The sequence below is a fragment of the Aquarana catesbeiana genome, linkage group LG01, assembly GCF_042186555.1.
Source record: "Aquarana catesbeiana isolate 2022-GZ linkage group LG01, ASM4218655v1, whole genome shotgun sequence".
NCBI lineage: Eukaryota > Metazoa > Chordata > Amphibia > Anura > Ranidae > Aquarana > Aquarana catesbeiana.
In genome coordinates this window covers 440,391,746-440,535,924 of record NC_133324.1, presented here as the reverse complement: position 1 = coordinate 440,535,924, position 144,179 = coordinate 440,391,746, and the positions used below count along the sequence as shown (strand labels likewise).

Genomic DNA, 144,179 nt, shown 5'->3' with positions numbered 1-144,179 from the left:
GGAAGTAATCTCCTGGTTGGAACGAAGAGTTAACCCTCAACAAGCTGATTGATCAAGTTCCTTCGATAACGTGCCTGAGACCGGGAAATATCTCCTACCAGCGCAAATTTAAAGCACAAATCCTGATTACCTACAGCACAAGAGTCACATTACCCTCCGGGGCTCCGGAGTGAGAAAAGGTCCTACAGTCAACATGCATCGTGCAGCGAGACTTTACCCCACACAGTTCTGGGAAGCAGTACCTTGTACATTGGAACTCTATCTGGAACTTAATAGTTGCAACTAAATGGAAAAAAGAAGATCGAGAGACCGCACTATATGTTTTGCAAGTGATATGGCTGATATTTTTTATTTTATTTAGTGTCCGGAGGTTGAACCAATTGATCTACATTCCACTGTTCATGAAGAAGTTGGAATGTTTCCCAGATAACAACCAGTTTAGGGATTATGCCCACACAAGTTGGGGTCAGTGTAGGGCAGGGAGGGGGGAGGGAGTTCAAATGTTTTTGGTTTGTTTAATTTTGAATGTGCATACCTATAATAGAAAACAGGTAACGTTACATATAGCGAGTCTATGGGAAAATACCTATGTACCATACCACAGTTATTTGAGTCAGATATCTCTGCAAGTTAATATTCTATATACCTTGTGCAGAAAGAGCAAATTGTTCTATATAAATGCTATATTAATGGTTAAAATGTTTGGCCTATGGCATCTCTGAAATTTTTGACATGGAATGTGAGGGGTCTGCGTGAGAAATTTAAGCGCGCAGCAGTCTTCACATTCCTGAAGAAGCAACATGCTGACATAATAGCACTAGTGGAAACCCATATCGAGGGAAGTATTCAGATGGCGCTCCACAAGCCATGGGTCGGATGGGCGTACCACTCTACCCACACATCACACTCTAGGGGAGTTTCTGTATTAATTGCTAAATCAGTACATTTTGAATTATGCAAGCTAACTACTGACCCGAATGGCCGTTATGTATTTATTCATGCCAAAGTATATGGGGAGCCCTTGCTTATAATGGCCTTCTATATACCACCTCCATTTAATGTATCCATGGTCAAGGAAGGCATATCATATATGACACGTCATCCAAATATAGCAGCGGTTTGGCTAGGGGATTTTAATACTACCATGAACCCAGCTCTAGACAGACTACAGTTGACATCAATAGCACCCGGTGCTCCCACCGAAACTAAGTTCTCCAAGCTTATTTCCACCTTCCAACTGATAGATACATGGAGACATAAATTCCCACTGGTTAAGTCATATTCATGTTTCTCGGCATCTCGGGGCTCTATGTCCCGTATAGACTTTATACTTATTTCCCGCAGATTGACCCCAAGATTATCGGATGTGATGTTTTGCCCTAGAGTACTGTCAGATCATAGTCCTTATTGGATTACATTGAGTATTCCAGTGGCAAAACCACCACGAGCATGGCGCCTGAATCCATTCTGGCTATCTCTTCTACCAGAGGACGATGAGCTCATAGACAAATGGAAATTATACTTTATAGAAAATGATGAGTCAGCATCACCACCTGCAGTCTGGGACTCTTTTAAGCTCTTTGCTAGGCACACATTGATTACGGCGATCAATAAAATCAAGATGGACTCTTCTGGTGCCCTCGGTAAGGCACTGGAGGACTTGTCCTCTGCAGAAAGAGAGTATGCCAACACCCCGACATCAATAACTGTAGACCAACTTAAATTGGGGAAAAGGCAGGCAAGTTACTTGCATACCTGGTCCACAGCGAAGATAGACCCCCAGTGGTTATCACACTATATGGCCCCGGAGGACAAAAAATAACAGACTCATCTACAGTAACCTCAATGTTTAGGGACTTTTTCGCAGATTTATACACAACGGCAGCCCCCACTGGGACCCACCTCATGTCTCTTTTTCTTGAAAAGGTGTCCTTCCCACAGTTAACGGAAGAACAAGTAGACTTATTGGAAGCCCCACTTACTTTAGACGAAATATCAACTGCCATGGCTAGCTTTGCTAGGTCCAAATCCCCTGGCTCAGATGGACTTCCAATAGAGTTCTATTCCCAATTTAGCGAAATACTAACCCCTAAACTATTAAAATTGTACAACTATCTATTTGAAACTGGGACATTACCTCCATCTATGACAGAGGCCACAATAGTCCTCATCCCTAAACCCGGTAAGGATCTAGGGTTCCCAGAATCCTATCGACCGATATCACTCCTACAGGTTGATATCAAAATACTTGCCAAAGTTCTATCGATTAGGCTCAATCAGGTAATATTGACATTAATACACGCAGACCAGGCTGGCTTCATGCCTGGACGCAATACTTTGTTTAATCTTAGGAAACTATACATTAACCTGCAAGCTACACACGAGGAAGTGGGTACACGAGTGGTTGTGACTCTAGACACAGCGAAAGCCTTCGACTCGGTAGAGTGGAGGTATCTCTGGAGGTGCTTGGAGGGGTATGGCTTTGGCCCAAAATTTATTAAATGGGTCCAACTTTTATACCAGGCACCCAGGGCCAAGGTGGTAGCCAATGGGTGGTCGTCTCAGTCATTCGACCTCAGTAGCGGTACGAGACAGGGTTGCCCCCTGTCCCCACTCCTGTATGCCCTGGCGGCAGAACCACTGGCGATATCCATCCGAGCAAACCCAGAGATCAGGGGACTTAAGGTGGGCTCTCTGATTGAAAAAATTAGCATGTATGCGGATGATACGCTATTGTACCTGGCAGACTCGGACACATCATTAAGTAATGCACTCCGTACGATAGAACAATTTGGAATATTTTCAGGTCTAAAAATCAATTGGGACAAATCCCAAATTTTGCCAATTGATAGTTTCCCACCCCCAGAATCCCAAACCAGGCTCCCACTTCAGAGAGTAGATGTCATTAAATATTTAGGGATTCATATAACAAGATCCCCTGCAGACTATATATCCCTGAATATAACCCCTCTCATTTCCCTATTTAAAAATAAAATACGGGTCTGGTCCAAACTACCACTGAGAGTCTGGGGACGCATAAACTTAATCAAAATGATTCTACTACCCAAAATACTCTATATTCTATGGCACACCCCCGTTTATTTACCCTTAAAACATTTTAAATCTCTAGAGTCCCTCTTAAAGACATTTGTGTGGGGAAATAACAGGCATAAATTGGCATGGCAAGCCCTCAAAAATCCGACTGATCTAGGTGGCACTGCTCTACCCAATTTTAATCTATACTACATTGCAGCACAGTTATCTCAGCTTTTTCATTTAGACAAAACCGACAGTGAGAGGTTTCTTACGCTCATATGCCCCAAATGGGCACAATACAAGACCCGATATATGCAATAGCGACGGACAAGGGAGGGATGGAACTAGGAGATAGAAGACATACCATACTATACCACTACAGGAAAATATGGAATTTAGCAACCTCTAGACTTGACATCTCACAGTTTAACGATTACACGCCGCTATGGCACAACAAAAATCTTCAGGAATTTAATAAAATACAGGACACATCTATATGGTCCACACAGGGAATATTTTACCTACATCATATACTAAAAGATGGACAACTCAAAACCTTTGACTTACTCAAAGAAGAATTTACAATACAGGATCAGATGTTCTATAGATTCTTACAAATCCGTCACGCAACACAATCACAATTCCCTGACTCTTGCCCAAGTCCTACACCTAATGTACTTATTGCCATAATTAAAAGTACAGACTCTCAAAAATTGATCTCTGCATTCTACAACTTGCTCTTAACTCCTATAGCTGCCAAAATATCATGTGGTCTTAAACCAGGATGGAAGAGGGAGGTGGGACCGGTGGGGGATGAGGAGTGGGGGGAGGCATTGGAGGCCTGTAAAACTGTATCCCCTAAACTCTCAGATCGTCTGACCCAGCTCTATGTTCTCCATAGGGCATACCTCACACCCCTCAGAGTTGCAAGATACAAGCGCACACAAACCACCACATGTCAGATGTGTGGGAGAGAGACAGGTACCTTTTTCCATCTCATATGGGCATGCCCTAAAATAAAAGGCTTTTGGGAACAAATTGTGGCATTTTTACACGACACGATGGGTTCACCTTTAACCCTAGACCCCAAACAGTGTCTCTGGGGTATAGTTCCAGATATAACCGACAAATATACGAAAACCTTCTTGCATGAAACACTCTTTGCAGCAAGAAAGGTTATAGCCAAAAAGTGGATGAGACAAGAGGCCCCCAAAATTGTGGAATGGAAGGTGGAGATAAACAATACATTACCATACAAGAAATGTATATATATCAATAGAGGTTGCCCAGCAAAATACAGTAAGATCTGGGATAGATGGCTTCAAGAATCTTCTACCTGTGTCTAATGCAATTGCATGACCGTACAGTGATATATAGGTATAAGTATGGATGGACAGCATTAAAAACAAAATATGTATACTTTGAAAGTCAAGATACGCCAGAAATGTTTAAATTTAATGATATATAGATTTTTTCTTTATTTTTTTTTATTTTCAATGACAATAATTACAATACTGTTATAGTATCAACATGACAACGTAATCTTTAATTTTTCTTCTTGTATGCACTGAATATTCAATAAAAACCTTGTTTAAACCAAAAAAAATACATAGGTGTGAACCAGGCCCAGTGGTGTCACTAGGGTTGGTGTCATCCGGTGCGGAAAAAAACTCCACCAACTATAGTCCCCCCTTAGTACAGACCACCCTCCACCAACTACAGACCCCCCTCTCTCAGTATAGACCCCCCCAATAAGTACAGACCCCCCTTCCCTCAGTATAGATCCCTCTCCCGCAGTACAGAGCCCCTCCATCAGTATAGCCTCCCTCCCTCAGTGCAGACCCCCTCTATCAGTATAGACCCCCCTCAGTGCAGACCCCCTCTATCAGTATAGAACCCCCATCCATCAGTGTAGACCCCCCTCAATCAGTATAGACCCCCCTCCGTCAGCGCACCCCCCTCCCTCAGTGCAGACCCCCCCTCCTCCACAAGTACAGACCCCCTCAGTGAAGACCCACCTCCTCCACAAGTTCAGACCCCCCCTCAGTGCAGACCCCCCTCCACAAGTGCAGACCCCCCTAAGTGCAGACCCATCTCCTCCACAAGTGCAGACCTCCCTCAGTGCAGACCCCCTCAGTGCAGACTCCCCTCCTCCACAAGTGCAGAGCCCCCTCCTCAGTGCAGACCCCCCTCTTCCACAAGTGCACACCCCTACTCAGTGCAGACCCCCCTCTCCTCCCATAGCGCCCCCCCAGCACATGTCCATTTGCATTGCATAAAAATTTTTACAGACCTCAGAACAGCGTGGGATAGGCACAGCGGTGTGTGTCCCTCTGATTCCCTCCTCCTCCCCTCCTCCGTAGATGTAAACAGAGAGGAGGGGGAGGTGGCTTCGGTCCGCCCTGCTGTGCGCTGTTTAGAGGTGAGGACTGTGTGGCGCTTCAATCATCCCGGCACCATGGTTGTTATGGTGTCAGGATTATTGAAGCACATTTTTTCTATTATTCAACTCACCATAATGCCAAATCAGTCGGAGCCCTGAGTGTGTCACTTGCCACGTCGCCTGCCACCATATCAGGTGTCCCCAGCAGAGTCCCTCCATACATCAGGCATTCCCAATAGAGTCCCTCTTTACATCAGGCATTCCCAGCAGAGTCTCTCCTTACATCGGGTGTCCCCCAGCGGAGTCCCCCTTACATCAGGTGTCCCCAGTGGAGCCCCCCTTACATCAGGTGTCTGCCAGCAGAGTCCCTCCTTACATCAGGTGTCCCCAGTGTAGCCCCTCCTTACATCAGGTGTCCCCCAGCGGTTTCCCCCTTACATCAGGTGTCCCCCAGTGGAGCCCCTCCTTACATCAGGTGTCCCCCAGCGGTGTCCCCCTTACATCAGGTATCCCTCAGTGGTGTCCCCCTTACATCAGGTGTTCCCAGCGGTGTCCCCCTTACATCAGGTGTCCCCAGCGGTGTCCCCCTTACATCAGGTGTCCCCCTTACATCAGGTGTCCCCCAGCGGTGTCTTCCTTATATCAGGTGTCCCCCAGTGGTGTCTCCCTTATATCAGGTGTTCCTCTTATATCAGGTGTCCCCCAGCGGTGTCTCCCTTATATCAGGTGTCCCCCAGCGGTGTCCCCCTTACATCAGGTGTCCCCCAACAGTGTCCCTCCATACATCAGGTGCCCCCATTGTAGCCCCTCCTTACATCAGGTGTCCCCCAGTGGTGTCCTCCTTACATCAGGTGTCCCCCAGTGGAACCCCTCCTTACATCAGGTGTCCCTCTTACAACAGGTGTCCTCCTTACATCAGGTGTCCCCCAGCGAAGTCCCTCCTTACATCCGGTGTCCCTCTTACATCAGGTGCCCCCACTGTAGCCCCTCCTTACATCGGGTGTCGCCCAGCGGTGTACTCCTTACATCAGGTGTCCCCCAGTGGAGCCCCTCCTTACATCAGGTGTCCCCCAGCAGTGTCACCCTTACATCAGGTGTCCCCCAGTGGAACCCCCCATTACATCAGGTGTCCCCCAGTGGAGCTCCCTTACATCAGGTGTCCCCCAGTGGAGCCTCCTTACATCAGGTGTTCTAGCAGCGGAGTCTCGCCTTCATTACCGTAGACCAGCTCTCGTGTAACAGGTCACTCACCAAGGGGAACAAGAGACGGAGTCGGCCGGGCGGCTGCCAATAGAAATTGAGCTGCCGCCAACCCCCCCGCTCCACGGCCTTTCCCACAACAGGTTACAGACCAGCCGTTAGGCGGGGGGTTGCCGGCAGCTCAATTTCTATTTCTGGCACTTCCTCCTTTTGTTTGTTCCCCTCGGCGAGTGACCAGGCTCCATGAGAGCTGATCTGTAAAATTGCGGCCGGCTGAGACAATTCACTGCGGCGGCGAAAAACCAGGAAAACACAGTTTCCCGGGACATATTCCCGGTAAACACTAAAAGCGGGACTATATATATATATCTTTCAAATAGTGTTTCCCAGTGCTAAATTTATTATCCAATTTCTACATTTGTAAATTTTAAAAGCCCGTATAAAAGAATAGTAGTGGTAAAAAAAAAGCACTTGTGGGTTTAACTAATTTTTTTTTTGTTTAATTCTCCTTTAAGAAAGTGTGGCAGTGGGTGTGTCCTATGCCTGCATACTTTTGCTAATAGGTGTCCCTCGTTTCCATCTCAGAAAATGGGGAGGTATGAGTTCACTATTCTCTGCAGGTGCAACTGGGGAGTGTGTGGTAGTCCAAGTGGCTACTGGCTGGGCTGTTGGTAGCCAGGTATGCATTTCCTATTTAACAAAGCCACTGTAAATATTTGGGTCTGTTTAACAAAGTAGACGGATACATTTTTAATTTTAACGTCAAACTACACTTATTTTTACCCGTCACAGATCTAGTTTAGTACAAACATGAATTAAAGACCAGTGGAAAGTAGATAGGAAGTTGCTACCCTTCTCTCTGTCCAAAGACCATGGACCTTACAACAAACTAAGGCCTGATTCACACCTATGCATTTTTAGTGCTTTTTGCATTTTGCAGATTTGTACTACAGTCCAGTTAACATGGTTTCCTATGGTACATGTTCTGTAGTGCAAATCTGCAAAAAGCACTAAAAATGCATAGGTGTAAATCAGGCCTAATACAATCCATCAGTACAGTGGCAGAAAAAAAATGAATTTATGGCTGTGACAGTAAGTTACAGAATGTTTATTTCTGCAATAACTTAACAAAGTTTTGTTAAGTTGGCCATACAGAATAAAAATGTTCCTGTACAATTTTTCTTTAGATTTACCAAACCATATACTGTATAATGAGGTCAAACCTAAAAACGTTCAATTTGTATGCAATCAGGCAGGCCCTTGCACTACATAGTTGAAGCTAAATCTAAAGCAAATTGAATAAAAAAAACTGTATAATGTATGGCCAGCATAAGGCAGTAGTTATTGGCAAATAAGGAAATCAGTCAATTAGGAATAATACAACATACCTGATAAATGTTATTTTTCTAAAATACTAGTACTTACTTTAGCCACTAGAGGTCACTCTATTACAGCAAATGGAATTCAACAGCTGACTTTAGCCTTTTAGTTTACTTTAATATTACAACTGCATAAGATGCTTACAAGCATAAGATACAATTCCTGTAAAATGTTTGATTTAGGGACATTTGTATGTTTTAGCTCAATATTCAACTTATCCTGATAACTGTGCAAGGAGTCTCACAGGGCAAACTGATAAGCCTAGATGGATTTTTCCATGCTAATGACTATTGTTATCTTCTAAGTCTTATGCCCCGTACACACGGTCGGATTTTCTAATGGAAAATGTCCGATCGGAGCGTGTTGTCGGAAATTCTGACCGTGTGTGGGCTCCATCGAACATTTTCCATGGGATTTTCCGACACACAAAGTTTGAGAGCAGGATATAAAATTTTCCGACAACAAAATCTGTTGTCGGAAATTCCGATCATGTGTACACAAATCCGACGGACAAAGTGCCACGCATGCTCAGAATAAATAAAGAGATGAAAGCTATTGGCCACTGCCCCGTTTATAGTCCTGACGTACATGTTTTACGTCACCGCGTTTAGAACGATCGGATTTTCCGACAACTTTGTGTGATCATGTGTATGCAAGACAAGTTTGAGCCAACATCCGTCTTAAAAAATCCTAGGATTTTGTTGTCGGAATGTCCGAACAAAGTCCGACCGTGTGTACGGGGCATAAGACAACCCTGGTCCTGATCCCAATCCCCCCCTCACCATAGCAACAAACATGCACATTCACCTGGTGTGAACTTTCATGTGTATAGAATGATCTTCTGTTAGAAAGATGCTTTGCTGTCCAGATCACGCATGCATGGCCAGCTGCCAACTAGTTTTTGTAGATGGGGCAAAAACTCACCTAAGGCAAAAAAGTCACCCATTGTTACAATAAACCATTAATATTATTAATATTACTGTTAATAACAAAGAATCAGATAGCAATTTAGAAAGAATCAGATATTTTCAGGCAGGTGCCTGAAATATAATTCTCTAGATAGATAGATAGATAGATAGATAGATAGATAGATAGATAGATAGATAGATAGATAGATAGATAGATAGATAGACACTTTATTGTCATAGTATACATACAACAACATTTATCAGGATACTGTTTACAACAGCAATAAAACACTTCTCAACACAACCACGCATGCATACTCCTAGCACATGCCCACCTATCTATTTATATATAACAAAATATAAAATGTTATTTAAAAATATAAAATTCCTAAAATGCTGTACATGGTGGGGTTATGGACAATACAGCCCTAGGGAAAAAAACTATACTGAAAATGAACACTAATCACTTAAAGTGTCCTATATCTTTTCCCTGATGGCAACAGGACAAACACACTGTAACCTGGGTGGGTTGGATCAATGCTAATAGCTTTTGCCTGCTTTTTTACCCACTTCAATACTGGGCACTTCCCAATTGTGCATACAGCACTGTACCCATATGAAATTTTTATCATTTTTTCCCCACAAATAGAGCTTTCTTTTGGTGGTATTTGATCACCACTGGCTTTTTCAATTTTTGTGCTACAAATAAAAAAAGAATGAAAATGTAAAAAAAAAAAGTTTTACTGTTTCTGTTATAAAATTTTGTAAAGTACGTTTTCTCCTTCACTACGTTTTTCAGGTACTGATGAGGCAGCACTGATGAGCACTGATGAGGAGGCAATAATATGCAGCACTGTTGGGCGCTGATGGGCAGCACTGTTGGGCACTGATACATGGCACTGATAGGTGGCACTGATGGGAGGCAATGATGGGCACTGATGGGTGGCACTGATAGATGGCACTGATAGGCACCACTGATAAGGAGGCACTGACTGGCATTACTGATGGGCACTGATTGGCATCACGTGTGGGTGCAGGTGGGCACTGATTGGCATTACTGGCAGGCACTGGTGGGCATCACTGGTGGGGCACTGATGGGCTTCACTGGCAGGCACTGGTGGGCATTGCTGATGGGTCTGCACTGATAATCAATGCGCTGATTATCAGCGCAGACCCCCCTGTCAGGAAGGCCACTGATCGGCTCTCCTCTACTGGCGCTTTATCAGCGCGAATGGAGGAAAGCAGATAAACAGCACTTCCTGGTTACCACGTCATAGGCTCTTTACCTAGATCGGAGATGCGGTGTGTCGGACTAATCGCCGTGCTGCGCTCCCCCCAGGGGTCATTCTGCTATAGGCCGGGCGGGATGTGCTTAATGTCCAAATTCGGTAGCTTTGTTCCTATGATCCGCTGTGCTTCTTATGATCCACTTTTCTTATCCTCCGCCCTGCAGCTGGCATACCACACTACAGCGCAGTGGAGAAGAATACTCTCAATGGTACAATGATAGTAATTGACCAGAAGCCTCAAGAGCAATCCAGCCGGCTTCAGTCTTCACTAGAAAAAAAGTATTTTGAGACCATGACAACTCCCTTGTAATATGCACTCCCAAAAATGTTATAGCGTCCACCCTTTTCACCTCCTCACCACCTATATATACCAGGCAATGGTTGATCTTTCTTGATCTTCTATAACCCACTATTATTTCTTTAGTTTTTGCAGTATTGAGTATTGAATCATTTTCTGTACACCACTCAACCAAATGTTGAATTTTCTGCCTATAGGCTGTCTCATCATTATCTCACATAAGTCCCACTGAAGTGTTATCAGCAGACTTCACTATAGTGTTAAACGCATGTACATACCTCCCAACCATCCCGGATTCCGCAGGACCGTCCCGCAATTTGAGGTAAGTCCCGGGGTCCCGCGGATCTGAGCTAAAGTCCCGGAGGGGGCCAAACCCCAAAACCGTGCCCCCCAATTAAAAGAAACTGGCACTGGGATGCAGGGGACAGGGATGGACTGAGCCACTGTAGTGCTGGCTCCAGCTCCACCTCCACCTGTCCTGACTCTACTCCTGGTCACTGGTTGCTAGAGCCGCCTGGCATCTAGCAACCAGCGTTGAAAAAAAGGAGAATTTAACCTCCTCCTCCTCCACACCTAGTGCTCCTGAGCGCAGCTGCCCTTTGAGTTCAGTCCCGCCGCCACCCCCTTGCCATGGTCCTGCTGATCCGGGGGCGGCGGGGTGCAGGGCAGTGGAGCTATATCTTAAAACAGAAGGTGGCCCCGGTGACCAGCAAGAGGCTCAGCCTGGTAGGCAGGCTAGAACCAACAGCTGCTGAGGGAGTGGGAGAAGACCTCACCGGCCGCCACCCTGACCTGAGCAGCAGTGGGCGCAGCATCCCCCGCACCTCCCAGAGGCTAACCTGCACTCCTCCAATGTCCGGTCCCAGCTGTCACTCTCATTAACAAGAAGACAGGCTGATTGAGGGCCCAGAGGACGGGCGGGAGGTAGGTGCATCACACACACACCTACCCACAGATAGGGGGGCACAGCACCCCCTCTTTCACCCACCCCCCTCTCTCTCACTTTTTCACCCACCCCCTCTCTCTCTCTCCCACCCCCTCTCTCTTTCCCACCCCCCTCTCTCTCCCACCCCCCTCTCTCTCTCTCTCTCACCCACCCCCACCCTTTTGGTGAGGGAGCTGGGGGGCATTAATAAGAGAGGAGGGGGGGTTGGTGAGAGAGCTGGGGGGGCATTAGTAAGAGAGGAGGGGGAAGTTGGTGAGAGAGCTGGGGGGGACATTAGTAAGAGAGGAGGGGGGGATTGGTAAAAGAGCTGGGGGGGCATTAGTAAGAGAGGAGGGGGGGATTGGTGAGAGAGCTGGGGGGACATTAGTAAGAGAGGAGGGTGGAATTAGGGAGAGAACTGAGGGGCATTGCTGAGAAAGCTGGGGGGCATTAGTGAGAGCTGAGGGGCATTACTAAGAGAGGACGGGGCATTGGTGAAAGAGCTGGGGGGGCATTGGTAGGAGAGGAGGGGGGATTGGTGAGAGAGCTGGGGGGGGGGCATTGCTGAGAAAGCTGGGGGGGGAATTGGTGAGAGCTGTGGGGGCATCAGTAAGAGAGGAGGGTGGAATTGGGGAGAGACCTGGGGGGCATTGGTGAGAGCTGGGGGGCATTACTAGGAGAGGAGGGGGGAATTGGTGAGATAGCTGGGGGGCATTAATAAGAGAGGAGGGTAGAACTGGTGAGAGAGCTGGGGGGACATTTTGTGAGAGGTGAGAGAGCTGGGTTGTGTTTAACTTTACCCCTTAAGCCCCTACCACCATTAAGACTTTGGCCACACCCACATTTTGCTGTTATGCGCGGCGCAGCTCACTTACTCACTCATTTGTCCTTCATTCTGAAGTTCAAAAGTTGGGAGGTATGCATCTATGGATCTATGGGAGTACAGTCGTGCATAAACAATGTAAACAGTGCCAGACTTAACACACATCCCTGTGGTACCCCTGTATGTATATATATATATATATATATATATATATATATGTATTTTAATGTCACATATTTGTACCTTGCACAAATCAATAGCCAGGGTTTTATCACCAGCAACATTTGCACCATTTTTGAGTGTCATTAAATGGCTAGCAAAATACATTACCCCATTTAGGACTTTACCTGTACCAAATAAAACATCACTGTGGATCAACACATGTGATTATAAATTATTTGTGGCTTTATTTCCTATCAAATATTATAAAAGGTATGTATCATTTTACATATAAGAATAAACTATTTATATACAAGAATAAACGCATACCAAACTGTCCCAGGACTCCGTAATCCAAGTTTGTCTTAAAGCAGGACTTAAAGGGGTTGTGAACCCTCATGTTTTTTCACCTTATTGCATCCTATGCATTAAGGTGAAAAAACACCTGGCAGTGACCGCCCCCCCCCCCCCCATGTTACTTACCTGAGCCCTGGAACTTCACCCGGCGGAAACACGCTGTCCCTCTGCCCGGGGTTCTCGGCACTTGATTGGATAGATTGATAGCAGCGCAGCCATTGGCTCTTGCTGCTCCAATGACACGGGAGCCAAGGGGCATGGCCGAGTCATACATTCAGCTGCTATGGACGCTGAATGCTGGACTCGGGAGCACGCCTACAAGGTAACCCCCCGGGACAGCGCTCCTCCTAGGGGGTTATCTGATGTAGGGAGGAGCCTCGAGAGCCCCCGGGGGACTGTTTGTTATTTTTTTAAAGAATTTTGAAGCTTTACAATCACTTTAATTGTATCTGAGCAACCAAATAAACCGCTATTTGATACATTTTTAATATTCAAAGCAAACTCACCCAACTAGCCATGTCTCCATATTTATTTTGATGAGAGATCCCTTTGAAAAACATCCACCTTGCATCTCTAGGGAAATCTCTGTACGATAGCTCAGCGGGGAATACATGTATTAAAGCAAACCAGTTACCCTGCTTAATTGTTTCACTTTCCTTCTATTCCTGTTCTGGTGGCAGCTCAAAATTTTGGATTTATCCTCACTTTCATTCCTAGCAATATTTGGTGACCTGAACTCCCCAATGGAACACCATCTATTGCTGTCTAACCCCTCATAACTCTATCCACATATAAAAATAAGGTTTTTGTGCTTGCTGTAATAAAAAAAGTCTTGAAGTCAATTGAGGCACGCATTGTGGATAATCCTAGACAAATGGAGTATACTGCCACCTACAAGAGGTTGGGACCATGTCAAACAAAAAACATTGATTATGAAACAAAAAAAAACAAAACATTGAGTTAGCTCCCTGTACAACTCTGTCTTCAACTGTCATGCCTCAGGATTGTGAGCAGGTCCATGTCCCTCAATGGACTTCAAGAAAAAGATTTTAAAGTGATATTAAAGTCTTGTATTTTTTTGTTTAATAATAACAAACATGTTATACTTACCTGCTCTATGCAGTGGTTTTACACAGAGCAGCCCAGATTCTCCTCTTCTCTGGTCCCTTGCCGGCGCTCCAGGCCTCTCCCTCCTGCCGAGTGCCCCCACAGCTAGCAGCTTGCTATGGGAGCCGCTGACCCGAGCCACTGCTCTATATGACCATTCAGACATGGAACCACGGCTTGGCCCCACCCCCTCTCTCCTCATTGGCTCACTGACTTTGATTGACAGCAGCAGGCTCCCTCTCAGCCAATGCGGAGGGAGAGTCACGGACAGCTGGGGCTCTCGTGCAACATTGCTGGATTGAGATGGGGCTCAGGTAAGTATTAGGGGGCTGAGGGGGGCTGAGGGGGGATGCTGAACACAGCAAATTTTTTTTCTCAATACATAGAATGCATTGAGATAAAAAACCTTCTGCCTTTAGAACCGCTTTAAGGTAAGTGCATAAATACTATTTTTCTTTATCATCAGTTAGGAGATCACAGGAACTGTAAATAATCTTAAACAAATGGGACATCACAAAGCAGTTCAACTGAGAAGATCCAACCAAGGAAATCATACTATATATACTATAAAACAATGTCTGAAAAAGGCTAGATGGAGAAGGGCCAATTAAAAGGGAGAAGCCATGACTAAAGATATAGTGCTGAAGTAGAACCTGGAGCTATAAATCATGGCAAAGGAAAAGAGTGTAGGCAACTGCCTCAAACAGTAGAACTGTCGAAAAAACAAGAGAACAAGACCAAGTAGCAACACGGTCAACAATAGCTACTGTACACAGAAGAACTTTAACAGCATACTATATGTCTGATTGAAATAAAAACATCTATGAGGTACTGAGTTGAAAGAAGAAAAAAGCAGAACTGAGAAAACACATCCAACATCCTAGGACAGTAACAAAAAAGGCATGACAGTTCAAGGTGGCAGCATTATACAGGTAACTGGCTTAACATATTTTGTTTACCAGCATCTCAACCTCCCATGGGCATAAGTTCACCCATTTTACACTTTAGCCACATGACCTCAGGAAGGTTTAAAGCGGTTGTAAAGGTGTTTTTTTTTTTTTTTTAAAATAACAAACATGTTATACTTACCTTCACTGTGCAGCTCGTTCTGCACAGAGTGGCCCCGAACCTCGTCTTCTGGGGTCCCTCGGCGGCTGTTTCAGCTCCTCCCCGCAAGCATTCACCACCTTAATGCGAGCTCCCTCGCACGGTGGTGAGTGCTTGCGGGCGCGCTCCCGTGATACAGCCGGCGGCTATAGCCGCTCGCTGTATCACTCGGCCCCGCCCCCCGGCGCGTCGCGTCATCGGATGTGATTGACAGCAGCGCGAGCCAATGGCTGCGCTGCTTTCAATCCATCCACTGCAGCCAATCAGCGGCCAGGGTGAGCGGAGGAACAGATGTCGGGAACGCGAAGCTGACTTTCGAGGCGTCAGGTAAGTAAAACGGGGGGCCTGGGGGCGGCGGTTCTGTCAGAAGTTTTTTCACCTTAATGCATAGAATGCATTAAGGTGAAAAAATTTTTACCTTTACAACCCCTTTAACCCCCTTCATGACCAGAGCATTTTTTGCTATTCAACACTGTCCTACTTTAACTGGCAATCGAGCGGTCGTGCAACACTGTACGCAAAATACGTTTTGATATTTTTTTTAACACAAATAGAGCTTTCTTTCGGTTTTGGATCACCACAGTTTTTTTTTTTTTTTTTTGTTTTTTTGTGTGATATAAACGAAAAGAGACTGAACATTTAAAAAAATAAAACAATATTTTCTACTTTCTGTTATAAAACATATCCCATTAAAAAAAAAAATCTAATTTCTTCTTAAATTTAGGCCAAAATGTATTCTGCTACATGTCTTTGGTAAAAAAAATCCTAATAAGTGTACAGTGGAACCTCGGATTCCAAGTAACACTGTTAACGAGCGTTTCGCAATACAAGCTATTATTTTTTTTAAAATCCTGACTCAGTTTGCGAGTGTTGTCTTGCAAAACGAGCAGGATTCAAGCCTCTGCGGTGTGCAGTACCGCATTTGGCCAGAGGTGCGGGGGGCGCCAGTGACACTTGGAGCCACTTGGAAACACTCAAAAATACTCCGTTCCCAAGTGTTTCCGAGCCTTTCCGAGGGTTTCCGAGCGGTCTCCGAGTATTTCCGAGTCTCTCCGGTGCCCCCCCACCTCTCTAGCCACATGCGGTATTGCATGCAATAGAAGTCTATGTGGAACAAATTATCTTAGTTAGCATTGACTTCTATGGGGAAACTCGCTTTGATATGCGAGTGCTTTGGATTACAAGCATTCTCTTGGAACGGATTATGCTCGTAATCCAAGGTTCCACTGTATATTAATTGTTTTGTGTGAAAGTTATAGCATTTAATAACTATGGTATATACTGGAATTTATGCAGCTATGACACTATACTAGTAATGACGGTGATTTATAGTGGGACTGTGATAGTGTGGCAGGAAATCTGGCACTAGCTGACGCTGGCTGGGAGGTACACTAATTGAATAACTGACACTGACATCATTAGTGACACTAATACAGTGATCAGTGCTAATACTGTACACTGACACTGTACTAATGACACTGGCTGGGAAGGGGTTAACATCTAGAAGCAATTAAGGGGTTAACTGTGTGCCTAACAATGTGTAATATGTGTAATGTGTGCTGCTTTTACTTAAAGTGATTGTAAAGGCAGAAGGTTTTTTTTATCTTAATGCATTCTATGCATTAAGATAAAAAGCCTTCAGTGTGTATCAGACCCCCTCAGCCCCCCTAATACTTACCTGAGGTCCCTCTCTGTCCAGCGATGTCCACGAGTGTTTCAGCCGTCCAAGATTCTTCTTCCTGATTGGCTGAGACACAGCATAGGTGCCATTGGCTCCTGCTGCTGTCAATTAAAGTCAGCTAGCCAATCAGGGGAGAGAGGAGGTGGGGCTGGGTTGGGTCTCCATGTCTGAATGAACACAGGGAGCTGTGACTCAGCTCGGGTGCCCCCATAGCCAGCTGCTTGCTGTGGGGCACTGAAGAGGAGGGAGGGGCCAGGATCACAGAAGAGGGATCCGAAAAGAGGAGGATCCGGGCTGCTCAGTTGCAAATCCACTGCAACAGAGCAGGTAAGTATAACATGTTTGTTATTTTTATAGGGAAAAAAAAAAACGAGACTTTACAATCATTTTAACTATTTGGCTTTGGTGGGAGAAGAAACAGCCAGATCACTGTTCACAGTACACGGAACACAGAACAATCAACTGGCTTCAGCCACAATCATTGGCTTAAATCAGCTGCCAAACTCGTGCTGTATCCAATGAGAGCAAATAAAAATAATAATAAACAATAAAATAAAAACATTGAAAGTAGAAAAGAATAAATATAAACATAAAAGAAAAAATAGAAATACAAGAAAAAATGCAGAAATGAAAAAAAAAAAGAAAAAGAAAAAAGAAAAATGAAAAAGAAAAACATCATAAAAATACAATTAAAAATAAAAATGGAAATAAAATAAAAATGGAAATAATCAAATAATGATGAAAAATTACCCTTGCTAATAAAACTATTAATATCCCAGTCCACATTTAGGTTGTAAGGTCTATATGATTTAAGGTCAAGATTTACCCAGATTTACCCACAATCCTATGTTTTTCTCACACAGTTAAGAGGGAGAATGAGAATCTGCTGCTGATGAAAAGGTACTGTTTTAATCAAGCTAAGGCATATATTATTATGCTATATATGTTATAAGATAATTTATTATTTATCTATTTACTGTGAAATTACTGGTTTGAACTTCAAACGTCAGTAAATTGTCCGTTAAGCCACCTGCTTGAGTACAGTTTTTGAAAATATAGTAAATTACCTTAAAAACAATATATAATAATTATTTGTAAATTTTCTTACTTATGGTAATTAACCCCTTGCCATCCAGGCCAATTCTGACACTTCTCTCCTACATGTAAAAATCATTATTTTTTTGCTAGAAAATTACTCAGAACCCCCAAAATATATATATATATATATATATATATATATATATATATATATATTTAGCAGACATCCTAGGGAATAAATTGGTGGTCGTTGCAACTTTTTATGTTACACGGTATTTGCGCAGCAATTTTTCAAACACTTTTAATGAATAAAAAAACACTAAAGTTAGCACAATTTTTTTTGTATAATATGAAAGATGATGTTACACCAAGTAAATAGATACCTAACAACATGTTGCACTTTAAAATTGCGCACACTTGTGAAATGCCGCCAAACTTCAGTACTTTAAAATCTCCACAGGCGACGCATTAAACATTTTTACAGGTTACATGTTTAGAGATACAGAGGAGGTCTAGTGTTAGAATTATTGCTTTCGCTCTAACAATCGCGGCTTATGTAACCTGTGTGTATCTGGCTCTGATATTAGCCAGTGCCTCACCAGCCATTGACCTCACCGCACATCCCTGACTGACAGACATATCAGTCTGGATTTCACACCAGTTCCTCAAACTCAATCTATCAAAACCCGGGCTCATAATATTTCCTCACCCACGTGCCCCTTCCCCTGACTTCCCTGTCAAGATTGATGACACATCTATCAGCATGTCCGGGCATGCCAGGGTGGTAGGTGTTAATCTGGACTCTGAACTCTAATTTCAGTCCCACATCCAATCACTGTCCAAATCATGCCACCTTAACCAACGCAATATCTCCAAAATACACCCCTTTTTAACCAAAGACACAACAAAGCTTCTAATTCACTACCTTTTTATCTCTTGTCTCAACTACTGCAAATTTCTCCTCATTGTATAACCTTTGCACAGGCTATGTATCCTGTATTGAATAGTATTGCAATTGTACTGTCTGCCAACATGTTGTAAAGCTCTGCTCAAACTGTTGGCACTATATAAATCCTGTATAAAAATAATAATAATAACAAAGGATAGGAGTATTCAGTTGTGCTTTAAGGTGAGTAATTTATTAAATTTAAAAAAGACCCTGTTCCTAGTTGGCCAAACTAAAACTAGAATAACCCTGTAAAAGGATATTCTTGTCTCTCTGGCAGAAAGTGAGGTAAGACTTTGCTGTATTTTAGATCCCTAAACTCCACTGCTATTTAACACTTCCAGGTGTGTTAGATATAATTTTCCCATGCTGCTTGCTGTGGTTGCACTTCATGTAGGGGTCAGCAGGAGGAACCACAGCGTCTGGTCGGGGGACATGTTATCTGGAGCACCAGGAAGTGTGGAGCAGCAGGGGCACCAAGGACTCATGAAGTCAGTGAACTTACCAGCCACAACAAAGAACAAGATAATGTGCTAAAATTTATCTTACCACATTCACCTGATGAAGGGGGTCCTATGAAGCTCTGGTTTCATTCAAAAGAGGACATTATCCAAGTGGTTTAAGGTGTGCTATTTTACTTCTGTACTTGTGATGCAAATCAGCGGGTGTTACAATAACCTATATTTGATGGTCAATTTCAGCAAGGGTGCAGTGGGAATACTGCATCTGAACTATCTCCTTTAGCCAACACCATCTTTTATACTTTAGTCTGCACACTCAAACCTTATGTTCTCTTACCTGATTGGGAATTGTAAAGGAATCCAAAGAACATTAGGGAGGTTGATTTTCTTCTTGAGCTGCTGAACATTAACTATGGTCCAAGCACATACCACCATGTGTATACAATATTTCATAATCTGGAACTGAGGAAAAGTCAATCAACCTCTCAGTTGGAGGTATATTTTTGTCTACAGGGATAATAATAACCTGCTGGGTGCTATGTTTCAAACTTTATGTTCATGCAGTACAATTAAGTGAAGTTTATTTTTGTTGGTGTATGTAGCAGAAATCTTCCTGGGTCTTGTAAAGGGATTATGTACCCTGGGACCCTTGTCCCAGAACCAGAAGTAAAAGTCTGAGACTTGAGCTGCTAGATAGTATAAACTACAAACTAGTAAGGCAAATTCCCTACTCTTTATAAAAATTTGCAGTTTGAATGTATGCTTAGGACCCATGCACACTTCATATAATGGGAATTTGTGTTCATTATTGTTATTGTTATTGTTTGTTATTGTTATTGTTACAACATTTAATGGTAGGCCAGATTCAGCTAAATACAGTATAGCAGATTATTATCTCCATACAAACCTATTTATTTCTTTACATCCTCTATAGATACACCATTTACCTCTATAGATACCCATGAGAGATAGAATCTGTCAGATGTTCAAATATGCAAGGAATTTGATATAATGAATACATTTACAGTTTGGGCTGAAGCCAAATTTGTGGAGTATAAGCCAAGTAGTCTACAAAGTCGAAGGTCTAAGTTGTAAGTGGTCTAGAGAGGTTACAACCCTAGAATCAATATGATTATGTAGATTATGTATTTGAAGTGATTACTGGTGGTTTGAGGGTCTCTCTATAGATCGAATGCAGCTTTTCTTGATAATGTAATAATTTTTTGTTTAGTGAAGAATTAATCATATGCACCTGCTAAATAAGTCTAGTCTTAAGTTTCAATGAATGACCTATGTAGCCTACATCTATAATATATTGTTTTTAACTATACAAGCAAAAATGTTGCCATTTCTAGAATGGGTAAGTTTGTGGAACAGAACTGGGGAGGGAGAGGGTGAGGTGGCTGGGAGGTGATCCAGCATAAACAGTTAATGAGGTGGATTGGGAAGGTTGTTCTGCATTTTCTTGGCCATTCAGACCTGATCAGCAGGTCCAACAAATACAGACAGTCACCATTCCCTCACTCCCACTCCTTGCATAACTGTGATCTGCGTAGAACCCAGGTTACAGATACAGGGAACCTTTGTGTCTTGGACTTCCATGTGTCTCTTTGCACTGGTTATATGATGCCACATGACCCAGTATAGGAAATCAATCACAGAAGACTTCCTTGTATTTGCCAGCCAGGCTTAAATCTGATCAGAAGTCTACATGAAATAGGAGACTAGTGACTGTATTTGCTAGCTGGGCATGGCACTGATCAAAGGTCTGCATCGAGCGCCTGGCTAGGGGGAACTAGGGGCATCCCTGTGGATGTACAGGAGATTGGTCAGAAATATGCAGCCTACACTGAAAATATTGTACATGAGGCTGAATTTATTGTGTAGGCTTTGGGGGTTATATACGAAAGGCAAATCCACTTTGCACTGCAAGTGCACTTGGAAGTGCAGTCACTCTGAAGGCCCGTACACACGATCGGACTTTTTGACAACAAACATGCAAATTAGCTGTTTTGGAGCAACATCCGACCGTGTATTTACGCTCCATCGGACAAACTTTTTCTGTTTTCATCAGACTTTCCGGCAACAAAAGTCCGATGGAGCAAAGTCCGATCGTGTGTACACAAAACCATCGGACTTTTGTCCCCAGATCCCGGCCCCCACCCTATGTGAATGAGTTTGGGGTACATCGTACCCCTACCCATTTACCTAGAGAAAAAAGTGTCAATAAAAAAAACACACTACACAGGTTTTTAAAGTAATTTATTAGGCAGCTCCGGGGGTCTTCTTCCGACTTCGGGGGTCTCTCCGGCCTCTTCTCCCAGTGTCCGGTTCTTCTCCGCTCTCTTTGGCCTCTTCTCATGGTGTCCGGTTCTTCTACTGGGCTCCTCCGCTATCTTCTGCTCTTTTGCCGCTCTCTTGCTAGCGGTGGCCCGGTCTTCTTCTTCGTCTTCTTCCCTCTTCTCTTCTTCCGATGTTGACACGACGCTCTCTCCCGCTGTAATGCTGTGTGAGCGCCTCGCAATGACTTATATAGGCATGGGAAGTGGTCACCGGGTGATGTCATCCGGTGACTCCGCCCCCTTATGACACCACAGTCCCAGCATGCCCCGGGACATATCTCCCTGATGAAGACACGTGATCCCTGTGTCGAACACGCGTAGGGGAGGGGCCAGGACGGAGCGAGCAGCTGAGAGTCTGTCTAAGTTGAGACGCATACCATACCCTTACATTGGTTACTGTTTGAAGGCTTGGAATAGAGCGGTGCACTGACGCACCGGGATAGTGTGAGTACCCCATTGTGGGGAGTGTATTTTATTTAATTTTAATACATTTACGAAACGATATCACACTATCGAGTTTTTTTTCTCTTGTATATATCTGTGGAACTTGCATCTGGTAATCAGCACAGAGCCCGGGGGTGGTTCCTAAGCATGTATTGACTCAGTGCAGCAGCTGAGTCACACACTCTGAGGTGAGCAGAATTACCTGGGGGGGCCACTGAATTGCACCAGAGCATGGTTTGCAGCACCAAGGATATTATGAGCATGCTGGAAAACACTATCAACGGACACTTATTATACACATTTTTCTGATATTGATTCACAGGATTGTATTCATCACCAATCACTTTTAATATTATTTATCAGGACTGTTGATCACGTCAATTTGTGGAGCACTTAGCACCTTTTTGAGCCTTTGTATGCACTTTAAAAATTTTGCGTCATTTTTTATGCACGTTGCACTTTAATGTGTTTGGTTTATATTTATTGATAATTTACATATGCATACATCTATATGTTTTGGATTTTTGGATTTGTCACTTTTTGATTCACTCAGAGAGATTATTTTATTTGCACCTATTTTTAGGTTCAAGAGATTCTAGACTGATACACTTCACTATAGCGCAGCGTATTTTTTCTTTTGAATTATTTGCACGATATATGAAATGTGATCTGCGCCTGCAGCTGAGTAGTGTTACCTATTTGGCATAAGATCGTTGTGGCTCGCAGGGTTCTTCCTTTGTATGCTCCCATACAAACTAATGATTTGTACAGGGGCAAAATGATATCTCTCTCTCTCTCTGGAGTCCATACCTCTCTTAATACAAGAAAGGATAGCTTTGGAAACCGCAGCTTGGCATTGCATGCTATTATTAAGCTTATAATCCACCAAAACCCCCAGATCCTTATCCGCTATGGATTCCCCCAGCTGCACTCCCCCTAGTGTGTATGATGCATGCATATTCTTGTGCCCCCAAGTGCATAACTTTACATTTATCAACATTAAACCTCATTTGTCCCATAGTTGCCCAATGAAACAGTGCATTGAGGTTGGCTTGTAAGTTGGAGACATCCTGTAAGGAAGTTATTCCACTGCATAGCTTGGTGTCATCTGCAAAGACTGAATGGTACTTTTAATCCCAGATCCTATATCATTTATAAAGGTATTAAAAAGTAAGGGTCCCAACACTGAACCTTGGGGTACACCACTGATAACCTTAGACCATTCAGAGTAAGAATCATTAACCACTACTCTCTGAATTATGTCTTTTAGCCAGTTTTCTGTCAATTTACAAACTGATCTTTCCAAGCCTGTAGACTTAACCTTTCACATTAGCCGTGTGTGGGGAACTCTGCAAACACTTTTGCAAAATCCAAGTATACTATGTCCACAGCCACCCCTCTGTCCAAGGTTTTACTTACCTCCTCACAAAAAGAAATCAGGTTTGTTTGACAACTTCTGCCTTTCATGAATCCATTCTGTCGGTTGCTTAAAATATTTTTTCCCACCAAGAGCTTATCTATGTGGTCTTTTATTAAACTCTCCTGTATCTTCCCAACTGTAGAGGTTAAACTAACAGGTCTCTAGTTACTTGGTAAAGACTTTGATCCCTTTTTAAATATAGGCACCACATTGGCACATGGATCCCCCCCCCGACTGCTCAGACTACATAGGGAGCAGCAGCAAGATTGTTTGGGACTTTGTGTAACCCTTATTCCAAAAGGGGTACCACTTGTACGTGAACAATTATTACACAAGCATGCCACTTTTTAGACACCTTTTTGAATTTGCGCATGTGGCACCGTGCAATCTAATTGCCAGGGCTTCCCCCAATGGCTTGTTAATTCCCAAATTGAACGGGGGGAGAGAGCCTGCTTGAGATGTAATGAATTGCTTGCAGTGAGGTGGAAGGACAAACAGAATGGTTTTGTTCTGTCTTCTATTCACGCAGATACAACAGTCCAAACTGCAACAGTGACTGGTGTTGTTGAGAAGCCCCTTTGTGTCCATGACTACAACCTTAAAATGGGAGGTGTTGACTTCAATGACCAGATGATGGGGCCGTACTTAGTTGCCCGTAAGGCCAGACACTGGTACAAAAAAGCGTGTGTATATTTTTTTCAATTGGCTCTGTTCAACGCTTATGTACTATACAAAGTGGCAGGAAGAAGTGGATCCTTCCTAAAATTCCAGGAAGAGATCACCACAGCCCTTTTGTATGCAGAAGGTGCTGTGGCTCATTTTCCGGATGTCCTCCCTGGTACCCCTACCCAAAGAGCACCCCAAAAAAAGATGTCATGCCTGTAGCAAATGCGGATATAGGTGTGACACCCGCTATTTTTGTCCCTCCTGTCCTGGCCAACCTGGTCTCTGCATTGGGGACTGTTTCCGTTGCTACCACACACTGGTGGATTATTAGTATAGGGTACAGTATGCTGAAAGGGTCATGTAAAAAGCCCCCCTTATGTTCATACTGGGTTTTGCAATCTAAGGCTCGACTGCGCCTTTAAGTGCATAATTTTGCTGATTAATAAATTTATTGTTGTTTAAGAAGTGAGCTTGCGTTGAAATCAAAACCCGAAATGAGGAACTTACGTGTGTGTCATGAGGGAGTTTTCTAGGTGACATAATACATTTTGCTTAGATACAGAGATGTAAAGAGTTAATTATACATGTCATTAAAATTGGTTAAGAAGGAAAGAAAATTAAATATGTCATTTGAACGCGTACCCCTTATTGGTGGAAAATGTTTGGACACGCCCATCTTTCATTCTTATTTAACATTCTGTACTACCCAGAATAAACCAAACAGTGTATTCTGAATCAACCTGTGTTGTATCAATCATTTATAAACGCAGTTTTGGGTGTGAATAACGGAATCGGCCGGCGATGAGGTAATTAAAATTAGATAATAAAAGGCAAATAGTCAGGACTAGTGGTTATAGGTAAAGGTGTATCCTTATAGTTTGGTGTCAGAAGTGGGATTCAAACCTACACCTTTGGTGTCAGAGTTTTAAATACTCAGGTATTTAGATAATATTTTTAATATAGATTAGATTTGATGGGGACTTAGATTAAAAGAGGAAAATGGTTTTTCTTAGTAGGTTTTTCTTAATGGTTTTTCTTAGTAGTAGAAGTAGGCGTACCCATCATTGGCATATCGCAATGACTCTTGGACCTGTACCCAAGTGGAACAAAGACCACGGAAATGCTCCTCCAATGCAGGATTGCTCTGAGGAACAAATGAATCAGGTAACATGGATGGTTAGAAACCATAATTCGCCATGAATGGAGACAATCGGGAAGCGGTATTGACAGCACTATTGTGAGCAAACTCCGCCCAAGGTAAGAGTTCTGACCAGTTGTTATGGTGGTCAGAAATGTAGCAACGTAAAAACTGTTCCAAGGACTGGTTGGCTTGTTCAGCGGCCCCATTGGACTGCGGGTGATACACAGAAGAAGGAAAGCTGAATTCCCAACTGTGCACAAGAGGCTCACCAGAACCTGGACACAAATTGGCTACCCCTGTTCGAGACGATCACCTTGGGTATCCCATGTAAACGAAAGATCTCCCGAGCATAAATGGAAGCCAATTCTTTAGATGTGGGCAACTTCTTAAGTGGAATACAATGAGACATTTTCAAGAATCGGTCAACCACCATAAGGATAACTGTGTTGCCCTGAGAGTTGGGTAACTTCACAATGAAATCCATAGACAGGTGGGTCCACAGCCTCTCTCCATTGGGTATGGGTTGTAGGAGGCCCACTGGAAGGTGTTGTGGTGTCTTACTCTGAGCACACACAGAACAAGCAGCTACGAAGGCGGCTACATTAGCACATAGACTAGGCCACCAGAATTGTTGGGAAATGGCCCAAAAAAGTTGATTCTTCCCTGGGTGGCTAGCAGCCTTGGGCGAATGGTAAGTCTGGAGCACTGCAGTACGGAGTCTCTCAGGGACAAAGCAGCGGTCACAAGGTTTCTCAGAAGGACAATGGATCTGAGCGGCAAGAATTTTGTCCCCAAAAGGAGAAGTGAGACTGGTGAGAATTGTAGCCAGAATACAATCGGGAGGAATCACAGGAACAGGAACCGACTCCATCTTGGAAGTGGAGGAAAACTTTCACGACAATGCATCAGCCCTTATATTCTTAGTACCGAGTAAGGATGAGTCTATGTAATTGAAACTTGACAAGAAAACAGCCCATTGTGCCCTTCTGGGAGAGAGGCGTTTAGCCTCAGACAAGAATGTGACATTCTTATGGTCAGTCAGAATTAGAACCGTCACAGTGGTACCTTCAAGGAGATGCCTCCATTCTTTAAGGGCTAAAATGATCGCTAACAACTCTCTATCCCCAATATCATAATTGCATTCCGCAGGAGATAATTTCTTGGAAAAGTAGCCACAAGGATGCATAGCGCTCTCAGAGGTAGGATGTTGAAACAGCAGGGCACCAACTCCAGTCTCGGATGCATCAACTTCAAGGATGAAAGGTACCGTAGGATCAGGATGTACCAACACAGGAGCAGAAGCAAAGGCAGCCTTGAGACTCCCAAAGGCATTAATGGAATCTGGAGGCCAATTCTGTGGGTTACCGTCCTTTCTGGTCATATCAGTCAGGGGTTTGACCAGAGATGAGAAGTTACAAATAAACGTCCCATAATAATTAGCAAAGCCAAGAAAACGCTGCAATGGTCGTAAAGCAATGGGTCGGGGCCACTGTAGTAGTGCCAAAAGTTTCTCTGTGTCCATCGAAAAACCAGCAGTGGAAATGACATAACCCAGGAATTTAACCTGTTCACAAGGAAACTCTCACTTCTCCAATTTGCAATACAGGTTATTATCTCTCAACCTCTGCAGCACACGGCAGACATCTGTGTGATGGCTCTCTACTTGGAAAATATGAGAATATCGTCGAGATTAACCACCACACATAGCTGCAACAAATCTTGGAGGAAAGTTGAAAAAAGTGCTACTTGTCACAGAAATGGCGCTAACCCGCCCCACATCCCTCAATGGCAACAAATTGAAAAGAAAGAAGTTTCCTCTAAGTGGGACTTTGGATAGGGCAGATGGCAAATGAAGTATGAGAAGACTATAAAAAATGTATAAATTTATTAAGAGAAAATATTTAAAATAATGAACAATATACATAACAATATAAAAGTAGTATTCTGGAGACGAGTAATCATAAAGTACAATTCAATTTGTACAGACAATGACCGCAGAAGTCTGTTGGGGCAAAGACACTGAGGATCTGATCCAGGGAGTTTATATAATCAGCAGCTCTAGCTGACGAGCAGGAAATGAAGACCAGGTGAGTCACTGTGGAATGAAGAGTCTTTGGCAATTAACTGACAGCTAAGCACAGAGCTCTGAGAAGGAAGGGCTGAGCCCAGCCCTGACAAAGAGACCCTTGTCCCCATCATCATGGGGAGAAGGTGCTTTGGGGTGGGGGGGGCAGAGCCCTCCCTGCTCCAAAGCACCCCCCATGTTGAGGGCACGTGGCCTGGTATTGTTTGGGGGAGGGAGCACTTGCTCGTCCCCCCTTTCCTGACCTGCCAGGCTGCATGCTCGGGAAAGGGTCTGGTATGGATATTGGGGGGGCCCCGCGACGTTTTTTCTACTATTTTTATTGACAGCTAATGACTCATCTGTTGTTAAAGACGCCGTGGCAGGCTTACTTGCCCCGCTCCTTAACAATCAGTTTTTACTGCGCCCTGATTGGGCAAAGCTTTGCCCAATCAGGGTGCAGAATGCACAGTGCACCCGCTGAACATCCTGCAAATTCGTATGTTCCCTGAACGAGGCAAATGTTCGGCCCAAACTCATGCTTGGACCGAACAGTTCGTTCAACACTAATCAGGACCTTCTGTCGCAGGGTTTGATCTTGCATCCATCATTACACTCTCTGGCTTTAACGGCATGGCAGTTGAAGCCAGCGTTTTGAGAGACAGGGGAGTCTCTGAGTCAGTCACTCCTACCCTTCTGAAGGCTAAGAAGGTGACTTTAAGGAGGATTTACCACAAGACTTCGAAATCTTATAGTGCTTGGTGAGAGGCTAATGCCGCGTACACATGAGCGGACTTTACGGCAGACTTTGCTCGGCGGACTTTTCGCCGGACTGTGTCAGCTCCTTGCGCCGGACTTAAAAAGGGATGGACTTGGCCACACACGATCACTGCAAAAGTCCGCTGGTTTGGAACGCGGTGACATACAGCACGTACGACGGGACTATAAAAAGGAAGTTCAAGCCCCACTACGGCACCCTTTGGGCTCCTTCTGCTAATCTCGTGTTTATCTCGTGTTAGTAGAAGATGGTTAGAGACGATTCGCGCTTTTCACACTTCAGCTTATTTCGATCGTTTTCTGCGGTTCAGTTTGTGCTTGTGAGGTTTGTATCTGCTTTTCAGTGCGTGTTGGTCAGTTTGTAAGCTGCCTTGCAGGCCGTTCTGGTCCGCTCGTTCCTGATTTTCAGGTCATTCTTCATAGGCCTTGCTGTTTTTCAGTGCGTTTGTTATAAGTTTGTTTGTTTGACCAGCCGACTGTTTTGAAGCCATGTCGCGTGGACATACTCGTTCTCGAGTTCGTGCTGTGTGGGGACTTGGTGTTGGGGTTAATACTTTGACCCGAGTCCAGTCCATTAACAGGGCGAGGAGGAGTTCATGGATGAAGAATTGGTTGCGCCAGCTTGACCAATTCTCGCACATGCCTTTGCTCCGTGAGATCCGTGAGAATAATCCTGAGGATTTCAGGAATTTTCTTAAGATGACGGACCCCATTTTTGAGCGCCTGCTGGCTATGCTGACCCCCTATATCAGCAGGCAGGATACCTGCATGAGGCAAGCCATCAGTGCGGAGCAGATTCTAGTTGCCACATTACGTTACTTGGCGACTGGGAGAAGTCTTCAGGACTTGAAGTTCTCTCGACAGGCATCTCCCCCCAGGCTCTGGGGATAATAATCCCAGAGACCTGTTCTGCCATTATTCAGGTCCTGCAGAAAGACTATATGAAGGTAAGTTTTCTACTTTAACATTACATGATATGTATTAAATGTTTGCTAATGTATTGTATAAATGTCCTCCTTACCTAATTGCCATGCTTTCAATATGCTGTGAATGTCCCCTTTATCTTCATGCATGCCTGTTTTTGGACATTAATCATTTATTGCCCTACATGCATATTTACCTTCAATAACCTTCCCACCATGCAATCCTGGGTCCATTTATATCTCTAGCCTATAGTCCCTTGAACAATGTATATTGTCTGCTCCATTGTCTTGTTTGACCCTCCCCCACCCCTCAAATGTTTAAAACAGCCAGGTGTGTTTTGGACCCTAATTAGAACCCCTCCCCCACCCCTCAAATGTTTAAAACAATCAGGTGTGTTTTGGACCCTAATTAGAACCCCTCCCCCACCCCTCAAATGTTTAAAACAGTCAGGTGTGTTTTGGACCCTAATTAGAACCCCTCCCCCACCCCACAAATGTTTAAAACAGTCAGGTGTGTTTGTTAACCTAATTAGAACTCCTCCCCCCACATTCAAATGGATCAATGGGCCATCAGAGAGGGTGAATAATCTTATAAGTGGGCCTTATGTTTTTTACAATTTAAATTACACACACACATATTAATAATGTTTGACTGCTGTTGTTCACTAATGTTTTTGTGTAATCTGATATCCAAGTTATGTTTAAAAGTCCTTATCTTAATGTTTGTTTTTTCACTCCACAGTTTCCTTCCAGTACACAGGAATGGCAGACTATGGCCTCCCAGTTCACTGACCGTTGGGACTTTCCCAGCTGTGTCGGGGCGATTGACAGGAAGCATGTCCGCATTGTGCCACCACCGCATTCGGGGTCTTATTTCTACAACTATAAGGGGTTCCATAGTGTAGTTTTGATGGCGGTGGTCTCGGCACATTTGGACTTTCTGTTTGTGGATGTGGGGAAGAACGGCCGGATGTCTGATGGAGGAGTCTTTGCACAGACCGAGCTGTGCCAGCGTCTCCAGACTGGTGCCCTGGGATTGCCACCTGATGACCAGAATGTTGATGGACTCCCCTCAGTTTTTATCGCTGATGAAGCGTTTGCTCTCGGTGAGCACTTGATGAGGCCGTTCCCCCAAAGGACACTCACCCCTGAGAGGAGGGTATTTAATTACCGGCTGGCCAGAGCAAGAAGAGTTGTGGAGAATGCCTTTGGGATTCTGGCCAGCCGGTTCTGTTTGTTCCTTTCAGCAATAAATCTGGCGGACTATAAACTAAATTACGTCATACTTGCTTGCTGCATCCTACATAACTTTTTACGTAGACATTCTGCGACATATATTTCTTCTGTTGGGCCTGAGGCCGGACTGGAACAAGATCAAACAATGACAGGCCTAGAAATCGGCCGTATTGGCTTGGCCCCCCGAACCGCACGTCAAGTGCGTGAGCGATATGTGAATTATTTTAATGGTCGGGGGGCCATTGCTATTCAGCAAGAGCTTTAATTTTTCAAAAAAATACAATAAAAATAATTAATCAAAAATATCTTGTTTTTATTCTTGTTTGCATTTAGTTTGGTCTGTCTCCTAGTGCACTTGTAGTAGTGGCAAGTGCATTTACCTTTAGTTAATCAGGCCCTTTGTCACTGTAACCACCCAAAAAAAAAAAAAAAATTATTATTGAGAAATAATCAGCCACACACATTGTATTAGTAAAAACATTTTACTGTGTGCACATTGAAAGGTGCATTTTTGAAATTTTTTTTTTTTTTAATAGATTTTTTTGGGGTAAAAATATTTATTTTGTTTGAACGTTATTAAAGGCATATTTTTACAAAAATAGACCTTGTTTAAAATATTTAAATTCACAACAGTGTTTTGAAAAACATACCAAAACATTAAAGAACTTACAAAGTTCAACATTTAAAGAACGGTGCATGTGATGTCACCCTTGTAAATCGTTAATTTTGAATATGCTCAAAATTGAGCATTACAAAAGGGTCAAGTCAACATGTGCTATCTCCCATCATGGGTGAGCAATGTACGTGTTTTGTGTGTGCAATCCCTTTGTTCCTATCACCACTAAATAATTTTGAGGATGAAGGGGTTGCAAACACAAAACAAGTACATTGATAACCCATGATGGAAGACAGCACATGATGACACACCGTGTGCATCATAAACAAAATTTTGGGATCCAAAAAATAATTACAAACAAATTTCTAGAAGAAACAAACTTCACAAGGAAATGAAGAACATGATTGTTGTTTTTAGGAAAAAAGTTATTATATTCTGCCCAAAACATCAATCATGTTCTTCATTTCCTGTTGCATGGAGTCCAGGCGAAGTTGCATGCTGTGAATTTGGTCACGCATTTTATCAATTTGGCAATTCCACAGCATTATCTGGCCAATCAGTCTTTGGGCACTGTCTGTGCTGAATGGCTCTGCCGCTTGGCCTTCCGCAACCAGAAGCTCACCTAAAATGAGTGAATAAAAACAAGGGTTACAATATGCACGCCAAAATACATTACCTTAAGCTGGGGTGTCAGTCACTCACTTGGTGGGGTTGAAACCTCGCACACTTCCTCCACCTCTCCTTCCTCCAGGTCGTCGGGTGGGCGTGGTCTTGGGCTGGGGCTTGGGGTATCTTCTGCCTCAGGCTGGTGACTTGGGGGGGTCCTGGGATCCTTGGACTGTTTTCTCCCCTATGATAATTGAACAAAAGGTATAATTAAAACACAGTGATATTTTAGATTTTATCAAATAATATGAAACGTTGGTTAGGAGTTATGGACAATTGCCTTTTTTTGTCCTCAAAAATTTAGAAGACAGGATGAACATTCCCTCCGAACAACAATTATAAACAATGCACATTTTCAGGCAAGTGTCACAGATGCAGACACCTCAATGATCTCCTATGTGTATTGCCCCTCTAAAATTTATTTATGGTCACATAGTACACTATAGTGCTCGTGAGTCCAGATGTGTAAACAGCTGCTGTGTCCTGTCCTTACATTACACTGAATCATTTTTGAAGAAGCATTATATTTTACAACACATCTACACCACATCAACAAATTGTGGGAATACGACAAATTATCAAGACATAAATGTATGTCCAACCCTGTACCATCGTGTTTGGCGAAAAAATAACATCATTTTCTAAAGTATCATATGTATTTTACAAAGAACGGTCTTTACGAACTATGCTGTATAAAGTAAAAAAATATGGATCAGCATGCAAGTTAAGTATCTCAATAGGAAAACACAACAAGTACTTACTTTTTTTAATCAGCTTCTTTATTTGCCAATATTGTTCTGGCTCCCGACTTTTGATGTCAAACCACCGCTTCCTCAATTGTTCTTTAGTGCCAAATTTAGCTTCTAGAGCGGTGACAACTGAGGACATTATTTTGTCCTTACGCATATTCGGTCGTGTGTATGGTCCTTTTTTGCCATCGTAGTCCTCCCTTCTCAATATGGACACCATCTTCACCATCTCTTTAAAAGCCATGTTGGTGGCCTTATATCTCCTCCGGGATGTGGATGGTTGTGGCTCCGGGCTTTCCTCCGCGATACTTCCACTGATTCTCTCCCACTGCGCAACGAAGAGTGAAGGGGTGGGGACAAATTGTACTAAAGAACGTCAGGGGCGGGCGACGCAGGCGGAGCATGACACATGCGCAGTGTATATAAAGCTATTACGATGGCCTACGTATGTCCGTGCGGAAGAAGCGAGCATCAGAAACGAAGGTAAGATTAAAGTGGGGGTGTGTGTGTTTGGTGTGTGTGTTTGTGTGTGTGTGTGCATGTATGTGTCCCCTAGATTCCAAACACAAATAATCCTGTGATTTGTGACTGACATTAGTTTGGATCTTGTGTCTTGTCTTTCAGAAACAATGAATCCCTTTAAAGAGGAAGATTTTTTGTCCCAATTTATTGAGCTATATCAGGAAAAGAAAAACCTGTGGGAGGTCAAACACCCATTATATTACAATAGAGATGTAAGGAAGGCAACACTGGGCACACTTTTAGAATTTGTGAAGACTCGAGTCCCCCTGGCAGACCTCAAGTTTGTGGACAAGAAAATTGGTATTTTGCGAAACATGTACAAGCGGGAACACAATAAAATCCAGGAGTCGCTCAGATCCGGTGCAGCAGCTGACCAAGTATATGTACCCAAGTTGTGGTACTACCACAAAATGCGATTCCTGGATGACCAGACCGAAGCCAGGCAATCACTTTCCACCCTTCCCCCCACCCTTCCCCCCACCCTTCCCTCCAGCCTTCCCTCCACTCTTCCCTCTAGCCTTCCATCCACCTCCACCCCAGCTGAGGAGTCCCAGGAAGAACTGGGCCTTTTCATCATTGATGAAGTTGATGCGCCCAGCTTCAGCCAGGTATCCTTTTTTGTGAAATTTGTGATTGTGTAAATGTTATTAATGATGTTAACGTGTTAAATTTTTAAGTGCTTCATAAAAAATGACTTCATCACAAATATTAATATGTAGACATATCACTAGACAGTAGTGGCCAAAAATATACTTCTGCATAGGTGTGCGCAGCCTCTTGCATTAGGGTGTTCACCCCAAAGCTCAAATACATATGCATGTGTATATGTACTGATGGTGTCAGTAGGGCAGTGGACAGTGTAATTTTGTTAATTTTCTTTTCCCAAAAAGTTTTGGCTTGTGTAACATTTTTGGGGGGGATGAAATATCAGTGGTCTAAACAGGGGGGAATATGCAGCACACAAGGCAATTAGGGTGTGCCCAGGCACACCTGGCACACCCTGTGCGCACGCCTATGTACTTCAGATATTTTTGATCACCTGAAATAATGGTGGTGTCAAATAGATAGCCTTTACTATTTTTTGAGAATTATATTTGCAAGTCATGAGCTGAAAATTGTGTGTGATTGCATAACACAAAATTACAACTATGTCCCTTTTTTTGACACAGGATGACCTCAGCCAGGAGGAGGCCTTGCCCAGTGGGAGAGAGGAGCAGGCTGTGGCTGGGCCAAGTAGAAGCCGCACGGAGTGTCAGGTGCCTCCCCTCCGCATTCTCCACAAAAGGCCCAGGAGAATGACACAAACTGAGCAGGAATCCCTAGCCCTCATACGTGAAGCAAGCCAAATCCTGAGTACACCACTCAATGCAGAGGAGGCATATGGCACCTATATAGCCAGCAGATTGCTGGAGTTGGAAAAGGGCCAACGCCTCCTCTGTGAGGGTTTGATTTTTCAGGCATATCAGAAGGGCTTGAGAGGGGAGCTTACTGCTACCACGTATCTGGCAGATGAAGCCACTCCTCCTCCTCCTCCTCCTGCCCCAAGTACACCACCAGAGGCCCAACCTCCGAGGAAGGCTGCAGAGAAGCGTGGAGGGAAGGCTGCAGAGAAACGTGCAGGGAAGGCTCCACGGAAGAGTCGAAAGTGATTGCTTGGTTTCTGCCTGGTCTGACTGTGCTCCCTAGTCGCAAGATACCAATTTTCTTGTCCTAAAACTTGATGTGTGTCCTGGGGGATGAAAGGCTTCACAGATTCTAAAAGTGTCTCCAGTGTTGCCTTCCTAATTTTTTTTTGACCAAAATAAATGGATTTTTTTGTTACCTTACATTATTGACTATGTGTTTTGATTCAAAAACGCCATTTTGTTTGGGAGTAGGCAGGTACAGGTCAAAAAGACTATGGGGTTGATTTAAGAAAAGCAAATAGACTGTGCACTTTGCAGAGGGCAGTTGCCCTCTGCAAGTGCAATTGCTCCAGAGCTTCAGAAATGAGGTAAGGCTTGACTTTGCAAAGAGTACCCAATCCTGTGCAAGGAAAATTCGAAAAACAGCATTTTTGCTTGCACATGATTGGATGATGGAAGGCAGCAGAGCTTCTGCTCATTTACTAAGCTCTGTAGCAACTGCTCTTGCAGAGGGCTACTGCACTTTGCAAAGTGCACAGTCTTTTTCCCTTTAGTAAATCAACCCCTATGTGTGTTTTTGCCAAAAGGCTAAATCATTTCTAAAATCAAGTGAAAAGTACTAGTGAAAAGTTCACTTTAGAAATTGCACAGCAAGTGCACTTGTTAGAAGTGCAGTCGCTGTAAATCTGAGGGGAGGAGCTGAAATGAAATGAAGCTCTGCTGATTTTATCATACAATCATGTGCAATAAAAAGTTTTTTTTTTTTTTTTGGGGGTTCCTTGCATGTGCCCCTCGGATCCACAGCGAAGGCACTTCAAAATGCTCTTTCTGTGCAATTCCAAGTAGAATTTTGGAAAATACACCCCCCTATGTCTAATTAACAAGGGACACCAACCTCATTAAGGTTCATTAAAACAACACAAAATATTAAGGTTATTGTGGTAACCTGAAAATCCACACAAAAAAACAAAAAAAAATGTTGGTATAATTTAGCACACATTGTAAAATAGATAAGTGTTAAAAACAATAAAAAAAATAAAGATGAGTCCAAAATCTAATTTAAAATTTTATTTATGGAGATCTGGCTTTTTACAAATATCATATTAGTCATGGCATGAGGATAAATCATGAAGAAAGTAGTTTGTGAGAACTCTGTGTGAATATAAACAGAAAAACAACTTATCGCATTATAAAGAAAAAAAAAGCACTGTATTAAAAGATCACAGAAGAGGAATGTGCTAGCTTCAATATGAAGGCTAGTTTTACCAGACCGAGCGCTTCCGTCTTGTAATTGCTTCAGAGCATGCGTCAGTTTGAGTTCGTCGGACTAGCACACAGACGACCGCTTTGTCCGCTAGAAAGAAGAGTCCGTCGGATAGATTTAAAACTTGTTTCAAATCTAAGTCCATCCAACTTTGGAGCAAACAAAGTCCGCTGGAGCCCACACACGATCGAATTGTCCGACGAAATCCAGTACGCCGGACCAAGTCTGCCGTAAAGTCCGCTCGTGTGTACGCGGCATAAGGGGTACAACCCCAATTCCAAAAAATTTGGGACACTGTGTAAAATCTACATGAAAACAGAATGCACTGATTTGCAAATCTCATAAACCCATACTTTATTCACAACATAAATAAAAATAAAAATAAGTAAACACTACACTAGAGGTAAAACAATATTAGTGAAACAGAAATAAAGCAGCCAGCACATATAGGATACATCATACATAAGATATACTCATACACAAGTGCAGCGCTTAGGGCCCTTTCACACTGGGGCGGTTTGCAGGCGCTATTGCGCTAATAATAACGGCTGCAAACCGTCCCGAAAGTGCCGCTGCTTTGTCTCCAGTGTGAAAGCCCCGAGGGCTTTCACACTGGAGCGGTGCGCTGGCAGGACGGGAAGAAAAGTCCTGCTAGCAGCATCTTTGGAGCTCCTTCCCCGTTCCTTCCCTGCTCCTTCCCCGCTCCTGCCCATTGAAATCAATGGGACAGCGCGGCTATACTGCCGGCAAAGCGCCTCTGCAGAGGTGCTTTGCGGTGATTTTTAACCCTTTCTCGGCCGCTAGTGGGGGGTAAAACCGCCCCGCTAGCGGCCGAATACCGACGGTAAAGCACCGCTAACAATAGCGACGCTTTACCGCCGATGCCGCCCCCGCCCCAGTGTGAGCCTTAATGTGACATGATTAAAGGGGTTGTAAAGGCAGAAGGTTTTTTTATCTTAAAGTGGATGTAAACCCACTCTCATCCTTTCTAAACTACTGCCATAGTGGTTATCTATAAGGATATACATGCCTCCTGCATGTATCCTTACCTGTCAAATGTCTCCCCTCTGTCTGTTATGAGACCCGAAAAACTGCAGATTCTGTGGGTGGGTCTGTTATCTGGAGCTCGGTGGGTGGAGTCGTGATGTCAGTAGACTCCCCGCCCACCTCTACACTCCCCTTGTCAACATGTATTTTCTCCTGTGTATTTCTTACACTGAACTTCTGCTATGATCACTAAAATCCAGTCGAAACCCAAAAAAGTCACCACATGACTTCAGCATGTCCAATCATGCTGAGGTCGGGAGCAGCCAATCCTGGGAGAGCTGTAGAAGAAAGGAGGAGGGGATCTGAAATATACAGAAATATACAGAATGTCTCTCTCAGGCACGTGCATGACATATGTAAATTACTTGTCACTCACAGCAAGGGGGAGAAACAGACTCCTATTTCTCTGTCTGTTTGTTTTTATCTCACTGAAAAAGATAAGAGGATCCCTAAGAGCTGGATTAACTCTTCGTGGCAAGACTAGGCACAGATGACATGAAATCCTATACTGTACAAGGTGCAAGCCTTAATTTAATAAAAAAAATTGGGTGTACGTCCACTTTAATGCATTTTTTGCATTAAAGTGACACTAAAGTTTCTTTTTTTTTAAATAACAAACATATCATACTTACCTCCACTGTGCAGCTCGTTTTGCACAGAGAAGCTCTCTCCCGGGGGGTTACCTTGCGGGGGCGCTCCTGAGTCCAGCATTCGGTGTCCATAGAGGCCGAATGCAGGAATCGGCCCCGCCCCGGCGACCGCGTCATTGGATTTGATTGGCAGCAGCGGGAGCCAATGGCTGCGCTGCTATCAATCTATCCAATTAAGAGCCGAGAACCCCGGGCAGAGAGACAGCACGTCCCCGTGGGTCAAGTTCTAGGGCTCAGGTAAGTAGAACGGGGGGGGGGCTGGGGGGGCGGTCACTGGCAGACGTTTTTTCACCTTAATGCATCGGATGCATTAAGGTGAAAAAACACTTAGATTTACAACCCCTTTAAGATAAAAAAACCTTCTGTGTGCAGCAGCCGCCCCAGCACCCCCCTAATTGTTACCTGACCCCCATCTCTGTCCAGCAATGTCCACAAGTTTCTGGGCCGTCCAAGATTCTCCTCCTGACTGGCTGAGACACAGCAACGGCGCCATTGGCTCCGGCTGCTGTCAATCAAAGTTAGTTAGCCAATCTTGAGGGAGATGGAGCAGGGCCAAAATGGGACTCAGTGTCTGAATGGACATAGGGAGCTGTGACTCGGCTCGGGTGCCCCCATAGCAAGCTGCTTGCTGTGGGGGCACTCGACAGGAGGGAGGGGCCAGGAGAGTCAAAGAGGGACCAGAAAAGAGGAGGTTCTGGGCTGCTCTGTGCAAAACCATTACACAGAGCAGGTAAGTTTAACATGTTTATTATTTTTAGAGAAAAAAAAACGAGACTTTACAATCACTTAAAGTAATCTTAAAGTAATCTTAGAGCATAAAGGGCATCTTTTGGTGGGACTTTGTGCTCTAAGATTATTTAATCATGCCATAATGGGCATGGAGATCTAGGGTTGGAGAAAGAACAATACACTGATCTCCCCAGTAATTAGTTGCGCAGGGGGGTGTCAGCACAAGCCTTGGCCATAGGAGGACATGCAGGCTGTGCTCCCATCACAGCCAGAAACTGACCATGCTGGGATAGATGTGCTTCTATGCCTAGTGTGGTCAATTTGGAAAAGCAGGGGGACTTCCAGGAACATCAGGGATTTTAGACAAAAGAAGCAGTGTAAAAAAAACAGGGTACGTTTTAACACAAGTACGACAGGTATATACTGTATCAGGAATATGAAATGTTGAGGTAACACATTATATAAGATTCCTCTTTCCATGTATCACAGCTTTTGATCCTAAACACATTTTTCTGGTTCTTCATCCTTGTTTACCCCTCCTGCCAGCCCATGCAGATCCTGGATTCCGTGGGAAACTCGATTACTTAATAGATGGCTTCAGCTTCAAAAAAGGTCTTGGGTCTCTGCTCCTCACCTAGTAAAGAGGTTTATGAAGTCCTGAAACTTAAGTGAGTCAGAGGGATGCTACTTGGGAGTTGTCTGGGGAAAAACCCATCCTCATTTTCAGGAGTTTTGGTAAAGACAAAACAGCCCTTTAGATCATGCACCTTGGGCCTTCTATTCCAAAATATCACCAGTACACCATGTTAAGATAATCAGACAGGAAACTTTAATGTAACAAACATAAATTAGCAATGTTTCAAGGCCACTAAGGGCCTCTTTCTCTGGCAGTAATGAATGTCACTGCTGCCTGAGGAAGAGGCCCTTAGTAGGCTTGAAATGCGTCTGCTCTCTTTTGGTAACATTAAAGGGTCCTGTCTGCTTATCTGAACATGGTGTGCTGGCGATATCTTTGATTGCATTTATGCTTTGGCAACACCATCACCATTTCACCACAGCACCCTGCTATGTGCTGTATGGCGTATGGAGTCCTTTGGACTCTTTGTATTTATCAGCCCTTCTAAGGGTAATCACTTTCCCAGTACATTCTGGCATGCTGGGCTTTCCTGCTTGTAACATCAGGCATCTTGCTTCCCCAAAATTCCATCAATCAACTCAGGTGATGTGGTGTCAGTATTCCTGACGTTCACAGGCGCTTCTTTCTTCCTTCTGGGTTCCAACTCTTCAGTCGCATGATTTGCTGGGTCGCAATGATGTCACTCCCTCATGCACACAGGACTCACATCGTCATGGTACAGAGCTGTTCTGTAAATGTATACTGAGTTGTGCATGCACAGCTCAGTGTACAAAATGCTGACAGGCATGGAGAAGCAGTTATGACAGAAGAGACTAATAGAGCCTCTTCTATCACAAAAATCCTGCCTGTTGGGGAGGGGGGTTAAAACCTCCATTTCTTTTTGTTAACATCTGCGCTTCATTGGGGAGATTCCCCTTCACTTCCTGTCCTGCAAACTCAGTAGGAAGTGTGAGAATATCCATTCAATGTGAGGGAAAAATCCCACCCACAATTTTAGGATTTACCCTCACTTTGACTGCTGGCAACATTGGTGATCAGGACAAGAGAGAGTTTGCCTAAAGGCCCTTTACACTAACAGCAGTTTTTGTTGCCTTTTAGAAAGTGATTCATGGTGGATCATTTTTCAAAGGGTGATTGAAAGGCAGCTGGGAGGCGATAAGGGAGCTTGGAGGTGCATGGCTTTATTCACTTGAATATGGACAAGACAGAGATGCCCATTGTGCTCACCTGTTTTTGCCCCAGCAATCGAGCCCCTGGCACAAGCAATAAGACAGGACCCAAACTATAAGGACTGGACATAGCAGGCTACAGTCAAAAACTCTGAATCTTCGCAGATGACATACTCCTGTTCCTGTTAAGATATTTGCATGCACACCACTGATCTTAAGATTGAGTCCAAACAATCACATCACAGATAGGAAATTGCAACGTTTCGGAGCCACGTGAGACCCCTTCGTCAGACATTCTTCAATAAAAAAAGTTTGTATTCAATCTGGAGATCCATGGTGTGCTGGCAAATATCTTCACTGTGCCATCCAGTCTCCAGCTGGTGCTTGCTGCAGCATCCAATATTTCAGAGCCTTCTCCAGGAAAGTGTGTGATGGGAATATTGACCTTATACCTGTCTTCCGAATGTAACTTTGATCTTATATAAATTCCACTGCCTCTCAGGCTTATGTTTTAATAATGACAAATGCTTAGCCCAAAAAATGCCCCTGTCCCAGGATCTGTTACTTCTACAGACCTCCTTTCCATTGGAATCTACATTACATCTTCCTATAAAACTATGTATGCGGCAAAATATTCCGCTCTGATAACACATCTTGCCCAGCTCCTAGAATCATAGGAAAATACCAGATCTCATGGCTAGGCTGCATAGCGGAGGTTAAAATTACCTTCCTACCAAAGTTACTGTATCAGTTTCAAGTCCTCTCTATTAAAATTCCCTCATACATTTTGCTCTTTCATCAGAGGCGACTCCTTCACTTTATTTGGGGCAACTCCAGACCTTAAATAAGATAACCTAGGCATCAGGGTTTCCTTTGGTTCCCTATATTGTGAATTATTATACTGCAGCACAAATTGCCAAATTGTGGACTTATCTGGGGACTGGACCTCCACTCTGGGTCACCTCGGTGGCTTGCACGCCCATCTCAGTTCAGGCACTGCTGCATATCCCCCCTAATGTCCGTAAACATTTAACAAACTCAAATATGTGCCATTCACTACAAGTATGGGACAGCGTGAAATACTCAAATTGATGTCTCCCTATGCACCATTAGCTTCCATAATCTGAAACCCCATGTTTCCACCCAGTTTTACTGAACCAACACATTACTGAGGGTGGGTCTCCAAAGGCCTATTGAGTTTTAAAATCACTTGAAGAGGCTCCCAGCTTAGCCTCTTGACGCAGTTTCCTTGCAGCCCCAGCCTCAGAGAGCTTTCAGTACTTATAAATGAAAAACTTTGTAACATCTACAATTAAGGGATTGTTCCCCCGGACGCAATTTGAATGCATATGTCTCAAAGACCCAGCTGCTAGAGGCATTATATCAACAATTTATAATTATATGCTGGGTATAATTATATCCTTTTAGGTCCTAAAGCACCTAAAAGGCATGGAACGCTGGGAAAAGAACCCTGGTGTAACTATAGATCCAGAGAACTGGAGGCAAATCTGGTATACCTAGTCCCATTGCTCAATAAATGCCTCTGCTACATTATCCAACCTTAAGTTATTCATGGTATATGGTCAATAATTACCAAAATTTACTCCTTCAGCATCTGGACCTTGCTTTAGCTGCCAGACACTGGGTTCCCTTTTCTATATACAGTGGACCTGTCCCCACATTTGACTTTGGAGAGAGGTATACCAGACGGTCTACACTCTTCTGGGGAGTGGAATTGTAAATTTGAAAATTTAAAGTGGAGTGGAAAGTGGAGTGGACTTCAAAATTTGAAGCCTGAGCAGTATACAGATATCTTGTTCTGCCTTCTTACTTTCCTTTTTACAGCATTTAAACAAGTCCTATCCAAATCTTGGTGGTCCTCCAACCTCCGGGCAGCAGAGCTAAAGAGCAAAATTGCCTGGTACCTCCTGGATGAAAGGGTGTCTGCGATTCTTAATGATAAACTGCAAAAGTTTAAATGGATTAGGACATCCTTGATTGAACATTATTTACACGGACAGATCGTTCACTACAGAACATCTAATCTGGTTAGCTAGGCCATCCTGCTAGGTCAATGAGCCACTCCATCCATCCCCAGCAGACTTCCCCCTTTTTTTAACAATAAAAGATTTTATTAAGCAAATAAAAGCAACAGTTGAGGCAAGTACAATGTTAACAAGACATGTCAACTTCAGCAAGATTGTATACAATTTCAATTCAATCAATGAGGGAATTGTAGCCAATAATCAGTAAAGATATACACAAAGTGATATCACATATATGTAAAAAAAAGAAAAGAAAAAGGAGCTTCTCTGGATACCATCACATAAGCCTGAAGTGACCCCCAGACTGCAAAGCTGGGGGTCATCGCCATTTGGTGAGTGGGGACACATGTGGGGGTGGCGTTTCTGCACCTGAAAAGTCATGGAGCGTCTGTGGTCCATTGCACTTCAAAAGTTTTTTTTCCCATTGCGGATCAGAACATTCAGCACATTTATTTGGACTTTATTTACATGTTTTTTTGCATTGTATATTCACATCTGCACCCATCTACACTTGGTCACACATTTGCGAGCGCCACATTTCCATAAATCTGCATCTGGTGGCAGGCAACGTGGCAAGTGACAATACGCATCTGGTGGCAAGCAAGTGACAATCTGCAACTTGTGGCAGGGACATGGCAAGTGACAATCCACATCAGAAGGCAGGTGACGTGGCAAGTGCCAATCTGCACCTGAAGGCAGGTGACGTGGCAAGTGGCAATCCGCACCTGAAGGCAGGTGACATGGCAAGTGACACACTCGGGCTCCCACTGATTCTGCATTATGGTGAGTTGAACTAATTCATTTTATATAACAATATAATAATAGAAATAATGTGCTTCAATCATCCTGACACCATATCAACCATGGTGCCGTGATGATGGATGCACTAACACCAGCCATTGCCCTGATAAATTGCCTGCAAAAAATGTATTTTATGGCAGTGCCCCTCCCGAGACTTGACTCTGGATCCGCCCCTGCATGGTGGTGGGAGTGTCATGGTCTGGGGCTGCATGAGTGCTGGCGGCACTGGGGAGCTACAGTTCATTGAGGAAACCATGAATGCCAATATGTACTGTGACATACTGAAGCAGAGCATGATCCCATCTCTTCTGTGACTGGGCCGCAGGGCAGTATTCCAACATGATAACGACCCCAAACACACCTCCAAGACGACCACTGCTTTGCTAAAGAAGTTGAGGTTAAAGGTGATGGGCTGGCCAAGCATGTCTCCAGATCTAAACCCTATTGAGCATCTGAGAAGCATCCTCAAATGGAAGGTGGAGGAGCGCAAGGTCTCTAACAGCCACCAGCTCCGTGATGTCATCATGGAGGAGTAGAAGAGGACTCCAGTGGCAACCTGTGAAGCTCTGGTGAACTCCATGCCCAAGTAGGTTAAGGCAGTGCTGGAAAATAATGGTGGCCACACAAAATATTGACACTTTGGGCCCAATTTGGACATTTTCACTTTGGGGTGTACTCACTTTTGTTGCCAGCAGTTTAGACATTAATGGCTGTGTGTTGAGTTTTGAGGGGGCAGCACATTTACACCGTTATACAAGCTGTACACTCACTACTTTACATTGTAGCAAAGTGTCATTTCTTCAGTGTTGTCACGTGAAAAAATCTAATAAAATATTTACAAAAATGTGAGGGGTGTACTCACTTTTGTGAGACACTGTATGTTGGGTCAAATTTATGAAGAATATTTTTTTTTGCAAAATTTTATAACAGAAACAAAAAAGTGTTTTGTTTTTGTTTTTTTGGGTTTTTTTTTAACATTTTCAGGCTTTATTTGTTTATTTAGAAAAAAAATAAAAAAACCCAGTGGTGATTAGATACTACCAAAAGAAAGCTCTATTTGTGTGAACAAAATGATGGAAATTTGGGTACAGTGTTGCATGACCGTGCAATTGTCATTCAAAGTGTGGGAGCACTGAAAGCTGAAAATTGGCCTGGGCAGGAAGGGGATAAAAGATCCCTGTAGGCAAGTGGTTATTAACCACTTCCGGACAGCCCGCCGTCATTATACATCGGTACTTTGACGTTGAATACCAATGTTATGGAAGCAGATAGCTGCCATAACCCATTATATTCTTAAACGGCGGGCGGTCAGCTTTCAGATAAAAGTGGTCTTCGTGGATTCGCTGCGAGATCACTTTTATCGGTGGGGGAGAGGTGCCTCCAGCCGCGTTTCGGTTGTCTCCGCTGCTTAACAGAGCCGTCGGTAGCGGCGGAGACGATATGGTGCTTTCCCCTCAGAAGCACTAAGTTAAGTGAGGGAATGGTGGCCCCCACACGACTCAATGATGTTGGATGAAGGAAGCGACGTTAAACGTCACTTCCGCCCAACGGCCTTAAAGGGACATTTTTTTTTATTTGAAAAAAAACATTTTTTTTTAATTGTATTTAAGTATAAATGTGAGATCTGAGGTGTTTATGACCCCAGATCTCACATTAAAGAGGTCCTGTCATGCTTTTTTTCTATTACAAGGGATGTTTACCTTCCTTGTAATAGGAATAAAAGTGATCCAAGTGATTTTTAAAGGGATAGTGTAAAAAAAAAAAAAAAAAAAAAAAAGTGCTGTCCCTCCGTGCTCGTGAGCAGAAGCAAACGCATACGTGAGTCATGCCCGCATGTGTAAACGATGTTCAAACAACACATGTGAGGTATCGCCACAATCGTTAGAGTGACAGCAATAATTCTAGAAAAATACCTCCTCTGTAACTCAAAACTGGTAACTTGTAGAAGTTTTTAAACGTGGGGATTTTTAAAGTGATTGTAAAGGCTCGTGTTTTTTTTTTTTAAATAACAAACATGTTATACTTACTGCCTCTGTGCAGTTGGTTTTGCACAGAGCAGCCCAGATCCTCCTCTTCTTGGGTCCCTCTTTGCTGGTCCTAGCCCCTCCCTCCTTTGAGTGCCCCCTAAGCCAGCCGCTTGCTACAGGCAGCATCCAAGCCGAGTCAGAGCCCCAACCCCTCTCTCCCCTGATTGGCTGACTGACTTTGATTGACAGCTGTGGGAGTCAATGGCACCGCTGCTCTGTCTCAGACAATAAGGAGGAGTGTCCTGGGTGGCTGAGGGGATCGTGGACATCGATGGAGAGAGAAGGAGCTCAGGTAGGTAATTGAGGGGTGCTGCTACACACAGAAGGTTTTTTATCTTAATACATAAAATGCATTAAGATAAAAAACCTTCTGTCTTTACAACTCCGTTAAGGGTCAAAGTTTGTCACCATTCCACGAATGGGCACAATTTTGAAGCATGGCATGCTGGGTATCAATTTACTTGGCTGTGGAGGGTCAGCCTGGAGCAGGGTTAAGAAGGGGTTATTCAGACCTGCTTATTGTCAGCTGGGCTGAGAGTGTCAGAGAGGAGCTATTTGAGCATAGAGAGAGACACAGCAGCACGCTCTGTGAAAATGTCCATTGCTGGATGGTGTACCTGCTGGGTGAGCTTAACCACATAAAGACTGTAGCTCTGATTGGAGCCATGAACTATTACCTGTAAGCCTGTGTGCTGCTCAACTGTGAGCTGTACCTGTGTGCAGAACCGTGTGACAAGACAAGTATGTCTTATCTTATGTTTATTTTTGCCATTTTGCTGAATAAAGCCACTTTTGTTTTATTGGACTGTCTCTGAGCCAGCTGTCCAACCCTCTGATCCCCTACAATTGGTGGAGCGTGCATCGGGCAGTTTGAGGGGTCTGGTCCAATCCCATGTCCTGGGTTAAAGCTGCACAGATGGTGAAATCTTCTGAACAAGCCATGGAGGACGTGGTTAAGCAGCTGGTACTGGCTAATACACAAGCGCAGGCCTGCCATCAGGAGGCCCAGCAGGCCGTGGTACAAGCACAGGCTCGGCAGGAGCAGATCCTGGTGCAGACAGTTGCTGTACAACAGGAAACAAACTGCTTACTGAGTGAACGGATTACAAAAGGCGGTGACCCAGCAGGCTGAAATGACAAAAGGTGACCCCGCTGTAAAGAGTGACCCCCAGAAGGCAGTGCAGCGGACCCTGCAAAAGATGACGGCCTTAGACAACGTGGAAGCATACCTAGTGCTGTTTGAGTGGATTGCAGCAAGGGAAGGTCTGCCTGTTAAAGACTGGGCAGATGTACTGGCTCCCTTCCTGACCGCAGACCCCCAACAAGCATACTGTGACTTGATCCGTGAATCAGCACGAGATTATAAGCTCCTGAAAGCAGAAATCCTAGCAAGGCTGGGAGTGACTGTCGCTTTAAGGGTGAACCGAGTCCATGGCTGGTGCTTTGACAAGACTAAGCCTGCCCGTGCGCAGCTCTACCACCTGATGCACTTGTTTCAAGATTGGCTGAAACCTGAGGAAAAAACACCCACTCAGATTATGGAAAGAGTCGCACTTGACCGTTTCCTGCATGGGCTACCCAGGGAGCTCCACCAATGGGTGGCTCAGTTCGAGCCTCAGTCCCTGGATGAGATAGCTGCAGCTGTTGAGTGCTACAGTTGTGCAGAAAAGTTTCAGGAGAGTCCTTCTGTCACAAGAGAGCTGGCCCATTTCAAAGCAGTGCGTTCCAGCACCAGTGTGGCTCCCAGTGATCGCATAGTGGCTGCTCAGAGGTATAATACAACTATCAGGAGCACCCCAGGACCTAAGCTTCCAGGGAACCGTCAGGGGGAACCCCATGAGGTTTCACTGTTGGTCCTGCCATCAACTGGGTCATCTGGTGGCCCAGTGCCCAAGTCGGGAAGAACCAATGGAGTGCGACATGGACCGCCGCTGCTCCATGTGTGCCCATGCATTATGTGCTGCAACCAGCCTAAATCCACATGAGTGTGTGGTGCGGGTCAATGGACAGGGGGTGGTAGTGCTCCTTGACTCTCGGAGTGTCGTTACCCTGCTCCAATCGGACGGGTTGCCAAGAAAGCTGGTACCAAGGGAACAGGTTGGGGTCATCGGTGTGCATGGTGATGTTAAAAAGTATCCGGTGGCCTGTGTGACCCTGTGTACACCAGCAGGAACAGCTACACTAAAAGTTGGGGTGGTCCCGGGATTACCTCATGACTTACTAATCGGGCGAGACTTCCCCATGTTTTGGGACTTGTATGAGCAAAAGCTTAAAAGTTCGGGGGTTTCCCCCAAAAAGCAAGAACCCACAGAGGTGGTAAATAATACTGTGTTGCAGGAGGTTGTTACTAAGGATCAGTACCAGATTGCTGAACCTGCAGGAAGTGAGCCCGGTTCCCTGGAGGTGTTTGCGGGACTGGAAGCGGAAAGTACCTCCTCTGAGCCAGATATGTCAGATCTCGGGGGGCTCCCGGAAAGATTTCCTTAGTGCTCAGATGAGGGACCCCACTTTGATCCCCGCCAGGGAACAGGCCACGGTCTTAAACGGTGAACCACAGTACCCTGGGGCAGACGTGCAGTTTCCCCATTTTGCTGTGAATCATGACTTGTTGTACTGAGTAACTAAAATCAATAAAGAAGTGTTGAAACAACTGGTGGTACCCAAACCTTTTAGGTCTAGGGTGTTGCATTTGGCTCATAGTCATGTACTTGGGGGTCACCTTGGAGCAGCTAAAACTCAGGAACGGGTTTTACAGCATTTTTTTGGCCTGGTGTATATTAAGAAATTAAGGACTACTGTGAGTCCTGCCCTACCTGTCAAAGAACCGCTCCAACACCCCATTTTCGCAGTCTGCTGGTACCGATTCCAATTATCGAGGTTCCCTTTGATCGCATAGCCATGGACTTGGTGGGTCTCTTATCTAAGTTAGCTAGGGGACACCAATACATTTTAGTTGTCCACCAGGTATCCGGAAGCGGTCCCTTTAAGAAATTGCTCATCCAAGGTCATCGCACGGGAGTTGTTTCAGATGTTCATGAGAACAGGGCTCCCATCTGAGATCTTGACAGACCAAGGTACCCCGTTCATGTCAAAAGTGATGAAGGAACTCTGTAAACTGTTTAAGATTAAACACTTGCGGACTTCAGTGTATCACCCACAAACTGATGGGTTAGTGAAGCGGTTCAACAAAACCTTAAAGGGAATGCTAAAGAAAGCAGTTGAGGAGGATGGTCGGGATATTGCTTGTTGCCTCCCTTGTTGTTTGCCATAAGAGAGGTACCCCAGGCCTCAACGGGATTCTCCCCCTTTGAGTTGGTTTATGGGAGACACCCCCATAGATTACTGGATATAATGAAAGAGACGTGGGAACAAGAAGCTTCCCCGTATCGGAGAGTGGTAGAACACGTCTCTCAAATGCAGGACCGAATAACAAAAGTTATGCCCATAGTACAGGAACATTTGCAGGCAGCGCAAAACGCCCAGAGTCATGTATACAACCGATCTGCCAAGGTTATAAAGTTTAAACCTGGGGATCGGGTGCTGGTCTTAGTGCCTACCGTGGAGAGCAAATTTCTTGCCAAGTGGCAAGATCCCTTTGAGATAGTTGAGAGGGTGGGCAGGGTCAACTATAAAGTCCATCAGCCCACCAAACGTAAACCCTCCCAGATTTACCACGTCAACTTGATCAAACCATGGAAAGATAGACAGGTTTTGACAGTCAGTCTGAAGGTCCTGGAAGACCCTGATGCTCAGATTAAGGATGTGGGGATTGCAGAGGCTTTCTCTCCTTCTCAAAAACAGGAGTCCTGGGAGTTTTTGCAGAGGAATCAAGACATTTTTTTCAAACCTGCCGGGCCTAACCTCGGTAATTGAACATAATGTCATCACAGACCCTGACGTTCGAGTAAACCTCAAACCCTACCGCATACCCGAAGCTCGGTGGAATATTGTCTCGGCCAAGCTTAAGAGCATGTTGGACCTTGGGATCATTGAGGAGTCTTCAAGTAGCTGGTCCAGCCCTATAGTCCTCGTACCCAAGCCGAATGGAACCTGGCGGTTCTGCAATGACTTTTGCTAATTAAATGAAGTCTCCAAGTCAGACGCATATCCAATGCCCCGGGTGGATGAGTTAATCGAGAGATTAGGACCGGCCCGCTACATCACCACTCTTGACATGACCAAGGGATACTGGCAGATCCCGCTTTCCCCAGAGGCTAAAGAAAAAACTGCATTTGCCACACCAGAGGGGTTATGGCAATATGCCTGAATGCCGTTTGGGTTACATGGGGCCCCAGCCACTTTCCAGAGGGCCATGGACTTCGTCCTGAGACCTCATAAGGAATTCTCAGAAGCCTCTCTTGATGACATTGTCATCTTTAGTCAGGACTGGGAGAGTCACTTACCGAAGATCCAGTTGGTCTTGGATGCACTTCGAAGGGCGGGGTTCACAGTGAAACCAGAAAAGAGCAAGGTTGGGTTGGAGGAGGCCTGCTACCTGGGGTATGTTGTAGGCATGGGCATGATTAAACCCCACCTAAACAAGGTGGAGGCTATTCAGAAATGGCCCCGTCCACTCACAAAGAAACAAGTGCGTTCTTTCCTTGGCATTGTGAGCTATTATAGGAGGTTTGTGCCCAACTTTGCCAGTCTAGCAGCGCCTCTGACTGATCTCACCAAGGGAAAGAACGCAACTATTGTTCAGTGGAGTGCAGAAGCAGCATTCTGCCGGTTGAAGCAAGCTTTGTGCCAGGAACCAGTGTTGGTAGCTCTCGACTTCCAGAAAGAGTTCCTGGTGCAAACAGATGCCTCAAAGTTGGGTCTGGGTGCAGTACTGTCCCAGATGAATCGGGGGGGTGAGCACCCCATTGTGTACTTGAGCCGGAAGCTCACGCCAGTTGAGAGGAATTATTCCATTGTGGAAAGGGAGTGTCTCGCAATAAAATGGGCTTTGGAGACACTCCGCTACTACTTGTTGGGCCGACCCTTCAAGTTAGTTTCAGATCATGTGCCCCTTACGTGGATGGCCCAAAATAAAGATAAAAACTCCAGATTCACCCGGTGGTTCCTTGCTCTACAGGACTTCAGGTTTGTAGTGGTACATAGACCAGGAAAGGTACATCAGAATGCGGATGCCCTTTCCCGGGTCTATTGCCACTGGATTCGTGGTGTCCAGACCCCTGGCCTGGAACAGAGGGGTGGGATGTGTAGAGGGTCAGCCTGGGGCAAGGTTAAGAAGGGGTTAATCGAAGAGGGCAGGTACGTCCCCTTCAGACCTGCTTATTGTCAGCTGGGCTGAGAGTGTCAGAGAGACACAGCAGCACACTGTGTGAAAATGTCCATTGCTGGATGGTGTACCTGCTGGCTGAGCTTAACCACATAAAGACTATAGCTCTGATTGGAGCCATGAACTATTACCTGTAAGCCTGTGTGCTGCTGAACTGTGAGCTTTACCTGTGTGCACAACTGTGTGACAAGACAAGTCTGTCTTATCTTATGTTTATTTTTGCCATTTTGCTGAATAAAGCCACTTTTGTTTTACTGGATTGTCTCTAAGCCAGCTGTCCACCCCCCTGATCCCCTACATGGCGTAACATTATCTTTTACAATATAAATTTAGCGATACCCCCGAAAGAACTGCCTAAGTTTGTTCAGTCTGTTACTCTGCCTCCCAACCCTAAAAACAGCCTCAGCCCCCTCTGGAACACCTGGCAATAGTGTATGTGCAATGACCAAATGTCTTTACTGCAATATTTCTGTGGAAGAATAACAAACAGTAATAGTATATATTCAAGTAATCAACTAGAGATCAATACAGTGGAACCTTGGTTAACGAGTAACGCGGTTAACGAGCATTTGACAGACAAGCAACTTTTTTTTTTAAATCCTGACTCGGTTTGTGAGTGTTTTCTCGCAAAACGAGCAGAATTCAAGCTAATGTGGTGTGCAGTACCACATTTGGCCAGAGGTGCGGGGGCGCCGGTGACACTCGGAATGGTTCGGAAATACTCAGAATCACTCGGAAACACTCAGAAATACTCAGTTTTCGAGTTCAGCCGAGCTGTCCCTGAGTATTTCAGAGTCTCTCCGGCGCCCCCTACCTCTGGCCACATGTGGTATTGCATGCAATAGAAGTCAATGCGGAACTAATTATCTTCGTTTCCATTGACTTCTATGGGGAAACTGGCTTTGATATGCGAGTGCTTTGGATTACTAGCATTCTCCTGGAACGGATTATGCTCGTAATCCAAGGTTTCACTGTAACTGAGATTTAAGAGCAATACAACTCTCAATCCTATATTCAAGCTGCTTTCAGGGGATTCCAAACCTGAGAATGTCCCCAAGAGAAGAGGCACAGTTTAATGGTAAATAAAGCACAATATGGCACTTCAAATTAGATTGGTTATCTTTACTCAGATAGCAGAGCAGAGGAATGACTCTGTTTGTGTCAGGCCTCTCTCTACTGTCCCCTGACACCACAGGCCCAACTTTACCCAGCTATTCAAGTCAGCAAGTAATGGCTTAACTTTTTTTTTTTTTTTTTTTTTTTTTTTAATTTCTTTATTCAACTTTTTCCTGATTATTACAACAGTTTTAAAAATACAAAAAGTCAGACATGTCTTCCTGATCTCTTTTCCCGCCCCTATTTAGACCACCCCTAAAAACAAAAAAGGGTCAATATGTTCCAAAAGCAATGAAAGTAGTATCTAGGAGGAGGTCAAACGGCCTAAGGGAAATACTGTCTGAAATGTATTGAGGACTAAATTGTCACCCATCCAGTACACCTTCCCAACTCACTCATTCCAACTAACCATACACTTCTCAGGCTCACAGGGGCCATTTTCCTTTGAGTCACTTCTCTGTTCATCAATGTTTTACCTGGTAGCTAGGTTTTACATATCAATTTCTCTTGCGTCCCACCAGGGCTTCCAGATCGAGTCATATTTCCATAGCGCACTTTGCTTTATGTACACCACTTTTTCTTTAAGTATTACCGCATTCATAGTGTTAAGCCATTCCTCACTGGACGGGGGTAGCACCGACTGCCATCTCAGGTTCCTTGCTTGGAATAAACATCTCGTGACTGCTATCTGCCTGTTTCCTAATTTCCCCCCGCCCCCTACAAGACCCAGCAAGCAGCGTTTTGCTTTCAACTCAGTGGAGGTACCAAATGTCCGATCAATATGCTCTGTCACCCTGTCCAGTAACGGAACAGCTTCGGACATTTCCAAAACATATGGAGCATGTCTGCCTCTAGATCCCCACATCTAGGGCAGCTCGAGTCTAACCGGCGACCAAACCGAAAAAGTTTGGAAGGGGTGTAGTAAGTTCTATAAAGCAAGAACAGGTGTGACATCCTCAGGGAGGGTGACAAGGAAACCAATGGAGCCAATTCCAAAATTCTATTCCACTGGGTTTCTGTAATATTCCCCACTTATTTTTCCCACTTTTCCCTATACGGAGGGGGTTCCCACTCACCCGTTCTCTTCTTATTAATATGTAAGTATAATTTTGAAATTAAGCTTTTCCCTATCTCTGTGTTGATTAACTTTTAAAGTACTGGAATTGCACTCCATTCTAAAGTCAATCCTTATTTGAAAGAGCAGATTGGTCTCTCAGATCCTGAAAGAATTTCAGAGAACCCTCTGTATATAGTTGAGAAATAAATTTTATTCCACACCTCTTCCATTCCTTTACTACCCCAGTCTTCTGCAGTTCTCCCATTTTGCCATTCTCCCACAGTGGAGTATATTCTGTTAGACCACTATACTTCAAGATTGTTTTCGCTGTATCCCATACTTTCTTTATAAGTTTTAGGGTAGCAAGTCCTGAGGGGAAAGATCCAGCCTCCAGGGCCTCAATTATCGAGTCATGTAGGGTGTTTTGTAGGAGCCTCTTTCTTCTTGGTCTACTAGGTTACAACCCCCAATATGCTGGAGTTGTGACACCAAGAAGTAGCGAAATGGGTGTGGAAGGGCAACTCCTCCCTCCCGTTGCTGGAATTGAAGGGTACTTAGCCGAATTCTTGCGGGGCTGCCCTTCCAGATCAATTCCCTGAACAACCTGTCGATCTTTTGAAACCACATTTTGTACAGCCATATTGGAGAATTATGTAGTACGTAAAGAAGTTGCGGCATCCAGATCATTTTAATTAGGTTGCATCGCCCAGCCACAGAAATTGGCAGACTTTTCCAGACTTTTATTTTGTCTCTAAATTTGGTCAATAACGGGATGATGTTATCTGAGACGTAACATTGAGGGTCTCTAGATATAATTATGCCTAAGTATTTAAATGTATTCACCTATGGAATCTGGGCCACTTCCTCAGGTAAGGGGTCATGCAGCTGGTCTACAGGTAACAGACAAGATTTCACCTAATGTATCTTTAGTCCGGAGATTTGGCCAAAGTTATTAATAATCTTCATTGCTTCCCTAGGAGAATCTTGCATATCTCCCAAGAACAATAGTAGATCATCTGCATATAATGCGAGTTTGTCCTCATGGTCACCAGCCCCAAAACCCCACATCCGTTTTGAGGTTCTGAGAGCAGTGGCCAGGGGTTCAATTGCAATGGCAAAGAGGAGGGGAGACAGGGGACATCCCTGTCTCGTCCCCCTCCCCAAACCAAATTTATCAGAAAATTGTTTACTTTCACTCTAGCCTCAGGGGCGCCATAAAGCATTTTAACCCAGCTAATGAATCCTGGTCCAAGCTGAGCTGCCTCCATGGCCCTCCAAAGGTACTGCCATTCTAAGCAATCAAAGGCCTTGGCGGCATCTAGCGAGAAAACAGCCCTCTCTCCACCCCCGTCCATTGGGACCTGTAAATTCAAATAAAGGCGCCTTATATTTATACTGGTTGTTCTTCCGGTATATAACCCGATTGGTCGGGGTGGATGAGTTTCGCTATAACTTTATTCAGCCGAGCCTCCAAGGTCTTTGCAAAAATTGTCATATTCATAGTCTGTATTCAAAAGCGCAATAGGCCTGTATGAAGCCACCTCAAGTGGGTCCTTACCCTCTTTATGTATAGTAATTATGGTGGAGTCCATCATTGATGGAGGGAGAACACCTTTTGCTATTGAGAGGTTCAATACCCTCAACAGCTCGGGGAGCAAGACCTTCCCATAATGCCGATATTTTTCAGCTGGGAGTCCATCTGGGCACGGTGATTTCTGGTTTGCCATCTCATTGGTGATCAGTTGAAGCTCGTCCAATGTAATGGGGTGGTCCAGCTCAGCTCTATCCTTGTCGGTGAGGGAGGGGAGATTCAAGTTCTTAAAAAAACTCTACATTCCATCCTTAGTCCCATCTTGGCGGGATCTGTACAGATCCTCATAGTATTCTTTAAATTTACGCGCTATTTCCCGGGTATGAGAAGTCACTCTTCCAACTTCTGCAGTAATCGTTGGCACTACAAAAGTGGGAGAGTTTGCTCTAACCAGTTGCGCCAACATACGTCCTGTGATTTCCCCCTCTCCGAAAGCCACCTGTCTCTGGAAAATTCTCTGTCTTCCGGAGGGTCACTAACCGATAGTTATTTTGCTTCTCTATCCAGGTCCTAAGGGTTTCATTTGTCGGGTTATTAATATATTGTTCTTCTGCTATTGTTACCTTCTCTCCCATTAGTCTCTCCCAGTTCTTTGTCTGTTTTTTAATTTTTGAGATCTGTAGGATCATTAGGCCTCTTAAAAAGGCCTTCATAGCGTCCCATACTATTCCCACTGAGGCAGACCCCTGATTCAGATCGATAAATTCTCGTAGGGGGAGTAAAATTTCATTTGGATCTCCCATCAGTTCGATCCAAAAGGGGCTTATCCTCCACTCTCCAACTTGAGCACGTTCCCCCAGTTGCAATATTGCTGTCACCGGAGAGTGATCCGATAAACCCCATGGTTTATAGTTTACATTTTTTATCAGAGGTATCATTTCCTCATTCCCCAAGATTAAGTCAATCCTAGAGAGCGTGGAATGCGTCTTAGAAAAACATGAATACTGTCGGGTCTCCGGATTCCGAGTTCTTCAAATATCACTCAGTCCAGTTTCCTTAAAAAATTTGGATAACCGGGTATTCACTACGTTGCTGGTTTGTGTCAAGGGAGGAAATCTATCCAACGTACTGTCTGTTACCATGTTAAAGTCCCCCATTACTGCCACCTTCACCCCGGGCTTATCCAGAGTAAAGTCGATGAGCCAACAAAGAATTGAGGTATCAAAGGGGGGGGGGGGGAATAAACATTTGCCAGTATGCAGGGTCTATTTTCAATTCTACAGTACAAAAAAACGTATCGTCCTAGCGCATCTATTTTAGCCTGTATGAGGGAGAAAGCCACCTCATTTCTAATAAAAATGCTTACCCCTCTAGAGTAGGAGGTATGGACGGAGTGATATTGTGTATTATATTCTTGCCATCTCAGTTGGGAGGCAGAAGCTATAGTGAGGTGTGTTTCCTGCAAGCATAAAATAGCTGCTTCATGTGTTTTTGCTATAAGGCGAACTGCTGCCCTTTTCTCTAAGTCACCCAATCCTCGGACATTCCAAGAACACAAAGTGAGTTTTTTAAAGTGCATATTTTTAACCATCAAAATATTAATTTTCTATAAACCGTAAAATCCATATCTTTTATCGTTAAATACCATATTTGTGTTCATTTAGTGACTTCACATTGCTTAAGCTCAAATCTATAAATAAATCCAAACACTCTAGTGTACCAAACATGCCACTTATTCCACCCATCCACCATTCTCACCCGCCTGTTAGGCTTATTTGGGGGCATCCTAATGTGACCATTACATATTCCAGTAATTTTAAGTGATTTTAGAAACTTTATCCTTAACTTGTTACACTCTTGCATCCCTTTCCCTTCCTCCCTCCCAACCCCACTCAACATTCCTTTACAAATAAACCAACCACAAAGATGACAGACAAAACAAACTAGACATACAACAAAAAAACACACATGTAGAGAACTTTTCACCATGTCCCTTAACTGCAGGGGGTGGTATAAACATTGTTCCCCCCACTTACTTCCCCCCTCCCTAATTGTTCAACCTAGTGCATATTTGTGTAAAAAAAACTAGAGCATAAAAATAATAACAATCTGAAGAGAATACAATCAAGTTATCCTACAGTGTCTTAAACCATATCACAAGCTTAAGTGAGCCTGGATCATAGTGTTCCTGGAATTCTAGGGTAGAAGGGTCGAATTTTACTATAGTCTCTTCTTATAGGATACTATCCATTCCTCGACTCTCTCCTGGGTGTCAAAAAATACAGTCTCTCCCATAGCATTTAATCGTAGTCTTGCTGGTTATAACAGAGCGTAGTTCACTTTTAATTGTTGTAATTTACGCTTGACCTTTCCAAACGTGGCCCTCTTTTTCTGCAGTTCTGGAGAGAAATCAGGATACATGGAAACCCGGTTGTCATTGTACATAATATTACCTATTTCTCTGGCTTTGTTTTGAATAGTCATTTTGTCCTTTATAGTAGAGTAATTTTACCAGGAGGGATCTAGGGGGGGCTCCCAGTTGAGGGGGTCTAGGGGGGACCCTATGAGCGCTTTCTAATGCGAAAAAGGGGGAAAAAGACTGGTCTCCGAACAGCTCTCTAAACCACTTTTCCAAAAATGTGATGGAGTCCGGACCCTCACTGCGTTGAGGGAGTCCCACTATTCATATGTTCTTCCTGCGCATCCTGTTCTCCATTTCATCAAGTTTTATCTGGTAATTAGCTATTTGCTCCTTTATAATGTCCATCTCCCGTTTCATAGGCTTTAAATCATCCTCCAGAAGACTAACCCTCCCCTCTAAAGCAGTAGTCCTTTCCCGTACTTTCTGCATATCATGTCTCACGAGTGACAACTCTTCCCTCACCGTTTTAAGTTGAGAAGACATTTCATTTATGGAAGACTTGCAGGAATTAATTGTGTGCAGTATGTCTTTTAATGATGGTTCTGGTTCCCCTGAAGTTGCTATATTTGGTGATGATGTTATTCGCCCCGGCCACAAGAGAGGCCACTGAATGCAGAGCTCTGTTCATGTCAGCTCACATTACATTAAAGTGGTTGTAAACCCTTACAGACCACTTTTTGCTACAGGTAATCCTATAATAAGGCTTCCCTGTAGCTACCCAGGATATCTCCTAAACCTGAACGGTTTAGGAGATATCCCCTCTGTCTGCATGTGCCGACGTCATCGGCACATGCCCACTGAAGCAATGGCACATACGTGCCGTTTGCTTCAGTGAGTGTGCCGTTACCGTGCGCATGTGATGTCATCCCCCGCGCATGTGACGGAGTGACATGAGTGACGTGGCTCCGGCGCTGTGATTGGCCGGAGCTGCGATACCCGGAAGTAACCCCTGGGAGTGGTGCCGCCGGCCAGTGCTGTGTACGGGCACCGCAGCAGGGGCTTCGATCTCAGGTGAGTATTACATAATGAGCTAGTATGCTATGCATACTAGCTCATTGTGCCATTGTGCCTTGTGCAGCGGCAGTTTTAGGTCGGTTTGCAGGCGCTATTTTTAGAGCAACAACGCCTGCAAACTGCCCCAGTGTGAAAGGGGCCTTACTCCAGCTTTTATCCTTTCCGCTCTGTGGGACCTTCGGATACCGCTAGCTTATCAGAGCTGGACGGGTGGGTGAACAGGAAAGCCCTCAGCAACCCTTGGATCTCGGCCGCTCTTTGCCCTGTGGATGTGCGCCTTTCAAAGTGGGTTTACAACCACTTTAACTCAGTCAGTAAAAACAAGAAGGGGGGGTGAAAAATCCCCCTTACAACTGCTAGTAGGCAGCTTTCCCTAACTCAAGCTCTAAAGCCTGTGTACATTGTTCCGGCCAGCTTGGCGGGATTGCGGGTTATAGAGAGAGACACCCGCTACATAAAAAAAATAAAAATTTGGCTAACTTTACTATGTTTGGGGGTTCTAAGTAATTTTCTAGCAAAAAAAAATGATTTTGACTTGTAAGCAACACGTTTGAAAAATAGGCTTGGTCCTTAAAGCGAAGTTCCACCCAAAAGTGGAATTTCTGCTTTAAGAACTCCTCGCCCTCTGACATGCCACAATTGGCATGTCATTTTTTTTGGGGGGGGGGGGATGGGTACCTGGTTTGGAGTGGGACTTCCTGTCCCACTTTTTCCTTCCCGGCAATGTTCTGGGACACGCGGCAGGTCCCAGAACATTGCCTGGCCATTGACTGAGCGCAGTGCGTGCCCGGTTGTGAAGCCGCAAACTGCCCACACTTACAATGTCAGTGCCGCAAAGAGGAGGGGGAGAGAACTGAGGGACAGGTGAGTGTTTATTAAAAGTCAGCAGCTACACTTTTTGTAGCTGCTGACTTTTAATAAACTTAAAAACCAGTGGAACTCCACTTTAAGTGGTTAAATGCCACCAAAACAATGCTCTAGCTGACTAAAAAAAAAAAAAAAGATAAAATAAGTCTTGTGTACATTATTACAAGACTGAGTCGGCCTGGTAATGAAGGGGTATTATGGACTGGTATTGATGTGGTAAAAAGAGCAGCTGAGTTTGTTTGTAGTGTACTGAGCACGCTATGGAATGAACAGTAAATAACAGACGTCTTCCTATTCCCTACTAGTTCCAGTTCAGGAATAAAGTGACTTTGATTTTGGCGCAAGCGCAGAGTAGGGGCCGTGTGACCAACAGCCCGCTGATACCCGATCCCCTCACACACCAGTCTAGACGTTCTAGAAATGCTTGCCGTCTGACCGTTCCACTTTCGTCACGTCCCCGCCCACCCCGGGACATGGCCCCTCCCCTTCGGTGGAGCGTGCGCATGCGTCGTAGCGCCCTCGCGCCTGGCAGTGAGCGGAGTCATGATGGCGGCGGACAGGCCGTGCTGATGAGACAGCGAAACAGGCGACAGCTACAGAAGCTTCCAAGCGGGCCACTAGCAACAGCGCTCTACACAGAGGCAGCATCGCCGCGGTACGCTGACACAAAGCCGGAGGACACAGGCTGATCGGGCACACCGCCCCTCCTAATTAAACCACAGGCCGGAAGCCGACACTGCACCCAGGACACAGCGGGACCGGGAGGGTCACACCGCCTAGCCGCCATGCAGATCACAATGAAGACGCTGCAGCAGCAGACCTTCAAGATAGACATTGACTGCGAAGAGACGGTAGGCCACATTTACTACTGAGGGGGAGCCTCATAGGACACAGCTGTGTCCCCCCCCCCCCCCCCCCCCCCCCCCCCCCCCCCCCCCCCCGCTATTACATGGTGTGCTAGGCCGCCGGCGTTATTTACAACACTCGTGCACTGACAAGGGTTAACGGAGTGCGGAGGGGGCGGGGTGAAGGCGCGTGCTCGCGCTTGTGGTTGGAGGCTTAGCACGTGATCGAAGGGCGTCGCGGTGTCGTGCATCACGTGGGAATGGGCTGGGCGCGCGCACGCTTCCATACAGGTGTCTGTGCAGCTGTTGCGGGATTTACGTCCCGGCATGCCCTGCGAGCTGCTGTGTGGCAGTCACCGCGTGCTGCCTGACTTTTCATGACTCGGGCTCTTATGTCAGCTGCTGGCCTCCTGTCTTTTTTTTTTTAATATTAGGTTTGCAAAACAATCCAGAAGTGTGTTGTACCAGGCCTTGGGTGCATGTGTGCAACGCAGCATCCCCCCACTTGTGTTGACTGGCTACCATGCACAGCTGCAGCAATCGGCATCTAACTTCAGCTTGTTCAATGAACTGCCTGCTAACCGCCCCCACATACATTTACTGCGGGGCGGCGGCTCCTGTGTGCAAAATCGTGTACGGATAGTGATTCTGCAATTCTGGGGCATGCACCGCCAGTGATTTGCTTCCGCTGTGATTGGTTCCTACTGTGTCCAATCGGCAGGTCAGGCGGATCTGCCTATTTCCAACACAGGCAGCATGGCGATCTGCCTATGTCAGTGATGGTGAACCTTGGCACCCCAGCTGTTTTGGAACTGCATTTCCCATGATGCTCAACTACACTGTGGAGTGCATGAGCATCATGGGAAATGTAGTTCCAAAACATCTGCGGTGCCAAGGTGCGCCATCACTGTCCTGTGTAAACAAGGCAGATTATCATTCTGGGACAAGAAAAGAGAGAGATCCTGTGTTTCTGCTAAGCAGGAACACAATTCTGTCTTCCCACAGTTAAAGCAGCGCCCCCTCCCCCCTAGAAAGCTCTCCCTACGGACACATTTAACCCTTTGCCCCTGATGTTAACCCCTTCCCTGTCAGTATTAGTACAATGACAGTGCATATTTTTTAGTAGTGTCACTAGTCCCAAAAAAAGTGTCCAATTTGTCCATCGCAATGTCGTTGATTACCGCCATTACTAGTAAAAAAAAAAAAATGAAAAACATCCCATAGTTTGTGGATGTGATAACTTTTGCGCAAACCAATCAATATACGCTTATTGGGATTTTTTTTTTTTTTTTTTTTTGCAGCAGAATACATATTGGCCTAAATTGGTGAACTTTTTTTTTTTTTTTATTGGATATGTTTCTATAGCAGAAAGTAAAAAAAGGTCTTTTTCAAAATTGTCGGTCTCCTTTTTTTTTTTTTTTTTGTTTTGTTTATAGCACAAAAAATAAAAAACCACAGAGGTGATCAAATGCCACCAAAAAGAAAGCTCTATTTGTGGGGAAAAAGGACACTTTTATTTTAGTTGGGCACCGCACGTCAGTTAAAGTAGAGTTAAAGTAAAAGCAGTGCCATATCGCAAATTGGCCTGGTCATGAATGGGGTAAACCTTCTGGGGCTGAAGTGGTTAGGCTTTCACAATAAAACCTGAAAGCTGGTTGGTTTCTGTGCAGTGGAATAGGTTCCTGTACTACTTTGGTGTGACTTCCATGCGTTTTTTAGCCCCTAGAATATAAAAACCCTTTCCAAATAGCATTCTATAATCGCACTGAGCATTAGATTAAAATCAGATGGCTGCAGTGTGAACCTAGCCTCAGCTTTATGTTTAGAAAACACAGAGGTTTGTTAGTAGTAACTAAGGATGAGCTCCGGCGTGTTTGCACAGCCCATGTGCAAAGCCCGCCAGGAAGTCGGCACTGCACTAATCACAGGCAGTGAGACGTTTCCAGATCTCTGCAGCCGCGCATATAGGGACAATGTCTCACTGCTTGTGATCAGCGCTGTGCCGACTTCCTGGCGGGCTCTGCACATGGGGTGTGCGAACACGCCGGAGCTCATCCTTAGTAGTAACAGACTTGTGGGAAGACAAAAGTGCTTTCCATTACCGGCTGTGGTAGGGGGCAGTGTGGTGCACGATTCAGCACATCACACAGCTCCCTTTTTTTTTTTTTGTAGGAACTTTATGTGAAGTATACAAAACTTACACTTCATTCACAGCAATGTACAGCAGTGTGATGAGCTGCGATGCTGTACATTGCGGTGCAATTCAGCACAGAGCACTTTGATAAGCATGTGTTCCCTGCTAGTCCTTGTGACAACAGACATTTTACCTTCATATAGCGTGAATTCACCTTTAAAGGGGCTGTAAACCCTTGTTTTTTTTCACTGTAATGCATCCTATGCATTAAGGTGAAATAACACCTTGCAGTTACTAGCCCCCTAGCCCTCCCCCCCCCCCCCCCCCCCCATTTTACTTACCTGAGCCCCGAATTTCCGTCGGCGCGTCCCCGCTGTCCCTCTCTCCATGGGTTCCCAGCTCTTGATTGGATAGATTGATAGCAGTGCAGCTATTGGCTCCCACTGCTGTAAATCAAATCCAGTGACACAGGGCCAAGTCCTGCATTTGGCCTCTATGGATGCTGGACTCGGGAGCGCTCTTCTCCAAGGGGGTTATATAATGGATGTTTGGCCCACTCTGTGCAAAAACAAGCTGCACAGTGGAGGTAAGTGACATTTAAAAAATAAATAAATAAAAAACGATCCTTTAGTATCACTTTAAGGCCCATTCAAGCCAGAAACTGTGTGTTTTTGCATGTACAGTGATGTGCATTTGATCATTATATAAAGCTGAACTCTGGGGAGAACTAAAAGTCCTCCCTTGCAGTGGGGCTGCAGCTGCACTACAAGGGATAACTGCTTGTTCATTCTGATCTTTTGCTTCTGTAGACTCCTCCAATTTGCTAGACTGGTCCCTGCAGCCTCCTCTTCCCTACACTCTGTTGGTCTAAGATCCTCTGGCATCAGGACTGATGCAAGGGGACTCTGAGGGATAGTTCACTGCTGAAGCATAGGGGAGAGCTGTCTGCTTGGGAAGTGGAGGATTCGGTAAGTTCAACTGAACTTGCATGATTTCATTCCCACACGTCAGTCCCGACTTCGGGGGACGATTTCAGAGACATCTGTGCGGGGTTCTGCACAGATGTCAATGTAAATCGCACTACGAAATCAGCAACAGTAGTACAGAAACTACATTTGGGAATCGGTATGGTGCTGCACCGATTTGGATGCTGCAATTGCTGCCGTTTTGACATGTCAGACTGCATCATTGTGAGCCAGGGCTCACTTTTAGTTTAGTTAGGCTTTAAATCTGGTAGTTTTACTTCTAATGTCTGTGTGGCAGCTGTACACACCACTAGCTGGTTAGGGATAGAAGTGTTAACATCATATTAGAAAACCCTGGGTCTGTCACTTTAGTTTTCCCCTAAAAGCTGTTACCAGTGGTGTATCTGCTGTGTACCTTCCCTCACCTCACCACATAGACTAAACTCAGATGGTCATATAATGTTAGGAACCCAATGGCTGGCAAAGATGCCGGGAGGGGGGGGGGGGGGGGTGACACCTTAATGCAGTCTTTCTCTTGGCAGTTTTATCTCCTTACACAATAGCCTGTCACAACACAGTTTCTCTTGTGGAATCCTGTAACAGAGCAATCTCCCTCTTCCATGTTATCTTGTTTTTGTATATGTGGAAATATCGTACGTACCCCACTTCCCAATTGCTGCCCCTGTTCTAGCACAGTGAAATGCAGAGAAGAAACAATCCTGTAAGAAGCATGGAGGTCCTCTTTGCTGAATTCTCCTAAATCATGCTTCAGTACTTGCAGTCACTGATTTGGGACGAGTGTGAAGTTTACTTTTTCTAGAATGTCCCTAATTTGCATCCCTATATGAGTAAACCCTGGTTCACACCGAGTGAGGCTTTGCAATTGCGCTACTTCAGTGCGATTTTATGTGCAGTTTGCCGACATCAATGCGTCTTCATGCACAGATATCAATGCACGTCGCACATGAAATCGCCAAAAATAGTGCTGGAACCTTTTCAAAATTGGTGCAAATCGGAGTCGCACCCATATGAACGGTTCCATAGGCAGAAATAGGATGTGACCTGTCATACAACTTTGATCTGTCAAGTCGCAACAGTGTGAATGGGGGGCTAAGGCTTGGCGTTAAAGTAGTTGTAAAGCCACATCAATAAAATCCTATGGGCCTCTCCCTTTATTTTTTGGGATTAGTAAATGCAGTGAGGTTATTTGTTTATAAACCTTGCTAAGTACCTTTTATGAGTGCTTTCTTACAGTCACATGGTCTCCTCTCGTTGCCCATCACATGGAGTCCAGTGGGAGGGGGAAATTATAGTAAAAAATATTGTTTTTTTTTTCAAAATTGTCTTTTTTGTTTATAGCTCAAAAAATAAAATAACACAGAGGTGATCAAATACCACCCAAAGAAAGCTCTATATGTGGGGAAAATTTGGGTACAGTGTTGCACGACCACACAATTGTCGTTCAAAATGTTACAGCGCTGAAAATTGGTCTGGGCAGGAAGGGGGTGAAAATGGCCAGTATTAAAGTGGTTAAAGAGGCAGGAACTTTTTTTTTTTTTTTGTCGGTGTACAAACATTTTAATACTAGTGTTAGTGGATTAGCATATGTCTGTCATCTACTTCCTTCAGAAGAAGGTCAACATTGGCAGCCATGATATTTCTCTCACAAAAATAGTTTACTTTATAGACCTTGGGTGTATGAGGTATGCCCAACAAAACAATCTAAAGACCTAGGCCATACTTCGTACATTCAGATGTTCCTCACTTCTCCCTTACTGTCCACAGTACAATGCTACGCTCTCTGATAGGACTTCCTCTGACCACATCAGCTTTACAGGTCTCTCACCATTAGGGCCGAGACAACTAATCGATTATGAAAATATTTGTCAACTATTTTCATAATCGATTAATCGGCCAGTCAATTAGTAGGCCTACATACAGAATGCATTATTTGTTTACACACAGTGCAGCACACATACAGCTCAGTACACCCTCCATACATGTCAGTAAGTACCTGAGAACCTGTGAATGTGTGAGGAGCAATGCCTCATGGGACACATAGTCCTGGGCAGGAAATGAGAGTGGTTCTAAAGTCAGAATTTTTTTTGTTTTGTTGTTTTTTTTTTACCTTGCTATAGGGCCACCCTATATTAAACTTTGCAGCTTGCTATTGGAGTACTCTGAAGGCAGGAGGAGCCAGAAGCATCAGTGGGGGACCCCAGAAGAGGAAAATCAGGGCTGCTCTGTGCTAAACCATTACATAGAGCAGGTAAGTATAACATGTTTGTTGTGTAAAAAAAAAAAAAAAAAATTACTTTAAAGCATCTGAACTCAGAGAAGGTGGTGGAGGCTGATAGACTGGAGGTAATATAAGGCATTGCATTTACATTTAAAGTAAAAGTTTACCAGTATTGTGCATTATATTTAAAATGATCATATCCATGGAAATAAAAAAATTAGTCTCAGCTTTTAGTACTACTTTAATATAAGATTTATATCTCCGTTTCACCCTTCATATAGCGTCATGTCTGACTCCTAGTTATAATGCCCATATATCCTACTTCTGTGTGTGTGTATGTATATATATATGTATGTATATATATATATTTAGGGCTGTTACTGATTAAAATGTTCATGATCGATTAATTGATTTTTTTTTTTTTTTTTTTTAAATCGATCTACTAATTTCAATTAATTATACCGCACATACAGATCCAACTACTTTTAGCTGATTTAGCACTGTTTTGGCAACGGCCGAAGCCAGACATAGCGGGGCATGGCTAGGACGTCACACGTCATAAACGCAGCCTCGCCATGCCCAAAATGCTGTCTCACCGTGCCCATAATCGCAGCCTCACTGTAGTCAGTGTCTGTGCCTGGATTACACAGTCTGCGGGTATCTCCCGCTGTGTGTCTCTGAGCTGAGTGTGAAAACTTTGGCCGCGCTGTGAGAAAAGTCCCGCCCTCCTCCTAGAGCAGCTCGTGTGATAGACGCAGTGTTCTGTCTATCACACGAGCTGCTTTAGGAGGGCGGGACTTTTCTCACAGCGTGGCCAAAGTTTTCACACTCAGCTCAGAGACACACAGCGGGAGATACCCGCAGATAGTGGAGGAGGAGGGAGCAGAGCGCTGCAGCCACAGCTTGGCCCAAAGCGGCCCCAGGGCGGGCAGCCTACCGATCAAAAAAAAATGAATGATTAATCGAGGAATTAATAGTTAATTTCATCTATCTATCTATCTGTAGCAATTATCTGTTCTTTTTGTGCTATTAAGGGCTTATTTTAGCTTTTTGTGTTTTTTTTTTTTTTTTTTTTTGTTTTGTTTAACCCCATTATGACAGGTAATACAAAAAAAATGCATGCTGCTGCTACTAAACGTCTTAGGCCTGGTTCACGCCTATGTGTTTTTTGGTGCTTTTTGCAGAAACACACTACAATTCATTTAACATGGTTTCCTATGGGACACGTTCACACCTAATGCTTTTTGCAGCCGCTGCGCATTTGGAAAGGGTCAAGGACTTTTTTTCAGTGCAAAACTGCTTTTTTTTTTTTTTTCTTTTTTTTTTTTTTCTTTTTTTTTTTTTCTGCCCAGCAACAATTTGGCCAAAGAAAGCATTAAAAATGCAAATCGCAGCAAAATCGTGTGTACAAAAATGCAGAAAGCAGCATAGAAACAGATCAAAAGTAAACCCCACTAACGATTAGAAAATCAAATGATCGTTCTTAACCACTTCAGCCCCGGAAGGATTTACCCCCTTCCTGACCAGAGCACTTTTTACAATTTGGCACTGCGTCGCTTTAACTGCTAATTGCGCGGTCATGCAATGCTGTAACCAAACGAAATTTGCGTCCTTTTCTTCCCACAAATAGAGCTTTCTTTTGATGGTATTTGATCACCTCTGCCGTTTTTATTTTTTGCGCTATACACGGAAAAAGACCGAAAATTTTGAAAAAAAATGATATTTTCTACTTTTTGTTCTAAAGAAAATCCAATAAACTCAATTTTAGTCATACATTTAGGCCAAAATGTATTTGGCCACATGTCTTTGGTAAAAAAAATGTCAATAAGTGTATATTTATTGGTTTGCGCAAAAGTTATAGCGCCTACAAACTAGGGTACATTTTCTGGAATTTACACAGTCTTTAATTTATGACTGCCTATGTCATTTCTTGAGGTGCTAAAATGACAGGGCAGTACAAAACCCCCACAAATGACCCCATTTTGGAAAGTAGACACCCCAAGGAAATTGCTGAGAGGCATGTTGAGCCCATTGAATATTCATTTTTTTTGTCCCAAGTGATTGAATAATGAAAAAAAAAAAAAAAAAAAATTACAAAAAGTTGTCACTAAATGATATATTGCTCACACAGGCCATGGGCCTATGTGGAATTGCACCCCAAAATACATTTAGCTGCTTCTCCTGAGTATGGGGATACCACATGTGTGGGACTTTTTGGGAGCCTAGCCGCATACGGGGCCCCGAAAACCAATCACTGCCTTCAGGATTTCTCAGGGCGTACATTTTTGATTTTACTCCTCACTACCTATCACAGTTTTGAAGGCCATAAAATGCCCAGATGGCACAAACCCCCCCCAAATGACCCCATTTTGGAAAGTAGACACCCCAAGCTATTTGCTGAGAGGCATGTTGAGTCCATGGAATATTTTATATTTTGACACAAGTTGCGGGAAAGTGACAATTTATTTTATTTTATTTTTTTTTTTTTTGCACAAAGTTGTCACTAAATGATATATTGCTCACACAGGTCATGGGCATATGTGGAATTGCACCCCAAAATACATTCTGCTGCTTCTCTTGAGTACGGGGATACCACATGTGTGGGACTTTTTAGGAGCCTAGCCGCGTACGGGACCCCGAAAACCAATCACCGCCTTCAGGATTTCTAAGGGTGTACATTTTTGATTTCACTCTTCACTGCCTATCACAGTTTCGGAGGCCATGGAATGCCCAGGTGGCACAACCCCCCCCCCCCAAATGACCCCATTTTGGAAAGTAGACACCCCAAGCTATTTGCTGAGAGGCATGGTGAGTATTTTGCAGCTCTCATTTGTTTTTGAAAATGAAGAAAGACAAAAAAAAAAATTTTTTTTTTCTTTTTTTAATTTTCAAAACTTTGTGACAAAAAGTGAGGTCTGCAAAATACTCACTATACCTCTCAGCAAATAGCTTGGGGTGTCTACTTTCCAAAATGGGGTCATTTGGGGGGGTTTGTGCCACCTGGGCATTCCATGGCCTCCGAGACTGTGATAGGCAGTGAAGAGTGAAATCAAAAATTTACGCCCTTAGAAAGCCTGAAGGCGGTGCTGGGTTTTCGGGGTCCCATACGTGGCTAGGCTCCCAAAAAGTCTCACACATGTGGTATCCCCGTACTCAGGAGAAGCAACAGAATGTATTTTGGGGTGTAATTTCACATATTCCCATGGCATGTTTGAGCAATATATCATTTAGTGACAACTTTGTGCAAAAAAAAAAAAAAAAAAAATAATAATTTGTCTCTTTCCCGCAACTTGTGTCACAATATAAAATATTCCATGGACTCAACATGCCTCTCAGCAAATAGCTTGGGGTGTCTACTTTCCAAAATGGGGTCATTTGGGGGGGTTTGAACTGTCCTGGCATTTTATGCACAACATTTAGAAGCTTATGTCACACATCACCCACTCTTCTAACCACTTGAAGACAAAGCCCTTTCTGACACTTTTTGATTACATGAAAAAATTATTTTTTTTTTGCAAGAAAATTACTTTGAACCCCCACACATTATATATTTTTTTAAAGCAAATGCCCTACAGATTAAAATGGTGGGTGTTTAATTTTTTTTTTTCGCACAGTATTTGCGCAGCGATTTTTCAAACGCATTTTTTGGGGAAAAAACACACTTTTTTACATTTTAATGCACTAAAACACACTATATTGCCCAAATGTTTGATGAAATAAAAAAGATGATCTTAGGCCGAGTACATGGATACCAAACATGACATGCTTTACAATTGCGCACAAACGTGCAGTGACAACAAAATAAATACATTTTTAAAAGCCTTTAAAAGCCTTTACAGGTTACCACTTTAGATTTACAGAGGAGGTCTACTGCTAAAATTACTGCCCTCGATCTGACCGTCGCGGTGATACCTCACATGCATGGTGCAATTGCTGTTTACATTTGACGCCAGACCGACGCTTGCGTTCGCCTTAGCGCGAGAGCAGGGGGGACAGGGGTGCTTTTTTTTTTTTTTTTTCTTTATTATTTTTTTGCTTTTTTATCTTATTTTAAAACTGTTCCTTTCATTTTTTTTTTTTTTTTAATCATTTTTATTATCTCAGGGAATGTAAATATCCCCTATGATAGCAATAGGTAGTGACAGGTACTCTTTTTTGAAAAAATTGGGGTCTATTAGACCCTAGATTTCTCCTCTGCCCTCAAAGCATCTGACCACACCAAGATCGGTATGATAAAATGCTTTCCCAATTTCCCAATGGCGCTATTTACATCCGGCGAAATCTAAGTCATAAAATGCTCGTAGCTTCCGGTTTCTTAGGCCATAGAGATGTTTGGAGCCACTCTGGTCTCTGATCAGCTCTATGGTCAGCTGGCTGAATCACCGGCTGCATTCTCAGGTTCCCTGTTGAGACAGGAGAGCCAGAGAAAAACACGGAAGACGGTGGGGGGGGGGGGGGGGGGCATTCTCTCCCACTGCTTGTAAAAGCAGTCTAGAGGCTAATTAGCCGCTAGGATTGCTTCTACGTGAAAGCCGACCGCTGGCTGAAAAGAATGATACCAAGATGATACCTAAACCTGCAAGCATCATTCTGGTATAACCACTCAAAGTCGTGAATGCTGTACCTGAAGACAAAAATATGGTTAACAATAAAGCACAGTAAACGGTAAAGTATAAAAAATTGCAGACCTGAAAAGCAAACATGATAAAACATAATAACAATAAAACATTGCAGAATAGAATACAGTAAAAAAGAGCAGAACAATAGAGAGAATAGAGAGAGAGAGAACAATAAAACGACAACTATTTTTTATTTTATATTTTTGTTTGTGTTTTTTTTTTTTTTTTTTTTTTACACTTTTTTTGTAACTGTAACTTTTATAACTGTAACCGGTTCCAGGTTCGGGTCTCTCAAAATGCGATGGCATCTTGGGAGACCCTGTGAAAGTGTGTCCTAGTCTGTGCAATGCTGTACCCTACGCTAATACTCAGCTAGTGAATGGTAGCGTTCAAAACATTCACCAATGCAAAGACCAGGATTGTCAGGACAGGAGGGACAATAATAGCGGGTGTCACGCCTATATCCGCGCTTGCTGCAGACACAACATCTTTTTGGGGGGGGTTCGTTGGGTAGGGGTACTCGGGAGGACATAAAAATGCCTCTCATGCAGCCGACTGCATTTGGTTGGGGATGTGAATGGGGGAAGTACGGGTGCTGCAGAAGTGGTGGGTTCCCAATTAGGATTGGCGAATGCAGCAGGAAGGGCACTATGGGCATGACGGGCCTGTGTTTGTCTTCTTGGTGGCAGCGGGACACTATTTGTGCTTGCCACCTCACCAGCTTGAACTGCACTTATGGGACTCGCCACGTCACCAAGTGTTACTGCAGTGCTGGTTTGACTACGACCGGGGTGTACTAGGCCGCTGGCGCTTGCCAGTTCACCAAAACGCTACCAAAAAAACTGTTAACGATCGCAGGGATCAGGCCTGACTCTGCGAACGCTGCAGTTATGCATTTAGTGTTTTGTAAGTGACAGTAAACGATCGATACTGCACTTGGGTGGGCTGGGCTGGGCCGGGCGGAGGGGCAAAACGCAGGTGCTAGCAGGTATCTGGGCTGATCCCGCTAACACTGCGTTTTTGGGAACCCTAAACTGCTGGGGACGCCAGTATAGATCTGATCGGATCAGATATTGATCAGTTCAGATACTATACCACTAAGGGAGGTGTACAGTGCGTGCGTGGGTGTTAGCGCTACTGGCACTAACCTGACGCTGCCTGGGGCTGGTGCTTGCCAGTTCGCCAAAACGCTACCAAAAAAACTGTTAGCGATCGCAGGGATCAGGCCTGACTCTGCGAACGCTGCAGTTATGCGTTTAGTGTTTTGTAAGTGACAGTGATCGATCGATACTGCACTTGGGTGGGCTGGGCCGAGCTGGGCGGAGGGGCAAAACGCAGGTGCTAGCAGGTATCTGGGCTGATCCCGCTAACACTGTGTTTTTGGGAACCCTAAACTGCTGGGGACGCTAGTATAGATCTGATCGGATCAGATATTGATGCGATCAGATACTATACCACTAAGGGAGGCGTATGCTGCGTGCGTGGGTGTTAGCGGTACTGGCGCTAATCTGACGCTGCCTGGGGCGACGCATATCACCGCCGGGCGATCAGGGGGCTAAATCTTTATTCGGTAATAAACGGCGGGTGCCCTGACACTATAAAAAATAAACAAACTAACCAGCGTCACCCGTAACGGTTATACAGTGATCAGTGGTGAAAGGGTTAACTAGGGGGCAATCAAGGGGTTAAAACATTTATTAGATAGTATATGGGGGTCCCTGTCGCTATAAAACTCTGACGGCGAACCTAAATATTTACGTCCCTAACTAGCATCACCAGCGACACTAATACAGCGATCAGAAAAATGATCGCTTAGCGACACTGGTGACGGGGTGATCAAGGGGTTAAAACTTTATTAGGGGGGGTTAGGGGGGTACCCTAGACCTACAGGGGGCCTAACACTCACTGCCCTGACACTGTAACTGTCACAAACTGACACCAATACAGTAATCAGAAAAAAAAAAAAAAAAAACTGCTGGTGTCAGTTTGTGACAGGGGGGGGGGTGATTGGGGGGGGATCGGGGGGCGATCGGGGGGGGATCGGGGTGTTTAGTGTGCCTGGCATGTTCTACTGTGTGTAGTGTGTTGGTGCACTTACATTTCAGTCTTCTCTCCTCGGCCCGGAACGGAAAATACCGAGCTGAGGAGAGATGACATCATTTCCTCTGCCTCTGTGTACAATACAGAGGCAGGGAAATGATCCCATTGGCTGAGAGCGATCGCGAGGGGGGGGGCCACGAATGGATGGCCTCCCCCTCACCTCCGATCGCCGGGGGAGATTTGCCGACCGCCGCAGGCACCGGGGGGGGGTCCGATCGGACCCCCCACCCGCGGGCAGGCAAGGACGTACATATACGTCCTTTTGCCTGCCCGTGCCGCTCTGTCGACGTATATAGTCGTGCGGCGGTCGGCAAGTGGTTAAAATTACATTTTAAGAATACATTGTTTTTGTATGGACAGCATCTAGTATATTACAGTTTTGTCTGATAATTGGCAAAACATTCTTTAATAGTTTTTTTTTTTTTTTTTTTTTTTTTTTTTTTTTCTTTAACCACTTCAGCCCCGGAAGATTTTACCCCCTTCCTGACCAGAGCACTTTTTACAATTTGGCACTGCATCGCTTTAACTGGTAATTGCGCGGTCATGTAATGCTGTATCCAAACGAAATTTCCGTCCTTTTTTTCCCCACAAATAGAGCTTTCTTTTGGTGCTATTTGATCACCTGCAGTTTTTATTTTTTGCGCTATACAGAAAAAAAGAGCGTCAATTAAAAAAAAAAAAAAAAACTATTACTTTTTGCTATAATATCCCCAAAAATGTTTTAAAAAAAACAAAACAATTTTTTCATCCGTTTAGGCCAATATATTCTTCTACATATTTTTGGTAAAAAAAATTGCAATAAGCGTAATGTTTGTTTTGCGCAAAAGTTATAGCGTCTACAAACTGTGGGAAAGATTTCTTTTAATTTTTTTTTACTAGTAATGGTGGCGGTCTGCGATTTTTAGCGGGACTGCGACATTGTGGCAGACCGGACACTTTTGACACGTTTTTGAGATCATTGACATTTATACATCGAACAGTGCTATAAAAATGCTCTGATTACTGTGTAAATGTCACTGGTAGGGAAGGGGTTAACAGTAGTGGGCGATCAAGGGGTTAAATGTGTGTTCCCTAAAACTCTATGAGGATAGGACTGAGTAGGAGAGGAGACATATCTCCTCTCCTCTGAAAGCACAGGGATTAGTGTGTTTACACACACAAATCCCTGTGCTGGCGCTTGTGCACGCGATTGGGTCCCCCGCGAGCAGTGGGCTCGCGCCCTATGGCAGCTCTTAAAGGAAACCCGCGCAGGGGAGCCATTCTGCCCCCGTAAATGCACTTAAGCTGGTCGGGTTAAAAAAAAAAAAAAAAAAAAAAAATTATCTGAGTCTGATATTTACCGGTTTCAACATATAATAGTATATCTCTTATGTCTGTTATTCTCAGAGTGGATTGGAGATTTTGCTCCCTAACAATATAGTTAGTTATTTATAACACTGCATAGAGATATTTAAGAATAAATTGCTTTTATTTTATACTTTACATATTAACTAAATTATATGCCACACTTTAAGGTTCTTATCCGATTAATCAAAACAGTCGGCCAACTAATCGATTATGAAAATAATGGTTAGTTGCAGCCCTACTCACCCTTGTCCACACCGTGTCCGCTCACTCTGCACTCCTCCCTGATCTGTCTCTACAATACCATCTGCTGCATTCAGCACTCCACATTGTATGATCCTGTGTCATTTATACAGTTCAATGATTGCTACCTTGTCACCCCTTTTGTGTTCTAGAGTCTGACATTCTGTGCTTTCCATTCTCTATAGCAGCTTTTCTCAATTTTACCTCCATGAAACAATTTTCACGTCTCAAGGAACTATTGTAAAAAAAATGACACCTTGAACTCACATTAGCTTGATCAATTGTACACAGGTTTATATAAAAAAAAGAGAATGTGGCATACTTCGTGTATTTCACATGCCACATCCTTTTTAACACCAACTTTCAGTATATGGCAATAAACTTCGTAAATGAATAATAACAAAAAGAAACGGTAAAAATGGTGATGTGTTCTAACTTTAGCGGTCAGTGGAAAAGTACCCTCTTGCATTGGTGGTTAGGTTAAAGGGATGATTTTCTATTGCTCACTGCTCAAAGAACCCCTGAAAACCTGCTGAGGAACTCTGTGTGAGACTGCTGTACAGTTTTTATTTGTTTTTTTTTCTGTCATTTTGTAACCGCTGTCATGATGGAGACAAACTCCCTAGCAAATGTTAAAGGAAACTCTGTACTACCAAATGTAACTACAGGTAAGTCTATAATAAGGCTTACCTGTAGGTACTATGAATATTTCTCAAACTTGAACTGTTTAGGAGATATTCAGAGTGCATGTAGCCGATGCTCCCACGCGCATGTGCAGGTGTGTCATCATCATGGCTCCGGCCAGTTGCATAGCCGGAGCTCGCAAACTCGGAAGACAGGGGGAACGTGTTGGCCCTCTCATCGATGACTTTACAGTACTGGAAGGCTTAGTTCCAAGTTGAGCATTTCATAATGTGCTAATATCCGATCCATACTAGCACATTATGCCATTGCCGTGCAGGTTTTTTTTCTGATTTTTTTTAATCAAAACTTGTTTATTAATAAATTGCTCATATGATACATACAAACATTGCAGTATGAAAATAAGGTAGTACATACCAAACTAGTACATACCAAATCTTTCTTTGATCATCCATATTATCCTAGCAATAACAGAATATAGTGCAAATAGTGAATTTTCTCTTTTACCCCCCCCTAACTCCAAACATAAAACATTAACCAGCACTTTCAACCCATTATCATAGAACCGCATTAGTAATTTCTTCAGCCAATGGATAAAACATTAGGGCAGAGTCTAGTGCATAACCTATAAACGTAATTCAACCTGTGTTTCCTACCGCTCTCATCTCTCCCCCTCCCCGCATCAACTGTCAACCTTTACAGAAGGAGCCTGTCTAATACCTGTTGTGGAAAGGCAAGGCTAGGGTCATCCAGCCACGGCTGCCAGATGAGTTCAAATTTCTTTGTAGCCTTTCTGTGGCTGTAGGTCAAGCGCTCCCTGAGAAGTAGAGAATTTATATAAGCAATCCACTGTTTTCCTGTGGGGACCGTGGGTCCCATTCAGTACCTTGCTATAAGTTTCCTGGCCAGATACATCCACCTAGTGATCATATGGTACATTCCTTTCAGATGCATTTCCTCGTCAATTGCCCCGAGCAAGCACACCAGGGGGTTCAGGGGAACAGGAACCTGAGCTAGTCTGGAGATGCATCGAGACACCTCCACCCAATATCGGTGGAGTTTCAGTCACCTCCAGAGTAAATGTATGAAGCCCCTCTAATGTACTTTGCATTTTGGGCACAGGGGAGAGGAGTCTCTACCCCCCACAGCTATGGAGCTGTACTGGTGTTCTATATGCTCTGTGTAAGGTAAATAATTGTGACAGTTTGAGAGGCTGAAACAGATACCACAGGTATTGACTCCAGGGCCGTGTCCCATTTATCTCCATCTATACTTTCAATATCTTCCACCCACTTACTTCTACATTTGAATGAGGCATGATCCTGGAACAGAGGACAGCAATTCAGCATATATCCTGGATATTAGTCCCTTCCGAGTCTCAGCCTGTAGAATATCCATCAGAAGAGGAGATGATGATGCCACTAAAGAGTGGGTCTGTTGTGTCCACAGGGCATGTCTAAGTTGGAGGTATCTGTAGAAGCCCCTTGGGGCTAATTGGAATACCTTACATAATTGTTCATACGTTTTCAGCACCATCCCTTCATAAACCTGTGGGAAAAACCATAGAAAGTTACTTTACATGCAACACTGAGGACTCATTCAATGCAAATTTACTGTAAAATCCCAATCGCACATGTTACACTGTATATACATCTCAAATATTCGACCCTGGGAAGCAATGCATAAACCACATTAACTAAGCCCCTGTCATTGTGTCTTGTGGCTGACTCCACTTCTTTAGGACACTTTATATCTTTAATATAACTTTATATCAACACAATACATTAGGGTCGAAACAACTAATCGATTATGAAAATAGTTGTCAACTATTTTGAACGGTCAGCCGATTAGTTGGCCTGCATACAGAATGTATTTGTTTACATATCAGGAAATACAGTGCAGCACACATACAGCTCAGTACACCGTCCATACATGTCAGTAAGTACTGAGAACTTGTGAATGTGTGAGGAGCAATGCCTCGTGGGACACATAGTCCTGGGAGGAAGTGGGTGGTTCTAAAGGCAGATGAGTTTTTTTTTTTTTTTTTTTTATCTTGCTATAGGGGTACTCTATACTATTCTTCTACTATATATTGGAGCACTCTGAAGGCAGGAGGTGCCAGAAGCTTTGGTGGAGGACCCCAGAAGAGGAGAATCAGGGCTGCTCTGTGCAAAACCATTACACAGAGCAAGTAAGTATAACATGATTTTTTTTTTTTTTTTTTAACAATCACTTTAAAGACACTGCAGGGAAGATCAGCATCTGAACCCAGAGAAGGTGGAGGCTGATAGACTGGAGGCATTACAGTTACAATTAAAGTAAACTTTTACCAGTATTGTGCATTATATATAAAATTATCATATCCACGAAAACTTTACTATAAAAGATTTATATTTCCCTTCATATAGTTTCATGTCTGACTTCTAGTTATAATGCCCATATATCCTACTTCTGGATGTATTTATTATTATATATATTATATAAGTAATATGTATTACTTTCACAGTATAAATTAACCCCTTAGTGTATGGATTATCTGCTCTTTTTGTACTATAAAGGACTAATTTTAGTTTGTATAACCGCACGATGACGGGTGATAACAAAAAATGTATGCTACAGCTACTAAATGTCTTAGGCCTGGTTCACACCCATTTTTTGATGCTTTTTGCAAAACTGACTACAGTTTCGTTTAACATGGCTTCCTATGGGGCACATTCACATCTATGCGTTTTTCAGCCGATGCATATTTTGAAAGGGTCAAGGACTTTTTTTCAACGCAAAACAGTGCTTTTTTTTTGGGTTCAATGGAGAAGCTGCAGAAAAGCATGTAGTGCGTTTCTGCCGCGATTTCTGTTTTTTTAATCTACCCAACAACAAATTGGCCAAAAAAAAGCATAAAAAATGCAAATCATAGCAAAATATCGTGTGCAAATACGCACAGCAAAAAGCACTGGAGAAACGGATCAAAAGCAAACTGCATAGGTGTGAACCGAGCCTTATGCTGGCCATACACGTTTCGATTTTCAGACGAGAATATTCATATGAAAAATCTTTGTACGTTCGCTGAATGAAAGAATGTCGTTGGAAGATTTCACTTTTAACATTCAGTTTTAAAATGAATATCATTTCTGATTGGAAATTCCTGTGACCAAGAAGTTTTCCATTCTGCTCCTTAGAATTTTCCCATCACTGTGGTGGAAAACTAATGTCGATTTGACCCTAGTAATGATTAGAAAATCGAACTAATGTTCTTAAAATGACTTTTTTTTTTTTTAAGGAAGACATTGTTTTTGTATGGCCAGCATTAGTGACAGCAGGCACAGGTAGCTTTTATTAAGCCACCTGTATGACAAGAGAGTCTGTCATACACCATATACATACATACATACATACACTATATATTGCAGTTCTGTCCAAAAGTCAGAAAAACCGTCTTTAATTTGTTTTTTCTTTTAAAGACAAAATTGATCTGAGTCTGATATTTACCAGATTCAGCCTATAAAAGTATATACAGTACATCTCTTCTGTCTGATATTCTCAGAGTGGATTAGAGATTTTGCTCCCTAACCATATAGTTATTTATATTTACCACTGCATAGATATACTTAAGAATAAATTGTCTTTTTTTTTTTTTCTTTTAAACTTTACATATTAACTAAATTATACACCACACTTTTTAAGGTTATTATCCGATTAATAAGCCAACTAAACGACTAATATAATCCATTAGTTGCAGCCCTAGAATACATACAGTATAAATTATATTTAGATTGTATAAACCATGTGGGAAACGTAAAAGGTGTCCAATAAGATATTTAAAAATAAATTCTTATGTGTATTTTTTACATATAGACATAGTATAAAATTATGGAACTGAAAAAGTATGCTTACAGTGCCTTGAAAGTATTCATACCCCTTGAAATTTTCCACATTTTGTCATGCTACAACCAAACAAGTAAATGTATTTTATTGGGATTTTATGTGATAGACCAACACATGGAAAATTATAAATGGTTTTCAACATTTTTGACAAATATCTGAAAAGTGTGGCATTCATTTGTATTCAGCCCCCTTTACTAAAATACATTTACATTTTTGGTTGTAACATGACAATGTGGAAAATTTCAAGGGGTATGAATACTTTTTCTAGGCACTGTATGTACCCTCCACATTATATGCATGTATCCACACTTACAGCTCATTAGCCTTCCATTTGCCACACAGACTGCAGCAACTGAGGCAGAGGAACACCCCCAGATACACTTTAACAAAGGCAGGTGAAAACGAGAGAATCCCAATCAAAAGTGATGTATGTACCTGTTGGGGTGAGGGGGTTCAAATACACCACGGTCAATGGGCATGAAAGGGGTAAGTATAAAACCCCTTGATACTTAGAACTAGTCTTTCCTTTCCCTGATAGAGCAGCTGGTGGGAGGCATTGCTCCTCATCACTGGCCATAGTAATTATAGGAGCAGAGGTGTTGGCATCACTCCCCAGTTGACCAATGTGCGCTGGGTCAAGCATGAGTTAGCACTGTACTGATGTCACCATGCAAGTAGTGGTCGACGTGGGCCTCATGCTGTGGCGTTTGGTGCAAAATTGTGGGTCCTGCTTGTCATTGATGCTTACAGCAGAGTGGCACCCACGGGGGTTCAAAGCAGGGAGTGAGTTCCTTTTTATATCTGTGAATGAATAAAAAGCTCCCTGTTAAAGGGCTGAGCGCCCTATTTTGTTCCGGGAATGGGATGGTAAGGTCTTGCTCCGCTGCACTATATGTTGATACTACATACAGTTTATACAGCGCTCCCAGCCACTGCAACTTTTAGGCCCCTTTCACACAGAACAGATTCTGTTCTGATCAGCAGGGCTGATTGGAGCAGAGAAGGTGGATGACACTTCCATGTCCACTCAGTTTCTGCAGAGCGGACAAGGACAGAACCCACTCTGCTGTATGGGCGCCCAAGAGTAAACAGACTCCTCTGTCCGTTTACACCCAGCTACCTCTGATCTGCTTTGCCTAAACCGAGTCCACTTCCGTTTTAGTGGACTTGATCAGACCTGGAGGTAGGCAGGCATAAATGGACAAAAGTCTGTTTACACCTATCTTTCCATAGCAATGAATGGTCCTTCCAATCGGGTCCGTCTGAAAAACTGACATACCTGATCGGGACGCCTGCGTGAAAGGGACCTTAGTGAAGTAGTGCAATTGGACCAGTGTGGTTCAGACTATTTAAAGTTAAATGAGACAAGCACATGTATAGCTTAGTGTACAGTTTTGGTATGTTTTTTTTTTTTTTGTGACAGGGCTAAGTAACCTTGGGTGCATGTGTGGGGAGTTGCATCATTCTGGCCCAGCCATCAAGCTGGCTGAAAATGTAGATCCAGGACTGAGGGAAAATAGAAGCAACGGTGCAACAAAGGGGAAAGGCAGTTGTTTCATGGCTGGAGAATGGCACGTTGCAAGGTAAGAATTCATAATGTGCAAATATTCTAAATATACTTGCACATTATAACAGAAATTATAATAGAAATCTGTGAGATGCTAAAAAGTGATATACAGTATTTTAAAGTGATCCCGTCACCTTGCTACAAGAGTTGAATCTGAGCAAACCTGTAAAGAAAGTTAGGTTTCATACTTGCATGTCCAGACAATGAGGAAGCCAAACTTGTGATTTCTTGCTGAGATATTGCAGCTGGGTGTGATGTCCACTGCTGCTCGCTGTGGTTTCTCCAGCCAATTGCTGTGTCTTGTCCTGACATCGGTTGAAAAGTGGAACGACGAAGAGTGGCGTGGGACCCACTATCCAGCACATTTGGAAGTATTGGATCACATGGGTGTCAAATCACTGGAAGGAAATTTAAGTGTTTTTCCTTTCCGAATGTACCGGGTATTTATTTTTTTCACCTGCAACGTGCCTCTGAACTTTTGAACATTTGACTGTTCAGCAAAGTCAGTTTCTTAGAACAGCAACCATTCCCTTTACCTGCTTATAGGTTATAGCCCTTTCCTGGGAGTGTCTAATTGCTGTTTTTGCTGGCCCCTTCATCCTTCCTTTCCCTTCCCCACATAACATTTTATATAGTCGCTGGGGGAGGAGCAAAGGAGAATGCTATATAGCTGGGCTTCTGATGTCCCATCCAAGATGGTGGTGCAGAGCATCGGCCTGTGGGATATTGAATGTCTACACAACAAGATAGGCTTTTACAGGATATTAACATGGCAAAAATACTTTAAATGCGCATATAATCTTATTGGGAGATTGTTGAAAAAATGCTCTGGTGACAGGGTCTCTTAAGTTTCCTTTAAAGGCTGGCTAGCTTTTAACCACTTGCCGACCAGCCGCTGTTATCATACTGCGGGCAGGTCAGCTCGTTCCCGTGAATCGCCGTAGCTGTAGGTCGGCCCCTTAAACGGCTCTATCAGGCGTGCGCCCGTTGCGCGTGGCCGGCGGCCGTGATATCCACCGGCCCCACCCCCATTCTGTCAGGAGAGGAGAGACAGATCGTCTGTTCCTACTAATCAGGAACAGCGATATGTCTCCTTCTCTAGTCAGTCCCATCCACATACAGTTAGAAATGCACATGAGGGAACATATTTAACCCCTTGATCACCCCCTAGTGTTAACACCTTCCCTACCAGTGACACAGTAATCAGTGCATTTTTATAGCACTGATCGCTGCATAAATGTCAATGGTCCAAAAATGTGTCAAAAGTGTCCGATCTGTCTTCTGCAATGTCACAGTCCCGCTAAACAAATCCGCAGATCGCTGCCATTACTAGTAAAAAAAAATAATTAAAAATGCCATAAATCTATCCGATAGTTTGTAGACGCTATAACTTTTTGCGCAAACTAATCAATATACGCTTATTGCGAGTTGTATTTTTATTTTTTCAAAAATATGTAGAAGAATATTTATCAGCCTAAACTGATGAAGAAATTATTTATTTTTTGATATTTTATTATAGCAAAAAGTATAAAATTGTGTTTTTGTTTTGTTTTGTTTTTTTTTGTTTTTTTTTTTTTGTTGCTCTTTTCTTTATAATGCAAAAAATAAAAACCGCAGAGGTGATCAAATGCCACCAAAAGAAAGCTCTATTTGTGGGGAAAAAAAGTAATGCGACGCAGTGGCGTATAGCAAAAAATGGCCCGGTCATTTAGGGTGAAATTCTGCCGGTCCTTAAGTGGTTAACGTGATTGTAAAGTCTTGTGTGTTTGTTATTTTTAATTAAAAAAATAAGTTATACCTCCTCTGTGTAGTGGTTTTGCATAGAGCCACCCAGATCCTCCTCTTTTCGGGTCTCTTTTGGCTCTCCTGGCCCCTCCCTTCTGTTGGGTGCCCCCCACAGCAAGCTTTCTATTCTCATTGGCTGGCTGACTGACTCTGACAGCAGCTGGAGCCAATGGCGCCACACTGCTGTCTCAGGGTCTAGACATTCCTACAACATGTCCTGGATGGCTGAGACATTCCTACAACATCGCTGGAGCTAGAGGGACCTCAGGTAAGTATGAGTGGGGCTGCTGCACACAGAAGGCTTTTTATCTTAATCTGTAGACCAAAGGGCAGACCCTTTGGTCTACAGATGTGAGCACATGGCTTGCTGCCGCCATCTTTGTTTGCTGGCAAGTTGACATCAAGGCTGAAGTATGGAAACACTGTGCTGTTACCGAGAGGTCATTAGTGTTTAAACAATATCACACTATTCGGTACCCTCTTTTGTTTTACTTCCTCCATACCTACCGAGGGATCAAGTCCTGTAGGGATTATACCGCGGCTTAGGACTACAAGGATAGGTAGCCTCCATTGGCATACACCCTATGCTATTACCTCATTACCGTAAGGTAAGAGGCCACTGCTTATTATTGTGTGACTTGTACACGAAGAGTCACTACTTTTCTCTATTCAAGCACTTCACATTGGAACTTTTATTCACTCTAAGAAGAAATACTGTCATCTTGACACATTCATCACTATTTTGCGATTTGCACATATGAACTATTTTGCATTTCCTGATTTACAGTTTTATTGCTACACCTGGTCTCTATTTACTATAGAGTTTTGCACATTGCTATTTGCACATATGGACTATTTTGAACTTTCTTATTTATAGTCACATCTAATTTTTTGAACCTTCTTATTTATTGTCACATTCTATATATATTTTTTGCACTTCACCCTGCAGTTTCTATTTATTGCAGAGTTTTGCACATTGTATTCAGCACAGAGTGATTGTGGTGCTATATGCGTCACACTGTCTTGGTGACAATTTTTGAATTAGATGCTTGCATGCTGCACTTTATTTATTATGTCACATTGATAACTATACATTTATATTAATTTTGTTATCTTGTTAGTGGTCAATTTTTTTTCTCACTTATTTTAAGGAATTTTGCACTTTTCCCCGATGACATAATTTTTTCAGGTGTCTTTAGGTTGCCTATCCTCACCATTTATCACCTAGTGATCATGTGAGCGGCTGCCTGCATGTTTGCACCATATATTTTATTCATCTTTTATACATTTACTCAGCCACAGCACTAATTGTTCACCCTAGTAGTTTTTAACCCAGTTTTGGGATCCTTTTAATATTGTGTCCTCTCCCTTGGAGTGATATATTTATATTCATACTGATTACCATCTCGGTGATGCATTACACAAAGGTTGGTTTATGCATTAACATATCCCTGGCAATTCTTTTCATTTAGACTGTGACACTTTTTTTTTAAACATGAATTTGGCAGGACTTGTGACATCACACCTGTCAAGGGGTGAGTGGATCCTTTTTTTCTTGCTCTCCTTTGGTTGATGGCTATTTAAATACTTGTCACTGTAATTTCACATTTATCACATGCCTGACGAAGGGGTCCTACGTGACTCTGAAACGTTGCACTACTCTTTTGATGTGATCATGCGTTAAAAAATTTGCTTGGATGCTTCCTTGTTGATCCATGGTGTGCTGGCAAACGTTTTTCAGGAACGTGTGCGATGGGAATATGGAGTACTATTTGCTTCAGACCCAGACACAGAACAAGTATGCTGGAAACAAATGTCAGAAATCCTTATCTATACTTCTTCAACAGAAAAGCTAAGCTGGGATACAATATTTCTATACACAGTTGAGATAGTAGAATACTGAATAAGCAGCAGGATTTACATGATTGTAGATTTCAGCCAGGATGTAGAAATCCAGGCAAACTACTAAATACACAGATAAATTACAAATATGGAAGCTGTTTTACCTTCCAAAAAATGTGTATTTCTGTGTGTCCAGTTTTCAGATTTGTGTAGCCCTGTCTGGTAGGACAGGAGACCAGTCCGTATACCGTCACATTGCCCATTCAGAGAAAGAGAGGTTAGTCGACTAAAATCTAATGGATTTAGTTAAATTGTAATGCATTATTTAAACATTTCTCTCTGTGTATATATACTCCTGGAGTGAAAAAAAAAATCCAACATGTTATTTATGGTATTTAATGGGGTTGTTTTTTCACCGTAATGCATCCTAGACATTAAGGTGAGAACTTGTGACACTGACTGGCCCCCAGCCCGTTTTACTCACTGAGCCTTTCGTTCCCTCAGCGGAGACGCTCTGGACCTCTCTGCCCGGTGTTCTCGGCTCTTGATTGGATAGATTGATATCCTGCTGCTGTCAATCAAATCCAATGATGCAGGTGCCGGGGGGCGTGGCTGAGTCCGGCATTCTGTGTCTATGTATGCAAATGCTGGACTCGGGAGCACGCTCGTAAGGTAACTGGGAGAAGTGCTCTCCCGGGGGGGGGGGTTTACAGATGCGGGAAGGAGCCCCGAGCGCTGCCGGGGGGACCCCAGAAGACTATGATCGCGTCCACACTGTGCAAAACGAACTGCACAGTGGAGGTAATTATGACATGTTTGTAAACATTTAAAAAAAAAAATCACTTTAAGGTTTGAACAAACTACACATTCTGGATGGTCTAAGGAGGCCTGTAATGGTGCACACAGTGGTCTAAGGAGGCCTGTAATGATACACACTAAGCATGCCACACCACTTGGCACGCTACAGTTGCTACCTTGCTTACTGGAAGGGGAAACACTCAAGGGCTTTACAGACGGCGCTCCAAGGAAGGAGGAAGTTCACGTGGGTAAATGTCCCTCCCTCATATTTTTCTTTGTTGACCAAAATGAAATGGGCTTTCGTCATCGTTTTTGTCACTGGAAATATGCTGATGACGAAAATTATGATAAATGTTTTCATCGACAAAACACTGACAGATTTTTTTTTTTTTTTCTGTTTTTGTTTTTTGTAAGCAGTCTTCCCCCAATTCTTTTGCCACAACCAGCTCATAAGTACCTGTTGTTAGACCCCTTTCACACTGGGGCGGTTTGCAGGCGGTATTGCGCTAAAAATACCGCCTGCAAACCGCCCCTAAACAGCCTCCGCTGTTTGTTCAGTGTAAAAGCCAGAGGGCTTTCACACTGAAGCAGTGCGCTGGCAGGACGGTGAAAAAAGTCCTGCAAACCGCTTCTTTGGAGCGGTGAATTCACCGCTCCTAAACCGCTCCTGCCCATTGAAATCAATGGGACAGCGCGGCTACACCGCGGCAATACCGCGGCTATAGCCGCGCTGTATGAGTGATTTTAACCCTTTATTCGGCCGCTAGCGGTGCGGTTTTAACCCCCGCTGGCGGCCGAAACAGCTGCAAGAACGACGGTACAGCAGCGCTAAAAATAGCGCTGTTGTACCGCCGACGCCCCCACCGCCCCAGTGTGAAAGGGGCCTTAGTGTGAAAGGGGCCTTAGTGTGAAAGGGGCCTTAGTGTGACTGGTCCCTGCTGAACTGGCCAAATTTGTATCCAATAAAGGGCAGGCTGGTTGTACAGGAGTTGATCTACTGAGCAACTTCTCTACAACCACCACCACCCTGTCGGGTTTTTCCCAAGTCGATCAGTGCCCGCCAGCTATAGCCAGCAGCACTAATCAATGTATTGTGATGGTAGGGAAGTCTCCCTGCTGTCGGAATCCAAAAGCTCACTGGAAGAATTCAGGGCTTTTTTTGTTTGCACCACTCACTGGTTGAATTGGAAAAAAAAAAAGACTAATGTATGGGCTGCCCTAGAGGGAGTAATGACATTACCCCCTTATTCAGGGGTGTCCATCTCCATTTCATCACAGGATGCCTCAGCAGTATAGTTGCTCTCAAAGGGCCGGTTGTATCTCTGGTGCGTTGCTCACAGGGTTCAGGATTACACTACGTGCAGGTTTAAGTGTGCAACCCCCCCCCAAACTTCTTTGCACCTCTCTCTCCTACCTGTCCTAACTCTTATCTCCCTGTGTGTAGGTGGCTCTGCCTCACCTTTCAGGGAGATCGTTCTCTCTGATTCTGGCAATCTTACCCCGCTGTGAACGTGTGCAAGGGTCTGTTATTTCCTGAGCTGCTGAGAGCAAAGCTGTGCCTTGTAAAGCGTTCCTGGTTTCCATGCCTAGGCAAATAGTTATACATCCCAGGAGTCCAGAATAGGAGGGGTTTTCTCGGCTAAGCACAATCCCCTGCCTGTGTGCCTAAGCTAAGGGCAGATGGATTCCAGGAAGAGTTAATGCTACACGAATCATTGCCCTTACTCAAGATGACCAGGGCCAGAATTGCTAGGGAGGTGTTTTAAAAGTGATTTCTCAGCAAAATAAAGCATGGGGATATGGACGAGTGAGTTTGCTTTGAATATTCAAAATGAATTCAATCGTATTTTTGGTTTGTGGTGCTCAGGTGCAGTGAAGATCCGCTTTACGGTCTCTTGCACAGGGACGTCATTATTTACTAATGTTTACTCAGGAACTTGATGGAAAGTCCCTCATTAAAAAAAACTGTGTAAAGACCTGCCTAATGAGTATAGAAGAAACACTTCTTCATTGCCAGTGTTGTAATATACTCAATCCTACTTGAGTAAACACACGTATGCAAGTAAATTGCTGCACTTAAATGTTAATTTTTCCATTTTTGTTTTATGGCCCTGTAAGCATCGCTGTATTACTAATCTTTACTCCATAGACAACAATAGGGCTGCCACTAAGGATTATTTTCATAATCGATTAGTTGATTATTGTTTCGATCAAATAAAAGCCTCAAAACAATTTTGTGTATAAGTTGGTTATGTAAAGTTTAAAAAAAAAAAGACACTTTTTTAATCTTGAATATCTATATGCAGTGGTAAATCTAATCAACTCTGAGAATAACAGGAAAGCGATGTCTGACATAGGCAGGTAGCTTGTTGCAAGCTACCTGATCCTGCTGTCTCTTATGCTGGCCATTCATTTTTCTTTCAGTAGCTTTTGTTTTAAGAACATTTGTTCGACTTTCTAATCTATAAAAAGGAAAAAATTGTGTCCCACCAGAAAAAAAAATCATAATAAAGTGTAATAGAGTCCTCCATGGTAAGAACAGAAAAACCTAAAGGAGTTGTAAAGTCTCGGGGTTCTTTTACCTTCATGCATTCTATGCATGAAGGTGAAAAACCTTATGTGCTGCAGCTGCCCCCCAGAGCCCTCCCTTTTCTTACCTGAACCCGATCGTCCCAGCAATGAGCATGAGTCCAGCAGCTCCAGTTGCTGTCTCAGGTCCTCATTGGATAGATTGATAGCGGCAGGGGCCATTGGCTCCCACTGATTTCAATCAAACCCAGTAACCCGGGGGTGGGGTCAAGTCCTGCTGTGTTTGTCAATGGACGCAGCAGCAGGACTCGGGAGCGCGCCCGCACGAGTGCCCCCATGGAACAAGGCTCTCCGTGTGGGTAGTTGAAGAGGAGGCCGCTGGGGGGCCCCAGAAAAGGAGGATTGGGCCGCTTTGTGCAAAAAACCCTTGCACAGAATAGGTAAGTATAACATGTTTGTTATTTAAAAAAAAAAAAAAACCTTTACAACTGCTTTAATAAGAAGGTCCAGTAAAACCTTTATTTGGAAAGTCCAGTGCAGCAATGAAGTGAAACCATCTCCAGCACCTCATGAAGTGAACAGGTAGTTTCAAACTCTGTGCTCAGAGGTCAGCCACTGCATCCCAGTGAAATGAACACTTACCAGAGAAGATGCCTTTAATGTGTGTCTGTCATTCAGTAAGGAATAAACCCAGTAAGCCCATCCAGCGACACTTCTCATCAGGGCTAAGCTATGATAAAGCTCACCAGGAGCCAGATATGATCCACCTAGTGTAGTAATTTTAATCTGGATGCATATACCCAAAGAACACTAAAACGTAGCATAAAATCCTTACACATGAAGCAGCTGCCAACCTGGAATCGAGCAGTGGCGTGACGTCAGCACTACTATCGCCTCCCGGATGCGTTTTGTCCAATAGGACATTATCAAGGGGTGTCAAGGGATGACACACACAATAAAGGCATGCATGCTGTTGTAATGGCAGCCATCATCTCTGGTAAGTGTTCATTTCACAGGGATGCGGTGGCTGACCTCTGAGCATGGGGTTTGAAACTACATGTTCACTCCATGAGGTGCTGGAGATGGTTTCACTTCATTGCTGCACTGGACTTTCCTAATAAGTTTTTACTGTTTCACTGGACTTTCTTAAGTTTTTCTGTTCTTACCATGGAGGATTACATTCAATAATTGAGGACTCTATTTCACGTTATGATTCTTTTACTGTTGCTACACACTTTTTTTTTTTTACATTATTTATATAAGTTGGCTATACTGATTGTTCGTGACAGCAGCCACCTCACCACAGTGCCTCTGCACTTTTTTGATTTTCTAGTCGTTAATGGGGACAAATTTTTCGTTTTCAACCACAGTGATGGGAAAGTTCAAAGGCGCAGAATAGTAGACTTTTCTTGATTGAATTTTGGGACAGTGTATGTGGTCTTTGTTCAAAAATTACATTCATTTTAAAATGAAATGTTAAGCAGGTGAACTTTTGAAACGACATTCGTCCATTCATCGAATGTACAAAGAATTTTCGTACGCATATTCTCCACAAAAATGTTTTAATCACCTGTCATGATGTGGTTAAAAAAAAAAAGTTTCACTCTTTCAATTCTACATATCTACATGTAAAAAAATTTGGTCTTTTTTAGTTTAGCAAAAAATAAAAACCCCAGAGGTGATCAGATATCACCAAAAGAAAGCTCTATTTGTGGGAGGAAAATTATAACAATTTAGTTTGGGTACAGTGTTGCATTACCGCAAATTGTCATTCAAAGTGCGACAGCACTGAAAGCTGAAAATTTTCCTGGGCAGGAAAGGGGGGGGGGGGGGGTGGAGAGTGCCTGGTATTGAAGTGGTTAACTAATACAGTTTTCGTCCAAAAATACAGTACATCCCTTCTGAATTTTGTCTGTCGTAATGAGTATTTTCATACTTTAGTAACCTATTTGATATGGATATAAGCATGCAAAAAAAACATTTTGTCTGGTAATCTCATTTTGTGTACTAGGCTTTATATTGCCTCCAGTCTATCGGCCTCCAGTCTTTTTTGGGTTCAGATACTAATCTTCAGAGCCCTTAAAGTGGTTGTAAGCATTGAATTTTTCCCCTAAACAAACATCTCATGCTTACCTGCTCCGTGTAATGGTTTTGCACAGAGCAGCCCTCATCCTCTATAGTGACCCTAGAGCAAGTGGCAAAGTATAGTATAGACGCAGGGGTGTCAAACTGGCATCCCTCCAGCTGTTGCGGAATTACGAGTCCCATCATGCCTCTGCCTGTGGAAGTCATGCTTGTAACTGTCAGCCTTGCAATGCCCCATGGGAATTGTAGTTCAGCAACAGCTGGAGGGCCGCTAGTTTGACACCTGTGCATAGTGTCCCTATAGCAAGGTAAAAAAAAAAAAAATTTGCCCTCTTTAAAAATGATTAGCTTCCTTCTCCTGCTCAGGACTACATGTCCCATGAGGCATTGCTCCTCACACATTCACAAGTTCTCAGGCTCTTACTGACATGTATGGGCTGTAGTGTTGCCAACGGTCAGTATTTTTACTAGCAGCCAGTAAAAAAACGGGCACTTTTCTCCCACCAGTAAATGCCAGTGACAGTAAAAGGTTGCCAGTTAAAAAATATGGCTGTGACGCTCGGCTCGAAACAGCACATGCGCAGTTCTGGTCCAGAGCCTGCCGAGACCATCCGGGTGCCTGCTACAGTGTGTTCCAGTGGCATCGGCGTGTCTGGTGGAGGCAGTGCCTGAGCGTGTCGTGTGATGTTATGATGCAAGAGAGTCGAATGGAGCTGCCAGAGCCTCATGTGCGGGATGGGAGCAAGGCAAGCTGGGAGCTGGACTGTCAGTGCCGTGTGGACTGAAGGGACCACTTGGCGTGGAGGGAGATTGTCAATGTGACTCAGGAATTTTAGGTGTGTGTACCTGCCCATTCTAATTTCTTGCCCTCCTGAGTCCTGTCCCTGAGCTACTTACTATATAGAAAATAAAGTGAGCTAATCGGCTGACCAAGTAACTGATTGGCATAATCGATTATAAAAATAGTTGTCAACTATTTTTATAATCGATTATGCCGATTAGTTGTTTCAGCCCTACCTATCTACTATCTCTTCCTCAATGTTGGGTTTTCCTGACACCACAGAATCTCAGACGCCATGCCCCCAGCACACAGCTTCAATGGTGCATGTTTCCCTGTGACACTGTGTTGGGGGGGGGGGTTTCCTTTCCCTCCACTCAGATCTCGGATTACACTCAGCTCCCTGCTTTATGATGTGCAGTGTGACATCAGATCCCTGCCTGTTGGAGTTGAAATATCTCAGCCCCAGCTCAACCCCCTTTCAAGAAAAACTAGCATCAACTATTCAATGTTTTTTGATAGATCAGTATAGCAGCCCTGGAACATGCGTTTTCGAAAACAGTCAGGAAAGGCATCTCTCATTTCTATCCATGAAGGTTGTGTATGCTGGTAAGCACACCATAGCTGCACTACTCACTGGATGTACTAATGTTTTTCATATGTTCATAAACTATTCGTTTTATGTATTTGCAAATTTATAAAGAAATGTTTGGCAGCATTTACAACAGCATTTTTTTTGTGGTTTGTTTGACAGGTCAAAGCTTTAAAAGAGAAAATTGAACTTGAGAAGGGGAAAGATCAGTTTCCAGTTGCTGGCCAAAAATTAATTTATGCAGGTAATTCATGGGCGGTTTATTAACAAAATGGCTATATAGAATCCTTCTGACCTGTGACCTCTGTTGTGCATTTAGCAGAGCTCTCAAACACCGTGTTTATTCATGGTTATATGGAAAGTGTAATGTGTTGGAGTTGTTGCAGTGTTTATTTAAAAAAAATTAAATAAATTATATATATATATATATTAGGGGTGCAACGGATCGTTGCCGATCCGTAATCCGTACGGATCACCCTCCGCGGATCGGCACACCCGCGATCCGCGGAGCACTTTTCGGCCTCAGCCATAGGAAAGGCCGCGGCTTCGGCCTAGCTCCGGAGCGGCGGCCATCTTAGTACACCCGGAAGCGGCCGCTGTCTCGACAGGAAGTGACGTTTCGTCGCCGCCATCTTGCTACACCCCACACTCCTGCACAGTACAATAATGATAGAGTGAGAAGGGGGCAAGCGGACATCTTGTTACACCCACCGGAGTTTTAGATTTAAAAGCCATTTTCAACACAAAACTGAGCTTATATGCACAAATGCTGTATTTATGCATATAAGCTCGGTTTTGTGTTGAAAATAGCTTTTAAATCTAAAACTCCGGTGGGTGTAACAAGATTTGTGTGGTTTTTTTTTTTTTTTTTGGTTTTTTTTTTGTTTTTGTTTGCTGATCAGAAAATGATCCGATCCGTGACTCTGATCCGAGGATCGATCCGATCCGTGAGATTTTTGATCCGTTGCACCCCTAATATAAATAAATAAATATATATATATATATATATATATATATATATATATATATATATATATATATATATATATATATATATATATATATATATATATATATATATATATATAATTATTCACACGGTCCTCTAGTTACAAACATATGACTCCTACTTCCTACCCTTGGGTAGGGAAATTCACTCCTCTAAGAGTTATAGGAAAATGGTATCTCCACTGATGCTTTATCACCAATCTTTGTTTCCACAACAACCTAAAATTTTCAAAATCCAGTTGTCATTGGTACAGAAAGCGAGGTGAAATCAAGAAAAAGGAATCAGGAAAGCAAATGATACAGCGGTGTTAACCCTTACCTATGCTATCCAACAAGCTTAAAAATTGTTTTTTTGGCTGGAGCTACACTTAAAAAATTTACCTGTTTCGACTTGCATACAGATTCAACTTAACCTCCCTGGCGGTATTCCCGAGTGTGGCTCGGGGTTAAAATTCAGTACCATTAGCGGTAACCCCGAGCCACACTCGGGATCGCATTGCAGGATCCTGGGGCGGCTTTACTTACCTTGTCCCCGGGATCCTGCGATGTCCCCCGCAGTGTCCGAGGGCTCCGTCCTCCTCCGAAGCCTCTCCGTGCCAGGCTCCGTTCCCTGCGAGTGGCGCGACGCACGGGGGCAGAGCCTGGCGGCAAATTCAAAAAAATGTCAAAATCAACACATACAGTACTGTAATCTTACAGATTACAGTACTGTATGAAATGATTTCACATCCCTTTTGTCCCCAGTGCTCTGGCCCATGCCCTGCATGCAGTTTTACATGATATACACTGTTCTTTCTGCCTGGAAACTGGAGATTGTCCATAGCAACCAAAAAGTGTCCCTTTACGTCAAAAGTGGCTTTAGACCAGCTAGAAAACAGCGATAGTAAATTAGAACACTTGCAGAATTGAGCGATAGTGAATTGTGGGGAAATTTATTTTATTACTATTTTTTTTAATTTTTTTTAATTATTTATTTTTATTTATTATATTATAATTTATGTTTTTGTGTTTCAAACTTTATCATACCCGGGATATCTACTAGACTCTGGTTTGGACAGATTTAAGTGTGTTATTGTTAAGATTTACAGACCTACAATATAAAACGCCAAATTTCCATGCAAAATAATTGTACCGCTTTCAGCACCTAAAATCCGAAAGAACCATACCGCCAGGGAGGTTAAGAACAAACCTACAGACCCGATCTTGTTTGTAACCTGGGGACCGCCTTTATATCTATCTATATATTATATATTCAAATATTTTGAGGCTTTCTATTCCTTACTTGTTACTGTGTTGAATATAGAGATTTGTTGATTAACCGTTCAGTGCATTTACGCTATCTCTCCCTCAATTATTTGAGCGATCAGCCACAAAGGGAGTGCAAAAAATATGCTGATTTGCATTGTCAGAAGTAGCAGTAAACTGCAGTCGTTGTGACACTATGAATCGGGAAATATGGGAAAAAAATGACTCCTCCATTTTCATATCCAGGATAATTGCAGTTACAACCTGTTCAGTCAAACAAGGTTTTTAAAATATAGTAGACGTTTACGTGTACTTTATCACTGCCTGCCCTTCATAGTGCAGCCTGCTGAGAAATAATTAACCTTGCCTCTGTTTCTGCAATCTTTACTGTGTGTCCTTACCAGGCACCACACAGCCCTTTGAGTGAAAATATCCATCACTGGCCTGTCTTCCCAGTGTGCTGAAGTGTCATTTCTCCATTAATTCTTACAGGCGAGCTGCTTTGCAGTCTTCTGCTGGAAGAGAGCTCACCCATAGGAATAAATGCACACTCTGAAGATGAGCCAGTGGGGGCCATTTTAAAAGGCTGTGCTGTACACAGTGGAGACAGGGTGAGCAGAGTAAGTATTTCTCATAGCAAGCTGCACAAAGGGTATGGGCAGTGAAAAAAGTACTTTCACTATAACTGAACTTGTAATTTTAATCTTAAGATTATTTGCATATTTTAATTAAATCAGTATTTAATTTAATCAGTAATTACTTAATGGGCTATAGGCCACCTTCAGGTGATGGACACTGGTGTACCCAATCCAGGAAGTTCACTCCCTATACAACCCCTCCTCCTTCCAGGAGCACATCAGTTTTTTTCGTCAGTGTCTAAGGTGTTGGTCACAAGTGAAGATGTGCTCTGAGGAGCTCCAGGAGGGATCCATGCTGAATTTAAATAGGCTCCATACACCAGATCCATCCAAAGTGCCACTGAGGCCTAAGTGGATGGTACCTAGGGCCTCGTATCAGAAGCACGAGGTTTTTGCCTGTAACGCCTCTTTGTAGGGCTGGACCCCGGGAACTCAGGGCTTAGGTCTTGCTACATTACCTAAAGCTTTCCGGGTGGGGTGCTTTACAGGTCCAAGGGAGATGGAACCCCGATATCTAGGGGCCCGGTCCTTGAAGGTTTGCTAAACATAGCTCACCGTGATGGTTGGATTGTGAGAGGGGAGGGGGGAAATACTGCGCTAAACCAAAAAATAAAATATAAAGAATGTATAAGAGCAGCTAACACTCAAAGTTCAACAGCAACATACAAAAATTATGTGCAGCACTCAGAAATGTAACCATGTGAGTAGAAACATGTAATCAGGTGACCTAAAATTTTTAGTGCACATAGGTTCAAGTACTGGTAATTGGAAGTAGCCAATACTTATAAACATATGATAAATGTGAAAACAATCTATACACTAAAATAGTGTGATGTGAAAGAAATTTGAACACAAATTGTGCTAATAGGAGGACACAATAGGATGTTTAACAGTCCAAAAAACGTGTGCATGAGGAGTGGAAAAAGTTCTTATTTCCCCGTTTCCAGATAGGCTTGATAATATATAATCCGGATAAACCAGTTGATATACCTATGGACACTTAATAAGAATTCACAGATAAGAGGTAGGGTACTTTTACCAGCTAAGATGGACACACATACCATACGGCAGTGGGTCAAACGAGCTCATAATCCTCGGTTCCTGGAGATGCCACGCTGGATATGATGAACAGTAAACGGCTCTGAATCGTAAGGCTGAGCAGCAATGGACACCCAGCCGCAGGTTGGTCCAGGCCAATCCAAAGAAAAAATGGGCTCCATATGGTGCTCCATATCTATGCTTGTGATGCATAGAATCCTGTGGTTAAATTGGTTAGCCAAAGCACCATGTAAAACCCTGCTAACTGGGGTCCCCTTTTCATGGGGAGCGACTATTTGGAGAATATTTGGACAAATATATTCAAACAATTTCTAGTGGGAAAAGTACTCTTTTACCAGTCAAAAAGTATAAACGGCCTTCATTTAAATGGGCTCTTTCCCCTGCGCCAGGGGCTTCTGCTCCTAGGCAGTGGCAACGGCCTCTGCCGTCAGACTCTAGAGGAAAACCTCAGGGTCAGACCTAGGATCAAAAGATGTCCTGGGGTTGGAAACCTGCAAAGCGGAATCCTAAAGCCTCATCATGAAGAGGCAACTTCCCTCACCAAGGTGGGGGGAAAACTTCTGCAGTTTTCATAAGTCTGGCAAGAGGAAATTCAGGACAGATCTCCATGGTAACGCTGGGGTACAAGCTGGAATTTTGGTACTTTCCACCGCCTCGTTTCCTGAGGTCAAGCGTTCCCAAAGATCCAGAGAAAAGACCATCTCTGTTTCAGGCACTATACCGATTTAATATCTCAACGGGTGATCATACAGATGCCCACAAAAGAGCAAGGTCTGGGGTTTTATTCAAGTCTCTTTATGGTACCAAAACCAAATGGAGATGTCAGACCCATTCTAGATCTAAAAAATCTAAATCTGTTCCTGAAGATCCGCTGCTTTCGCAATGGAGACAATCAGGTCAGTAGTTTCTATCCTTCTAGGAGGAGAAATTCTGGCATCAATCAACATCAGGGATGCATATCTGCATGTCCCTATTTTTCCCGCTCACCAAAAGTTTCTGCGGTTCGAGTCAGAACAGCAGCATTTCCATTTTGTAGCCCTGCCCTTCGGGCTAGCCACAGCACCCCGGTTGTTCATGAAGGTGCTGGCCCCACCTCTAGCCAGGTTAAGGGCACAAGGCATAAGTCGTAGCGTACCTAGACGATCTATTGCTAATAGACCAGTCAGTGGCTCGTTTGGAGCAAAGCGTGCGCATTATAACCAGTTACCTGGAAAGTTTGGGTTGGATTCTCAACCTAGAGAAATCTTCCTTAACCTCCCTGGCGGTATTCCCGAGTCTGGCTCGGGGTGGAATTTCAGAACCAAAAGCAGTAACCCCAGGGCTTACTTACCTTGTCCCCTGGATCGTGCGATGTCTCCCCGCAGTGTGAGCGGTTCGTCCTCTGCTTGCGAGCATTGCGACGCACGGGGATGGAGAACAGCGCCAAATTCAAAAAGTGAAATGCATACAGTATACTGTAATCTTACAGATTACATTACTGTATGGAATTATTTCACATGCCTTTTGTCCCTAGTGGTTTCTCCAGTGCCCTGCATGCAGTTTTATATTATAAAAACTGTTCTTTCTGCTTGGAAACTGGAGATTGTCCATAGCAATCAAAAGGGGTTTTAGACCAGCTAGAAAACAGCGATAATTAGAATCCCTCACAGAATTGAGCGATAGTGATTTGTGGGGAGATCCGTCATCAAACACTGAAAAGTAATGACAGTGACAATTCTGCAACTGAGCAAATTTTAGTGTTTTTGATTTGATTACATTATTGAATAATTTTTATTATATTATTTGGTATAATTTATAGTTATTTATTATATTATAATTTATGATTTCGTATTTCAAACTTTATCATACCCGAGATGTCTACTAGACTCTAGTTTGGACAGATTTAAGTGAGTTATTCCTAAGAAATTACAGGCCTACAATATAAAACACCAAATTTCTATGCAAAATATTTGTACCGCTTTAAGATGCAAAAATCTGAAATAATCATACCGCTAAAATGGCTGGAGTACTTGGGTCATAGACACAGCCCAGGAAAAGGTGTTCTTGCCTCAGGCAAAGATTAAGAGAGCTGGTGCGGATGGTCAGGTCAAAAGGCGATCCCTCCATTCGCCTTTGCATGAGGTTACTAGGAACCATGGTGGCTTCATTCAAAGCAGTTCCCTATGCCCAGTTCCATTCAAGACTGTTGCAAAACTGTATCCTTTCCACTTGGAACAAAACAATTCAAGCTTTAGACTTGCCAATGCGGCTGTCCCCAAGGGTGTCACAAAGCCTCAATTGGTGGTTACTAACTCAGAATCTGCTGAAAGGAAAATCCTTCAGACCAGTTATCTGGAAAGTGGTAACGACAGATGCAAGCCTTTCAGACTGGGTGGCAGTGCTAGAAAAGACCACTGTCCAGGGACAGTAGTCAAGAGCCAAAAGAACCTTGCCCATCAATATCCTAGAGATTCGACAAAAAAAAAAGGACGGCGCCCTCTAAGTGCAGCATGTATGTTAAAAATATTTATTACAATAGATAAAAACACTCACATTTGAGTTGCTAAAAACCAGCATGTAAAGTAGTTTCATCCGTGTGCTCTCGGGGATGTGGGTGTCACGGGCCAGTGGGGGAGGGGGGGTTCCTGGGATGTGAGTCCTGTAAACTGGGTCCTGGTAGCTGTTCCAGTGGTGCCGAGGGTCCTCAGAGCCTCCGGGCGGCCAGGATGTCGGTCATGGATCCTCCGTGGAGCGCCGTGCTGACCTGCGTCTTCACTTCCGGGAGCGGGGAGAGGCGGGCGGTGCTTCGCGTTCGGAGCATGCGTGCTCCTTCAGGCTATGCCCGCCTCACCCCACTCCCAGAAGTGAAGATGCAGGTCAGCACGGCACTCCATGGAGGATCCATGACTGACATCCTGGCCGCCCGAAGGCTCTGAGAACCTCGGCACCACCGGAACAGCTACCAGGTCACAGGACTCACATCCCAGGACCCCCTCCACTGGCCCGTGACACCCACATCCCCCGAGAGCACGCGGATGAAACTACTTTCCATGCTGGTTTTTAGCAACTCAAATGTGAGTGTTTTTATCTATTGTAATAAATATTTTTAACATACATGCTGCACTTAGAGTGCGCCGTTCTTTCTTTTTTATTGTTCCAAAGCTTCTTCTAGCTTTTATAGACTGGCTGCCTTCCATTTATTCAGCATCATTTTATCCTTACATGGACTAATACCTGAACTTGTGAAACATTAACTACCACCACGAAGTTCCCCCTCTCAGGAACCCCCAACCCACCCCCTTCCCCCCACCATTTTTAGTTATATGTACTTGGCTACCTCCACTGTGCGCCATATTAACCCCTTGAGCGTTTATATCCTGGAGATTCGGGCAGTGCGTCTGGCTCTAAAAGCCTAGACTTTTAGGTTATGGGATTTTCCTGTCAGGATTCAATCCGACAATGCCACAGCTGTGGCCTATATCAATCGCCAAGGGGGCACCAAGAGTCTCTCAACACAGAGAGAGGTGAACCATATTTTAACTTGGGCAGAAAGGAATGTTCCGTGCCGATCGGCAGTCTTCATTCCGGAAGTAGAGAATTGGCAGGCAGACTAAAGTCGCCAGCAGTTATTCCCAGGGGAATGGTCTCTTCACCCCAACATATTTCGGGCTGTTTGCCAAAGATGGGGGACTCCGAACGTAGATTTTCTAGCGTCCAGGTTCAACATGAAATTAGTCAACTTTGTGGCCAGAACAAGGGATCCACTTGCATGAGGAACGGATGCGTTGGTGACCACGTGAGATCAGTTCTCACTGATCTATGCATTCCCCCCTATTCAGTTGCTGCCTCAACTTCTTTGCAGGATCAAGCTGGAAAGAAAGCCGGTAATTCTGGTGGCACCAGCATGGCCCAGGAGGTCATGGTATGCTGAAATCGTAAAGATGGCAGTGGAGGGCCCATGGTCCCACCCACTACGGCCAGATCTGCTCTCACAGGGACCGATATTCCATCCTACCTCACGGTCTCTAAATTTAACGGCTTGGCTATTGACACCCACATTCTGAAGAAACGTGCGCTATCCGGGTCAGTTATCTCTACCCTGATTAATGCAAGGAAGCCAGCTTCCAGAACTATGTATTATAGAGTCTGGAGGGCTTATGTTTCCTGGTGTGAGTCCAAGGGTTGGCACCCTCGGAGATATATCATAGGCAGAATTCTTGCCTTTCTACAATTAGTGGTAGAAATTAAATAGGTCTTGAGTACTATTAAAGCCCAAGTCTCAGCTTTATCGGTCTTATTTCAAGGACCACTTGCTACACATTCTTTAGTCCCGGGTTTTATGCAAGGTGTGATGCGGCTTAATCCGCCCGTCAAACCTCCCTTGAACCCTTGGGACTTGAACTTGGTTTTGTTTGCGTTACAAAAACAGCCATTTGAACCGATAAAACATATTCCCCTAGTCCTCCTGACAAGGAAGTTGGTATTTTTGGTTGCTATATCCTCAGCAAGGAGGGTTTCGGAATTGTCTGCTCTTTCTTTATAAAGAGCCATATTTGATTTTTCATGAGGACAGAGTGGTGTTACGCCCTCGTCCAGACTTTTTGCCAAAAGTGGTTTCAGGTTTCCACCTGAACCAAGATATTGTCCTGCCAGCGTAGCGTAGAAATCCACTGTTGCTAAGTGGATTCGGCAAGTTATAATTCAAACTTATGATGTAAGAAATAAGATTCCTGCTTTTCAAGTTAAGGCGCACTCTTCCAGGGCGGTTAGTGCTTCTTGGGCAGTGTGTCATCAGGCCTCCATGGCTCAGATCTGTAAGGCCGCAACTTGGTCTTCAGTGCATACATTCATAAAATTTTATTAGCTGGATGTAAGGAGGTATGAGGATATCGCCTTCGGGCGCAGTGTGCTAAAGGCAGCAATGTAGGTCCTCAAGTCTGGGGGTACCCTCCGGGTTGTCTCCCTCCCCTCGAGTAGCATTGCTATGGGACCTCCCATTAAGTAATTAAAGCGTTTGTAAAGGTGTTTTTTTTTTTTTTTAAAAATAACAAACATGTTATACTTACCTTCACTGTGCAGCTCGTTCTGCACAGAGTGGCCCCGAACCTCGTCTTCTGGGGTCCCTCGGCGGCTGTTTCAGCTCCTCCCCGCAAGCATTCACCACCTTAATGCGAGCTCCCTCGCACGGTGGTGAGTGCTTGCGGGCGCGCTCCCGTGATACAGCCGGCGGCTATAGCCGCTCGCTGTATCACTCGGCCCCGCCCCCCGGCGCGCCGCGTCATCGGATGTGATTGACAGCAGCGCGAGCCAATGGCTGCGCTGCTTTCAATCCATCCACTGCAGCCAATCAGCGGCCAGGGTGAGCGGAGGAACAGATGTCGGGAACGCGAAGCTGACTTTCGAGGCGTCAGGTAAGTAAAACGGGGGGGCTGGGGGCGGCGGTTCTGTCAGAAGTTTTTTCACCTTAATGCATAGAATGCATTAAGGTGAAAAAATTTTTACCTTTACAACCCCTTTAAGGCTCTGTGTCCCATGATGTACGATATAGAAAATAGTATTTTTATAACAGCTTACCTGTAAAATCCTCTTCTTGGAGTACATCTTTGGACACAGAGGTCCCTCCCCTGTTTTTTGGGATTTAAGTATATTGCTTTGCTACAAAAACTGATGTGCTCCTGGAAGGAGGAGGGGTTGTATAGGGAGTGAACTTCCTGGATTAGGTATACCAGTGTTCATCACCTGAAGGTGGCCTATAACCCATTAAGTAATTACTTAAGGCTCTGTGTCCCATAGGGCTGGGAGATTTTCCAAAAAAAAAAAAAATCTGCGATTTCCTTAAAAAAAAAAAAAAAAAAAAAAAAAAAACACTATTCACGATTCGGATAGTTAGTTTTTTTTTTTTTTTTTGTTTTTTTTTTTTTTTTTTTGTTGTTTTTTTTTTGGACACCGCGCCGGTCCTGAAGAGCTGCGGGCAGGATTTTTAGGCGGACTAGGCCGAAGCCGCAGCCTCGCCTAAAAACTCTTGCCCGCAGCTCCCTAGGACCGGCGCTGTTTCAGCGCTGGTCCTGGGGAGCTGCGGGCAGGCGTTTTTTAGGCGAGGCCGCGGCTTCGGCCTAGTCCGCGGCCTCGCCTAAAAACTCCTGCCCACAGCTCTTCAGGACCGGCGCGGTGGAAAAAAAAAATCGATTTTGCTTAAATTTTGAATCGATTTCACCTCTCAACTTGATTCAAGATTTAAATGGATTTTTTCCCCAGCCCTAGTGTCCCATGATGTACTCCAAGAAAGTGATTTTACAGGTAAGCTGTTATAAAAATTCTATTTTTTTTCGCTATAAAATAGGTTGGAGCACCCAAGCATTATAGATTTTTTTATTTTATTTTTTTTATAGCAGAGGCCCTTGAGAATAAAATGTTGGTTGTTGCAATTTTTATGTAATTTACAAGAAAGCCAACCCTTTGCTCTAAGAAAAAAAAAAAAAAACACCAAGATGATGCCTACAGCTTCAGGCAGCATCCTGGTATAACCTCTTGAAGCCTCTTGGTGTCATGAACAAGCACAAACTGCTCGTGTGAAACTCAACATTTGAACAGCATCCCATCGTGTGTGCAGCCATCCCCCATATAACCTCTTGAAGTCCAGCAACGTACGGGGTATTTTGCTGCTGGTCAAATGGTATACATTGCTAACATCTTGTATGTGGTGTGTTTGTTTTTTTTTTTTTTGTTTTTTGTTTTTTTTTTTTTGTTTTTTTTTGTTTTTTTTTTGGCCATAGGGTGAATTTTATTATTGGTTTTCACATTTTTTCCAGGTAAAATCCTTAATGATGATATGGCACTTAAAGAATACAAAATTGACGAGAAGAACTTTGTAGTGGTTATGGTTACAAAAGTAAGTGTAAGTTTCTTCTTTTTACTTTTACCACCCGTTCCCCCACAAGACAAATATTTATGTCTAAGGACAGCTTCACACTGTCCCAGTGCAGCTAACCGGCTGCACTTTCCCATAGTTATGATGTCCCTTTTTGTGCAGTTTCGGAAAGCACACCAAAGATGTGGGTGTTTTGGTGTGGTTTCAGAAAGCAGGACCTCATGGATATCTGTGGGAAAGCACAGCTAACCGGAACGAAAACTGTTGGTTAGCTGCGCTTTAGCAAAAGCGCAGTGGGGCAATGTGAAGCCACCCTTAGTGTCAGTTCACACTGAGGCAGCACGACCTGCAGCGCGATTGCCTCAGGCAACCTGGACAGGAAAGGAGCGGCGACTTGCAAAATGACTTCTGTATAGAAGTCAATGCAAGTCGCCCCCAAAGTCGTCCCAGTGTGAACTGACACTTAGTGGTTTTTTTTTATTCTTTTACTTGACTAGTTAAAGCGGAGCGCCGCCGAAAATTTTTTTTTTTAAAAGTCAGCAGCTACAAATACTGCAGCTGCTGACTTTTAAAACATGGACACTTACCTGTCCAGGGCGCCCGCGATGTCGGCACCCGAGGCCGAAGCGTCTCTCCGTCCTCGGGTGCTGCCGCCTCCATCTTCGGTAAGGGAATCAGGAAATGAAGCCGTGCGGCTTCACTTCCCGGTTCCCTACTGCGCATGCGCGAGTCGCGCAGCGCAATACGGATGGTCCCTGCTGCCTCTGGGACCCGTGTCTTTCCCAGCAGGCAGCGGGGAGGGAGCAGGAAGTGGCGTAAATAACCGCAGATTCTGCGGCTATCTATGCTGGAAGTGGGTACAGATACCTGTAATATACAGGTATCTGTACCCCCCTCCCCCCTGAAAGGTGCCAACTGTGTCACCGGAGGGGGGGAGGAATCTGATGAGTGGAAGTTCCACTTTTTGGTGGAACTCCACTTTAATATATTACAGGTTTGATACAGATCACCTTGGAGAAGCTATATCCTTGGAATTTCCAAGAGCTATATGAAGTCGGCTAGTTTCAATCCACTGGTGCTTGCCACCAAAAAAAATCAATTCTGAATGGTGTTGTCTTTTACTGTGTTTACTGTTTTCTAAGTAATATGTAATCATTTATTTCTTTATTTTTCCTGTTTAGCCAAAACCAGCAGCAGCCCCCTCTGTACCAGCTCCAGCACCAACTCAGCCAACTAGCACTGCAACTGCTGCCCCTTCATCACCACCTCAGACATACACACCAATTTCCCGAACCAATGCACCTGGGTCCCTTCCATTCTCCTTACCCAGCATCCCTGTATCTAGTCCAGTAGTTACTACTGAACCCCAGACATCCACAGCTAGTACAGAAGAGAAACCTGAAGAGAAGACAGAGTCTCCTGAGGAGACGGTGAGCCCTTCATCAACGGAGGGCAGGTACGTGGGATTCATTAAATTTTTGTACATGATTCTGTTCACATGTTTTTTAGGAATATCCACTTTTTAAAGAAATTGTGCTTTACCCAATGATCTGTTTTTAAAGCGGAGTTCCACACATTTTTTAGTTTATTAAAAGTCAGCAGCTACAAAAATTGTAGCTGCTGACCTTTAATAAACAGACACTCACCTGTCCCACGATCCAGCGATGCGGGCGCCTGGAGCCTCGCTCCTCTCCTCCTCTCCGCCGGCGCCGTCATAACCACTGTGGGCACCCGGCCGTGACAAGTTCCGGCTTCACGTCCAGGCGCGCACTGCGCATGCACGAGTCACGCTGCGCTCTGCTAGTGGCCAGGCAATCTTCTGGCACCTGTCACGTGTCCCAGAAGATTGCTGGCAAGGAGGGGCCACCTAGGGGGAGAGGAGGAGTTGCCTAGGCGGCCAAGAGATGGAAGTGGGACAGGAAGTCCCACTCTAAACTAAGTACCCCCCCCCAAAAAAAAAGACATGTCAAATGTGGCATGTCAGGGTGTGAGGAGTGCTTAAAATGGAAGTTCCACTTTTGGGTGGAACTCCACTTTAATGTGTTACTGTTCACTTCTGCTATACTTTAGGATGGCATCTGTATATATAAGCTCATGTTCTGTAGAGCTCCTCTAGAGTCCTAAAGCTCTAAAATCCAAGTGTGAACTTCAGTTTTCAAAGTTGCATTTGACCTCGCGTCTTGCACCTCGCTATTGGTCATTTAAAGCTGTCTATCCGTGTTGTAGGTTAATAGTGAGACCTAGGATTAGATGGGGTCAGGCACACCTTCAGGAATTTAATATACGATACCTTATTAATCTTTGGGACTCCCAGGAAGCCCTAGATGGCATCTTTCTAAAGTTTAGGCTTCCTAAATGTTCACAGGTTCTCTTTAAATGTCGCTCTTCTATGTTTTTCAGAAAAATTACTGCTCGCCTTTTTGAGGATTTTCCATCGTTTTTTTTGCTTGTAATGTACTAACTCCTTTCACTTGCACCATTGTGCAATGTGCTTATATGTAAAAGTGCTACAAATATTGAGACACACACGACTGTTACATATCTAAAAGACATGCGTTCTTGACCCCCTTTGGACTATGAAGTTATAAATTCCTGTTTACGTAAAAGTGAAAGCACTTCAGCCTAATCTGCAGTCCTAATTAATTTTACCATGGCAAAAGCTACAAGTGCACAAAGTGTCAGAAAAGTGAATTGGGTACTACCTTTTGACCCTTGGCTTTACATTGCCCTAGGTCTTTTTGTTTTGTTAAAAGAACAGAAATCCAAAGCTCCTCATGTCCTAAAAGCTTTTTTTTTCCCTACAGTGTACCCAGTGATTCTTCTCGACCATCACTTTTTGAAGATGCAACAAGCGCACTTGGTAAGTTGTGTTTTTTTTTTTTTTTTCTTTGTTTTTGTTTTAAAGCAATATCAGCTATTGGCCCAGTTGAGCCATTGGCCAAACTAAACTAACCTACTTTCGAAGGAATGAAGACCATAACGTTTTGTTATGGTAGTTGAAATCTGGGAATACAGCTGTCTTCCATTCCTAGTAAGTGCTAAAGCTGTGGAAGATGGGAAGATCAGTCAGTAGTAAAATACTAAGTTTAATAGCTGATTAAATTAGAAATACAGACAAATCTTTTCTACTTGGTTTGACAAAAAACTGAGAAAGGATGCAGTAGCCAGAAAGTAAAATGTTAAACAATAAAAACAGATATTGGCACAACTAAGAGGCCATGGATGGGCTTAAGTTCAGTGTCAATGAATTAAGCTCACTGCAATGGCAGCTCCGTGTTGGAGTAAGAAGCAGCTCTAGAGAAAAACATGCGCTTACTAAGTGTAGCAATATAGTCACTTTAATGGGGTTAAAAGAATATTGCTCACAATGAGAGTATTAACCCTTTTATGCCTAAGACTTTTTCTGGCATTTGTTGCTTACAAGTTAAAATCTGTATTTATTGCTGGAAAATTACTTAGAACCCCCAAACATGATATATATTTTTTTTTAGCAGAGACCCTAGAGAATAAAATGGCGATCGTTGCAATATTTTTTGTCACACTATATTTGCGCAGCGGTCCTTCATGCGCAATTTTTTGGGAAAAAAAAAAAACAAATGAATTAAACAAAAAAAAGTAAAGTTAGCACAATTTTTTTGTATAATGTGAAAGATGTTACGCCGCGTAAATAGATACTTAACGTGTCCTGCTTTAAAATTGCGCACACTCGTGAAATGGTGACAAACTACGGTACTTAAAAAAATCTCCATAGGTGACGCTTTAAAACATTTCTACCGGTTAACAGCTTAGTTAGAGGAAGTCTTATGCTAGAATGATCGTGGCGATACCTAACGTGTGTGTTGTGTGTTTTTTTTTTTTTTTTTTTGTTTTTGTTTTTGTTTTTGTTTGTTTGTTTTTTTTTTTGTTTGTTTTTTACACAGTGTCTTTAAAAATTAAAATTTCTGATCATTTTTATTGCTGTCACAAGGAATGTAAACATCCCTTGTGACTGTAATTGGCAGTGACAGGTACTCTTTATGGAGGGATCTGGGGTTTAAAAGACCCCAAACCCCTCCTTTTGCACTTAAAAGCATTCAAATAGCCAAGTTTGGCTGTTTTTCAATGCTGTCTTTTTTTTTTTTTTTTTTTTTTTTGGCGCCTTTAAGGCTCCAGTAAACCAGAAGTGATGTCATGACATCGCATCCAGGTTACTAGATCTGAGACCCAATTGAAACTGATTGCGGCTTCATTTGGGTCTCCGGCCAGCCGGCGGACGTGGTGGCTGGTCGCCCGGATCTCCCAGTGGAAAGGGAGAGCCGCAGGGGGGGGCATCCCCTCCCACTCCTTGGGATAACAACTGAGTTTTTTTTAGCTGCATCAGTTGTTATCCCAAGAAAGCCAACCATCCACTCAAAAAAAGAAAAAAAAAAAACGTACAGGGGTGATGCGTGCAGCATCACCCCGGTACAACCCCTTCAAGCCGAGGCCGCATATTTGTGTACGGTCGGCGTGAAGGGGTTAAACCAGGCATGTAGTACTGGTAGGGGGAGTCACTAACTGGACGTGATGCAAAGGGGCTTTTATGGACAAACAGGCAGCAGCGGACTACAAGGCCCAGGGGCGGCTGAATAATTGGCGAATAATTAAAAACAATTGCAAAGACAAAATACAGAAACAATATATAAAATATACATAGTAATACAGACATGTTTTAAAGAATTTGAAAACTATAAAACCTAATGGTTATATAAAATAAAAGGATGAAGTAAAACTGATGTGTATACTTCAGCCAATCTCAGAACTCAGTGATTTTTAGAGGGGGGGGGGACCTGCTTGTATAAGATTAATATGTGTATACTTCGTAAGAACCGTTATTCTGGAAATTTTGTGTGTGTGTGTTTAGCTAGGTAATGCACACATAAAAGCATTATGTGTGTGTGTGTGTGTACAATAAATTATATATGTATGTATGTGTGTGTGTGTGTGTGTGTGTGTATATGTATATGTATATATATATATATATATATATATATATATATATATATATATATATATATATATATATATATATATATATAATGTATGTATATATATGTATGTGTGTGTATATATGTATGTATGTATGTATGTATGTATGTATATATATATATATATTGTATTTTACTCATAAGTTTACATACCCTGGCAGAATTTATGATTTCTTGGCCATTTTTCAGAGAATATGAATGATAACACAAAAACTTTTCTTTCACTCATGGTTAGTGTTTGGCTGAAGCCATTTATTATCAATCAACTGTGTTTACCCTTTTTTAAATCCTAATGACAACAGAAACTAGCCAAATGACCCTGATCAAAAGTTTACATACCCCAGTTCTTAATACCGTGTATTGCCCCTTTTAACATCAATGACAGCTTGACGTTTTTTGTAGTATTTGTGGATGAGGCAAGATAATACCAAATATGGTGAAAATTAAAGCCAAGAAACACACCAAGAGGCCCTAGAGGCAGTTGTCACCATTGAGGTATATTGAAGGAGGGTGCCAACCTTCAGTTCTTATTGAGGCCACCAGGTTTCAGGATGTTGAGGGTATAAATCCAAAAGGTTTCCCTTTGGCAGATGTTTAAAACGCTCCTTGGAATGGATTCAAAAACCCATACTGCCAGACCTGAATGTGACTTCCCTCAATATAGAAATAAGCAGTGTCGGGTCAATAAGACCCCAGATCTCTCCTAAAACCTCAAGCATTCAATCAAAAAAAAATTGATCTAATGCTTTTAATTTTTTAAAATGCCTCGTTTTACATGGGCTGGCACCGGAAGTGTCGTCATGACGTCTCTCTGCTTTTTTTAAGACCAACTCTAGGGTAAAAGTAATTGCTGGGTTAGAAATAAATAAAAGCTAAATCTCCATTTTCTTTCTCATTTACCTTGAGCTCATAGTTGCGTAAACATCCAGTGTGGGGTTCCTCTCTTTTTACTTCTTGGAAGGGCCTTTATGTCGGGTATCCATGTCACTACGTGCGTGACGTGGAACACTCCAGGCTTTCCGCATGCCCCAAAACGCCAGGATCTAATGCATCAGGAATAAACACCTGGTTTGCATAAGTCCTTAAAGGAGAAAAGCCTAAATGAAAACTAATGCAGCCACCCCATTTAAAACCTAACTCCAGCAATTGAGCCACTTAGTAAATTGTGCAGGCATACCATCAGTTAAGTCCATTGATGTGCATGCCACCTCATCTCTTTAATTTACTTCTGATTATTTTGTGGAGCTTTGGGAGGATAGCAATCACTACATTTCTTGCGCTCCCACACTGTATTTTTTGGTCTCCGCTCTTTGAGCTGCAGAGTCTCATGCAGCTGCCCTCCTACCTCCTGCCCAATCAGAGCATTTTTTATTATGTGAACTCATTCACATAATACAAAGGCTTTTGTAAATGGACAGCAGAGGGTAGGGGCTGTCAGAGCTGCTGTGTGTGAGAAGACCATGTCTCTCATCTCAGAGCCCCGGAGTGTATCGATGGCTATCCTCCTGGAGCGCTGTAAAACTGTCTGATATAAATAAGAGAAGTCCAGGAGGTGGCATTCACCTTGTTGGACTTCATTCAAAGCATGCCTGCACATTTTCTTGGAGTTCAGCTTTAATGACTGATAATCTGCAGTATATTTTTTTCTGGGGGGGGGATTGGATACGCTTTGTGTGTATTTTATATATTCTCATAACAATTTTCACAGTTCTAATCTTTTTGCTCTTTAGTGATGTTGAGTGCCAGGTATGTACTTTTGTATATAATACATTTACCACTCTGTTTTTTTTCAACAGTAACTGGTCAGTCATATGAAAATATGGTAACTGAAATTATGTCCATGGGCTATGAACGAGAGCAAGTTATTGCTGCCCTTAGAGCCAGCTTTAACAACCCTGACAGGGCTGTGGAGTATCTCCTTATGGTAAATGTATATTTTTCTACTGTCAAATATGTCCTTCACTTCTCTAGAACAATTACTACTCTGAAGGAGCAGTATACCGATAAAGAAAAACAATTCTGAATGTACTTCAGAGCTTAATTCAGCAATTCTCTGATTAAATGGAGTGTGCTGCCTGCTCAGGGCTCTAGTTGCTGCATTCTTAGCTGTACAGTACTCCACGTTCAATAGTAGATCTATAGGCAGCCCATTAGTATGTGAGTGTGACTGACTCATTACTACACAAACCATAGTAAAAATACAAAAACCTGATTTGTGCTTGAAAGATGCCATGCATATTTGCTAGGGTTCTAATCCTCATCATTTCCACATTGAGTGCTGCAGTAGCAGTCCTCTCACTAAGTAGTGAAACGGCTAACAGAGTTTATATCTGAAATAGTACTGCAAAGGACAGCGTGCACCTAAAAATCCTCCAGGTACAAAGGAGGTGCCAAGGCAAAGGATCCTTGCATGGTTTCCTAGGTAACTGGAAGTGATTACATCTTATCTCAGTATTCAGCTTTTTCTTGTGTGCCCCCCAAACTCTGCACCCTGTATGTAACAACTTAGATTACACTATCTTAAAAAAATTCAAACAGCTCAAAGACATGGTAAAGCTCCTATTTTCTTCGTTATGGAATATATGTGTTATCTGATCATGAAAAATGTTGCTCAGTAGGTTGTGATTAGGACAAACTTACACAGAGCAATTTTTTTTTTTTTTTTTTTTTAAAGGGAATTCCAGGAGATAGAGAAGGTCAGGCAGGTGCTGATCCTCCCCAAGCAGTCAGTGCTCCTACCCCACCTCTGCCGATAGCAGCTGGTGCAGCTGCAACTACAACTACGCCCTCTACACCTTCTTCTGGAGGTAAATATTACTTTGAATATGTGATTGTTATGAAGATGCTGTTTTGAATTTGTATAGAAATTTGCTGGAAAAACTGTAAAATAGGCAAATCATGACTACTGATATGCACTGTGAGCTGTAGCTTAAAGATTAATTGCAGGCATAGTATATTTTACATAGTTGCATTGGTCCAGCTTGGATATACCATACCTGGACAGTAACTATATAAAAATATACCACGCTTGGGATTCTTTAAACCTGTTGTAGGAGAAAGTGCTTCCACGGTTTAATTTTTAGATGTTTTTTTGGCACAGCTCAATTTATAAAAACAAACACTTGGTATAAACTGGCTCTACTCTGTGCAATTAACTGACAGAAATTCCGTTTGTAAGTGGCCTCCTCCCGACATTTTTCAATTGAAAAAACTGAAGGAGTCTGGCGGAAAATTGTTGGCTGAACAGTGGCTGCTATCAGATGCAGCTGCTGTTTAGGTAGTCCGACAGCTGCTGCTAGTGACTGTGCTGTATAATGTGAATGGAAAAATATGTTCAGCTTTCAGAAAAAATCAGTATATAGCTAGCCTAAGCTATGCATTTGCACTTGGCCTATAGAGATGGATTGGAGAGGAACAGGCACCTATTGCTTAACTGCTTAGCGACCGCCCACCGTAAATATACTGTGGCAGGGCAGCCGCTCTGTACCACATCACTAATGTAAACAATTCAGATGGCCGTTCTGTGAGAGGGGAGTGTGCAGGAACATGGAAATTTACATTCCCTTTGTCAAAGCACCCCCCCAAGTTAGTAATCACTCCCAGGGAACACATTTAACCCTTTGGTAAAAAGGATCAAAAATATGTAGCAGACTACTACTTGGCCTAAATTGATGAAGAAATTTGATGTTTTACTTTACTGGGAATGTCTTATAGCAGAAAGTAAAAAATGTTGTTTGTTTTTTTTTTTTTTTTTTTTTAAATTGTCGGTCTTCTTTTTTTGTATATAGCGCAAAAAATAAACTGCAGAGGTGATCAAATACCACCAAAAAGATATTTTGTGGGGAAAAAAAGGATATAAATTTTATTTGAGTACCGCGTCGTCGCGCAACCGCACAATTGTCATTTGAAGTGGCGCAGTGCCGTATCGCAAAAAATGGCCTGGTCAGGAAGGGGGGTGAACTTTCCAGAGCTGCAGTGGTTAAAGTGGAACTTTAGTCAGAAAATTAGGTCCTGTTAGGTCACTTCAGGCTGGCCCCTTTTGCAGGTTTAGCTATGTAAAACAATAAAAAGAAGTGTCTATACTGTTTTATAATCCAGTAATACTGTCTCACGCTGCTCTGCACATCTCAGTCGCTCTCCATTGTCAGCCATTTTTAGGCACTGCCGAATTTGTAACGGTCGATCTGCTGACAGCTTTAAAGCGGAATTGAACCTTCCTGTCCTTTCCAGCCAAAGCTGCTTCTGTTTGATCTGCAATGGATTCCTTCTCCTTTGATTTACTGCTGTTCAGGGGCTTTGGGCTTCAGCAAAATGACAGCCTCCAGCGGGACGAAACAAGAAGCATGCTGGAGGCAGAGGACAATAGGCAAAGAAATGGCGGACTGTACAGGCGCCAAAATAAGAGCAAAAAATTATAAAACCATACAATTTATTAGCAAAAAATAGAGTTCCTACAAACATGTATGTCTCCATGCATAAAAAAAAACAATAATGGTGCTGATACAGATCAGTGTTAGATATACATCGGGGTCTTCATGTACTGACACGTTTGCCATATTTGCTTCATCAGGGTTCATGAAAACCAACAGCACTCAGCTATAAAAAAAAAAAAAAAAAAAATTGCATGCTATACATAGTTTATCACTTTTATTCATTGTAATACCTCATATAATTATGAATTCACTGTACGAAACCCACCTTAACAAGGACTAGCACTGACACAGCGGTTCCCTGGGCAATGCTGGAGGCAGTTTAAAGCACACACTCATTTTGGTAGCATTATTATTAATGTGACATTTATGTTCCTTGCATTTTTTTTTTTTTTTTTAAATCAATTTATGGGTTAAGTTCCGCTTTAAGTCAAGTTGCTCTAAGGGCCAACCGTACGGATTGGTCAAGTTTTTACAGCCTGTTCAATTGTTTATCCCAACTGTTACTCATAGATATTTTTGAGACTGACTGGTTCAGACAACAATCTCCTGTTTTTGAATATTTAAGTGAACCTGGCATGGCCTAATAGTTTAAAGTGGCAGCAGTACTTAAGGGAAGGCGAGTAACTGTGTTAGCCTGTTAGAATAATTGCTGAGAAGCCTCCTTAGATTTCATGTCCAGCCTGTACATTGTGTCCTGACTTCTGACCAGAATGCCTTTTCATTCTGTCAAATGCCAAAGCCTCTAAAGCCAACTCGAGTTCTGCATTTGACAATTTAAAGGCAAGGTGTGGAAGTGGGCAAGGGCTTGGGCATAGGATCTAAGCACGCAACTCAAATCGGTTTGAAGGCACCATGAGGTGCCTGCATTTCACTACTGTTAAAATTATGCCAGATCGGGTTTACTTTTTTTTTTTTTTTAAAAACAGCACGTTTACAGCAGGGCAGCAAATAATTTTATTTTTCCGTTTTTATAAGGTGACATATGTATTTTTCATTTATTTTATTTCTAGGAAATCCCCTTGATTTCTTACAGAATCAACCTCAGTTTCAGCAGATGAGACAGATTATTCAACAGAATCCCTCTCTGTTGCCAGCACTTCTACAACAAATTGGGAGGGAAAATCCCTCATTACTGCAGGTAACTTCTTTATTGTCATAAAACTGCACTAGTTCCTATGTAGGGTATAATGACTGGAGATGTATACGCTTTGCCTGCTGACATCTAACGATACTACCTGCCTTTTCCTTAAAGTCGCTTGTGGCAGCTGCGCTAAAGAAGGGCATCTTGTAGCATCTGCAAGTACTGATCCTTGCTGATGGATCCTAGGCCCATTATGTAGGCAGAATATTGGCTTCTCTCCAGATTGAAATGAAAGTGATAATTAAATCCTCAGTTTTTTTTATCATTTTCAGTAGCTGATTTCGCTTACTGAATATACAGGGATTAAATATTTTAATCCTTCCTTGTGTTCCAGTTTAAGCTGGTGCCATGCCCCAGGTTTCCTGTTTCAGCGCTCACTGGAGTGCTGAGCTGTGCAGAGGGGCTTGCTCGGTCTCCCAGCGGATAGCTCAGAGGCTGAGCCAGCTGCTATTCAAGGCATCTGGGTGGATTCCGGCTACAAAGTCTGGATCAATCCAGGGCCTGAACTAGCTGACTTAAAATCAGCCGACAGCAGGCTTTAGCCCGCTGTCATCTGAAAGCAGTTCACAGAAAGAACTCCACTCCTGTGATCCATAGACATAAAACGTTGGCTATGCTTCTCCTTTTAATTGTTGGTAAATAGGGAATTGGCAATCGGCAATTATTACGTTGTATCTTCACAACTGCAACTCTGGTCCTAATATAGATCTTTGTGGTCGCGGTTTCTTCTAGTCCATTCAGCTTTTATCCCATTTAAAGCCCTGATGGTGGCGATGGTTTGGCGCCAGAAAAATTGCAGTAGCTGTTTCTATCTGACCTATTTACTAACAATTAAAATTGCATTTGGTCTGGTGCTCTTTTCTGTATTTCTAAGAAGTAAATGCCTGACTTGAAATTTAACTTTTTCATAAATAACTACTTAGAGTTGGGTTTAAATGAATTTGTATTGTCATGTTTTCAGCTGATGGCTCTCTATTTTAGTGTTGTGTATTTTTAACTTCGTAGTAACTGTAACTGTACAAATACTATATTAACTGGTGTTTTCCTACCTGCTTGTCTTTATCTTTTATATTGGATCGTTTTTGAATCGTATTGGTCTGTTTTTATACCTTTTTTGTTTCTTACATTTAAAACAGCAAATTAGTCAACACCAGGAGCAGTTCATCCAGATGTTAAATGATCCAATCCCAGAATCAGGAAGTCAGGGAGGAGGAGGAGTAGGAGTAGGAGGAGGAAGGGGCGTGGCAGCTGAAGCTGGAAGTGGTCATATGAACTATATTCAAGTGACACCTCAGGAAAAGGAAGCTATTGAAAGGGTATGTACTTGTTAACATGCAAACACTGGGGAGATTTTATCAAAACTGGAGCAGCTGTGCATGGCAAGCCATTAGCTTCTATTTGCAGCTTATTCAATTAGGCTTTGAAAATTTAAGATATATCTCTGCATTTTGACAGTTAAATGAAATTGAAAATTTTTCTTAAAGCAGAACACACACAAACACAACAGCTATTTGTGAAATTCTTTACTGTTTAACCACTTCAGCCCCGAAGAATTTACCCCCTTCCTGACCAGGCCATTTTTTGCGATACGGCACTGCGTCGCTTTAACTGACAATTGCGCGGTCGTGCGATGTTGTACCCAAACAAAATTTCTGTCCTTTTTTTTTTTTCTCCCACAACTAGAGATTTCTTTTGGTGGTATTTGATCACCTCCGTGTTTTTTATTTTTTGCACTATAAACAAAAAAGAGCAGGAGGCGGGACATTACAGAGATCGGTATTTCACATACAATACCTTTCACAGTGGGAGATCGCTGTGTCAGCCGGATCATTTGTTAATAATCCCCGCTCTGCGCGGAGTGGGGGCGGTGCTGGCAGGGAGTGGAGGAGAAGGAGAAAAACCACATACCTGGGCACTACAGACCGGGGGCTGTGAGACCCCTCTCCTCCCACTATATTTCTATTTCCTCCCTGCTAGACTCCAGTGGCAACCTGTGTAGCTCTTGTGAACTCCATGCCCAAGAGAGGGTTAAGGCAGTGCTGGATAATAATGGTGGCCACACAAAATATTGACACTTTGAGCCCAATTTTGAAATTTTCACTTAAGGGTGTACTCACTTTTGTTGCCAGTGGTTTAGACATTGACTGTGTATTGAGTTATTTTGAGGGGAGGCAGTGAATTTACACTGTTATACAAGCTGCTCACTTACTACTTTACATTGTAGCAGTGTGTCATTTCTTCAGTGTTGTCACATGAAAAGATAGAATAAAATATGTACAAAAATGTGAGGAGTGTACTCACTTTTGTGAGATGCTGTATGTGTATGTAGATAAATATAATATTTTCTCTATATAAAAGATTATGAATCTTGATGATCTATCTAAATTCTTGAGGCCTGAAAACACCAGGTCAGTACAAATATCCCCTAAATGACCCCTTTTTGTACACTACAGCAATGTCCTATAACTGGTGTTGCAGTGATCAGGGACACTGACTGGTGACAGCATGTGTGTAGAAAAAAAAAAAAAAAATTATTTTCTTTTTTCTTTTCGTTACATTTTATTTTTTCTGTGACCAGAGCAATGTGGTGTTACTTGGTACTACTGTGGGGAGGTGATCAGCAAGTTTTTTGTGTGGTGTTTTTTTTTTTTTTTCTTCGTTTTTTACACATTATGACTCCACGTTATAACCAGTGGACTTGAGTCCCGGTTCAGACCAGTGCGATATCGCATGTGATTCGCACAACACTGCATAGCAAATCACATGCGATGTCTGTGCGATGCGAATTTCAGCCATACAGATAGGTCTAAATGATATGCAAATTCAACCATACTAACGTGCACAGGACCCTTTTTTTGGTCCACTCCAGAATCTGATCGCATGGGATTTCACACCCATGCGATCTGATTCATGTCCGAACTGACAGTTCGCCGTGGGTTATGCAAACTGATTTGGGGGTGTCGTTAACTTTCTGTTGACACTCTCAGGAGTTTGCATTGCGCAGTGTGAACTGCCTTGCAAGTCTGCGGGTTCCCGCATCGCAAAAGTGTGTACCGAGTTTTACTGTTAAAAGCAACCATTTTTACTAAATAAAATTGATTCATTCAGTGTGTTTTGTTGTGATTAGCTGTGATTAGCCACAGCTAATCACATGGTACAGACGGCCTGTATATGTTATCACTTTGACCTATCACAGCTAGCAATACAATTGTACACAATGTATGGCATGAAAGGAAGCCATCCATTGTTTACAATTGTCATGTGATCTTCTGTGATTGGTCACAGCGATCATGTGGGAGACTTGCTTTTCTGGATTTGTTGCCTACGGCTTCTGCTCGGAGGAATGGTACCTGCATGCTGCACTAGACACATGGGGACAGACGGTAATGTTGACTATCAGCCCTGTATATTGCCCTTTGGACGGGCAGGGTGCTATGCACGAGTGAAGTGGCTGAATGTCTTCATGGGATTGGCTCACCAGGATGAGTGAGGTTTGACACCCCATCCCCTTTGTCTCCCCTATCCTTAGCACTCTACCCTTCTCTTGGTTTGCCTAGCTTTAGTGGGCTAATTTATGTATTATGCCTCTTTTATTTTTTTGCTAAAATTCCCTGTATGGATGCTGCCTGAGCACTACACAGCAGTAGCGGTGTTTAAGGATGGTCCCGGAGGCTTTGGGTGCCAAGTAAAGAGGGCGGAGCATTCATCTCCCCCCCATGCAGTTCTCGAATCCCTTTTATCAAGCAGGGAGGAACATGGATATAGCTTCCACTGCAATATATCCCCATGGGATCAGTTCCGGCCAGCTGTGACTACCTCCACTTGTCTGATCTTTACATTGCCTCAGGGGCACCTACCTCCACTTCCAGTCAAGGGAGGAATCCTCATCTATCGCTGGTTTGCAACACCAGCTCTCTGGAATACTTTCCAGTCTGGACTATGTCAAACAGAAACCTTCCAGCTCTCCTTCTTCCCTCATTGACAGAGGAGAAACCTGCTGAGAAAGGTGGAGGGGATGAAAATTTTCTGGTGAGGGAGATGCAGAAGACTCCTCATCTGAGGAATCCTAGGGTCCTGTTTTCTCTTGGACCCAAAGACTCTTGTGGGTTTTCTTGTGGAAGTGCTGCGGCTAAGTTTAAAGTTAAACTCTGGGATCGTTTATGAACTTCACTATTTAGGAGAAAAACAGACTGAATATCTTTCATCTCTCCAATTCATAACAGCTTAAGCCAGCCCTGGGAGGAGGTGCAAATCCAGGCATGTGCAGCACATCCTGCTTTCTGACACTGCACCTATGAGAAACTACAATTTCCATCATGCAGTGGGAGTTGTAATGAATGGGTATGATTGAGTGCGGGTACATGTATAATAAAATGATTGAATTGACTAAGCCTGTTCAGTCCCCTGTGAACCTCTAGCTGTGCCCCTTCTCCCTTCTGTGTACTCTTCGTAAAGAGCTGTGACAGACCAGGAGACCTCTGGCCCATCCATCATTGTGTGAGGTCATAGGAGGTGGAACAGACAAAGAGTCTCAAACTCCCGGGTCTGCCCACTAATGCAAGCCATGACAGATTTATGTCACCGCTCACTTGGAGGTTAGAGACAAGATAGCAGGTTAGAGACAAGACTGGTGACCAGGGGGATTCAAAGCACAGCAGCCACCAGTCTTGCAACACGGATGTAACAAGAAATTAAGCGTTAATTCAAACTATGCACACCAGATTTTTCAGAGATGGAACACCGGGTGGGGAGACACAATAAACATATGAACATGAAACATCTGAAAGCACCAATACTAAGAGGGCATACTTTTGCCTGGAGTTCAGCTTTAAAGCTAAGTCCTTTTGCCACAAAGGTTACAAGATTTGGTTCACAGCATCCTCAATATTTTCCTGTACATCCTCATTTAAACCTTTTGCTGGCAGAGCATTTTGTGCATGCGTTTAAAAAACCTGCCTCCACCACGTTCGGTGCTGTCGCTCGAGCAGAGATTTCCAGGAAACCTCACTACATAAGATACCAATTGGGAACCATATACCATGGATAATTGAGCTGTTTAGTTAGTGGGAGGTCCACCTAACTGATCCAGACATTACTACAATAGTTGTTATGGATACTCTCCATTGCTTTTGTCAAGTATTACCAACCGTCATAAGGTTTCTGTTGTGAGGCTGCCTTATAGATTTTTTTTAGAAGTGATGTGAAGATCTGTTTCCCTGAATTACCAGCTGTGCTGTGGATACTATTCTCTGCTCACCCTTCCCCTTCGTCTCTTGATTACAATAATATGCCATAAGCTCCTGAAGAAGCGTCTGTTGAATACGCGCAACATGTAGAGCTGAGCTATACTATGACGCACCACCGCCTTTTCGTTCCTTTTACCAATCTTGGAGAATGGTCCATTTTGGTCCTCCAGTTTTCGATAAATATTGTATATGTATGTAGGCAGTGCACTGTTTATGCTTAAAGGCAATTTTTGTGAATACTTTATGAAATTCTATGCAATTGTCTTATTTCTATTTTTGTAATAAATATTATTTTTTTAATTTACCTGTGTTATGCCTACAAAGTCCGTCATCCACAAACCTATTTTCTAATAATCAAATTTTATCGGGCCGTCTACTTCCGGTTTCCGGCTACCTATGGACTTCCGGTTCGTGGGAATGGAAAAGGGGGCTACCGAATGGTGACGAGCCAGGGCTAGCTATCGGTAGTGGGCACGACAACAAGTTTCACCCACTTGCACCGTGGGTTTCACAATCCCGGTGGCTACAGCCATCAGACTGTGTGTGAAACGTGCAGGTATCAGGTCTGTATGATGTATGGCCCTGGCAGCGAAAGAGTTTAAGGATGTACTATATGTGGTTTGGGCTCAACCTGACAAGGTGTTCGTTTCATTAGCGATTTGCTCGACAATACCCCATTGAGTTCACTAAAAAAAATGGGAGTGTGCCTACAGTAGAACTGGCAGTTTCCTTTTAAAAAAAAAAGAGAGAGAAATTTAAAGTGCCCCTGTTCCCCATGCTCATGCAATTGTGACCGTGCACGTAGGTCCTGCATGCATATGTAAATGGCGATCACACCACATATGTGAGATATAGCTGCAAACGTCAGAGCAAGGGAAATAATTTTGGCTCCGGACCACCTCTGTAACTCTAAACTGTACAACTATGTACAATAGAATTTTAGACACCCCTCCAGTGAACACAAACTATAAAACTCTTAATTGGTTAAATAAAATAAAAATATACAAATTTTTATTTTATCCAATAAAACATCTTGAGTAAAAAAATATGTTTCTGATGTATATTTGTACATTTAATACCCTCAATTATCCACCAAAATGATGTGGACCATGGTGGTTTGGTTGAAACAGGAAAAAACGAGGTTGCCGCTTCTTCAGGACCTCCTATTTCTTATTTATACATGAGAGGGTAAATTTAAATACACACTAACAAAACATACATAACGTTGTATAATGGCTATCCCCAGAGTGGAGAGAGAGTAGGAAGAGGGGAAAAAGGAGAAGGGAGAAGAAAAAAATACCATAAATAGACCTTTCAATAAGATATAAAATGTATAGGGATTTTGGGAACATGGCATTTTCTGCAGTGTTAATTTTCTCTAGTGGTCTGTCCAGGACAACACTAGAGAGGCTCCACCTCCAGAGGCAGGAAACGCAACATTCAGATCCATAAAGGCTTCCGTCCCTCTTCCCCAGTCTGTTTCCTCCACCGAAGGAGGAGGCGGCTGGATGGGAGCTCTCCTTCCCCTGAGCCTAGGGGCTGCCTGAGAGAGGGGGAAGGAGGGTCTGCAAGTACCTGATAAGGATGGCAGGAATCTGAGTCCCCCGGACAGGCTGCGTAAGAGCTGGTACTGGCATTGTCCTGGATAGCCCGGGGAGGGCTGAAGTTCCCCGCATGGGGCTCACGGCGTTCTGCTGGCCGGATACTACGGTATCCTGGCGCAGGGGGCAGGCGTAGGCCTGTGGAATGCAGGAGGAAGGTGGGGACTTCTGACACACCAATTTTGGGTCACGCATGGACGTCTGATCCATGGTGGTCTAGTTAAAAAAAACGCCAGCCAGCAAGACGGTCCTGATCCACAGCACGATGCTCCAGCAAGGACAGAGGACAGCATGGATCTAGCTGAACCAGGTGGCAGGTGGTATTAGTCAAGGTATACACCCACTGGTTGGCTAAGGTTTTCTGACAGCAGCTTGTCTGTTTTTTCTTTTCTTTTGCCTCCCTTCTCTTCTCTCCATCTCTTGTCTCGGGCTCAGCCCAAGGAACTGGAGAGGTCAGGGGGGAAGAAGAGGCATCCGTCATGTACGAACAAATTTAAAGAAGGGTGAAACAAGCCACTTTGTAAAGCCTGTATTGATAAATTGGTTTCCAAGGAGAAAACTGGGGCATGCAAAGAATTGATTTCTGGCGTTCAGAAAGAAATGAAGGCCATAAAATCGAAGCTGTCAAACTTTGAAACCTCAAAACAACCATCTGCAGCTCCCCCTGTTTCAGCCCCAGAGGCGAGTGATGAATCGGGGGGGAGAGGAATTGGATCCTTTGAATGAGCTAAGTGAGACAGCATCATCCAAAGATATTCCGAGCACAGGGGCTAATTAAACCCAGATACAGGCTCTAGCTCAAGGAGGTGGATGCCTTATTGGGGGTGATCTACGAGATGCTAGATATCAAAGAAGAGCAGGCCTCCTTGTCCCTACATGACCAGATGTATCAGACCCTGAAAGAAGACCAAAACAGGGTATTTCCGGTACACAGCGCACTGGCGGACGCTATCAAAAAAGAGTGGGTGGAACCGGAGAATTTTTTTTCCATAAGTCTAAAGAGGCGATTCCCCGTCAGTGCGGATTCCGCCTGCATTTGGAACAAAGTGCCCAAAGTGGACGCGGCCTTTTCCCAGTGCGCCAAATCAATCAAACTCGCCTTTGAGGACATGGGTGTCCTTAGGAAACCTATGGACAAGAGGATGGAGGTACTGCTGAAAAGGTCATGGGAAGTAGCCATGACAAATTTTAAAACCAGCAATGGCTACAACAATAGTGGCTCGTAATTTGGAGGTCTGACTGGACCAGTTACAAGGCCATTTGGAAAGTGGGACCTCCCATGAAGGAAATTCTTGATTCCCTTCCCATGCTGCACAAGGCGGCAGGTTATATGGCAGACGCGTCTGCAGAGTCGGTCAAGCTATCGGCAAAGACCGCTGCCCTAATAAATAGTAAATTCCTCTCGCAGGGCTTTATGGTTAAAGGGACCCAGCCTCAAAAGTAAGGCTGTGTAGTATCCCATTTGAAGGAGACCTCTTGTTTGGGCAAGATCTAGAAAAAGTTCTAGACCGTACTGCCAACAAGAAAAAGGCTTTTTCTGTCAAAAGTAAGAAAGCCCCGGGGGTAACGTTTTTTCCGCCCCCAAAGACGAGGGCCGTCACAGTGATAGATCCCTAAAGGGTCAACCTCTAAAACAGTGGGAAAGGGGAAAGCAGAAAGGTGTCCTGTTTTCCTCTCCAAAGAAAACCAACAAATCCCAGTGACTTGGTTCCCGTGGGAGGGAGATTGTTCCTCCCACAATGGGAAAAGACTACCCCAAATGCATTTTTACTGAGGATAATCAGGGAAGACTATCGAATCCAGTTCAAGGGCACTCCGCCTGCAAAGACGTTCGTAACCACGCCTGCCAGGGATCCTCAGAAGACGACAGCCTTGTTGTCACAAATTGGTGACTTGGTAGACCAGCGGGTTCTTCTTCCAGTGCCACAGCGAGAAATAAACCACAGTTTCTACTCTCAACTTTTTGTAGCAAGGAAACCGTCGAGCAAATTCCACCTAGTATTGAACTTGAAGTCGCTGAACAAATGGGTGACCTACAAGAATTTTCGGATGGAAACAATCTTTACGGTGAAGTTAATTCTTCCCCCGGATTGCTTCATGGCCTCCCTCGATCTGAGGGCCTTTCCTCATCCCCCAGTATTTTTACGAAAATCCTGGCAGAGGCACTGGCCCCTCTGAGACTGAAAGGAATATCGGTCATCCCATATTTGGACAACCTTTTATTTTTTGCACCCTCCACGCTCCAATTGCAAGTAGATCTGCGGGTGGCCATTTCCTTTCTGGAAAAGCTGGGGTGGTTGATAAACAGGGAGAAGTCGAACCTAACCCCGACACAGGTTTTACAGTACTTGGGGTTCTTGGTGAACTCAGTGATGCAGAAGATCTATCTCGCAGAGGAGAAAGTAGAAAAGGTGAAGGCGGCAGCAGCCTTTTTTCAGAACAATCTGGCAGTTTCCATCTGTTCAGCTATGTCGGGCCTGGGTCTCCTGGCAGCAACAATCTCTGTCGTACCATGGGCAAGGGCCCATTGCAGGTGTCTCCAGACCAATATCCTGAACAGCTTGGGATGGGAGAGCAGTATTTGCTGGACACGACCTTCCGCCTATCTCCAAAGACCAAGAGGTCTCTGTGGTGGTGGAGGGACAAAGAGAACCGTGTGCAGGGTCTATTATGGTCTCTTCCGGTGTCCGTCCGCATCACCACGGATGCCAGTGCCTGGGGCTGTGGGGCCCACTAGGGGTCAAGAGTAGCCCAAGGATGCTGGGAGAAAGCACAGTCCCAAAGATCAGCCAACTGGAGGGAGTTGTGCTGTACATGGTGCTTCTCTGTGCAAAAAGAATGTAACTATGTGACACAAAACAAACACAGTGGCGCTAGTGCTTATGAATATATAGAATATCCAAAACTAATCCTAATAACAAGCAAAACAAATATATATTACATAAATAAGTGCCCACCCAGTGACAAGTGATTAACGTATATGAAACATAAATCTTTCAGAAGACTGCTAGACATCCAAAACAGTCCTTTAAATGTTGACTTTTTTTTCTTTTCTTCAACTTCCACCACACCCAAAGTGTTTGGTGATCCCACTCCCTATGGAAATCCACTTACCGACTCCTAATGCCCACACTCTCGTGTTAGGGCTTAAAAGCTTGTTGACCAAATCACAGGGGTCACATCGGCAGATCACAATATCAGAATCGTGTGCAGGGATCGTTCCATATGTGAAATACAAAGAATACTCCAATAGTGCAAAAAACGTTTACAAATTTATTTAAAAGCACTCAAAATCTTTAGTATAAAACTCACATGTTACAAGTATCAAATAAACAGATAAACACTTCCACAGCAAATCGATCTTCACAGCACAGCAAAAAACGCATATAGATCAGCCACTAATGAGTTGTGGTCACGGCAGACCCGAGGTGCGCAGGCGTCAGACTATTTCGCTCACCTACTCCCCGGCGCCTCCCTGCTCTATCGATGTGTCACTTCCTCATACGATGCGGCAGCGTCACTCGTCATTGGTGGGGTACGTCATACAGCCATGCCCCGACATGTTTGTCATACACCAACTTAATCATGGGATTCCATGATTGCGCAATTTTTGGAGAAGAGAGTTAGAAGGGTGGCATCAGTACTCCCATTACCAACAGTTGGAACTGGAGGGAGTTGCAAGCGGTCTGGGAAGAGCTGAGGGCATTTGCCAGAGAGCTGAAAAGTCACCATGTACAAGTCCTCTCGGACAGTGTGGTAGCAGTTTCTTATTTAAACAAACAAGGGGGAACAAGGTGTCTCGCTGGAAAGAGAAGTAGGGGCCAAGGGGATAGACTCCTTGGCCCAGAAGTGGGCGTCTCGCATTTGCTACACCCCCCCCCCTCCTTCAACATTATTCCTCTGGTCCTGAGGAAGCTTGTTCAAGAGCGCACCACAATGATCCTAGTGGTCTCAGGGAGGCAGTGTTTTTCCATGTTACACCTGACAGAGGGGCCTCCCCTCATGCTGCCCAAGAAGAAGGATCTGCTGTTCCAGGGCCCAGTTCTATTACCAAAAATACAGACCCTGAATTTGTCAGCTTGGTGTCTGAAGAAGGCCTCCTGAAGTCTAAGGGGCTCTCGGACAGGGTGGTAAACACAATTCTTTCTAGTAGAAAGAAGGTAACCCAAGCAGTTTTATATTACATTTTGAAAAGTTTTCTATTCATGGTTAGCTACCAAGAAGGTGTCTGCAGATATTCCAGCCATCTTGGAGTTTTTACAAGAGGGTGCGGATCAAGGACTGGACGTTTGTACGTTTAAAAGTGCAGTTATCGGCCTTGTCTGTGTTTTTTTGTTTATTTTGAGCAACCCCTGCCATTAGACCCGCTAGTTAGCAGGTTCTTTAAGGGGTTAGCTAGGATTAGACTGTGCCATTCAAAATTCTGCCAAAATGGGACCTGTCAACAGTACTGCAAAGTTGGATAAAATGGTCGCAAAAAGACGGGCTTTAAAATGGGTCACGCTCAAAACTGTCTTTTTAGTGGCCATATCCACAGCTGGACGCATTAGCAAGCTGCAGGCACTTTCCATTAAGGAGCCTTTCCTGCAAATTTTTGAAGACAGACTGGTATTGTGTACAGACCCAGGGTTTTTCCCTAAAAGTGGTGTCAAAATTCCACAGGAAATTGTTTTGCCTCCTTTCTGTGGGTCCCCAATCAATCCGAAGGAAACAGAATTCCACCAACTGGATGTGAGAACCTGTGTATCTGGAATTGTCAGCTATTGTGGAAGCTTACAAGATTATAAAAAAGGAATCTCCACGCCACACGGGCACTATCGGCTTCTTGGGTGGAGCGAGCTGGAGCGACACCAGAATAAATCTGTCGGGCGGCAGCATAGTCAAACTACTCGTCTTTCATGAAGCATTATAGATTGGACCTTATCTCGGACCAAGCGTTTGGGAGAAAATCTCTCCAAGCGGTAGTCGTTGATTCCCCCGTCCACCTCAAATTCATGAATGGGGGAATTGATTCATTTTCTTTCTTTCAGCCTGCTGGTTGAACAAAAGAAATTGTGTATGGCCTGACTAACCTGCTGGGACACTAGTTTGCATGGACTTTGTGGCTTTCTGTGACTTCTTGAGGTACCAGCCATAATTGTTCATGATGCTACTTAGTCTTTACTGTTCTCTTGTAGTAAGCAGGACAATGCATGAAATGCATGAATTAACCCTTTATCCACTGGAATACTTAACAGCTTATGTTTCATGTCCTCTTTATCTGTCTTCTAAAATACCTGGTTGATCCTGCCTGTTCCTTGTTCCCCTATGTGTACTCACTACGGTAATTATGGCTGCTGATCCATGATACTGTGGTCAGTTTACGTGTCTCCGTCATTCTGCTGTGGGTTCAGTGTCTCTGCATCCCTCTCTCCCTGTCATTCCTGTAGACTGTGTGTGAGCCGATCTCCTCCCCTCCTGCCTCTATTCCCCTCTGGCTGTAAAGTAACATATATAAATCACTTGCATCAACTCTGTTTTATGAAGATATTGGGTATGGTTTGTCACTTTTAAAAAAAATTTAAATCCTAAATACCTTCTTGCACCGTGCAGTCACGTGTTCTCCCTCTGCTAGCTTGCATATGTCAGAGGAGAATCTCAGCCCCTCCCTCTGCTCTCCTTAGATTGTGGAGGGAGGTCATGTGACCGCAGAGCAGCGCTAGAAGGTGTTTAGTATTATAATTTTAAAAAACTGCCACACTGTACTTAATATCTTCGTAAAACAGAGGGGATGCAAGTGATTTTATGAATGGTGGCTTTACCTCTACGCCAGTTGTACATTGGCACTGTGTGGATCATATGTTCAACCATAGACTCATCCATCTCCACACCAGATCTCGTTGTGACCCTCAAGCCAGCTATTCTTAGTATTGGGCCGTGTGTGTGTATGTATGAGCAGTACGTCCAAAAATAATCTTGTTTAATAAAATAAATGCACTTGCAGCAATTTGATAAAAAAATAAGCGGTAGAGAGAGGGGGTCCGACTGCGGCTTACACCGCCAAGTACGGAGCACAGTAACGTCTCTGACTTTAGTGTTATCTTTCTGTTTGCCATTACTTCGAAATTGGCTGCTCTTCGATCAGAAACTGTAGGCAACAGATCAGGAAAAGACAGTCGTCCTTCTTCTTTTTTTTTTTTTTTTAATGCTAGTGTCCAATTACCTGAGGGTGGCATCTTCACCCTATAGTAAAAGATATGAAGGTACCCTGTGTGAATGGAATTCTACACGTAAAACACAACTTTTTTTGTGTTTACAACAGGTAATTCTGAAATATTACATATGTGTATTTCCTGGCACCTTTACAGAGTAGCCTTTTGTTTATGACTGTGTAAAAGTCTCACACAGCTTACTCTTAAACTGTAACTTCTCTATCCTATATGGAAATCAAGAAGTAACCAAACGAAAGATCAAAAACTGCAATGCTGAAGATGGATTATTTTTTTTTTTTTTTTGTCTTGTAGAATGTGGTTTGTGTTAGTACATTTGATATATCCTTTACTACAATGTATAACTTGCTAACAATGCTTTGTACCTTTTTTTATTTTGCAGCTAAAAGCACTAGGATTTCCTGAGGGACTGGTGATACAGGCGTATTTTGCATGCGAGAAGAATGAAAATCTGGCTGCCAATTTTCTCCTACAGCAGAACTTTGATGAGGATTGAAAAAGACTATTTTTTTATCTCACTTCACACCAGTGCATTACACTAACTTTGCTCACTGGATTTATTGGGATGATTTGGGCTCATATCCACAATATTTGGTGTACAATAGTCAAGGGTGGGGTGGGTTAGGGAAATATTGGAAAAAGCTAGAATATAATGCATACATCTGCTATAATTGAGCAGTTGCGGCAATCAGTGTGTGTTATGGGAAAGATTATTAAAGACAAAAATTTGAAAATATAGCTTCTGCAAGCATTTTCCCCTCTGAATACCATCTGCTAATTTACATATATTTTATTTTTTCACTAGTATATTTAGATCCAGAAAATTTAGTGTAATGCCCTGCCTCTTGTTTTCTTTCTGACATATACCTTGGTATTGAAAAAAACAAAACTGGTGCTATTGGAGGTATTTGTAATTCACAGTAGCACCAGCTTGTGACCTTGTAAGACTTTAGGGCTTTAAGGAAGACTTATGACATGTAAATGCCAAACTATAGATAGCTGATCATTTGCCTGAAATTAGTGCACAGAACACCTTTTGTGGCAAATGCTATGAAAATGGGTTCAGAAGCACTTTCTTCCAATAAATCTTTATTGATATTTAAGTAAATCCCTGATCATTGGGTGTGAAGTAGCCACTTTCTGTTCTGGCTGGCAAAACAGTGTTTGTTTTTTTTTTTTTTTTTTTTGTTTTTCCTTACTGTTAATTGAAATGGATAGGTTTCTAATTGCTCATTCTCTTCAATTTTTACATTGCAGTAAAGGTTTTAAAACAACTGTTGCATGTTTTTTAGTTTTGATGGAGCCCACTTGCTGTGTTTAAGAAGTAACATTTTTTTTTTTTTCAGTGATTACTTAATTTCCTTGTCAGATGACATTGTGCAACAACTTCTTACTGTCAGCCCATTTACCCCTATACTTCTCCTGAATGAACACCTATACCAACCAGACCCAAATCAATACAAGCTGCTTAATGTGAGAAGCTAGCAGAAGGGTTTTTGCACTGTTTTACTTTTCATCCCCCTGTAGCAAAATATTCAATAAGAGTTACTCTGCTGTAAAGCTGGCATGACAGAGCTTGAGAGGTCAACACATCCTCTGTTATTTTTAAAGAGGGCATGGCATATAATTGAACTGTTAGGACTATTTGTGTATGTACCACTTATATACTTTGGATGAATGGACAGATGGACAATCGGCAAAAAGGAAAAAAAAAAAACCCATAAAAATATGCACAACATTAAAAGTTCTCCTTGTACAGTGTGTGGTTATAATTATTTGCTGTTCAATTTGATTCCTGTGTGCTTTTGTACGATAGAATGGACTGATGTCTGTCAAAGGGCTTGCTGTTGACAGCTAGGCAAATTTAAAGCAGAGATTTGTTTGCAAAAAAAAAAATTCTGCAGCTGCTGACTTTTAACAAAAGGACACTTTCCTGTCCAGGGTGCCCGCAATGTCCTCACCTGAAGCCGTCCCGTCCCTCGGCTCCGGGTGGAGTAAGGGAATCGGAAAGTGAAGCCTTGCGGCTCCACAGCCTGTTTCCCTACTGCGCATGTGCGAGTTGCGCTGCACGTTCTGACTGGTCCCTGCTGTCTCCTGGAACCTGTGTGTCTCCCAGAAGACAGCGGGGGGACTTGAGGAGGGGCCGGACATGGCGTAGATCGCTGCAGATACTGTGGCGATCTTTTGCCCGGAAGTGGGAGCAAATACCTTGATAAGACAGGTATCTTCTCCCCCCTGAAAGGTGCCAAATGTGACACCGGGGGGGGGGTGTCAACCGGATCAGCGGAAGTTCCATTTCTAGGTGGAACTCCACTTTAAGTTTTGATGGTGGTTGCAGTGGTCTACGTGTGTGTGTGTGTGTGTTAGTTGTGTTTGCTTTATTGTGTGTTGCATTAAGAGAGCCATTCATTTGTATGGGCTCTTTAACACACCAGAATATACAAAAGCATGCATCCACCCCCCCCCCCCCTCCTCCTCCTTCTTCTTCTTCTTCTTTTTTTTTTTTTTTTTTAAGCAGCGCAACCCACTACAACAATTTTTGTATGGCTCGTGTTTCTAAAAGCTGAACAACAAGCAAACCGCTAAATACACTGTTGAAGTATATAGTTGCTCATAAGTCTACATACCCTGGCAGAATTTGATTTCTTGGCCATTTTTCAGAGAATATGAATAACACAAAAACTTTTCACTCCATGGTTAGTGTTTGGCTGAAGCCATTTATTATCAATCAACTGTGTTTACTCTTTTTAAATCATAATGGCAACAGAAACTACCCAAATGACCCTGATCAAAAGTTTACATACCCCAGTTCTTAATACCATATGATGCCCCCTTTAACATCAATGACACCTTGAAGTATTTTGTGGTATTTGTGGATGAGGCTCTTTATCTTGTCAGATGGTAAAGCTGCCCATTCCTCTTGGCAAAAAGCCTCCAGTTCCTGTGAATTCTTGGCCTGCACGTTTGAGATCTCCCCAGAGTGGCTCAATGATATTGAGGTCAGGAGACTGAGATGGCCACTCCAGAACCTTCACTTTATTCTGATGTAGCCAAAGACAGGTCGACTTGGCCTTGTGTTTTGGTTTATTGTCATGTTGGCATGTCCAAGTACATCCCTTGCGCAGCTTCCTGACCGATGAATGCAAATGTTCCTCCAGTATTTTTTAGGGCTGCAACTAACAATTATTTTCATAATTGATTCGTTGGCCGATTTATTGTTTTGATTAGTAGGTTAATAACCTTAAACTGTGGTGTATAATTTAGTTATTATGTAACGTTTTAAAAAAAAAAAAAAAAAAAAAATGCAATTTATTCTTAAATATCTCTATGCAGTGGTAAAAATAAATAAGCAATTATATGGTTAGGGAGCAAAATATCAAATCCACTCTGAGAATAACAGACAGAAGAGATATACTGTATATAGTATTAGAAGAGATATACTATTAAAGGGTGAATCTGGTATATATCATCAGCCTCAGATCAATTTTTTGTTTAAAAAACAATGTCTTCCTTCAAAAAAAATTTCATTTTAAGAACGTTTGTTCGATCTTCTTATCGTTAGGGGGGTCAAATCGACGTTCATTTTCAACCACAGTGATGGGAAAATTTGGAAATAGAAAACTTCTTGGTCAAAAGGAATTTTCAGGCAGTGTATGTGGTTTTAGTTCAGAAATTACATTCATTTTTAAAAATGGAATGGTAAAAACAAGTGGAAATTTAAAACTACTTTCTTTCATTCAGCGAATGTACAAAAGATTTTTCGTCTGAATAATCCCGTCTGAAAATTGATCCGTGTGGCCAGCATAAGGCTCGGTACTAAACACCTATGCAGTTTGCTTTTGATCTGTTTCTGCAATGCTTTTTGCTGTGTGTTTTGATTTTTGCGCACGTGATTTTGCTGTGATTTGCGTTGTTTGCATTTTTTTTTTTTGGCCAATTTGTTTGGCAGATTAAAAAACACAAATTGCTGCAAAAACGCATTACATGCTTTTCTGCAGCTTCTCCATTGAAGTATAGTGAACCAAAAAAGCACCATTTTGCGTTAAAAAAAATCCACCCTTTCGGCTGAAAAAAAGCATAGATGTGAACGTGTCCCATAGGAAACCATGTAAATGAACTGTAGTACGTTTCTACAAAAAGCACCAAAAAACACATAGGCGTGAACCAGGTCTAAGACGTTTAGTAACATAGTGGGGTTAAAACAAAAATTAGCCCTTTATAGTACAAAAAAGCAGATAATCACTACTGTAAGGGGTTCATTTTTTTTTACTGTAGAACTGTGAAAGTAATATTTACAGTAGCGATTATTTGCTCTTTTTGTACTATAAAGGGCTCATTTTAGGTTTTTTTTAACCCCATTATGTTACTGGCCGATTAATCAATTATGAAATTAATTGACTACTATTTTCGTTGTCGATTAATCAGTTGTTTCAGCCCTAATATTTTTTGATATACTGCATTCATCTTGCCATCAATTTTGACCAATGTTCCTGTGCCTTTGTAGCTCACATATCCCCAAAACATCAGCGATCCACCTCTGTGTTTCACAGTAGGAATGGTGTACCTTTTCATCGTAGGCCTTGTTGACTCCTCTCCGAATGTAGCGTTTATGGTTGTGGCCAAAAAGCTCAATTTTGGTCTCATCACTCCAAATGACGTTGTGCCAGAAGGTTTGAGGCTTGTCTCTGTGCTGTTTGATGTATTGTAAGTGGGATACTTTGTGGCATTTGCGTAGTAATGGCTTTCTTCTGGCAGAAGAAAACTTCGTGCAGCCCACCTTTCTTCTAGTGCTTCCTTATTGTATATCTTTAAAACAGCCACACCACATGTTTTCAGAGTCCTGTATTTCACCTGAAGTTATTGGTGGGTTTTTCTTTGCATCCCGAACCATTTTCCTGACAATTGTGGCTGAAATTTTATTTGGTCTACGTGACTGTGGTTTGGTTTCAACAGAACCCCTCATTTTCCACTTCTTGATTAGAGTTTGAACACTGCTGATTGGCATTCTCAATTCCTTGGATATCTTTTTTTTATATCCCTTTCTTGTTTTATACAGTTCAACTTTCTTTTCCAGCAGATCCTTTGACAATTCTTTTGCTTTCCCCATGACTTTTCCCCATGACTCAGATACGCCACTGCAGCACTGGATGAAAAAAAAAATGCAAGGGTCTCTCAGGAGTCCAGAAACTCATTGACCTTTTACACACACACTACTAGCAAAAAGATCACAGGTGAGGATGGTTACCTTTAATAGCCATTCAAACCCTTTTTTGTCAACTTGTGTGCATGTTATCAGGCCAAAATCACCAGGGTATGTAAACTTTTGATCAGGGTCATTTGGGTAGTTTCTGTTGTCATTATGATTTAAAGACTAAACACAGTTGATTGATAATAAATGGCTTCAGCCAAACACTAACCATGAGTGAAAGAAATGGTTGAAAAATGTTTTTGTGTTAACATTCATATTCTCTGAAAAATGGCCAATAAATCATAAATTGGGGTGGCATAGTGGTGTAGTAGGTAGCACTTTCGCCTAGCAGTAAGAAGGGTCACTGGTTCGGATCCCAACGACACTACCTGCCTGGAGTTTGCATGTTCTCCCTGTGTCTGCGTGGGTTTCCTCCGGGTACTCTGGTTTCCTTCCACACTCCAAAGACATGCTGGTAGGCTAATTGGATCCTGTCTAAATTGTCCCTAGTATGTATGAATGTGAGTTAGGGATCTTATATTGTAAGCTCCTTGAGGGTAGGGACTGATGTGAATGTACAATGTATATGTAAAGCGCTGCGTAAATTGACGGCGCTATATAAGTACCTATAATAAATTCTGCCAGGGTATGAAAACTTATGAGTACAACTGTAAATGCATTTACCAGCCAAAAAATGTAATCATTCTGTACGTTGGGATGGTCTAAAGAATTGAGCACCTCTTCTTCAGACTGCACATAGTTCTGTGAGTGAAAACACTGTGTTTAATAAAACAAGAAATCGGGAGCGAATAGCCAGGCTTGTTAAAGATGATGGAATTCCACAACAGCCAAAACACTTTTTATAACCAAGCACATCTACAGTGAGGGGAAAAAGTATTTGATCCCCTGCTGATTTTGTACGTTTTGCCCACTGATGCAAAAAAATGATCAGTCTCTAATTTTAATTTAATTTATTTTAACCAGTGAGAGATGAAATGCCAAAAAAAAAAAAACAAAAAAAAACGCTCATTTCAAAAAAGTTAGATTGATTTGCATTTTAATGCGTAAAATAAGTATTTGACCCCTTCGCAAGACATGACTTTGTACTTGGTGGCAAAACTCATGTTAGCAATCACAGAGGTCAGACGTTTCCTGTAGTTGGCCACCAGGTTTTCACACTTCTCAGGAGGGATTTTGTCCCACTGCTCTTTGCAGATCATGTTCAAGTCCATAAGGTTTTGAGGCTGACGTTTGGTAACTCGAACCTTCAGCTCCCCCCACATATTTTCTATGGGATTAAGGTCTGGAGACTGGCTAGGCCACTCCAGGACCAGGTTAATGTGCTTCTTCTTGAACAACTTCTTTTGTTGCCTTGGCCGTGTGTTTGGGGTCATTGTCATGCTGGAATACCCATCCACGACCATGATCCACGACCTGTTTTCAATGCCCTGGCTAAGGAGAGGAGGTTCTTGCCCAAGATTTGATGGTACAGGCCCTGTCCATCGTCCCTTTTGATGCGGTGAAGTTGTCCTGTCTCCTTAGCGGAAAAACGCCCCCAAAGCAGAATGTTTCCAGTGCCATGTTTGACAGTGAGGAACGGTGTTCTTGGGTTTATAGGCAGCATTCCTCCTCCAAACATAGCAAGTTGGGTTGATGCTAAAGAGCTCGATTTTGGTCTCACCTGACCATAACACTTTTACCCAGTTCTCCTCTAAATCGTTCAGATGTTCATTAGCAAACTTCAGACTGGCCTGTACATGTGCTTTCTTGAGCAGGGGGCCTGTTTCAGTCCTTCATGGCGTAGTGTGTTACCAATTGTTTTCTTGATGACTATGGTCCCAGCTGCCTTGAGATACTTATTTCACTCATTAAAATGCAAATCATTAATCAAAAATGTATAACTTTTTTTTTTTTAATGCATTTATTTGGATTTTTTTTTTGTTTTGACTCAGTTAAAAAAAAAAAAATACCATTAAACTTATAGACTAATTTCTTTGTCAGTGGGCAAATGTACAAAATCAGCATGGGATCAAATACTTTTTTCCCTTACTGTATGAACACAGGAAATGTTGAAATTTTAAGACTCCCTGCACCCTTGCTTTTAAAAAAAAAAAAAAAAAGCTTTTGAGAATTTTTTGTTTTTTTTCTGCCTATAGAAGCAAATAGAGGTGTGCTATGCGCCCATGCACACTACTTTAGTCTAGAAGCGTTTTTGAAGCTTCAGCATCTAGGAGCAAAAATTAAAAAACATTTTTGCAAGTCATTTGCTGATGAAAGAAAATGCAACTGCGTGCCCCCACCTCCTGAACAATACCAGGCTACATGCCCTCTATGGGGGGGGGGGGGGGGGGGCTCCATCCCCCAAAGCAGGACAAGGGCCTTGTCACGGAACGCCCCACACTCCGCTTGAGTGCTTCCGTCATATACCGCTTCCTAAGTTCTGGAACACGAGTCCAATGGATCTGGCTATAGGAACCCCAAGAACTAGACAACACCAGTCTTGGAGTACATCAGAACTACTCTTTATTTTGAGATCTCACAGACCTTTATACAGCAGGGATGACTCAAAGCTAACCTAATTAACATGACCTAATTTACTACAAAATGTACCCAGACCAGATGACAGTCTTGTGGGCACCGAGCTTCACACATTAATACAATTAACAATACAAACAACAATCTCCCCCCTCCTCAGCCTAGACCATTCGTCTATTAGCCAGTGCTGGTGGCTAATGTGATCAGCTCTCTCAATTAACATAAACACATGTTGATAACACCAGCATCTCCTCACAGGATGTGTCCCAGCAGAATGAATCAGTCTTATCAGCAGGGGGCTGCTGGAGGAATCCCCCCTCCCTCTTCAGGGACACAAATATACAGTAAGGAGTCCCCATACAATATATACATGACTGAGTCCGATTAATACAGTTCAGACTGGATTTCTCATTCACCAGAAATGCTAGGGCCCATAATCGGTGGGCAACAGGCTTGCACACAGTCCTCTCCAACAGCCTCCGCTCTGGCCATGCCCGTGACAGGCCTCTTCCCCACAACCTTGGTCATGGTGGGGGGCTTATCAAATCTGGAAGCCCCCTTTAACAAGGGGGTCCCCAAATCCCCCTCCCATGTAAATGAGTAGCCCCTACTCATTCACCAAAAATAAATCAAAACACTTTCTGACAAGTCCTTTATTACAAAAAAAAAAAAAATCTCCCCTGATATAAATCCAGTGTCAATCACGGTGAACCTAAAAAAAAAAAACGCTTTGCACCTGATGCTGGTTCTCGCCATCTGACAGCTCTGCTGGGTGGCCCCACCATTTAGCTTATTTAGTGGCAGCTTCAAAGGGGAGCTGTCAGAGGGAGGGAGCCAGCATCGGGTGTAGAGCTCCCTTGGGGGACTTTTATTTAAAAAAAAAAAAGACTTGTCAAAAACTACATTTTTATTTTTGACACTTAATGTACCTCATACTCTTTCACACAGGGGGGCTTCCAGATTCCGATAAGCCCCCCACCTGGAGTCTTACACCATTCATTGTGCCTGGAGTCTCACCTGGAATGGCAATTTTCTTTTGCTGTCTGTAGACAACCCTGGGCTGTGGTTGTGGGGAGAGTCCCCCATGTTGAGGGTATGTGTCCTGGTATGGGTCAAAAAGGGGGGGGGGGGAGGTGGTCGCTTGCTCGTGCACTGCCAGGCTACATTCTCGGATAAGCGTCTGGTATGGATTTTTGGGATGACCCCCCATGCATCAGTTATGGACGCCGCCCCACTCCCCAACCAGCTATACGCTGCAAAACACAGGCACAAAAACAAAACGGTGGAAAACACATATTGAGTGCTTGTTATCCATCGTTTTTCTGTTTTATTCACATTCTAGAATGCGTGGACCTTGCTTTTGACAAATCTAGATGTATGTTGTATTTGAGATCAGAAGTTGTTATTCATTACATGAATTGATTGATCATTTTGTCCTGGTTGGGTTTGGTGTAATAATGTGGGGAATGTTGTTCTGACACGCATGCTGCCTCTATAGGCCAATAACGGGGTCATTCAAATTGCACAGAATACGATGGCAGACCATATACATCTGAGTACCAAAAGTGTGTGTGTGAGATATTTATCGATAGATAGATAGATATATAGATAGATATCGGGTAAAATATGTATTGCACATGTCACCATTTTTCTAGGTAAATATATTTCTAAAGGTGCTATTGACATGGAATTTTCACCACGTCGGTAGCAATCCACACATACAAAGAAACCTAATCAAATAAGTTCATAAATTAAGTTGTGTGTGTAATAAAATGAAATGACACAGGGAAAAAGTATTGAACACCAACTGAAATTTATTTAATACGTTGGACAAAATCATTTGTTGTTAATGACAGCTTCAAGACGCCTTCTGTATAGAGAAACTAGTCACATGCATTGCTCGAGTGTGATTCTTCCACACACACAAGTCTTCAATTCTTGAAGGTTCTGTGGGCCTCTTCTATGAACTCTGATCTTTTAATCCTTTCCATAGATGTTCTACTGGATTCAAGTCAGGTGACTGGCTGGGCCATTCTAGCAGCTTTATTTTCTTTCTTTGAAACCAATTGAGAGTTTCCTTGGCTTTGTGTTTGGGATCATTGTCTTGCTGAAATGTCCACCCTTGTTTCATCTTCATCATCCTGGTAGATGGCTGCAGATTTTTATCAAGAATGTCTTGGTACATTTTTTCCTTCATCATTCCTTCAACGGCATAAAGTTTGCAGGTACCGTATGCTGAAAACAGCCCCACACCATGATGTTCCCACCTCCAAACTTCACTGATGCTATGGTGTTTTTGTGGTGATGTGCAGTGTCATTTGACCTCCAAACCTGGTGTGAATTATTGCATCCAAAGAGTTACATTTTGGTCTCATCTGACCAGTCCATATTCTCCCAGAATATCACAGGCTTGTCTAAATGTTGTGCAACAAACTTTAAATGAGCTTCAACATGCTTTTGCTTTTTCAGCAATGGAGTCTTGCGTGGTAAGTGTGCATACACGCCATGGCGGTTGAGTGCATTACTTATTGTTTTCTTTGAAACAATTATACCTGCTAATTCCAGGTCTTTCTGAAGCTCTCCACAAGTGTTCTTTGGCTCTTGGACAACTCTTGTGATAATTCTTTTCACTCCTCTGCCAAAAATCTTGTGAGGAGCATCTGGTCGTGGCTGGTTTATGGTGAAATTATGTTCTTTACACTTCCGAATTTTCGCCCCAACAGTATTCAGAAGTTTTAGAAATGCTCCTTTAACCAATGCCATCCATATGTTTTGCAACAATAAGGAAAGGTCTTGAGTGAGCTCTTAGCTTTTACCCATCATGAATTGTTTCTTGTGTGGCACCCTTTTATAGGACAGCAGTTGAGACTGACCCAGCTGATATTAATTTGCAGTGACAAGGGGCAGGATTGCTTTCTAATTACTGATAGATTTCAGCTGGTGTCTTGGCTTTCCATGCCTATTAGCACCTCCCTTTCTTCATGTGTTCAATACCTTTTCCCTGTGTCATTTCATTGTATTAGACATTACTTCATTTCTGAATGTATTTGTGTTGGTTTCTTTGTACGTATGGGTTGTTGCTGACTTTAAAATTTCATGTCAATAGCACCTTTTAGAAATATATTTACCTACAAAAATAGTGACGTGCTCAATACCTCTCTGGCGCTCTCTCTCTCTCTCTTTCTCTCTCATGTGTCGGATGCCTGGCTGACTAATTGTCAAAAATCTTCAACTCTAGATCTGGGGTAATTTTTGACTTGTGTTACATAGTTACATAGTAGGTGAGGTTGAAAAAAAGACACAAGTCCATCAAGTCTTACTAAACTCTCTTCTGCGAAAAAGTTTTATCCCTATTGTGGGGTCACCAGTACAGTATTTGTAAATTGAAATCATATCCCCTCTCAAGCGTCTCTTCTCCAGAGAGAATAAGTTCAGTGCTCGCAACCTTTCTTCATAACTAAGATCCTCCAGACCCTTTATTAGCTTTGTTGCCCTTCTTTGTACTCGCTCCATTTCCAGTACATCCTTCCTGAGGACTGGTGCCCACTACTGGACAGCATACTCCAGGTGTGGCCGGACCAGAGTCTTGTAGGGTGGGAGAATTATCGTTTTATCTCTGGCGTTGATCCCCTTTTAATGCATGCCAATATTCTGCTTGCTTTGTTAGCAGCAGCTTGGCATTGCATGCCATTGCTGAGCCTATCATCTACTAGGACCCCCAGGTCTTTTTCCATCCTAGATTCCCCCAGAGGTTCTCCCCCCCAGTGTATAGATTGCATTCAAATTTTTGCCACCCAAATGCATTATTTTACATTTTTCTACATTGAACCTCATTTGCCATGTAGTCGCCCACCCCGTTAATTTGTTCAGGTCTTTTTGCAAGGTTTCCACATCCTGCGGAGAAGTTATTGTCCTGCTTAGCTTAGTATCGTCTGCAAATACAGGGATTGAACTGTTTATCCCATCCTCCAGGTTGTTTATGAACAAACTAAATAGGATTGGTCCCAGCACAGAACCCTGGGGAACCCCACTACCCACCCCTGACCATTCTGAGTACTCCCCATTTATCACCACCCTCTGAACTCGCCCTTGTAGCCAGTTTTCAATCCATGTACTCACCCTATGGTCCATGCCAACGGACCTTATTTTGTACAGTAAACATTTATGGGGCAAGTACAGTTTTTGATTAAATGGAAAGGGTATGGCCCAGAGAATAATTCATGGGAACCTGACAGCAATATTCACGCTAAACGTTTGATCCATGCCTATTTCTCTGCTCATCCTGAAAAGAAGAGTTGTCTGGGCAGCCGGAGGCTGCCCGTTGGGAGGGGGCAATGTCAGGGACGTGGCGGTGCTGCGTGCACACGAGGGGCTTTTTCAGGGCAGTTCAGCTGAACTCCCAACCGGGGGGCGCCGGCGCGCAAGCGCGCGCCTCCACCTCGTGTTCCTCATCTCCGTCCACCAAGACAGGTTCAGGGACCCTGGTGCCCCTATCAGGAAAGGGATTGGTCACAGCAGGCTTCAATAGCGACACATGGAATACAGGGTGGATTTTATGTGAGTCAGGTAAACACAGTTCATAGGATACTTCATTAATCTTCCTTTTCACCGGGAAGGACCCAATAAACTTAGGAGCAAACTTTTTGGAAGGACAATTCAATTTAATGTTATTGGTAGACAGCCATACCTTATCACCAAGCTGAAGGTTTAGATCTCCTCTTCTCTTTTGATCGAAGATCCTTTTACTGTCTGCTTGTGCCTTGGATACCGCTTCCTGTAACATCTGATTATTGTGACTGAGAAACTGTAATGTGTCCTGGACCGCTGGAACTGAGGATTCTGGAAGAAAATCAGGTAAAAAAGATACATGAAAACCATAATTGGCAAAGAAAGGAGACTGGCAAGTGGCAGAGTGGCTGGCATTATTATAAGCAAATTCCGCTAGGGGCAGCAGGGACACCCAATCATGTTGTACAAAAGATGTAAAACACCTAATGTATTGCTCCAACGTCTGATTTGTCCTTTCTGTTTGCCCGTTAGTTTGGGGATGGTATGCTGAGGACAGGGCTAGTTCAATCTTCAAGATCTCACACAGGGCCTTCCAGAAGCGTGAAGTAACCTGCACCCCCCTATCAGACACTATATTTGCAGGGACTCCGCGCAGCCTGACGATCTCCTTGATGAAGACACGGGCCGTCTCTACAGCAGAAGGCGTCCCCTTTAAGGGCACGAAATGGGCCATCTTAGACAGGCGATCGACGACCACAAAGATCGCCGAACATCCTTCAGAGCATGGTAGCTCAACTATAAAGTCCATTGCTATCATCCTCCAGGGCCTATCTGGTATGGGCAATGGCCTCAACAGTCCCCAGGCTCGGTTCCTGGAGGTTTTGTTCTGGATGCAAACAGGACAAGAGCTGACGTACTTCCTGCAAAATTCTTTCAGATTAGACCACCAGAACGTGCGTTACACGAGTTCAAGGGTCTTACGAACCCCAAAATGGCCTGCAAGTGGATGGTCGTGAAGCAAAGTCAGCACCTTGACTCGGACGTTCTCCGGTACAAATATTTGACTTCCTCTCCACAATAATCCATCTCGAGGTGTTAAAGTGATTCCCTGGAGACTTGAAGGTTCTGGCGATGCTTCTCTGACCAAAGACAGAAGATCCGTCTGAAGAAGTAAGAAATTATTTGCCGGCAGAATGGTGTCATGTACGGAAAGGTCTTTAGGGTTATCGAACATGTGCGATAGCGCGTCTGGTTTTATGTTCTTAGTTCCTGGCCGGTAAGTGATGTGGAAACAGAAACGTGTAAAGAATAAGGCCCATCGAGCTTGTCGGGGGTTTCAGTCTCTTAGCAGATCTTAAGTATTCTAGATTTTTGTGATCGGTATATATTAGAACCGGGTGAACTGCGCCCTCTAACAGATACCTCCACTCCTCCAATGCTGTCTTGATAGCGAGTAGTTCCCAATCACCCACGTCATAATTCCACTCAGCCGGCGAGAGTTTCCTAGAGAAGAATCCCACGGGATGCATCAGGTCCTTGTTGCCCTGCCGTTGAGAGATGACTGCACCCACGGCCACTTCGGAAGCATCAACCTCCAGAATAAAGGGTAAAGATGGGTCAGGGTGACTGAGGATCGGAGCTGAAGTGAAGCGCCTTTTCAATTCTTCAAAGGCCTCCTGAGCCTCCAGACTCCAGTGAAAATGACAGTTCTGCTTGGTTAACTGCGTGATGGGTGAAATGATGGCAGAAAAGCCCTTAATGAATTTCCTATAGAAATTTGCAAATCCAATGAAGCGCTGCACGCCCTTCTTGTCCAGAGGGGCTGGCCAATCTAGCACGGCGGACACCTTCTGAGGGTCCATTTTGATGCCAGTTGGGGAGATCACTAACCCCAAAAACTGAATGTCCTCTTGTTCGAATTCACACTTCTCCACTTTAGCATACAGTCCGTGCAAACGAAGACGGCCCAAGACTCTGCGAACATGTTTCCCGATGTTGATTAAGTGAACTGGAAAAAATTAAAATGTCATCCAAGTAGACTATTACAAAGATGTCCAGGAAGTCTCTGAATACGTTGTTGACCAGATGCTGGAATGTGGCAGGGGCATTGCATAGGCCGAAGGGCAAGACTAAATACTCGTAGTGCCCAAACCGGGTCCGGAAAGCCGTCTTCCATTCATCCCCGCCCGGGTGCGCACCAGGTTGTAGGCCCCTCTTAAATCCAGCTTGGTGAAGATGATGGCAGACCTCAACTTCTGAAACCATTCAGGTATCAGGGGCAACGGGTAGTGGTTTTTAACCGTGACTTTGTTTAACTCCCGATAGTCCACACATGGACGAAGAGTCTGATCTTTCTTGGAGACGAAAAATATTCCGGCACCAGCTGGGGAGGTAGAAGGTCGAATAAAGCCATTTTTGAGATTCTCATCAATGTATAGCTTAAGTACTTCTTGCTCTTTTTCAGATAACGGGAAGATGCGCCCGAAAGGAATCTCGGCCCCAGGGAGCAGCTCAATTGGGCAATCATAAGGACGATGGGGTGGCAGGGAGTCCGCTCCCTTCTTACTGAATACATCCGCAAACTCCCGGTAGACCTCTGGTATGGTTTGAAGCAGATCTTGGTCAACGTCCATGCAAAGTAAGGTGGTAGCAGATTTGGAGGGTTCAGGTAAACAATGTCTTTGGCAATAGGGTGACAAAAACTTGACTTCACCGGTAGTCCAATTAACGTGGGGGTTATGGGCCTGGAGCCAGGGCATGCCCAGAATGATCGGGAATAATGGAGAGGAGATAACGTCCAGAGTTAGGATTTCTTTATGCTGGGATAAGCAGGTGGCAGACAGAGGAAGGGTTTCTTGAGAGACTTGTCCCGACCTTATGTGGGACCCATCGGCCAGAAAAACTTAGAGTTTATGAGTCTTGTCTTTCAGGGGAAGATCTTGTTGAGTAGCTAAGGCAGAGTCAATAAAGCAGCTACATGCCCCAGAATCAATGATGGCGTTGACTTGAATCGATCTTCCCTGGAGCTGTAACGAGAGAGGGAGAGCAAGTTGAGTTGCATTGGCGGTCAAAGCGGATAGACTGGCCAGGGTAGAAAAAAAACACTTACGGGTCTTGACTGGGCAGTTGTTCACGTAGTGGACTGCTCCACCACAGTAGAGGCAAAGATTTAGCAGGCGTCTGCGCGCCCGTTCTTCTTGGGGCAGGGTAGCACGTATTAGTCCTAGCTGCATTGGTTCAGGAGCATCAGGTGTTGGGGTGGCTGGGTTTGTGCAGGCGGGAGGTAGGTAACGGGAGGCAGGAGCCGGAACTCTTGCAGTCATCCACATTGGGCGTGTTTGCTGGGAGGAACGTTCAGACTGGCGTTCACGAAGGCGTCGGTCAATCTGTATTGTTAGGGCAATAAGTTCCTCAAGGGTATCGGGCATCCCAACCCGAGCAAGCTCATCCTTTAGACTCTCGGATAACCCCATGCGGAATTGATGGCGTAAAGCTGCATTGTTCCATTGAGTGTCCTCGCTCCAGCGTCGAAAGTCCGTGACATAGTCCTCAGCTGGTCTGCAGCCTTGCTGGAGCGCGAACAGAGCTGACTCAGCTGTGGCAGTCCGCTGAACAACTGGGCCATGGCTTCGAAGAAAGAGGGCAAGGACTGGATCTGTACAGAGTCAGTTTCAAGCAGGCGGTGGGCCCAGGTCTGAGGTTCTCCTTGTAGGAGGGATATAACAAATCCCACTTTGGTAGCCTCTAAGGAAAAAGTCAGTGGCTGTAGGGCAAAGTAGAGTTGACATGCGCTGCGGAAGGCCCGGAACTTGGTTCGGTCACCAGAGAACCTTTCTGGGATGGGGACCTTTGGTTCGGGTGGAAGCATGACCACAGAGGGAGAAGAAACAGCCTGTGCTGGGGCAGCTGCTGAGGCAGAAGCCACACCTCCAGGGCCACTGAGGTTCAGGACTTGACCCTCCAGTCTGGTAGCTTTCTTGCAAAGTCTTCACGGCCTGGGTGCCGCTAAGTGCGTACAGATCTCCTTAATGGGAGAGGTCTCTCCTGCAGGCTCAGTCATGGCTGTTCGTACTGTTAGGTACCTGGTAGTTGAGCCCGACTGGTAGAAGAAGACCTCTTAAGTGCTGGTTCAGGAGCCACTGGAGTGGGAACAGTGGTCTCTTGAGCACAGTGGGTAGGAGTGCCTGGTGCGGGTTCTTGCAGTGGCCAACACAGGTGCTGGGAAGACGTCCCTCCGGGATGGCCGAGCTGCGGATGCAGGCAGGTAGAAGCTGATCAGTAAGCAGGCAGGTAGATGATATGGCCGCAGCAGAACCTGGAGCTAGAAGAGCAGGCTGGAAGCAGCGTCACAGGCAAAGCAGAGTCAGACAGTCCGTTTGGCAGGAGATCAGGCAGGTATATGGCGGGAGGGATGATCACAGAATGGTCAGGCAGGCAGACGGGTTCGGCAACAGGTCACAAGATATAAGCAGAGTCAGACAAGCCGGATCGGGTTGGAGATAGAAGAATAGTCAGACATAGCCGGGTCAATAGCAAATAACAACAGGCAGGATACAGGAACTCAGGTGCAGAGCTGCAGACGAACAGCACCTGATAGAAGCATCTGACAACCTTCTAAAGAGTCCTTGGCGCCAAACAGCGCTAGCGCGCACGGTTGCGTGCCGACGCCCCCCGGTGGGGAATTCAGCTGAACTGCCCTGGAAAAGCCCCTCGTGCGCACGCATGTTCGCCCGACGGGCACCGGCACGTCCCTGACAGGAATGATGAGGATAAAATCTTTCCTGAACTGTATCCAGTGGAAAAAGAGTTCACAAAAAAGTGGTCTATCCATATGGTTGAGTCGGCTGTATGTTTTGTTTGTTGTTTTGTTTTTTGCAATAATTTTTATTGAAATTTTTTCAAGACAAAACATAACACAAAAAAGAAAAGTTGCTCGAATGACAAAGATACAGAACAGTATATGTCAACAAGACATAAGTCAAACAAAGCTTATACAAGCGTAGAAATGATTATAGACCTTTATATAGGTGAGAACATGTGATAGGAAGTAAAGGAGCAGAACAGCGGTAATCACTGCTAGGTTAATAATCAGTGACAAATCCTACATTAAGTAAGGCAGATGAGGTCCGTAGGCGGCCAGTCCCGGAGGGACTTACCGAATGGGCATAAGCTGCTTTTATTGGAAGTCTTAGAAAGTTCTGTGTTGATATGGAGATCATGTTAGAGGGATTTATTTGGAGAATGGTGCCATTGCAGCCAGGGTTTCCTGAGGAGAGCAACTTCTCATATGAGCCCCTGCATGTGAACTCAAGCATGAGTTCATATGAGCAGTGTTTGTGTACTAAGTCCAGGGTGTCAAGTACGGTAGGAGGTTGGGAATTTTTCCATAGCCTTGTGATGCTAAGTTTGGCAGCTAGGGACTGTAGAGCTTCTCTTTGGGAAGAGGGTGGTGAAGATATGCTATTCTTGACTTAAGCCTGTATCCTTTAATTCGTTGCACCATCGCCTTCCCAGCTCTATTTGAGGTTGAATAAGAAGTGGCTCTGAGTTTACGCTGGTAGCGCTCAAAGTTTTCGAGTAATAAGATCTAAGTTTCTGTCTTAACATCATAATCTTAGTTTTGAGGGTTTGGTCTGGATGGGATTTTTTTTATGTTTCAAGGTCTCTAATGGAGGTCGAGAGTGTCTAAGCGCTGTGCTCTTTTTTTTTTTTTTCTTGAGAACCTAAATAAGTAAGTTTGTTTTGGCAGTAAGGCGTAGCTATTTGGGAAAAGTGTGTTTCTTGCACACAGAGGATATCGCATCCATGGGATTGGGCAGATTTTCACAGGGAGTTGCACTTTGCTGGGTGGTTTAAACCGCAGGCGTTAATGGAAACCAATGTAATAGGCATGGCGGGATGTAGCGTAAGGTGTTACTACAGGGGCGAGAAGTGTAGAAGTAAATATCAACACACTCAGTTCAGGAAGTCCGCTCTTGAGGTGGAGTCCACAGGTAATAGTTGATTCCAGGAGAATAGTGAATTTGCACACTGTAAAGTAATTAAAGTCTGGAACAAAAGAACAGTAGTTAGGGGTTGTAAAAAAAAAAGAAGTGGTGCCTATTCAGAGGCGCTACAGAGAAGAAAATAAAACAGAGTAGCAGTGACTCCGAATGATGATACTGAGATGCTACAGGTTAGAATGGGGATTAGTCCACTAGATGTATGAAGACGAGCATGGGGCCCAGGGAGACATAGTTGTTGAACTTGCCTCTGTAAAGTAGGGTTAGGAGAGGTGCTTGTACCTGCCGAAAAGTTGGTGGCTGCAGAGAGCCTGACTGGGCGGTGGTGATTTAGTGCTGGATTCATAGGGTGGTTCTGGAATGATTCCCCAGGTATCCCTTTGTGAAGAGATGAGATTGAATCAGATGAGCCATTGAGAGTGACTAATAGGGTGGCTGGATGACGCCACTTGTAAGGGATCTTGTGATTTTGTAGTGCTTTTGTGACCGAGTTTAACTGTTGCTGAAGTTGTAGAGTATGCTTAGATAGATCTGGGAATAATTTGAAGATCTGTGTATGCTGTCGGTAGCGAGCGCAGGGATCTGATTGTGGATAGCAGTTGTTCCTTGATTTGAAAAAAGTGGACCCTCATTAGCACATTAGGGACTGAATCAGCTAAAGGGAAGGCTTTAGGGATACGGTGGATCCTATCGATAGTGAGATCCATATGTGAAGCTTTTGGGAGGATAGTAGACATCAATTTGCGGACATACGTGAAAAAATCGTCGTGTGGAACAGACTCTGGTAATCCTCTTATTTTGACGTTGTTACGTCCGGACCTATCTTCAAGGTCAGCAAGTTTATCCATGCCATGCATTATCAGCTTTATTCTCCTCATATGCATCTAAGAGATTGTTTATGGTTTCTGTACACTCTCCGATTTTATTCTCCATATAACGGACCCTGTCACCCATGTGGCTCAGAAGAGTATTTATGGAAGAGTGTAGAGAATTCAGTGATCAGGGAAGATTGTAGGAACACAAGCATTTCTTTCATGGTGGAATCAAGCACTGGTTGGCCTTAGGTAGGGAATGCAGCTACCGATAGTTGTAATGCACTGGGCTGTGAGGGGTTAATCCCCTGACATATGTCTGCCGGAGCTAATGGAGGAGGCTCCAGCCTCATGCGGGCCTTTGCTGGCTGGAGGATCTCGGGCTGTGTAGAGGGGAACTGTCAGGTTAGAGCTGTTACCTTTTATTGTTCAGTCTCAGCATCCAGGAGATTGGTGTAGGAAGCCAAGGCGTGTGAGGAGAAGGTGGCGGTGTCGCCATCTTGACCCTGGGCCTTCCTAGCTGTCGGCTGGATGAAGAAAGCCATCAGCTTCTGTGGCTCACGATTGTCCTTTCTTTTCCTGGAAATCGCTGCGCTGGGTCGAGTAGAAGTTGCGGTGAAAGGCAGTCTGTGCTAGGAGCATGGTTGAGGCTGTTGTGCACTTTAGACATCTCTCCAGGCTGCAGAGCTCCGGACTTAAGCGGCCATCTTGGTTGCCAGCAAGCCACTCCACCCCTGCTGTCTCAGTTTAAAAACATCTCACTGTACCTATTGAAAATATTTCTTCTTTCAGAGATTCTGCAGATAGGAAGCTTGAGGCACTCTGAAAGGCTGTCTACTCTTGCAGATCCAGCCCTGCAGCCAGCTACAATTTTATTATGTCAAATCCAACTAAATGGACTAGAGCAACAAACAACCAACATGACAGGATTTTCCAGGATCATGCCCATAAAGTGGTTGTAACCCTGGAAAAAAATATGCTCCTGTCTCTTTAGGGGGAGGTTAAGGTGATCTTATTTAGTCTGAGCAATATTTTACAAAACCTGGGTGATCCTGCCACTTCCTGTGTTCTTTTATCCAAACTGACCACGCTAATCATGGCTGCTGATCCATGATTGTATGGATGTTCCAGCTGAAAAAAAAGCCTTGGGTGGAAGGGCCACATGAAATGGCCTGGCAGGCCAGATTTGGTCCGCAGGCCTTGTGTTTGACACATGTGCCCCAGAACATGTCATAAGTCCTAATTCCAGGATGGCACTTCTCTCCATTCACATGAGCAGAATCTTGTTGCTAAAAGCCTGTAAAAAGCACCTCACACTCAAGGAAAACATCTATTTGGAGAGGCACTTGACCAATTCATCAAAGATGTGGGGGGGGGGTAGGTTTTACTCCCTCATCAGAAGATCCCAATTCCCCCACCCCTCCTCATCAAGATCCCTTGCTGCCTAAAAACGCATAGCATTTTACTGCTCTGCCCAGGCTTCAGCTTCAAAACCTACATTTAGCCATTCCTTTCTGTCCCTTTGGGGAAGGGGGGGACATCTGTTAAAGATTGCCTCTCTCTGAGTCACAGATGTCCCAGATCTGTGGATTCAATCGATTTCAAAAGGATACAAAATAGAGTTCAAAATTCTAAGCCCTCACCGCTTTCTTTTCTAAATCAACCAAGCGGGGTATTAGTCCTATTCTTGACTTAATAACTCTCAATAAATATCTTGAAATCCCCAAATTTCAAATAAAATCTTCTACATCAGGAATTGCCTCT

The 144,179-nt window shown here is 43.5% G+C and overlaps 1 protein-coding gene across 4 annotated transcripts; it reads left to right on the top strand.

Moving 5' to 3' along the window:
• The first annotated feature begins 58,415 nt into the window (after positions 1-58,415).
• RAD23B (RAD23 homolog B, nucleotide excision repair protein) lies at positions 58,416-125,125 on the top strand. 4 transcript variants are annotated; one of them, XM_073636105.1, is made up of 10 exons: positions 58,418-58,798; positions 89,099-89,180; positions 99,675-99,760; positions 100,915-101,189; positions 102,538-102,593; positions 106,536-106,663; positions 107,414-107,546; positions 110,183-110,310; positions 111,450-111,629; positions 123,752-125,125. In XM_073636105.1, the coding sequence occupies exons 1-10, from the start codon at positions 58,733-58,735 to the stop codon at positions 123,863-123,865; spliced, it is 1,248 nt and encodes a 415-aa protein (XP_073492206.1). In that variant the 5' UTR covers positions 58,418-58,732; the 3' UTR covers positions 123,866-125,125. The 4 variants fall into 4 exon arrangements, with proteins under 4 accessions (XP_073492220.1, XP_073492228.1, XP_073492206.1 ...); XM_073636112.1 differs by having other exon boundaries at positions 58,420-58,798; positions 99,675-99,754; XM_073636119.1 differs by lacking the exon at positions 89,099-89,180 and having other exon boundaries at positions 58,416-58,798.
• Positions 125,126-144,179: the final 19,054 nt, after the last annotated feature.

Coding starts and splice junctions, on each gene's coding strand:
- RAD23B (XM_073636105.1), top strand. CDS start 58,733: ATGCAGATCACAATGAAGACGCTGCAGCAGCAGACCTTCAAGATAGAC. Junction 58,799..89,098: donor ACATTGACTGCGAAGAGACG/GTAGGCCACATT, acceptor TTTGTTTGACAG/GTCAAAGCTTTAAAAGAGAA. Junction 106,664..107,413: donor CTGTGGAGTATCTCCTTATG/GTAAATGTATAT, acceptor TTTTTTTTAAAG/GGAATTCCAGGAGATAGAGA.